The sequence below is a fragment of the Magallana gigas genome, chromosome 7, assembly GCF_963853765.1.
Source record: "Magallana gigas chromosome 7, xbMagGiga1.1, whole genome shotgun sequence".
Lineage (NCBI taxonomy): Eukaryota > Metazoa > Mollusca > Bivalvia > Ostreida > Ostreidae > Magallana > Magallana gigas.
Genome location: NC_088859.1, coordinates 22,661,891 through 22,806,069, shown reverse-complemented (window position 1 = coordinate 22,806,069; position 144,179 = coordinate 22,661,891). Strand labels below are relative to the sequence as shown.

The following is a 144,179-nucleotide window of genomic DNA, read 5'->3' as shown; positions in this document are numbered from 1 at the left end:
ATAGCTATATTTTACACTATTTTGATCTCCATGAGAAAAAAAATCTACATTTTAAAAAGATAAAGAAATTAATTATATATTATATGAAGTATTTTTCTATAACAATTGAAATATGACAATTTAATAACAAACTGTAAACAATCTCAAAAATCCATTGAACAAAATAGTCAATACATATTTGAAGCAGAGGAAACATGGACCTCTAAAGTGTTACAGGGGGGATCACGTGCCATGATGGAGTAAGCATCTCCTGCTGACTAATCACATCTGCCGTGCTCTCATATAGACGCTAAGTGCATCAAATACGACGATATAAGTTGATATTACTTATAAATCATATCTAAAAAAATTAATTGATAACTTGTTAACCCCTCTAGCCTCCTTAATTTAAAATATGTTTATTGTTGTTAGAATTGTTGTTAGAATAAATAAAATAAACTTTTTTGTATTACTTATGCATTTATTATTATTTTTCTTCAATTTAGTACATGGTTTAATTGCATAAAATTAATTATAACTAGTTCATGATTTTAATGATATAAATACATGCATGCATGTAGATGTTACCAGAAAATTATTTCTGGCAGTATGATACTGAGTATAGCCAGAATATTACCAGAAGTTGTTGCAGCTAGTGGCAATATTCTAGGTGCATATGAATATATTTTTTACAGAAATAACTCTTATAGTATTGCCAGAATGTTGCCAGAAGTTATTGCCGCTAGCGGCAACACTGCAGCAGTGTTGCCAGAATGTTACCAGAAGTTGTTGCAACTAGCGGCAACATTTCACTAGTCTCAAAATATGGTTTCTGGTAACAAAAATGTGTTGCTACAATATTGCCGCAATATTGCCGCATTGTTGCAGCAACAATTTTACTTTGGTAAGGGAATATACTAGCTAGTGTGTAGACTAAATAAAAGTTGTATTAAATAGGTGACCAGGGAAATCCAGATCCTGATGGAGAGTGAGGGTAGAGGCAGATATGTGGCTGTGGCATTAAGTCAGTCCGGTAGTAGACTGGCAATGGCAAAAAGGTATTTCCTAAGGCCAGTGTCATCAGCTACATATTCTCTACTTGAGCTTGCCGGAGATTGGGACAGCAAATGAACCTAAATGCAACATCCAGTTTTAAATGGTGGGCTGTGGAGGGTAGAGGCAGGTATGTGGCTTTGACATTAAGTCAGTTCAGTAGCAGACTGGCAATGGCAAATAGGCATGAATGGCATCAAATGTCTAAGGCCAATGTCTAAAGCTACATATTCTCAACCTAAAATCTTGAATGTATTTTACATGTATAACTGCAAAACAGGCAAGTAACTTATTAGTTCTGGTTAAGCTATTTCTTACTTTGTTTCAAAAGTTAATATAATTTCAACATTCATATTCACATGTTAATTTTAAATTTTTAAAAAGAAATTTTAAGAGAGAGAGATTCTGAGAGAGAGAGAGAGAGAGAGAGAGACACACACACACACACACACACACACACACACACACACACAGAGCAGAGGGAGAGACAGAGGGAGTGATAGGAGTTTGATGGGGTCAAAAGTTCATAGAGAGATCTCTGCATGGATTACCATGGCAAAGAAAGGGAATACAAGGTATGTCTTTTGTTTAGGCCCACTTAGATTAATTACTAAAGTGAGTTTTTCTGATCAAGAATTGTTTATTATGTCTGTGCAATGAATTATTTATTTTATTGAAATATGTAGTCTCAAAACTACACTGTGTGTGTGTAATCACAGATTGAGTTCTGCATTTTATGACTATCTATAGATACACAAACCATTGCAGTTAGGAGACTACATCTTTAAAATAAATACACATGTATTATTAAATGCTTAAGTTTATTTTTATTTATTGATAATATCTGCCTTGCTGTATACTATTAATATCTGCAGTTATTAATTTCTTTAAGTTAAAAAAAGGTTAAATCCTTCTCCATGCCATAAAGGCACATAGGGCCGGGGCTTATCCCGATATCCGTGGTGCTAAGCGGATGAGAGTCATTGACTCCCCCTGGATGGGACACCAGTCCATCGCAGACCCCATACATGTAGTAAGGCTAGTACCCAATTTCAGCTTAGTGGACTGAAACAGTAGATAAAGTGCCTTGTCTGTTTAGTGCACAACACACAACACCAAGTGACCACAGCAAGGTTTGAACCAGCCACCTTTTCAGTTACTGGCCTAACGCCCATTACCATTAAGCTACGTGCTCCACAATGTCATAAAATCCTTGTATTATTCTCACATTAAGTTAAAACTTCATAACCATTCACTTCCCCACCCTTAGCCAAAAGAAATGGTCAATTTTCCATTTATTTACCATTTCTCATCCATTTTTCTCTGATTTTCCATTTATTAACCATTTATTTTCATTTTTTCTGGAGTCAACTTTCTCAAACCATTTATTGAAACCATTTATTAGCCATTCATACAGAAAAATGTTTTAAAATGGCCATTTCTTTCCATTGATTCATCATTTATTTAAAAAATGGCATTGAAACTGAATTGCCTTTGCCAAGTTCACCATTTTTCTTCCATTTTTTTTCTAGACCATTTTTCCCGTTGAAATGGTTATTTGAAGAAGCTTAATTGATCTACTGTTTAGTATGTGTTGTATACGTACTGACAGCTATACATAGAATTGATACCCAAACCATCAATTCCTTGTAATTACACATATTTCCTTGATCATGCAATGAAAGAAATTAAAGGAACATACAACAATAAAACAACTCATAAATTCAGAAGAAAAAAACCTTCAGCATGTTTATTGTGCATATATATATATATATTACATACATTTATATTAAATACAATTAACAATATTTATCAATTGCCAGTTGAGTATGCATTCAATTAATAACGTCCACATATTTTGTGTGGTGGAGTCATACATCATGATACTGGCAGTATGCTTCCAGAATCTGAGTGCAAGATGTAAGCCATTCAAAGGTCATTATGACATAGTGTTGGTCATTTAAGTTTCCTCTCTGGTTCAGTCATCCCGGCAGGGGGTAGCGTTATCTCTGAAACTTTCCACTGAAGCCACGTATGTTACTTGCACGGCAGCACTTGTACAGTGACCAAGGAACAATAACGGCCGATTTATTTCAAAGAGGAGATCCTATTTTTCTGGTGTTTTTTTTTGGTGCAGACAAAAACCATTCAGTTGCTACCAAGGCAGAGAATTGTGTTCTTAGTAGAGGATATAATGATTCCGTTTCTTTTCTGACATCCACTCTGATATGACGATGGCATGGTGGACATATAAGCCTACAGGATTATCTGGAGCAGGCCAAAGTGTTCTCATCTGGCAGTAAGTTTAAGATATTTATTGTTTCTTTAGAAATATTTCAGTATATAATTTAAAATGAAACCTTTTATTATTTTCAAGATGACCTCTTCCCCCCTAAATTTTTGAATTTTCTAACGCGCGCGCATCATATATCGTATTTCCTGTTTACCTTAGTTATCTAAAGTTTTTGTATTTAACATCGGAATGACAACATATTACCATTATAACGAGATCAATTATTAAAATCACACTTTGATTGATGTAGGATTTATTTATGTAGGTCTAATTTTATGGAAGTAAACAAGTCAAAGCAGTGATCCATCCCAGCTCAGGTCGAAAAGTCCCGATATATAGATCAAATACCTGCGCGGATCAAGGGGGGGGGGGGGGGTGAACTTTGGCAAAACTGAAATTTATTAAATTCGTATAAAACATTATTATTTTTCTTTTTTTTAATTTGCATTGGGACTACCCTGGCAACAGAATTATAATCAATCAATCCCCCTTCCTCCTTGAAAATTTTTCTTGATACATGGATATTAAAATTATATTTTTTCTATTTAACAAATTGTTATACAGACATCTGACATAGTTATAAGTTGATAAATATTTTTGAGGCACCAAATGAATTAACACCATCATTGAAAATTCATTCTATTAAGGAGCTAGAGTTAAATGCAAACATAAAATATACACTTAAAGAAAATTTGTATTACATCAATATTGTAACATTTTTCATTTCTTTCAGAGTACAAGCATGCAGGGACAACGAAAATGAATGTGGAGAACTTGAACTCAAAGTGCCAAACTAAACTCATTCAAAACAAAACTGGAAATAAGTGTTTTCATAGGAGCAAGTTTTAGTGAGCAAGTGATTAAATGCACAGACGATTTAATGTATGTATTGAGCATGTTTCTGAACATTTCCTGGGAGGATCCAACTTTTTATAAAGAATCATTTCTATATTGTGTAATTTAATGTTTTAAAATGGATATTAAATGCATTTGTTAAAACACCATTTCTTTTCATTTTTTTCTCTCATGTTTAAATGGCTAGGAAATGGTTAATTTGCATATTAACTGTCCCAGAAAAATGGTGTTTCAATGGGTTTTAAATGGTGTTTCAATGGTTTTAAATGAAAATGGTAAAATAAATGGTTAGAAATGCTATTGATTCTGTACAGCATTTCTGGTGTAAATTCAAGTAATGGAAAAAAATGGTCAGAAAAAAAATGGTAGAAAAATGGATTTTAAATGGATTTCATTTTGATAAGGGCATCTGTGTATGTCAAAACTCTCCACACACTTTTTACAAACAAAATTCATATGGAAAGTAAATATTGCTGCAATGTGTCTGAAGGAAGATTGTATTAGGTGCATGAGCAATGTGGACTACATACATGTAGGTTTATATTGGTTTTTTTTTTGGTTTTTTGCTTGTTTGTTTGTTTGATTTTTTTAGCATAATTAACTGTTTCCCAACTGATGAAGCCCGGACAGTTAATTAGATATAAAAATTATGGAATGCTGAACGTGTATTGGTACTTATTTAAAAATTTAGTACAGTACTGTTAGTTAATAAAAATAAAAAACTTCAGCATTTTGTAAAAGTTTATCCTACATTACATTTTGTTCAGTTTGACGAAGGGATGCATGTACAATATATGTACAAAATCAAGTACCAGTACTGCAGGATAAACAATTTAACCACATGATGACCATAACAGCACGCATATCTAATTTTGGCTCAATCAATTTAAGAATACAATAAAATATTTATAAAAAATTTAGAGTCTAGATATGGTTATCATGTATTTGGTACAGATATACCTTGTAGTTGAAAACAAACCAAATTGTTTCATCTCCAGCTTAAATTATATGAATAGTTATTTTATTTATGGCTACAAGTGTAATCAGTACCAGTAAAAGGGCAGAAACTTACATGGCAAATAAGATAGATTTTGATGTTTATCTTTCATTTTAAATATGATAATTTTGAAATTGATTTTAAAAAGTGTAAACTATATACATGCATATTAATAGGTATGATTATAGAAAATACTATCTGTCATGCCATGTAGGTCTTGGGGATTCCTAGTTGACAGCCTGAAGGTTAATTTTTAGCATCATAATATCGCACCCTCATTTGCAAATATTTTTTCTATAAAATTAGGATGGAAAAAACAGATTATTATAAATTGTGAACTTGACTGTCTTTTTTTTCATGAGATACCCAGACTCATTTAAAAATGTGAGTGATGTATCAGAGCTTGTACCATACTCTCTTCCATAAACAGGTACTACTTATTTGTCTTAATGTGGAAGAGTCAGACATATGGTATTCCTACTAGCTCTGGCTTTTGCTCAATCGGTAGAGTGCTGGACTGGCGTGCCAGAGGACCCGGGTTCAAACCCCAGCAGAGGCAATAAGTGTCTCTGTTACCTTAACTAATATATTTAATGATTTTTTTTTTGATAATATGTAATTGAGTATTTAAATGATCAGTAATGATTATAATGATAAATCTGTATAGATTTCTTTATATCATGTTAAATATTTTACATGTAAAATGCTGTGACAAGGGGAATAACTCTTCCATATTGTAGCATTAAAATATGATATATATTTTATGCCTGTTAAAATAATTATATTATATGAATTAATTATGTTACTGAATAATATTGATGTATATTTACAGGTTGAATTTTAAATCACAACAATAAAAGGGAATAAAATATTCAACAACGAATGTGTCCATCATTTACATCTGTTACCCAGATATTGCATTGCTTTCTGCAATGATCACCACCTTCCTAACCCACATAATTCACCATAGAGAGCATTTATCTTATTTTTTTATTTATGTATATTTGATATCAAATGATACGTGGGTGTAGTTTTCTTTGAAAACCCAGATTATTTTTAATCCAGATAACACACACTCAAGTAGCTCTGTTACATGCATGTAATACTGGAAAAATATATCATGGTAAGGCTAATGGTATAATGAGAGATGTCAAGACCTTTGTACAAGGTGTACGTGCATATGTGTGAAGTTAAAACTACATGTACCTGTCTTATTTATCATAACAATGAAGCACATAGATATACCCATAAATATGAACTTCCTATTGAGTTTCTAAGCATTGCTTAAAGGTGATAACTTAAGTTTGTTTTACATGTATACATTCTCTTGCATTTTCTGTTATTCATGTAGCTATTTTACATATACATATGTATTTTGGCTATCTAAAGCAATTCCCTACAAAATTTATTGTAGCACAAAGTGAATAAGCAACAAATGGACATTAACTTGATGTATTGATGGATTAGAACAGTCACCTTATTAATTTAAGAAAATGTCTTATCTATGAGATACCAAAATAATTATATTGTCATTTATTATAGGGCTCACAAAAACATGAAACAATTGCTTGTGATCAACTAAGTAGGCACTAGTATAATTTACCGTCTGAGGTAATTAAACTAGGCATTATTGTGTAAAAAATTTTTCTTCATGTGTTAAGTTTCTGCATTGTAATAGAGGCATCTTTTCTAATCATATGGCGGCCTTGAAAAAGGCCGTTTTGACTGGATGGTAGGGTCAACAACAAAGGTCAGCTAACAGGAAGCCTATCTGTACCAATCTGAACAGGAAGGAGGCAGCTGTGCATCACAGGACCAGCCGAAGGGCTGAAAAAATGCTGTGATAGAAACACCTGTTTCCATTATCATTGAGGTGAACTCCATCCCTGTCAAAGTGTTTCTCCTTAAAGAATGTGTGGGAAAAGAAAAAGACTTTCTTCCCCTGCTCGAAAGCACCAAATTCTTTAAGAAGAAATTTATTGACCCGTTTCTTCTTACGGCCATAAGACCGTGAAGAAAGACCCCTGTGTCGCCTTCGACAAAAGATCGAGGCCACAATAATGATGGAATCCGGGTGTTTCTCCCCCAGCACGCTAATCAGCCTCTTCAGCTTCACCAGGACATCAGAGGCGGAGGTCGTGTCGTTGATGTCATTTCCCCCCAGCTGAAGCAAAATAACGTCAGGACTGATCCTCTCTACCAACTGCATGTCAAGGTGGTACACCCGTGGGACAGTTCTGCCTTCAACACCATGCAGATGGACATCCAGGTTGCCATGCCTCATCACTCTGCCGTTCACCCTCATCCAGTCTCTCAGTCGCCTGATAAAGCTGTGCCCAAGAACAAGTGCTCTCATAGTGGCAGCTTCTCTAAATGACTACACTGTCCGAGTGTCACGTTTATATAGCCGAAGAGCGGACGTCTGAGAAAGCAGTTATGGCGTCAACACACTAGACAAGGAGTTGCGTCCCTTTCCGATCAGCTGATATGCATTTGTGTTTCTTTAAATATATTTTGCAGAAATATTGAGCAAAGTTTAGTGTTTCCTCTATAAATTAAAGATAGTAAAACACTCTGTACCTATGAATGTATCACACAATGTACGGAATACTTTAAAAATAGATTATTACATGTATGCAACGCAGAATTATGTTGAAGAGAATCACTTTCATGAGCAAATTAATTTATTTTGTGCATTAATAGCTTGACTTGGAGTAAATATAATTTCATAAGAGGATTTAACAAGGTTAAAAAATATATATATATCTATGTATTTGTTGTAAACTGACATCGCATTTATAGAAAGAAATTCGTATAAACTCTTCGCTATGAAACACAAATGTGAAACACGCGGTATCTCTATATATGATTCTGTAGTTATTTCACCGACACGTAGGCTTAAATGAATCATTTTTCAAAAACTATGTATCAATAATTAAGTGCTAAAATATAAATTTGTAGACAAATGATGCACGCAGAATATATTTGTTTAACAGACAAAAACATGCTGACCTTCAGCTGATGATAGACATGCAAGCCCTGACCCCAATATCATGAACTTCTTCAACATTTATTCTACACCATTTATTCCTCTGTATGACTAAAGTATTATAAGAAATTGAATTGTGGATTGGGTATGTTTGAATCATTAAAATATATATTATTTTTACCAGTTAATGAACGATAATATATTTTTTTTAACTTATTGTTTATGTACTACTTTGAATTTAAATTGTTTACATTGGTTTTTGAGCGATTAATAAATCGTAACAATTTCTTTTCTTATACAATAAATTATTTTAATTTTTTCAGTTATATTTATGAATAAATTGTGATTTTTTACTGGTTAATTTATATATATTTTTAAGCATAACTAATTCGGAAAAATATAACGTAATCGGAAACGTTTTCTGCGTTACATGTAAATCTCGCGAGATCACAGCTTCTGTTCATCTGCCCCTGTGACACATTAAAAAATCTCACGTAATTTTCTAACAAATTTTTTCATGAATAAGATGAGAAAGTTTCATTAAAATCTGCTTAAGCATTTTTGAAAAAAACGTGACAGGAAAAAACCCAATAATAATAATAGTGAAAAAGAAACAAAGATATAACAAAAACTAGATACGATCTCGTTACGAGTAACGAGTAGGTCTTCCGTCCGATTTTGTTTAAATGATACAATGAAATACCGATACAATATACAATTTCAGAATACCCCCCCCCCCCCAACTTTCAGATAATGAATTAAAATCCCTAAATACGTCATCCATGGGCGAAGCAATTATTTTTTTCATATGGATATTGTTACGATCAATGACTGTGCTTCTATAATCCATATATTGATATATTATTTATAGTAGATTTATATGTCTTATAATAATAGATAGGTCTAACGAATACTAACAATTTTTGTTCTTACACCAATTTTGAATTGTTGTTCATTTTTGAGATACAAGAGAATGAATATTTTAGGGGCCAACCCTGTAGATTTTTAATTGGAACAGACACTGGTGTTTCGAATATTAGAATCGATTTAGATTATCAATACAAACATTTTCTCTTCTTCAATGTTTAACAAAATATGTCTCCTTCTCTAGATTTTTTGCATCAAAGTTTAAAGACTTTGGCCCTTGAATATCCCTAATTACGTCATAAATGGGTGTGGCAAAGAGTTTCACAAACAGATCCTGTCACGATCAACAGCTTTGCTTTTATGATGCATTACAAAATAGTAATCGTTATTATGTTATTTGTAATAGACTTTACAAGACTCTTGGCCCCTCATAAAGGGGGCCAGACCCTTTTTGTTGATATCATACGAAAAGTCTCACGAACACTAACAATTTTTGTTCTTACAACCATCTTGAATTGTTGATCATTTTTGAAACACAAATGATTGAATATTTATGGGGCCAGTCCTGTAGATCCTTAATGGGAACATAAATTGGTGTTTCGATTAGTGGAATCGCTTACTATCATCATTGCAGACATTTTCTCTTCTACAATGCTTAACAAATTATGTCTCCTTCTCTAGATATATTGCATCAAAGTACTTTGGCCCCCTAAAAATCTCTTATTACGTTATAAATGAGCGTCACAATGATTATACTATTGTTACGATCAACAACTTTGCAACTATAATGCATTACAAAATCTAAATCGTTTTTAAGTTATTTGTAATAGACATTACGAGTCTCTTGGCCCCTAAATAAAGGGACCAGCCCCTTTTTCTTGATTTGTTGGAAAGAACTTTTGATTCTCTACCACTTTTGTTATACAAATGTCTTTAACAATGTCTTAACAAAATATCAACTGATAAAAAGATACAGAGATTACAGACCAAAACGTATGAAAATTTTGAATGAAAATTCGTACCCAATGATTTGCCTAAGCTCCACGTAAAGCAACATAATAGTGCACAACTTCAAACTATAGACTACCTATCCTGAATATTTCATAGTTATATCTCTGATATTTTCTGAGATCAGCTGTGCAAAAAATAGTTCGTAAAAACGAGATAAGGCTAATCACCCAAAACTTAGAATTCACATTAATAAACAATTGTTCTGCAACTTTAAATAATTTAAAAAGCTTGCCGATGGAAGAAACACAAACTTTTACTTACTTTTTCGACCTAAACTTGCTAAGTATGTAATAAATCTAGAGGTGCTCGAATGAAAGTTCACAAGACTTCACCGAGATTTGTCTAGTTCCTGTGAAATTTCCAGCGGAAGTATAAGTGTTCGGGTAATATTATCAAAATACGTAAGTACTGATCGTTTTTCATATCACATTCAACTTTGATTTATGTTAAAACATGAAACTCTTTTAAGATGTGTGTCTCGTGAAGTTAATTCTGAAGAATTTTACCAATTTTTTTTTACAAACTTCAATAAAGCTGACAACAATCTTAATGAGTTTCATAAAGATATATTAAAAAAATTTCATGCTATGAAAAATAAACTACACCAAAGCAATTTCCTTGAACCAGAAATCACCATAAATGAAATAAAAACTGCCTCAAAATCTCTGAAAAATGGGAAAAGCTCATCTACAGATATGGTAGCAAATGAGATGTTAAAACATGGAGGTTATTTAATGTTAAATTCTTTGGGAAAGTTGTTTAATTTTATACTAAATTCTGGTACATTTCCTCAAAGCTGGAATGAGAGTTATTTAGTTTTGTTATATAAATCTGGAAATAGGCTTGATCCTAGCAATTACAGAGGTATATCAATTACCTCAAATATTGGAAAACTTTTCAATAGAATAATACATATTAGGTTACTTGAATTTGTAAAGTCCATGTCACTTATAAGTGAAAATCAAATTGGCTTCAAAGAAAACTGTGGAACATCAGACCACTTGTTCTCTATAAAAACTATCATTGACCATTATAAAAGTAAAAAAGTATATGCTGCTTTCATTGACCTTAGAAAAGCATTCGACACTGTATGGAGAGAAGGTTTATTTTATAAGCTCCTTAACTCCAATATTTCTCAAAAATTATTTAATATTCTTTTTTCCATGTATAGCAACACAACCAGTGGGATACAATTTTCTGATGGATTAGGTAAAATATTTAACTCTGAATGTGGTGTCAAACAAGGGGATGTTCTTAGCCCTACACTTTTCAATATATTTATTGATAGTATTGTCAGTGACTTGAAACAAAATGTAAAATGTGAACCTGTACATGTAAATAATCTCAATGTAAACTGTCTGCTTTATGCTGATGATATTGTTATTTTATCAGAGATCAAAAGTGGTTTACAAACTAGTTTAGATATTCTTTATAACTATTGTTCAAATTGGAAATTACAAGTCAATGTTGATAAATCTAAAATCATGATTTTTAACTCAAATAGTAAACATCAATGCATCAATTTCACTTTCAATGGAAATACTATGCAAGTTGTATCAAAATACTGTTATTTGGGTATTGTATTGAAAAGTAATGGGAAGTTTAATTTAGCAACATCTGTGCTTGTTGAAAAGGCCAGAAAAGCATATTTTAAAATGAAAAAAATAATTGGTATTGATAATCCATGTAAGCTCTTAGAAAAACTTTTTGATTCTATTGTACTTCCTGTACTTCTTTATTATTGTGAAATATGGGGAGTGGATCTCTCATTGAAAGATATTTCAGTTATCGAAAAATTTCATGTAAAATTTCTTAAAGATATACTTGGATTACATTGCAAAGCATCTAATGCTGGTTGTTTGGCAGAATTAAACAGGTTATCACTTTGGTCTAAAATATCATTCTCAAGCATTAAATATTGGAATCACTTGATAACATCTAATTCTTTGGCATTTAAATTATATCAGGGAAAGATCAATTCCAATTCCTGGACTAAGAAAATTTATGGCATCCTAGATAATTTGGAATTCTCATACATTAGTAATTATAAAAGCACAATTCAACACTTTTTACCAAACATAAAGCAAAGAATCATTGACCAATGCATCCAAAAGCAATCATCAAAAAATTTTAGTTCTGAAAAACTTTCATTTTTTCAAAAACTATACTGCAGTAGCGCTGTGAAAGCTATTTAGCACGCTCCGAATTTGCCGAGTTTTTACGATTTACTGTAACAGTTATCGGCTTCGTGATAATAACCCAGTAAAATTCGTTTACATGTTGATTTCATATTCTGCAAAGTGAAAATTGAATTATGTCCATTGCAGGGTCAGCCTATAGGTTGTGGGGTTATTATACATAAACAGAACTCATAAAATTATCCGTTTATCATCATACGGTAATACATAAAAACGTATGCTGTTCAATACATAATTGTGCAATTAGGCGTTCAACTGCACCATGAATCCTTCAGAATTTAGTGAATTCCTATTGTTGAGAAATTTAATATGCATTGATATTATATGTCAAATCAAAGAAGGGATATGATAACGTATCACAAAGAGGTCATATTCTATTTTTAACTTATTACGTCACTTTCCCCACAGCTGAAAGTGCAAAGATGTAAATCAGCGGTAAACAATGATCGTTAAAGCTCATGTTTAAAACATATTCAAGAAAGTTTTCAAGCAAACTTACTTTTCTTTATTCGAAACAGACGACTGAATTAAAAAATCTTGGATAGTCGCATGCTATAAACCCGAACCCTCAGTTTAGCCGATGATTGGTCTTAGCCGATAACTGGTACAGTACCAGTACTAGTTCTCTCGATTCGACAAACAGCGCTACCTACCCAAAACTGTACACTCTAGTTTTAAACACTGTGATATACGTGTAAAACAAATTGCTGTTCAATAAAGTTATGATTAGGAAAATTTAGAGCCCGTTAGGCCCCCAAATTAAAAAAAATTGAAAAAATTACTTTGATAAAATTTTCAAAGTGCGTTCACTTGGTCCCACAATTAACGCACTTCGAAAGTTTTTTCAAAGTACGTAATTTTTCAAAGTGCGTTGTAACAGAGCCTTCTTGGTGTTGCATGCCTCTTCCTTCTTTCCTACTGTATCCACGGCGCTATTCTGGTATTTCAAAATATGGCTGTGTAGTGTTACTTATTCCGGAAATATTATATCTGCACTGTTTGTATTTTGTATTTTATGTTTGACCCACATGTTCCGGATAAGTTGTACAGTGTACGTACATGCAACGGGTAGCCAAGCAGGGCTGCATTATTTATTTTCACATACTCATTTGTTTGACCATGTTGACAAGCATTGGAGCACAATGGAGCGAGTAGAATTTGTAATATGTCTAATTTCTATGAATGCATATATATGTTTTCTGATTTGCAAGGCGATATTTTTATGCAGGTTTTGACTTTGTTTATCTGCCACCAGTGTGCTATTTTTAGAATCTCTCTATAGCAATGTTTAGTGTATTCAAGCTTAATCATGTTCATCATTAGACTTAACATTTTGTAACTTTTTATAGTATTTAGATTAAACACATTGACAGAAAACTGTAGGAAGAATTAAGTGCATGATGACAAGTATACATGTGTATTAGGCTGTTTATTTACATTCAGAAACCGCGCGAAAATGTAGTGCAAATGGCATGTTGTAAAATGTGGATTTTCCTTATCAAATAGATCAGGTTTATTTGTTTTACACCAAATAGTCAAATATCTAGTCATGCAATCTTTCTTGTATTGCAAAGTACATCTATACTTTTTTAGTTGTATTTTGTATGTTAATGAACGCTTTGTTATGTTTTCAGATTTAACCACTTGTACACACATCAATAAAGGTTAAACTATTGCAATTGATCTTGTTCAGTTGTTGTGAAGGTCATAGGCAGCATAGGCCGAGACAAAATAATTCCCAAATTGCCCTTTGAATTTGGGGCGTTTCCACACGCGACAGGAGCTGATTTTTTATGAGCTGAAAAACAATTTGTAAGAGGTTTAACTTTTCCAGTTTTGTAATAATGCGGGGTCATTTGAATTTTTGATGCGTGTTGTTTCCGGAGGGGTAACTTCGAGGTAAACAAAGTATCACGCCTTGCTGGATGCACGTGTGTATTTTGCTAGGAAATTGTAAATGAAGTGTTGTTTAAAAAGATGTCAAGAGGATATTTCCCAGGAGTTCGTTTTGATTTTTTAATCTGTATCTAAAGTTGCGCAATTTTGGTAAGAATATTGTAAAATTTAATATTGTAGTGACACCTTCTGAAACACTTAATTGACTAACATAAGTCTCTAAGAGAAGGACCAGACACTTTTTCTTAATATCAAACTAAGACCCTTGTAAATCCGAGCAACGTTTGCGTAACATGCCACAACACAATATTTTAAACCTGTTAAAAGATACTTCAGAAACTTTGTGAAATAACATGTGCAAAAAAATTTTCAGCTCGGGCGATCTTAAACGCCTTGCGTGCTATATACCACGGCTTAAAATTAAGGCCAAAAATTAATTTTAAGAAAAGTAATAATAAAAAAAAATAAAAGAAATCCTAAAACAGACAAGAGGCTTTTTGGTTGGAAACGAAAGACCCTTTTAATAAGAAACAAAACGAAAACTATACGGAACACATTAATAATTTATTTGGCATCATAAAAATAAAATTTAAATAAACGAGTAGTTTTACAATAGTCATTGTCATCATATAATGGAATTACCGTAGATAAATGCTAGTCGAAATTTTCTAAATGATGACTTAACACCCTATCCAATAAAATTCTGCTGTGATACGTTAAGGTCTCGTTTTAATATAATCAACTGCAAGAAAATCATATTATGCACAATGTTTTAATCGATAAAATCATGCATATACGTACAAGGTTAAACGATATAGAGTACAGGTAAAGTTCACCTAACTTCTTATCCCCTATATGATAACACTGAGTATATGATAACATTGAGTATTGTTAAATCACAAAGTAAAAAAGAGGAGCCTAGAGTCAATTTTCCTTTGAAAGACTTATCTTTGGATGACTAGATACGATGTTTTCTTGCGAAGATTTCAAGATAGATTTTGGAACAGTTTTTATAAATATTCTTGCTGCATGTTTCTCCTCCGAACTTGGTTCATGTGCTAATGGTACAATAAATCGTTCATCAATCCATTGCACAGATTTTCGTCTGCAATGTCTTTGTTCAAGCGGTGACTTTACCGTTTTAATTTGTCCTACACAAACACTAGCTCGCCGTCTACTTGAAGCTGAAGACAAACATAAGATACCTGCATCTTCATCACTTTGACTTCCTCTCCGTTTCAGCCGAGTAACCCCATCTAAACAATCAAGATTAGTTAAATGGTCATCACTAGAACTGTTAAGATTTAGTTGTTCCAAAACTCTCTTGAATGTTTCAGACATTGGTATTCTGTCTTGGGCATGAGAATCTTCGGAATCACATTCCATTTTATAACAATCACTTCCACGTCAACTCACATTGACAGTTATAGCCGACAGTTTCTCTTTACGTTTTCGAACATTTTATGGTAAGCTGAGGAGTACATTGCCTACAATTATTCTAAAACATAATTTAGAACTAAACTGGAGTTTGGCCAACGTCTTAAAGACGTCTTTTAAATGTTTCATGATATAATGCGTAGATTTTATCCAGATAATCCTTACATTCAAAGATTTCTAAACTGTTCAGTTAATAAAAATCATTAGTCTTCGGCTATCTTTATTTGTTTAAATGCCCACTCCCAAAATAGAGTATTGCGGTTAAATCTATTGTCTTAACAGATTACGCTACATTTCATTGTTCTTTACACATAAGATTAAGCTTAGGGGTACTGCTGTCTTTCTTTATTTCTCTTTCCGCATACCGAAAGATTACAAATTATTGTGACGCGAAATTTATATTCATAACTTTAAAAAAAAAACCCTTTAAGCATTGTTAATTTTTTACCGCAGATCAAAAATCACAAACTTTCTGTGTTTGTTGGAATCCGGATAGGGCCATGTTGTTCACTATCGCATCATCGCACCATCGACGTTTGAGTCGATAGTGCGATGGTGCGATGACAATGATGCGATGACGATGATGCGATGGCGCGATGACGATGATGCGATAGCGGTGATGCGATGCTCTATCGCGTCATCGTCATTGCATCATCGCTCTATCGACTTTCTTTACATAGGATACTAGTAACATTCCCACCAGCCGTTTCACAACATGGCGTTTGATGACGAAAGATGCTAGAAAATATTATTATTGGATAGGATTTAAGATGAAATTTTATTGTAGACATAGTAACGTGCAGATGTTTGTGTTTGATGATGTATTAATATAAACCCTGCAAATATATCATCAGAAAAATAAGTATTAAATAATTAACTTGTACATAATTTCCATCTAAATCTAAATGAAAGTATAATACAATTGCAATATCATAATTCATATTATGTACACAAGTCATTTAAATATTCAAAGGGAGTTAACTCTGACAATTACAATGAATATAGAGTGCGTACTTCTCCCTTAATAGTCATACCAAAAAGGACTGGTTTAAGATATTAAAGACATACTCTTTATCACATCTAATAGCTAACTAGTATACTGAAATGGAATGGAATATATGCGTAATATATGGAGCGTATAACATTGTGCCGGATAATTATGCCAGTGCCAAGGTGGCATTTTTGCACCCGTCTAAGCTGCATATATCGAACAATTCAAATATGCCATATGATAGAACATTGCTTAAAGAGTTAACAACCACCTTTGTTATCAGTGTATCTCACCTATCAGGTGATATATTTACCTTTCAAAAATAAATTCCTATAGGAAAATAATTTTTCCCATAGGGAAAACAATATTCCTATAGGTAATTTGAAATTTCCTATCGGAATGCAAGAACTTCCTATAGGAAAACTTAATGTCCTATAATAGGAAAACTACATGTCTGATTCAGAATCAAATTCCTACAGGAAATACCATTCTCCTATAGGATATATATTTCCTATAGGACTTTTAAAAAATCCTATAGGATTGTCAATATTTCCTGTAGGAGAATCAATTCTCCTATGGGAATTATCATTTTCCTATGCGATATTAATGTTTAAAGGTAAATATCTCACCTCTCAGGTGAAACACACTAAAAACAAAAGTGGTTATATACTCTCTAGACAATGGTCTAACATTTCGTATATATGGACATTTCTGAAACTGCAATTTAAACGGGTGCAAAAATGCCACCTTGGCACTGGCATAATTATCCGGCACAGTGTTTTTGTTTTTAACTAATTTGAATTTGAATTATCACCCTCCCCGTTTAATATGGGGTGGACCCGTGTTCAAAAATCCAGACCTGTAAATTTGTAAATCCGAATACGCAATCGTGTTGGTGTGTGAGTCTGAGTATGAACGTGTGTGATTCTGATCGTGTAACATATAAATCCGCAGTTTCTGCATTATATTTATTTGTATCTTCAGAATCGGCAATAGCACATCTGACATGATACAAATTGACAAATGTAAAGTCTACAAGTTTGTCGAATTTTGACATGACCTCATATGGCAACTGCCTTGCTGCGGGAAAAGGCATGCCGTAATCGCCGGCTGGACCCTTTAAGTGCAAAGGCGGACCTTAAAAGTTAACATTTATGGTCCGCCCCGGACCATTTTACAGGGCGAACCTTAAATTATACGACACCGGACCTTAAATTATACGACACCGGAATGGACGAAAATATACATATTATTCAGCTAAACTGTTGCAATAAGCTTTTAATGAATAAAACCTTTTCTATCGAAAATACCGTTATTATTTTTAGAAAATTATTGAGGTATGATTAAAACTGGACCAAACAGGAAGAGGTTCATGTATATAAAAATCATTCCGGTGTGACGAATGCGCTAATTTAAAACTCTCGTGGTATTATATGCTAAGGGTTAATAAGAAATGCCTAATATCTTATTTCTCTAAAACAATTTAACATGTGATTCAAACTGGATTATAAGTTAATGCGTACTATTTTCTAGAAATGAGACGGGTCAAGAATTCTCCTTTTGGGGTGAATATATTTTGAACGCATTGGGTTCGGAGGCCGGCGTGAGGTCCCATGTAGCTCCTTTACTTCTGAATTCTAAGAATTTTGAGAGAATTTTTATCCGGGTTTTCCAAAGGAAAAATTCGGTTATTGAAATAGTAAAAATGGCGGGCGGGCGAGAGGTGGGGCAGCTGCCAAAAGGGTACCCTTATTCTCGTACACTTTTCAAGATAGGTAGTTGTTCTTTTGCAGATCGATTATACATATATCAGAGGTATATCAGAGGTATGCAAATTGCTAGAGTTTTGATTTTATGATAAATTTAAGGGAAAAAGTAACAACAATTGAACTTAATCTTTTTTGGCAAAAATATTGCACATAGAGTACCGAATTTCTCTGGATACGTAGTATTAATTAATTCAGGGTTGATTATTGGATTATGGATACTGTTCATACAAAATAAAACCCCGTTTGCTGTAACAGTAACAGCTTTTCTATCTTTTACTTTTCTGAATTAGAATTAAATGACTTGCAAATATTTGGTAATTTTTCGCGGAAAAATGTATGTAACTATACATGTATTTATACCTTTGTTGTGCAAGTGCAAAATGAATAATAAAACAATCTAAAACTGTTATGAAAAGAAGTTTTATAATGATTAATTAAAGCACAAAGTTTTGTCAAAAATTAAAAAGTTTTAAAGAAATAGTAAGGGTAACTATACTAGTATGTTTATGTTTTTGTAATTTTTTTTTTCTTCGGAAATTGGATTTCTGAAACGAAGGAATGGAGTGGGTCAGATGAATTTGATCGTTTATGAACTAAAAGGGTTTTAAATTATAAAATATTTTAAAATATATACTGTTTTGACGATAATTTTACAAAATTAAGTAGCTGCTTTATGGTAAACAGTACATGTTCCAAAGTGGCTGTAAATCTGTTTAATAATAACTCTCCAGAAATTTTTTATCGACAAACTTCACTAAGTAAATTTGTATTGAACCGACAATCAGGACGTCTTACTCATATCCCGGAATACCTGTAATTGCTTGAAATAAAAAAGAAATTGACAATTTTCACCTGCATGCTATGCTTTTTAGCTCACCTGAGCTGAAAGCTCAAGTGAGCTATTCTGATCACATTTTGTCTGTCGTCCGTCTGTCTGTCAGTCTGTCCGTCTGTCTGTAAACTTTTCACATTTTCAACATCTTCTCAAGAACCACTGGGCCAATTTCAACCAAACTTGGCACAAAGCATCCTTAGCCTACGGGGATTTAAATTTGTGAAAATTAAGGATCACGCCCTTTTGCAAAGGGAGATAATTAGGTATTTATGAAAATTTTCGAGAAATTCTTCTTCTCATGAACCATAAGACCAGGAAAGCTGAAACTTGTGTGGAAGCATCATCAGGTAGTGTAGATTCTAATTTGTGAAAATCATGACCCCCGGGGGTAGGATGGGGCCACAATAGGGGGTTGAAGTTTAACAGAGGAATATATAGAGTAAATCTTTAAAAATCTTCTTCTCATGAACCATAAGACCAGGAAAGCTGACACTTGTGTGGAAGCATCCTCAGGTAGTGTAGATTCTAATTTGTGAAAATCATGACCCCCGGGGGTAGGGTGGGGCCACAATTGGGGGTCGAAATTTAACATAGGAATTAAAGAGTAAATCTTTAAAAATCTTCTTCTCATGAACCATAAGACCAGGAAAGCTGACACTTGTGTGGAAGCATCCTCAGGTAGTGTAGATTCATAAGTGTGAAAATCATGATCCCCCGAGGGTAGGATGGGGCCTTAATGGGTGGTCGAAGTTTTACATAGGAATATATAGATAAATCTTTAAAAATCTTCTTCTCAGAAACTAATCAGCCAGAAAAGCTGAAACTTGAGTGGAAGCATCCTCAGGTAGTGTAGATTCAAAGTTGTGAAAATCATGACCCCCTGGGGGTAGGGTGGGGCCACAATGGGGGGTCGAAGTTTAACATATGAATATATAGAGTAAATCTTTAAAAATCTTCTTCTCATGAACCATAAGACCAGGAAAGCTGAAACTTGTGTGAAAGCATCCTCAGGTAGTGTAAATACAAAGTTGTGAAAATCATGACCCCCGGGGGTAGGGTGGGGCCACAATGGGGGATCGAAGTTTTACATAGGAATATATAGAGTAAATCTTTAAAAATCTCCTCCTCAGAAACTAATCAGCCAGTAAAGTACTGGTCGTTTTTCATTTCATATCCTACTTTGACTTATTTTAAAACATGAAAATCTTTTAAGATGTATGTCTTATTTCACCATCTAGCGGTTATTTATACTAAACGATAATATTCAGAACAGAGTTATCGTTCATGTTCAACCACGTGTAAAGTGGTTGAAAATATAAACATTGGGTGTAGATTCAAAGTTGTGAAAATCATGATCCCCGGGGGTAGGGTGGGGCCACAATGGGGTGTCGAAGTTTAACATAGGAATATATAAAGTAAATCTTTAAAAATCTTCTTCTCAGAAACTAATCAGCCAGGAAAGCTGAAACTTGTGTTGAAGCATCCTCAGTTAGTGTAAATTGATAGTTGTGAAAATCATGATCCCCGGGGGTAGGGTGGGGCCACAATGGGGTGTCCACGTTTTACATAGGAATATATAGAGTAAACTTTACAAATCTTCTTCTCAGAAACTAATCAGCCAGGAAAGCTGACACTTGTGTGAAAGCATCCTTAGGTAGTGTGATTTAAAGTTGTGAAAATCATGACCCCCGGGGGGTAGGGTGGAGCCACAATGGGGGATCGAAGTTTTACATAAGAATATATAGAGTAAATCTTTAAAAATCTTCTTCTCAGAAACTAATCAGCCAGTAAAGCTGAAACTTGTGTGGAAGCATCATCAGGTAGTGTAGATTCATAGTTGTGAAAATCATGACCCCCGAGGGTAGGGTGGGGCCACAATGGAATGTCAAAGTTTTACATAGGAATATATAGAGTAAATCTTTAAAAATCTTCTTCTCAGAAACTAATCAGCCAGGAAAGCTTAAACTTGTGTGGAAGCGTCCTCAGGTAGTGTAAATTCAAAGTTGTGAAAATCATGATCCCCAGGGATAGGGTGGGGCCACAATGGGGGGTCAAAGTTTAACAAAGGAATATATATGGTAAATCTGTAAAAATCTTTTTCTCAGAAAATAATCAGCCGGATGATTCTTTATAATTGTTAAGACTTTGGCCCCAGGACAATTCTTTGGCCTCACAAGAAGGTTCAGAGTTTATGTACGTTTATATCCCATATATAAACAATTGTTAAGGATCTCTTTGAGAACTGCAATACTCAACATATGATATGACTATAAAATCATCCTGTTAGAAAAGGGACTAATGATTATAAACATAAGAATATCCAGGGGAAAAATGGATTTTATTTATACAGGATCAACATGTATTATTGTACATTGTCCAGATAGTTTGTATTATGACTCCATTAAGCTGATTTTATCATACCTATTGTTCCTCAGGTGAGCGATGTGGCCCATGGGCCTCTTGTTTACTATATATTGCCAACAATGCAAAATGAAACATTAAAAAAAAATTATACACATTTTAATTTCACAATAATTAACCATATATTTGGAATTTTTATCTTCTTTTTTTTTTTAAAAAGGGGTGGGGTCGCTTTTTATGTCTCATATTTATCAAAATCTCAAAACAATTTCTTTGAATGTAGTTTTTCCTCTCTTATTGTTAACTTTGCAACTCAGTTACATGTATTTTATTGATCAGCTGGCCGACCCCGTGTAATTTTTCGCCCCCGGGGGGGGGGGGGGGGGTGGGGGGGGTGGGGTCTTTTCCCAACTTTGTGGTAGCGATAAGGATGCTTTTGTAGATATTTTCTCTATTCAGTCGACTCTATACTTTAAAATGTGTTGCATGTAATCTTATAAAAAATGCTTGTATATCTATATATATGTATATTCAAACAAAGTCTTTATATGTATTTTTTCCAGTTCTAAGAAGATATCTGAATTAAGCCGATCGAGTTCTTCATTCGCATCCTTAATACATTGTCTTGATAAAATATAAATTACCAAGTTCATAATTTATTTTTCCGAAAAATAATACTTCCAAAGAAAGGTTGTGATACAGATATAATATGATTATAGGCCTACATAATATATTTTTTTTAATTTATTCCGTCCCCATTCCGGCGATTACGACATGCCTTTACCTGTAGCTAGCCTTTTCTATCGGTGACGTCACTATTTCCATATATGGTCATGTCAAAATTCGACAAAGTTGTAGACTTTACATTTGTCAATTTGTGACATGTTAGCCGTGCTATTTCAGAGACGGAGATACAAATGCAGAGACTACAGATGGAAAGTTTGTATTATAGTGGCAGGTCACATGGTCAACAGCATTTTACAGCTCCAATTGTGCATGTTTAGGAAAAATTAGATTGAAGGCCTGCGGGGTCAAATATAAAGTGTTTATGCCCGAGCTTTATAGGTTACAAGATCAAAATTACACTCATTCATACTCCGGCTCACACACCAACACGATTGCTTATTCGGATGTACAAGTTTACAGGTCTGGATTTTTTAACACGATTACCCTCCATAGTTTAAATCCATGCCTTGATCATGTGGTATTCTTTAATTCCATTGTTTTCTTTGATTATTTACCTTTAATTAAAATATTTATATTGTTAGCTAGAAGGTCAAGGCTTTTTTGTAATACTTAATTATTATTTGAGAGTCAACCTATTTTATCAACCTAGTAAGGTCAATTTCTTATATGAAATCCTTTTATATATTCGACGTTCTACAGTAGAAAACCATTCCAGACCTATAGATCTACGACCCCCACACGTTAAAAACTGACCCCCATAAAATTTTGACCTCACTTAGAAACTACATGGAAATTAAAGAAATTCAAGGCGATACGTTTAGCATTCATGTCTGGCGAGTGTCGGGGGGAGGGGGGGGGGGGGGGGTAGCGAAAGCATAATTATGAAAAATTAGACAGAACTAAGTATGCGCCTCCAGCTTGCCTTGTTGTGCCCATTCGGTAAGCCTTTTTTAATAAAAGGTGGTCCCCCCCCCCACTCGAGGTATAAGCATTATGATGTGCTCGCATGCGCTCCTTTTTTCCATTATGCTCGGTTTGCTAAATAGGCTCCATTATAATACTTACTTACTTTTCCTCTCCGTGCCCAGGAGGACGCATGAAGACGTGCAACAACAGACGCTGGTAACAACCTCCGCCTCTCTCCAACTGTTCCACCCAAGTTGTTCTCTCTCTTCCACAGGGCGAAAAACAATCTTTAAGCAAGTCCTTAAAGGTAACTTAAAGGTGGCGTAAATGTGGCTTAAAGGATATACAATCTTTAAGCCACCTTTAAGTCACCTTAAAGCTGAGCTTATAGGTCCTTAATGTCCAAACTTCTTTAAGTCACCTTTAAGCCATCTTTAAGTGGTGGCATTTACGCTCCCTTTAAGTTGTCTTTACACCATCTTTAAGTTCCCTTTAAGTCAAGTTTGATCAAGCTGAACAATCAAAACATATTAAATGCAAAAGCTCTTTTATAGGGATGGGAGGGGGTGATTCCAAGGAAGGGGGGTGTTCCAGGCGGTTTAAAATTGTCGCTCCATTAAACACAGATCGCTATCATCAACACAGCTCTGATGGACACTGCAGATTGCCGTTATAAAAATCTTTATAAGTTTTTTTGGGGTTTCAAAATTATTGTACCGGTGAGCGCAGTCTCCGTATCTAAATCTGTGCATGAAATAATATGTTTGTATGTTTCTATTATAAATTAATCGGTGAAATCTCTCTCTCTCTCTCTCTCTCTCTCTCTCTCTCTCTCTCTCTCTCTCTCTCTCTCTCTCTCTCTCTCTCTCTCTTAGTTCATCCGGTTATTAAACGAAATAAAAAAAATGAACCAAAAATGCATGATTTAATTTAATAATCGGTTTAAGGTATGTATATTTTTTCAATTTCAATTATTTCTAGGTCTAATTCTAGATCTGCTAGATACATGTTAAAGATGAAAAGACTCTCAACTACCTTTGTTATATCGGACATGATATTACTGCTTTGTTTGTCTAGACATAGTTTTGTTCGTTTGTGTATATCTAATTAGAGTCTATTGTTTGTCCAACTTAAAAAAAACCCTGGAACTAACACAGAATATACAAGATATACACAACAGGTGTGCGTGTGTCCAGGTGCACGTCAGGGTTTCTAAAGGCGTTGAAATCTAAGTATGTACGTGTATACGATAAGTCTAGTGAATAAAAGTTTATCTACATTTGTAATTCATTTTCAAAGTATTAATTCCTAACTCTTGGTTTTAAAAATGTATCGTCTACAAATTAAAGATACATGTATGTACATGTAAGAGTAAAGAATTACAGTCAACTCGTAACTAAACCAACTCGTACCCAAACAGACTTGTAATCAAATTGTTCAAGTAAAAAATGACTTCTGTTAAATTACACCTGCCATCAAAGATTGATAAGAATTTATAAATTTGTCAATATAATAAATCGGTTTCTTAAAGATAAGATTGCATGTAAACAGAAATTTTCTATCAAATGTTGAAATAAACCTCAATCTTTGGCAAACTTTTTGGAGATGACATTATATTATCAAAAATCTACATTCATTTATCTCATAATTTCTTAATTATTGTAAATATATCAAAACCTAACCTTAACAGATTATCTTTTACATTTACAACCCAAGTATCAATGTTTACTACCGGACTAATGGATTATCAGTCTATTTGGGTACGAGTCGGTTTGGGTACGACTTCACTTGACTCCAGAGTAAAATCTAGAGGCTAATTAATTACTGTACCGGTGATCATTGATAGGGGTTAATTATTCAAATATATGTATAAGGGTAAATATGTCACAAACCCGCCCAGATATATCATACATTTGTATGTACAAGAATATGTATACATCATTTGCAATTGCCACATGCAATAAATACGTCACTGGTAATTGGTTATATTGTTTGTTATAGAATTGATAGTCTAAAAATCATGTATACAATTAAATATTTAGACATACTGGAACGGCGCCGTGATCATGAAAACCGGGAAATTGCGTAGAACTTATACCCTAATAGTTCCAATGCATTTCCTTAAAGAAACGATTTCATCTTCTTCCTTGCATTTCATTTAGCTCTGAATTAGATAAACGTATATCTACTCGGTTTAAAGAATGTGGGCGCTTAAGATGTAGATTCGGCAGGAATCTGGGCGCACAAGGAGAGTGAAAATTTCATCAATTAATTTTGAATATTTTTCGAATTATAACCGTTATTTGGTTTCTGTTGGATGTGGAATGAGTGGAAAAATATTTGAAATGCAAAAGGTTTTATTATAATATGGGTCTAAATATAGCAACACTATGCAATTCATGCAAAATGAAATATTATTGCCAAATAATATGTTTTATGTCATCATTGTATCGTTAATTCTATTTTTAGAAATTCTAATTTAAGTTCCGGTTTTTATTGGTTATTTTTAGCTAATTTGTCCATCATGTATCTATTTATAAATGCCTGTGCTTGTACCTTGTCATTAGCCAATGAAATGAGAGTATTTCGATCACGTGTATATAACTTTGGATAGAGTTTGGGTGTCATCAGACCATCTTAGTTTATACACAGATGCTTCTGGCTCAATGGGATTTTCAGCTGTTTTAGGGTCTGATTGGTTTGCAAGGGAATGGCCATTGGAATTAGAAGATTATCAAATTTGTATTAAAGAATTGTTTCCAATTGTCCTTGCATTGGAATTATGGTCATGCCATTTTCAAAATAAAAAGGTATTATTCTTATCAGACAATATGGCTGTCGTTGAGGTTCTCAATAAAAAATCGTGTCGAGATAAAGCTCTCATGAAATTGTTACGTCGTCTTGTTTTAGTGTCCTTACGTTTTAATATTCATTTCCGTGCAAAGCATATACCTGGGAAGTTGAATGTAACAGCTGACAGATTATCCCGTTTTAAATTTCAGGAAGCTTTTCAAGAAACACCTCATTTACACAGACAACAAACAAAAATCCCAGTGGATCTTCTTTACATTTGACAAACTCTGCAAAAAGAATTCTACAGGCTTCCTTAGCCCCTGCAACAAGGAAAGCATATCTACATTCATGGCATATTTTCCTTGAATGGGTAGGCTCCATATCCTTACCTGTACATTACATTACAATATGTAATTTTATAGGTCATTTATTCGAAATTGGTTATTCACCAAGCTCAATAGCATCCCACATTTCGGCTTTAACATATATTCATAAGATGTTAAAATTGCCAGATCCCGCTCAGTGTTTCCTAGTACAAAAGCTGCTAAGAGGTTGTTACAAATTAGGTCCATCGGTAGATACCCGTCTTCCAATTACAGGTGAAATTTTGAAAAAAACTTGTGAATTCACTAGATCAATCTGTCTCAACTAGGGCACATTCATTGTTACTTAAGGCATTGTTTTTGATGGCATTTCATGGTTTTTTCAGGTTAGGGGAATTGGTAATAAAATCAAAGACTCAGTCAGATAAGGTCATTCAGAGATCGGATGTCCATTTTGAGACAGCTCATGGAAAGCTAAAGCAGGTGCAAGTGGTGTTGAAACATTTTAAAACAGTCAGTTATGGACAGCCAAAGATTATTACATTAGAAGTATCAAAAAACACTAAGTCATGTCCAGTACATGCATTGTTTTACTATTTAAAACATTATCGCCATTCTGGTGGCCCCCTTTTCCAGTTTTTGGATGGTTGTCCGGTGCCTTATTCCTTTGTGGCAAAAAAGTTAAATGAAGTGATCAAAAATATTGGTTTGGATCCAAAACATTATAAGGGTCACAGCTTCAGAATTGGTGCTGCAACTCATGCATCTAAGGTTGGTTTCTCGGAAAATGCGATTCAGAATATGGGTAGATGGAAGTCTGATGCTGTTAAACGATACATTCGGTTGGGTTCATTTAATGTTGCACTTGACTAAGAAAATTAATCTATATGATTCCTGGGTATAAGTTGTTATCAGCAAGATAACGTTATATAACTAGTTCAGATGATGTCTGCTATAGATCTGCTCTGTTGTTTGCCTGTGAGTGATTTTTATTACTACCTCTTCAAAGTGGTAGGATTGTTTGGAGTTCAGATCAAGTCTGCTACCATAATTATGATATATACAACTTACATTGATAGTAGTTCAGATCAGGTCTGCTACTATGTCTGTCATCTTGGAATTAGATCATGGCATTTACTTTTCCCCACTGCTTTCATTGTTCTAGATTAGATATGTTAGTGTACCCCCCCCCCTTTTTTTTGTTGCATGTAGTTCAGATAAAATGTCTGCTACCACCCTGTCCTTAGAAAACATAGTTTTGTTTTTTAGTATTGTATTTTAGTGTTTGTATTAATAGGGTATGTTGCTGGCCATCCGTCAAAATCAGTTAATCATATTTCATATATATTCTGTCATATCAAAAATGTCAATTATTATAATTACATTTTCAGTAGGCCATACTATTACACATTGTTCTAAGTTTTACTAAAACAATGTATAATATAGTTATTAAAGTCTCCAGTTCCATCTATTTCCTTTGGGTGGCGGGAATCCAATGGGTATTGGATTTATGGCAGAACTTTGTATATGCCACCTTAATTTTTTACATGTTTATATTAAGGGAGATCACCCTGCCATTGTTGTTTACTATTTTTGGTTATATTTTACCGGGTGATCTCAATATTTGTTCAGGTGTTTTTTAACTAATAAGGGAGATCCCACAGTACCTGTTACATAAGTCATTTTAATAAGTTTAAGTATTGACTTTGTCAGGGATCTCCCTGTTTGTGATGTGGTTTATTTGTACAAGTTTTTGATTCGTCATTAATAAATGACATTATTTCGTCAATGACCATTTAGTTGTTTTTAAGGTAAAAAATTAACAAGCTGCAGTTCATAGATGGAACAAAAAGATTTAAGTCTATTAATGGAATAACCTTTATTGGTAACTGTTAAGATCAATGCATGGGCATAATGAAATATTATTGCCAAATAATATGTTTTATGTCATCATTGTATCGTTAATTCTATTTTTAGAAATTCTAATTTAAGTTCCGGTTTTTATTGGTTATTTTTAGCTAATTTGTCCATCATGTATCTATTTATAAATGCCTGTGCTTGTACCTTGTCATTAGCCAATGAAATGAGAGTATTTCGATCACGTGTATATAACTTTTGTTTTAAACTCAAGTGTGAGAAAGACGTGTTTCCGTAATCTAAGATATTGATCGCTTTGTAAAGTTTAACCCACCACCATCCCCATCTAACCGTCCAAATAATTTTATAATTTAAAACAGTCATAATAGCTTGTGCCAATATCAGAAATCCATTCTAATGTTTACATTGTGTGCATCATGGTTTTATTAGATTTATGGCAGAACTTTGTATATGCCACCTTAATTTTTTACATGTTTATATTAAGGGAGATCACCCTGCCATTGTTGTTTACTATTTTTGGTTATATTTTACCGGGTGATCTCAATATTTGTTCAGGTGTTTTTTAACTAATAAGGGAGATCCCACAGTACCTGTTACATAAGTCATTTTAATAAGTTTAAGTATTGACTTTGTCAGGGATCTCCCTGTTTGTGATGTGGTTTATTTGTACAAGTTTTTGATTCGTCATTAATAAATGACATTATTTCGTCAATGACCATTTAGTTGTTTTTAAGGTAAAAAATTAACAAGCTGCAGTTCATAGATGGAACAAAAAGATTTAAGTCTATTAATGGAATAACCTTTATTGGTAACTGTTAAGATCAATGCATGGGCATAATCCTACTTATTTACAACTGTTTTTAAATGATTTTGTTGTCTCTGGGTCTTCTCTCCACAAATTTGAAACGTGTAAAGGTAACGTATTTCAACATTAAAAATGTCGCTTTTTAAAAAAAGATGGAGAGATGACCCAGAGATGACTAATTATGTATTTTTTCAAATTATTTTTTGAAGGATAAAAAACAAAGTCCATTGATATGACAGTGTTGTTTCAAACAGTACTTTATAGACCATATATTGACAAGTCTCCGTGGCTCAGTGGTTTCGTCCTGGATTTAGTGAATACATACAATCAGTGGTTTGGGTTCAAATCCAACTGGTGGTCTTTTTAAAAAAAAATTAAACTTTTTTGTTTTAAATGTTTGTTATTATAACATGATGTTGAATTATAATATACCGGTATACATGTATTTTAATTTGTTCTTATTGATTTCTAGATCTGCTGTATGAACACTATAAAAAAATTCTTTTCTTATTACTATTTTTTTTTAGGATATACACAATATAACTTCATTAAAATATGTTTACATTAACATTTCCAACTAGTTATCGGTTTACCCCTCATTGCCATTTTTTGAAAGCTTTGTGAGTTTTTTAATAACCGGAATAGCCATGTATTTCGACTCTCAACATGATATATTTTTGTTGAAACCTGTACATAGCCTTTCGATGTTATAGACATTTAAATCCAAATTGATTCGTATCGAGGATTCCTGCAAACTTACAATCTTGTGCGCTCACTTTCTTTATTAACTCAGTAGACCTACAAGTAAGCCTAACGGTTTCCATTTAGGTATAATCTATTTTTTTCACTGAAGACCAAGTTCCGTATTTCATTCTAAATACATGCATGCATGTAATTTATAAATTATATATAATTGATTGTTACAAACTGAGTGGTAGTCAAAATCTTTTCAAGTAAAAAATACACATTCAATGCATTGATTCAATATCCACTAATATACAGGATACAAGAGGCCCATGGGCCACATCGCTCACCTTAGGAACAATAGGTATGATATAATCAGCCTAATGGAGTCATAATACAAACAATCTGGACAATGAACAATAATACATGTAGATCCTGTATAAATAAAATCCATTTTCCCCCTCGATATCCTTATGTTTATAATCATTAGTCCCTTTTCTAACAGGATGATTTTATAGTCATATCACATGTTGAGTACTGCAGTTCTCAAAAAGATCCTTAACAATTGTTTCTATATGGGATATAAACCTAGATCAAACTCTGAACCTTCTTGTGAGGCCGATGAATTGTCCTGGGCCAAAGTCTTAGCAATTATAAAGAATCATCTGGCTGATTAGTTTTTGAAAAAAAAGATTTTTAAAGATTTACTCTACATATTCCTATGTAAAACTTTGACCTTTATTTAAAAAGAGCGTATGCATGCATTGCACTTATATCAAACAAAATTTAAAGGCTTCAAACAAAGATTTTAATCATTGTGTCAAGTTTGGGTAAACTGGCAAAGTGGACATAGAAATACTAACAATGTCAACAAAGGAATGGACAAACATTAAATCATAAAACTTCACATAAATCTAAATCACAGGTGAGCTAAAATTCATTCATCATCACTATATTTAAATTTCTATACTTATTCCCAATAAACTACGAAAAGCCTGCACCAGAGTAATTGCTTAAACCTTTAGTAATTCATCACATGTGAGTTGATGTCTGTAAGCTATCACTGAATTTTACCAAATAAGTAATCATTGAGAAATAAATTAAAACCATACTTTCATTTTCGATAAAGCAGTACGAAATAGCAAAAATGAGATAAAGGTGGTACACACGCTTTGGCGGATCCAAATCAGTGTGGATTTGCATTAAAATATATGTTTGCAATGAAATAATATTGAATGATTACGTAAAAAGTCAGTACATTTACTGGGAACTTCTTTAAGGTGTACATAAAAATTAAGAAACGAGAAATGTTGAATAAATAAGATGAGCCAATTCGTTTCTTGAATGTGCAATTTTATACATCTTCATATATAAATAAATAAATAAATATACATGTATATATATATATATATATATATATATATATATATATATATATATATATATATATATATATATATATATATAATCTAATGTGAGGCCAATGGGCAACATCTCACCTGACTGTCAGTTCTAAAGTGAGTTCTTGTAACATCATTCTTCGTTTTTATTTTAAGCAAAACTTTGACTTATGATAGCCCATCCATAACTATCTTATTTCAAATCTGACAAATAGATTGAAAGTTTGATCACTAGAATCTTAGTATAGGATTTATCACATAATAGAAATTCATCATTGAAATTATTGAACATTTTGAAAAGTAACAATTTATCACTTCTTGAAGCCTATTGGACAATTACATTTTTAAAACTCTTTGGTACAAGTTATTTTTATAAAAATCTTTAGAGATCTTTTAGTAAAATAATGCAATCTTTCCCCTTCTTAGAAAATGCTAAAATACTCATAACTTACAGCCTATATTTTGAGAAAATGATTTTTTCTTAATTTCCATGAAGGTCAAACAACTCTTTTAAAAAGTACACAAATTTTATTTTATTGACTACATACAGTTCCCTGAATTTGGTGTACATCAGCTTCATAATAATTTATTTTACCTATTCAATGTATTTTAAATCAATCAAAACTGTTTTATCAGTTATACATGGAGGTGGGTGGGGGAAAGCTGTACATGGATTTTTTCTATTTTTCAATTTTTTCTGATAGTTCAATATTTTGTTCTTTGGAAAGGAACCAGTAAAAATTTTAAAGGACTGTATATGATAACAGTCGTGCAAATCCCCCCATTAAACCAGTTTTAAAAATGTTAAAAGGTTATCAAATTATTTGGGGGAGGGGGCAGTTTAGGCCCTTCTCATATACATGTATAGATCTTTGCTCACTTTGCTTCAAACCTTAAATTTCAACCTCCTTTCAGTGAAGTGTAAAATTGAATTGTCATTCATAGAATTTGGCATACCTATGAGTTACTTTCAAAGATATTACAAATGTTTGTGCTGCATTTGTACACAAGACATTTTTTTACTTTAAAAAACTGAACTGTATTCGAACTGGTGGCTTATAGTAAATTCTGATGCAAAATAATGTAAAAACAGCACTTGGAGGTCTCTATACAGAAATTGTATGCTTCAAATTTCAATAAGTTTAACTGTATGATTGTCATACCCCCATTTAATAAACAAATATTAAGTGAAAAATTGACCATGTGTTTTAGATTAATTGCAATTTTAAAACATTTGAAAGAGGTGAATATGGATAAAAGTCCTAGATGATATATTTCACCTTTGGTTATGAGTTTGAATATGATGAGCATAAATCCTAAACACTTGACGTGATGATTTTGTCCAAGTTTAAGGTCTTTACTAAAGAAGAAACAAGAGTTACATATTCTAGCTTAGATGATACATGTACATGTATAAGGCTAAAATGTAATGAACACCGTTCAAATGTAGGTTTAAAAATAATCAAAATACATTGTACCTCGATTTTTCTGCTTTAATTCAATGATGGGTATGATTTAATTTATGCATTTTTCTTAACATAATGGATTGAAATTAACTTTTACAAAATATTAGGCCACTATTTTGTGCAATTGAGAAAACATTTCAAATAATCAAGTTTCAGTGTGTTTTGTACTACCCCAAGTTGAACCTCTCCTAGGGTTCAGTAATGGTCATGAATTGAACATTTTTAAGAATCTTCTTTTTTGTCTGGATGCTATTGGTTGCCTGATATTTGTCAAATTGTGGAACAGCAATTTTTGGAAAATTACCAAAAAATTTTATTCATTAATTCTATAGCTGAATTTTGACCCCTCATGAGCCCCCATCTCATGAGTCCTGGTTTGAATAATTTACAATACACATTATATCAGGATGTGAATGGTACTACCATAAACTGTAGAATTAAAGATTTAAAAAAAAAGGATTTTTAATGATTTCCCTTTCTATATTCTTTTGTGATCTTTGAGCCCCAGCTGGCTTCAGTTTGAAGAATTATAAATTTTCCATCAATAGGAGGGCTGAGTGGTCGTTGCCATTATTTCTGGCTATATGTCTTCTAATGAAGAAGAGTTCTGTTAAATATTTAGAATTAAGTGTCACACTTCAGTTTTTCTTCAATTATTAATACTATATAGCTAAACAAATAACTTTCAGAAAGAACTATATATGATAAGAGTTAAATTTGGCCCCCATAATTTGACATTTTTAAAAAGTGTTTCTGGTACAATAAAACTTTATGTTACATTTTAGAGGAGTTGATGTAAAATACATTTTTCACCTTTTTATTTGATTTATTTGCACCCACTGGCAGTATATGACGTCAGAAGTGACGCTATTTCTATAATTAAATCAAATTCAGTCAAAAATTAACTTTTTTCTTATCTTTTTATGAATGGGAAATATAGAGCGCATGCTTGAACAAAGAAAATTTTTTTGTCACTGATTAGTCGGGGCTAGATACATCTCTGATTAAAATATTTTGTTTGTTCATGTGCTCTATGTTTTCTGAAAGAATAACTGCTTGAAAACAAGCTGTTTTATGCTAAAATGGTGGGAAAAGGTTGTCATTACGATGTCATATTTCTAAATTGTGAGCAGTTGAATCTAAATGAACATTATGTAAAAACATCACATATATATCCGTACAAAGAAAACAAAGAAATACAGTAAAATGATGATGTTCATTTTAGGGGGCCATTTTAGGCCCATATCATATCTAGTTCTTCAAGGTAAATTTAATGGGTAGTTCAAACTTTGTCGTAATTATTGGCATTTCTCCTCTTTAAAGAGGAAAAAAAACCAATTTAGATTTCCCTTCCAAAAAGGAATCATTTTGCCTAGAATGGTGGAAACTGACCCAGTGTTCTTGAGAACAAAATTTGAAAAGTTTACTGACATAAGACATTAGGAGATCAGAAAAGATCATTTGAACCTTCAAATGAGCTAAAAATACGTAATTGAATTAAATATCTAATAAAGTAAAATATTACCACACTTAATTTTTACATGAATAAAACAACACATAACATCAAGACAATGTTTCGTTAAGAATCCCATTTTGAATCAGCTTCTCTTTAAGCATTCTGAAAACATGAAGTTGTTCCTCTGATGTAAGAAGAAGTACACTTTGAATTATTTTCTGTGGATTTGGGGCTCTGAAAAAAAACAAACAAGCAAACATTAGTTACCAGTAATATTCCTCAAATAGTTACAAATCTTGATTCAAAATTAGACAATTTGTTAGATTATAGATGATCACCACTTCAGTTAAGTAAATAGAATTCATTTTTTAACATAACAATGTTACAGCACTCATTCATATTGCTATATATATACATCTACCAAGTATTATTCCCTCTATTTCTTATGGAAACTTATAGTTAATTCATAGCTCTATAGAAACAGCCAGATTGAAATCTACACTCCCCGTTTATTGATTGGTCGAAATCTACAGCGGCTGAAACTGACAAGAAAGTGACAGGACCAAACTTGACACGCCCAGTTTAACGATTGGTCGAGACCTTCCACTACCTAGGAAAAATCACGGACTACACGAAATAACGCTAACGTGGGTTATGTATTTTTTCTACAATGACGCTACCTCCATATCCCGAATGAATCACCAAAAGAGCGCAAGTGAATGCACAGTGAGCGCACTGTGAGTGCAAGATAAACACACAGAAAAATGGGAAAGTAGAATGTTTCAAGGACTGTTCCAAATAAAATTGTGTTGGAATTTAACTTTGCCACATCCTACTCTCTAAAATATTGTCAAAATGATTCATCATGTTCATAAAATGTACATAATTAACAATATCTCTGTGTGCAGGTATTGTACTTCCGTATCAAATAAACCACGAGCATCTGGAATTACAAATTCAGATTGTGCATATCAATATTTTCATTTATTCCCTTTCGGCAAATAAGTGTTAATCTTTGTGTCGGTGAGATTAAATTTGACCACACTAACTAGTTGCTTCAGGTCTTTAATGCATTGTCTTTAAACGATGCGTACATAACGCGTTTCGACTGACCAGAATATCGAGCACTAGGGTGTTAAAGTGTCTGTTACTGTGAGCAGATTCATGTACTGCAATATAATAATGGCTTAACTATTATTCTACATTTCTATTTATAATTGAATATTTACATTCACTTTATTTCCTCCTATTAAATTGCATTGATAGATTTGAGTGATATTTACGCATAACACAGAAGACCCAATCACTTCCTTCAGAACATGACTGACTCTCCTCCCGACTTCAAACCGGATCACGACCTGATATTCTACTTGGGCTGATTAATATTTCATGGATGTAAATATTTATTTAAGATTTGAATGAATTCAATTGATTAATTTCTAAGTATACCAAAAATAAATCCATCAAATTACAGAATGGAAAATAAAATTGTGTTATTGGAATTTAAAACGCGGTGCACTATTTTTGTAAGCATAATTCGGGTGTTCCAATGGCTCTTCCGTTCATTGCGCATTAATCGTTGGATAAGGCTGAGATTTTTTTAAATAAATCATATTTGCGGAAAGAGAACAAATGTTAAAAAACGTAAATATAAGCATTGAATCATTATTTTTTGAAAGATGTGGTCTCATAACTGCAACGGTGTGTGCAAACAAATTTTCATAACGCGCTAGCGTACGGTATTCAATTTGTATGCACACACCGTTGCAGTTATGAGACCACATCTTTCAAAAAGTAATGATTCAATGCTTAAATGTACAAATATAAGGTTATTTCGATATAGCATGTACATATCAATATCCCATATTATGGTGAATGTGCTCTTATTTAGGATGTAATTACATTTGTGTATTAATGAAAAAGAAAATACAACTCTGTATTTATGAGTACTTGGGTTAAAAAACTGTTTTGAATTCAATTTTGTTGATTAAGGCCGGCAATTTTTTATTTTTAGACTAACAAACCACAAAATGATGAAGTTCTGTAGGAGGAGGAAATAAAAATAAAAATCACTTTGACCACCAATTTTTTTTATTTCTGGTTCTACGAACCACAAAATTGTAATGTTCTGTAGGAGGTAAAATAAAAGTTTTATGACGTCAACTTTTTAAAAATAATATAATAAATGACAACTTCAAGATCGTGGTGTGTAACTGCATCAAGTGTAGCATGTGAAAAGTATGTCAGCTGTGTAACATATCACTGAAATAGTAGAATAGAATATTGGACATACAGATCTGACATAACATGTAGCAATATTTAGAGGGATCGAGCCATTTATCATTATAAGAATCTTTAGTTACGGTTGTATCATATAGAATTTTTAGCTAGGTACAAATAGTTTGCCAATTTATTTGTTAAGAGTAATCTTTGTTACCAATGAAACAAAGTTTTATATAAAATGGTTGAAGTAAGGAATGCTATATAAAAATGTATACTATCAAAGGTGTTAAGCATGGAATTTAATCATTAGACAACATTGCTCTAGAATATGGTAACTTTCTTTAATTAAACAAATGATGCTTTTTTGATGCTTGAGTGACCATTTCTTTTCCACTTGCAACACATGCATTTCATATCGGTCTGACAAGATAGTTTGTTCTATTTAAGTTTTAAGTTTCTCGCGCCATATTTGACAAGAAGTTGTTACTTTACAATTTAGATCCCGATATTAAATCTTGACCCCGAACCAAAAATTCTCGATCCAGTCAAAAATTTGCTGTCTGGGAAAATAAAGAGATCTTTTTTGTAATATTACTTTTTTCCTTAAAACTCATAAAATCGAGCGGAGGGTTTGTAAACCTAAATAATAAACAAGAGGCCCATGGGCCACATCGCTCACCTGAGCAACAATAGGTATGATAAAATCAGCTTAATGGAGTCATAATACAAACTATCTGGACAATGTAGTATAAAACATGAGGATCCTGTATAAATAAAACTCAATTCTTTCACCCTAGATATCCTTATATTTAAAATCAATTCCCTCTTCCAACAGGATTATTTTATAGTCATATCACCTGTTGAGCATTGCAGTTCTCAAAAAGATCCTTAACAATTGATTATATATGGGATATAAACATACATCAAACTTTGAACCCCTTGTGAGGCCCAAGAATTGTCCAGGGGCCAAAGTCTAAACAATTTTAAAGTATCAGCAATATGTCAAAATGCTTGCAGATATATATAAAACCTGTATCATAACATTTCATTTTTTGTGAATAATTAAAATATTTTCCTTTGTAAAATTATTTCTCCAATGTGACTCTTTCCTACTCCTCGAGTAAAATTACAGCCTTTTTAAGGAAGTGGTTTTTAGAAAAAAGATATTTTAACAGCCAAATGGTTTTTGAGAAGAAGATTTTAAACGATTTACGATATTCCTGTGTAAAAGTTTGACCCCCTCCCCCATTGTGGCCCCATTCTACCCCGGGGGTTATGATTTTCACAGCTTTGAATCTACACTACATAAGGATACTTCCACACAAGTTTCAGCTTTCGTGGCTGATTAGTTTCTGAGAAGAAGATTTTTAATAATTTACTCAATATATATTCCTATGTAAAAGTTCGACCCCATTGTGGCCTAACCTTACCCTGGGGACCATGAATTGAACAACTTGAATCTACACTATCTGAGGATACCTCCACACAAGTTTCAGCTTTCCTGGCTGATTAGTTTCTGAGAAGAAGATTCTAAAAGATTTATTATACATATTCCTATGTAAATGTTTGATCCCCCCATTTTGGCCCTTCCCTACCCTTCTATTCTACCCTACTGTAAATTCCTAATTAAACATGAGGAATTAATATCCGCGTAAAATCGCGAGAAGCCCGTCTCGCGAATTCTAAAATCTCGCTTTTAATTTTGGGAGACATGTAAACTATATGAAACTATGATGAAATTTCGCCAATCGCGATTTTATGTTCTCGCGATTTGATGGTAAATCGTTGAATCGCGGAATTAAGTACTCCCGTAAAATAAGGAATCTACAGTATTCTATTCTACCCTTCTTCCTAGCTAGGAAATAGAATGTTACAATAAACTGTTGTTCAAGTTAGCGATGTGGCCCATTGGCCTCTTGTTCAAAGCATGTCAGTGTTAATTAGCCTTTACCATTAAACTTCTTAGATACATTAGGGTCAGTATTTAAATGGAAATGATTTATTATCTTTTGTTGTATCAGAGATCTGCACAAAACTCATCACAAATCTAGCCAGACATAGTGCTGACAGTTAGTAAACATTTACATGCTTTAAGAAAATGTTACTAGCTAGATTTTTGTTTTAAAGAATCAGTTACAGAAATCCAAAGTTAAAGCTTAGAGGCCTTGTTGATTTTTTTAAACCTCTTGTTCAATACTTTTTTAGAGCTACGATGGCCATATGTTGAGTAACACACTCTAGAATATTTCTAGAATCGACAAATTAGCTTTTTTCTATTTTAAAATTTGAACCCCTTGCTGGGGCCCCAGTATTGGTCTGTAGTTTATTGTTGGATTTTACAATTTAGAATCTACACTTTTTGAGGATCCTTTCATACTAATTTCACAATCTGTAGCAATGTAGTTCACAAGAAAACATATTTAAAACATTTTCCATATATATTTCTATGTTAAACTTTGAACCCATCTTTGGGCCCAGTTTAGTCCGGTGGATACAGCTTTATTAATTTAGAATCTACATTAATTAGGGATTCATGAAAAATAATCTCACAAATTGAAGCATTGTAATTCTCAAGAAGATTTTAAAACATTTCCCCTCTATGTTTCTATGTTAAACTTTGAACCCCTTCTGGGGCCCCAGTATTGGATCGAGGGTTAAGGCTTTTATAATTTAGAATCTAAACTATTTGTGTATGCTTACATAGCAATTTGCTAATTGAAGCATTGCAGTTCTCAAAAGAAGATTTTTTGAACATTTTCCATATATGTTCTACATTGAACTTTGCACCTGTCTTGGGTCCCCAATATTATTCCAGGGGTCACTATTTTAAAGATATTATATCTGCATTATCCAAGGTTGCATGCATACATATCTCACAAATTGTAGCACTGTAGCTCTTGAAAAATGATTCTTAAACATTTTTCCTATTTAATTCTATGTTAAACTTTGAACCCCTCTTGGGGCCCCAGTATTGGTCTGGGGGTCACGACTTTTACAATGTCGAATCTACAATAGCCATGAATGCTTGCATTGTAATCTCACAAACTGCTGCACTGTAGTTCTTGAGAAAAAAGTTTCAAACATGATCCCTATATATTTCTATGTAAAGGTATCTCACTCCTCAATGTTCTTGTATCAAGAATTTCTCAAGAAATTTATCATTAAAATCTGTTGACAAAACCTACTTAAAACATAAACATCATAGATTACAAAGCTCAGCGAGACAAGGCATCACCTTTATGAGGCATCATCTTTATGAGACCACATTTATCGTGCTATATGAAAATCATAGTTATTGATCTTGGATATTCAAAGATACTGTCTTGTCACAATATCGTGTATCAAATGATAATCATGTTTATTTTATAAGGTAATATAAGATACAATGTTTATCAACACAATAATTTAAAATACGATATTGTATTATATAATACCTAAAATATATATATAATAATGAATGATAATCTCACAAACTGTAGCATTGTAGTTCTTGAGAAGATTTTTAAACACTTTCCTTGTATACTTCCATGTTAAAGGGACTTAGACACGATTTGAGTTTTAAAATTCAAAATTTTGTTTTTCCATTTTCAATATTTAGAATGGTTGATATGGGTATTTTTAATGCTTTGCCAATATTTGAAAGTCAAATATTGAGTTAAAAGCAAGATAAAGAGTAATATATTCTTTGTTTTGTAAACAAAGCTCGAGCCTTGTTATTGTTTACATATTTTTTTTTTATTGGTGTAAGTTTCATTCAAATGTTGCTTTTTTCTGTTTTTAATATTATCTATGATCACATTGAATCAGTTTACCTTCTTTTCTATGAGTCATTTTGTCAAAAAAGTGGTAATTTCATACTTTACATTATTTTTAGACAAATATAAGACTCGAGCTTTGTTTACATAACAATGAATTATTACCCTTGTATCTCTCTTATAACTTGACTTCTAACATTCAAATTTTGGTCAATTATTCAAAATGTGCAAGAAAATAGTTTTTTACATAAAAAATAGAAAATAAAATTTTGATCTAAAATGTGTCCAAGTCCCTTTAAACCTTAAACCCCTTCTGGGGCCCCAGTGTTAGTTTGGGGGTCTTGGCTTTTACAATTCAGAATCTACACTCTTTGAAGATCCTTGCATAGTAATTTCATAAACTAGGAAGAAAGTCCATATATATAATTCAAATCTAAAATTTGAACCCCGCCTGGGCCCCTGATTTGGTAATGGGGTCACAATTTTTATAATTTAGAACTTTCACTACATATACAAACTTTTTTGTAAATATTGGCATTTCTGGTGCAGTGGTTCTTGAGAAGAAGAATTATAAACATTTTAACTAAGTATTTCTATGTTAAATTATGAACCTCTCCTGGAGCCCCAGTTTTGATCCAGGGGTAAAGATTTTTACAATTAAAAATCTTCATTATCTATACTTGCTTTTATGTAAATATTGGCATTTCTGGTGCTATACTCACTGTTTTGCAACTATCTTTCCTTTAAAAAAAGAGGTTAGCTCTTTAATCTAACAATTTAAAAACCCCTTACTTACTTTGTACCAAGTTTGGTTAAATTTGGCCCAGTGGTTTTAGAGAAGAAGTAAAAAATGTAAAAAGTTTACAGATGAACAGACCGACGGACAACAGGCGATCAGAAAGGCTCACTTGAGCCTTCTGTTCAGGTGAGCTAAAAACAAATAAAGAAGGTGACTTAAAAAGGACCATTTACATGTACATATCATAAAACTTAACCCACCTTATAAAACTGGCATAATAAACATTTACAAAAGTTGCCATCAGAAATTGGCAGTCAAATCTATCCATGATGCCTCCATGACCAGGGATCAGATCACCAAAATCCTGTCAAACAAAAGAGACTAAAATTTTAAGATCACAACAAATTCATGTAATCATATTGATATCTGTTTGTTTACAAAATTATATACGTGTCACTTAGGATTTTACAGATCTCATACCCAAAATATATTTTTTGTATTTATACTTATCAAAGTGTTTATGTTACAACAAGATTGACATACATAATAATACATGATAAATTATTACTTTATTAAAACAAGAGGCCCAGGGGCCAAACCGCTCACCTGAGCTGATCAAATCAGCGTTACAGTATTAAAATTAAATTTCTTGACAATTTAAAATCCTCTTTGTGGCCCCACTTTTCTCTAGGGAATAAATAAGTTTCGGCTCATCTGGCTGATCAGTTTCCTCTTTTCACGTTTCTCTAAGGAATCATGATTTGATCAAACTTTAATCTTCAAAACCTGTGCTCTCACACAAAGTTACTTTTTTTTGGACAGAAGATTTTCCCAGAATATTTTTAAAGATTTTCTCTATATATTCCTATGTGAAATTCATCCCCCATTGTGGCCTCATCCTATACCCGGGGACCATGATTTTGACCCAATTTAGTTGAAATTGGCCAAGCGGTTTTAGAGAAGAAGTTCAAAATGTAACAAGGGCACCGAAAAGCGGAGCATCCCCTCGTGAAATGAAAATATTGTGCAGGGAAATGCATTATTTAGGAATAAACATGTAATTTAAGAGACCATTTATTTACAATTAACATGTTAAAAACAACTTTAAATTGGAATATTTCATTTATTCATATCCCCATGCACGCTCTGGAGTGTATACATTGGGGATGAGTGCATTTATGTGATTGTACAATTCCTCCCATTACTAGTAAAAACATACCACAAACGTGTTAAACTTTAGTAATATAGTTTTATAAATTCTCTTTATCCAGTGACATACATTACGCATCTACACAATTTTTAGCGAATTTAAGTTTCGTAATGAAAATGAAACATAGTTGAAGATCTGACGATTTATAGTCTGCTCTATGAGAAAATTTGAGATGTCATAACTCATATTGAAAATGAAACATAGTTGAAGATCAGACGATTTATAGTCTGCTCTATGAGAAAATTTGAGATGTCATAACTTCAACCCCAATATTTTAAAAAGAGTAACATATCTTCAGCAATTTACATGAAATGAATTCTCGGTTAATCATGTTGAAGTTATTTGTCAAAGTCTCTTCTGAATTATGAACCCTACATGCAAGTAATTTGCTAAATATCATCCAAAATTCGGCTCAGACGGCTGCTTGTTTTGATAAAAAAAATTGTTTGCTTCTTACCTTTACAGGGCCTACATCCAAAAAAATATCAAGATGTTAATTTGAAATGTTTTTTTCACAAACCAGAAGTTGTACATTAAATTTCTAAGTGTTGTAATTTTAACTAGAGGTACTGTGAGCAAGCTCACAATTGATACCCCCCGCTAAGGAAAAATCAGATCTCATGTATTTTTTCTAATATAGAAAATATTGGATAGATCTATTTCATAGTCCATTTACTTTAATAACAACTGCTCTATTTTTTAAAACTGTTAATGCTAATATGAGTACACAAACCAATTTCTATTCTTTAAATTCCATTTTATTTCAAGTTAACTGTTAATGCATGAGGACATTTGCATCCTTATGTTTACAAACATGACTCGAATCAAACGAAAATCCACATGTCAAGCAACCATTTAATATAAACATTTTGAATTATTGGTATACTGAGCTTGATTATTTTCCGAAATGTTTTTTCCATACAATTCCCATCCCCCCCCCCCCCCCCCCCTCAAAAAAAGTACAACGAGGCAGGCCATTTTCAGAGAGACAGGAGTGAGAATTTAAAAAATAATTTTATGTGGCCTGAGACAAGCAAGCTTTGTGTCAAATTTAAGCTTCTAATTATTTCCACTAATACGAGACATGACACAGACAGAAATTCAGCATTCTTTAAATAATAACCTTGAACTTCCTGAATTGACCTTGGATCAAGATCATGACACTCCCTCAGGTTATAAGCAGTCTTTATGTGAATTAAGAACTTCCAATTTTTGTCAATAAGAAAGATATGGACTGGACATGAATTTTGCAATTTTCTGTCAGTGCCTTTGACCTCGCCCAAATGACAATGAGTCAAGGTCATGACACACCTTAAGGTCAGAAGCAATCTTTGTGTGAAGCAAGAACATTCAATGCTTCTCCATAAGAAAGATATTTACCAGACACGAATTTTGCACTTTTTTTGCCAGTGACCTTGACCTTGCCAAAATGACCTTGGATCAAGGTCATGCCACACCCTTAGGCCATAAGCAATCTTTGTGTGAAGTAAGAACTTCCAATGTTTCTCCATAAGAAAGATATGGACCGGACACAAATTTTGCACTTTTTCTGCCAGTGACCTTGACCTTGCCAAAATGACCTTGGATCAAGGTCATGACACACTCTTAGGTCATAAGCAATCTTTGTGTGAAGTAAGAACTTCCAATGTTTCTCCATAAGAAAGATATGGATGGACATAAATTTTGCACAGACAGACGGATGGATGGACAGACTGACAAGGTTATTCCTATATACCCCCCCCCCCCCAACTTCCTTTGCAAGGAGTATAACAATATTTTAACAAATATATATAATAGGTCTTTTCGACTGAAAACTCTAATTCTGCTAATACCTTAGACCTAGAAACATGGTTTAATGTCACTGCACACTCTTTATACAAAAGCACTCTGCGGCTAAAGTACCGGGTATGTGCTAGATTGGGCCAAGGGAGAGAAGATATGCTCCAGACTAATGATCTCCGATGGACAGAAAGACAGACAGACAGATCAAAAAACAGACTGATCACTATAGGGCGCCCGCAGAGTGGGGCCCTAATTACAGATTGTATTTGTCTTAATCGTCTTCTCTTGAACAATATTCAACTTTTATATATCAAATATCACTTTCATATGTAAAATAATTGGACAAAAGGATACAATGGAAATACTTTTTAATCTAATCATTGTAATTGATCAATCATCCTTAATGATTAGACTATGAAGTCTACCAGAAAAATGCAGGCTTCAACAGAAATTTTTGAACAATAATTGACCATGTAACAAGTCAACAGGTGGCTAATTACGCATTCGCTAATACACTGGCGAAAACTTTTTTGATGCAGGGAACAATAGATAAAAATTCAAATACATAGGAATTTAATAATGAATTTAATAAGAATGAAGCATCTTGACAGAATAAGATTTAACACTTTAAGTGTTTACTCATACAATGCCCATTGCACTAGATATCAACAGTCTTACTTCGCAGTATCCAGAATCATGGCTTGAAAAATAGTTTAAATTTAATAAGCACCTCCCACTTTTGATCTAGTTTTGGCTGAAAAAAGTTTGTATCATAACAAGAATTGCTATACATCTTGAAAATGGGTTGCAAGTTTTGAGTTTTATTCCCCGATGTTTAAATCAGTAGCGCCTACAGGAAATTTGATTGATAATTGAGCGGTAATGATCCCACTTAAGGCCTCTTTCAATCATTGATCGACAAGTGGCCTGATTACAGGCAAAAACTTTCATTAATTAAAGGCATTTGGTTCTATACATCAAAATTATTAAACATAAAATGATAGGAAAATATCAAGGAACTGAATAATTTTGCTGAATTGGACAACATACTGGAATGCACAACATACAAATTTGACAAGTTTTACTGTAATATGATTTATTAAATTAAAGAACCATTGGACATATCATAGAATATCTTCTTTTATCATTCAAATCTAGTCCAATTTCCCCTCTCCCCCACTCAATCAATATCTTCGCCCCAATATGAAATACCTTCTGATGCTCCTGATATAAATCTTCATCAGGTAGGTTGTAATGAACATGTTTTCACATAGCAAATTGCAGTTAACCTGCAGATTCTAAGAGTACTGTAGATTCCTTATTTTAAACAGGTGCAAATGCCGAAAGTTTATAATAATTTCATTTAATTTACACCTGTCCAAAAAAAGATTTCAAAATCTGTGAGATGCGTTTCCTGTGATTTTACTTGGATATAAATTCCTCTGTCACATTTAATTAGGTATCTACAGTAGACAAACTACTGTATTTTGTACTGATGCTGGAGATTGACATTGGTTATCACTGTACAGAGTGCATGAGCCCTCAAGGCAATTATTGTGTAGGTGGTATGGCACACCTCCATTTTGTGACGTACATCCTATTGAAATAAACATTAAAGTCAAGTATAATTCTATATAATAATTATTGTTTTCCACAAAATCGTTACCTTACAGCAGAATGTAAGGGGTTGGAGGATAGCTATAAATCTGTAAGTCAAAAATTTGAATATTGCTGGGCCTTTTACTATTTTCTTCTTTCAAAAGTTTTTTAATCATATTTTTTTATCAAATATTGTAAAATTGAAAATTAAAAAATTGTGACTGTATTTTAATAATAATGTTCTTTTATCTGCATCAATATGATAGGTGTCCCATACCACCATAAATGTTCTATTGGCACTGGAATATATATGGAACTTGACTTATTTTTGTTGTGTCTGGATTAATAAAATCATCATCAAGGGTAGGAGTTCTCTAAGTTACAGGTTCTCTTGGAGAACCTCAAAAGAACCCAAACCCTACAAGATGGATAGTACTTTTCCTGATACAACTTCCCTAACATTCAATTTAACATCACACAATGCATTTAAATTGCCTTGCTCAGGTAGGTCAACTGTTGAGGTGGTCAAAGGTCCAAATCTATCTTATAATACATGTACATGTAGTTTATGATTATGAAAATGTTAAAATCAATGTGATGTCATGATTTTAATCAAAAAGTTAATTGAGAAAATAAAAGGTATTTTACCCAAGTAGATGGGGAAATACAGAGAAGGCAATATCTTACATCAATTTACTGATTCAAAATAATTTCCTTACCTTTATCTTAAATGCTCTTTTGAATCCACTTGCAAAAAATCCTCCAAATGGTCCAATAACTGAAGCAAACACTGACAAGGAAATTGAGTGGAGAATGAAAGGGTAGATTTTTACTGTGGTCCATGACAATCCAAACTGAAAATCAAAGTTTTGAAGTACTGAAAGCCTGGCTCTTTTGATGTGCAATTGTGAAGATAAGATGGAAAAAATCAACCTTTCATTGAATTTTTAAATAAGCATCATAAATCAATCACCCATTTCTGCAATGTGCAGAAAAATACAGAGGCTTTATAAAGTAGTTCAATGCATTCCATGTGTATAGTCTATGTGCTAAACATGCACAATCCTGTCTTTAAATTGTATTGGACTGAATAAGGAACAAATAAACAAAAGGCCCACGGACCACATCGCTCACCTGAGCAACAATAGGCATGATAAAATCAGCTTCATTGAGTCATAATACAAAATATCTGGACAATGTGGTATAATACATGTAGATCCTATACATAAAAATCTGTTTCCTCCTGGATATTGTTATATTTATAATCAAGTCCCTTTTCTAACAGGATGATTTTATAGTCCTATCACATTCAGCATTGCAGTTCTCAAAATGACCCTTAGCAATTGTTTATATACAGGATATAAACCTACATCAAACTCTGAACCCCTTGTGAGGCCCAATTATCATCCAGGGGCCAAAGTTTAAACAATTTTAAAGAATCAACAATATATTAAAATGCTTGCATATAATTAAAAGCATATATAATAACATTTCAGTTTTTGTGAATATTAATTAAAATGTTTTCCTTTGTACAAGTAATTCCCAATTGTGGTCCCACACTACTCCCAAAGATTGTGATTTGAATAAATTTGAATCTACACTATCTAAAGTTGCTTTAACTAAAGTTACAGCTTTTCTAGGCAAATGTTTTATTTTAGAAAAAGATTTAAAGATTTTTTTATATATATTACTATGTAAAAATTTGTCTCCCACAAAAGTGTCAGCTTTCCTGGCCTAATGGTTTGTGAGAAGAAGATTTTTGAAAATTTCTCGAAAATTTTCAATACTTCCTAATTGTCTTTCTTTGCAAAAGAGCGTGGTCCTTAATTTTCACAATTTTGAATCCCTCTAGCCTAAGGATGCTTTGTGCCAAGTTTGGTTGAAATTGGCCCAGTGGTTCTTGAGAAAATGTTGAAAATTTGAAAAGTTTACAGACAGACAGATGGACGACGGACAAAATGCGATCAGAATAGCTCACTTGAGCTTTCAGCTCAGGTGAGCTAATAATGTTAAACATAATATTAATTTATAATTTTCCGTTAATATATGGCATTAATTTTTCTTCGTAAAAAAACTGCATGATAGCCTTCAATGACTTAACTTAATGCATTTTGAAGCATATGACGTCATATTTTGTAGTACAGCGAGAACGACATCTCATTTATTTTTCAGTGTGTCGATATAACGGACATTAAAATTTTAAGTAATAGTATTTGTTGTTTTCAATTAAAAGTTTAGCATAAATTAATTTTGCTTATAAAAAAATTAACCAGTAATTTTTAGGTTTATAGTATACTATGATGTCATAATGCATATTTCCCATACTTTTTGGTTGAACAGAATTTGTTGACAGCCTTAACTGTGCTGCATCATCCATGCAAGTTTGGTGAAGTTAGAACCAGTTTTAACTAAGATATCATCATCAGAGGGCACCTGTTTCAAAAACTTTAACCAGCAATTAAAACCTTAACCTTCTCCAGCATCCGAAACATATGGCTTAGATTCAGCATCCATGCCTGTCAGGTGCATCTGTATCATATGACACACCATCCATTCAAGTTTGGTGAAGTTAGGACCTGTAATAACTAAGTTTTTTTTTTTTAGCATCGTTGGTAATGGAGATCAAGCTCTGCATCTGAAGCTACCTCTGCAATTCATTCATATTATAATTTAATCAACTATGCAAGTTTGAAATAGTACTATATAATTATCTATTAAACATGTGACCTGTTCCAAAAAACTTAACCTTATTCAGCATCTCAAACCTATGGCTCAGACTCAGCCTGTCAGGTGCATCAGTATCAAAAGCCGCACCATCCATGGAAGTTTGGTGAAGTTTGTACAAGTAATAAGTAAGATATCATCATCAGAGGCCACCTGTTTCAAAAACTTTAACCTCATCCAGCATCTAAAACCTATGGCTCAGACTCAGCATTCAAGCCTGTCAGGTGCATCAGTATCATAAAACACACAATCCACACAAGTTTGATGAAGTTAGGACCAGTAGTAAGATATAATCATCAGAGGGCACCTGCTCAAATAAACTTATTCAGCTCCAAAAACCTTAACCTCATCCAGCATCCGAAACCTATGGCTGACGGTCAGCATCAATGCCTATCAGGTGCATCTGTATCATAAGACGCACCATCCATTCAAGTTTCATGAAGTTTGGACCAGAAGTAACTAAGATATAATCATCAGAGGGCACCTGCAACAAAAACTTTTAACCAGCTCTAAAAACCTTTCCTCCTCCAGCATCCGAAACCTATAGCTCAGATTCAGCATCAAAGCCTCTGGTGCATCAGTATCATAAGTAACACCATCTATGCAAGTTTGGTGAAGCTAGGACCAGCAGTAACTTAGATATTGCTATCAAAGGGCACCTGCAACAAAAACTTTAACCTGCTCCAAAAACCTTAACCTCCTCCAGCATCTGAAATTTAGGACCCAGATTCAGCATCCAAGTCTTTCAAGTCCATAAGTAGGTTTAGATGCATCATCCATGCAAGTCTGGTGAAGATAGGACAAATAATAGCTTAGATGCAGGACCTGCAACAAAAACTTAAACCAGGTCCTGACGCCGACGCCAGGGGTATAGCATAAGCTCCCCTTGACTTCATTTTGGTGAGCTAATAAAAATTGCATGATTTTGTTACCTTTTATAATCGGATTGCGAGTCGAAAATATATATAAAAATAAATTCATTTAAACTATTATGCTAATTAGTGCAAACTTTTTTAACTGTAAAGAAATTCGTTATAAATATAAAATTGTTAAATTCCGTTATTATTTACCTCTATGGGACTCAAAATCAGTTTGCTATATCCGTAAATTCATTATAACTGTAAAATTTTGCAAAGATTTTAAATGAATTTGACCGGGGACTCGAAAAAACTTCGTTTTTCCCAAGAATTCACTATATTCATGTTCGTACTAAACTAGTTTTACTACACAGAAAATCTTTAAAAAATCTTCTCAGATACTATTAAGCCAAAAAAGCAGAAAGTTGTGTGAAAGCATAAGTTATAAAATTGGAGCCAAAAGGGGGGGGGGGGAGGGGGGGTTAGAATAGGAATAGAGAAAAATCTTCTCACAAATACTAAAACAACAAAAGGGGATAGGTATTTACCATAAAAATATGTGGATAAAATTTGGCTGATTTTCTTAATCTTCTGTATTTAATTGTCAAGTTAATTTGATTCTGATACTGTTGTGCTGATTTGATCAGAGTTATATGGCTATTGTTGCTCAGGTGAGCAATGTGGCCCCTAGGCCTCTTGTTTTATTTACTTTTGCAGTTGTGCCATTTATTGTAACATTGGTGATTTGCCTGCCTACAGCCAGGACATTGCTTTCAGCAAATTCAGGCTTAAAAAGTAAATAATTCAGTATGAGAAAATGAGGTGAATTGTGATATATTTAGAATACAAAAAATTCTTAAGGAAATTGGTGCATGACTCTAATTAGTGGTAAAATTGAAACTCTACATCATTTAGATGGTAGTAAGCAATTTTGGGGATCAACCTCAGATTTAAACATTTAAAATTAGCATTATATAGGTAAAAATAAAAGCAGATGGGACAAAAGGGAGAAATAGGGTCAAGGAAAGGATTTTACAATAACCTTGACATAAAAATGTAATTAAAAATCACTGCAATCCATTTCTCTACAAGCAGACTATTGGTCAAGTCTGTAATAGAAAGGAGCTAAGGAGACAGAAAATATTGTCCAGATGAGGAATCAACATTCAAATCTGCTATTACTCGCATTGTTTTTGGTTTAAATTCACTTCACATCCCTAAGATGGACACTTTGTTAACTCTAAACAGGATCATTTGACCTAGAAACATGGTTGAAGTTCACTGCAGACCCTTTACCTACAAACTTTTTTTTATATGCAGCTTGAACCAGAAGAAGTTAAAGCCCCTTTCACAATTGGAGCACGAGCAGAAGCGACTGAATATTCGTGCGACCGATAAAATTAGATGTGGATCATAAACTGTTGCCGAAATAATTGCATTTGAAAAAAGTATTCGTACGAAATTCGCACGATCTAAGCGAGCGTTGTGCGATGTAAATGCATTAAATCTTGCGATATATCTTGCGTCCATATACGACTGTTGTACAATGAAAGCGACTGTTGAAAGATAATGCGATAGGATCGCGCGAGAGACCAGGTGATCAGACGATTGAAGGTGCGCCAATGCGATACGACTTGCGATCATGCGTTCCATGGTACGAATGCTCGTACGAGTCAGAGGGGGTATACATGTATATTCCGCCCATTTCCGACACTTTAGAAGACACAGTTGAAAGCGAGAGAACATGCCGTCCAGTAAGAAACAGAGATGCAGCAGCATATATTATTATACCTCAATATGATTATTCTATTATATTAAATTGGTCTAACAAGAATAGAATTCCTGGGTCCCCCGCCGGTCAAGCTGTCTAGTATCGAGTCCATCGACCAAGGCTGATTTAGGAACTTGACCAAGGTATTAGTGGTATAAACATTTAGTATAAATTTAATGAAAATCCGTCAAAATTTGTAGGCATGAGAGCGCTTACAAGGCCAATTTTCGGATAAACTGGAGTCATTATTGTGGTCAAAGTCCCATAACTCCAACAAAAAGGATCGACCAATGCTGATTTTCGAACTTGACCAAAGTATTATTGATATAAACATTTGGTATAAATCTAATGAAAATCCGTCAAAATTTGTAGGCATGAGAGCGCTTACAAGGCCAATTTTTGGATAAAACGGAGTCATTATTGCGGTCAAAGTCCCATAACTCCAACAAAAAGTATCGACCAATGCTGATTTTCGAACTTGACCAAGGTAATAGTGGTATATACAATTGGTATAAATTTAATGAAAATCTGTCAAAATTTGTAGGCATGAGAGCGCTTACAAGGTCAATTTTTGGATAAAACAGAGTCATTATTGCGGTCAAAGTCCCATAACTCCAACAAAAAGTATCAATCAATGCTGATTTTCGAACTTGACCAAGGTAATAGTAGTATAAACATTTGGTATAAATTTAATGAAAATCCGTCAAAATTTGTAGGCATGAGAGCGCTTACAAGGTCAATTTTTGAATAAAACAGAGTCATTATTGCGGTCAAAGTCTCATAAATCCAACAAAAAGTATCGACCAATGCTGATTTTCGAACTTGACCAAGGTAATAGTGGTATATACATTTGGTATAAATTTAATGAAAATCCGTCAAAATTTGTAGGCATGAGAGCGCTTACAAGATCAATTTTTGGATAAAACAGAGTCATTATTGCGGCCAAAGTCCCATAACTCCAACAAAACGTATCGACCAATGCTGATTTTCGAACTTGACCAAGGTAATAGTAGTATAAACATTTGGTATAAATTCAATGAAAATCCGTCAAAATTTGTAGGCATAAGAGCACTTACAAGGTCAATTTTTGGATAAAACAGAGTCATTATTGTGGTCAAAGTCTCATTACTCCAACAAAAAGTATCAACCAATGCTGATTTTCGAACTTGATCAAGGTAATAGTGGTATATACATTTGGTATAAATTTAATGAAAATCCGTCAAAATTTGTAGGCATGAGAGCGCTTACAAAAAAGTGTGACGGACGGACACACGGACGCACGGACGCACGGACGGACGCCCGGCATTTCTATGTCCCGGCACCGCGTTGCGGCGGGGGACAAAAAGTCAGGTGACAGGGCAATTTCATATAGGAATGAAAAAGCCGATATGAGCATCTGATGTAGACAAGTATGATTAGATAAAAAATAAAAAAATAAAAAATCGTTATGATTCTCTAAATATCACAAGACCAACTTAACTATCTGTGATTCGAAATTATGAAAGAAAAGGGAGACAGTAACAGAGGAAATCAAACAATCAAGACGTTTTTGCCTTTGAAAAGGCAACGTATTTTGTATAATCATATGTTGTTCGGAGTAATAAAACGTTTATTGCAATAATGTTTAGGGAATATAAAGATTTATTACCCAAGAAAAACAAATTTCCCTCGGGCGATGCCCTCGGAAAATACGATTTTTCTTGGAGAAATAAATCTTCATATAGCCCTCACCATCATGCAATAAATGTATATTGTTAAACTGTGCTCTGAAACAGAGATGCTTATACATGGTATATAAACTAGTGGCAAAGCATGGCATATTACTGATAAGTCATGCAATGATAGTAAAACGTTGCAAGATAACATGAGACATGTTGAGCAACTGTCTCATGGTCGCACAATACGCGCATAAAAAACTGCGATTCTTCTTGCGACCTTTAAAAATCGTGCATCACTCTTGCGAGTTCACAAAACGTTGTAAAACGTTCGTACTAATGTTCGTGCATTGCACTGCGATAATTTGGATTCCTATCGGTCGCGTCTGAATAGTGTGCATGTCCACTATTTAGAGGAGACTTGATGCGACCAGTAAAACGTATGCAACAAATGCGAGAGCTGGTGCAACGTAAGCCAGGGCCCGTGCAACGTATGCGAGCTTGTGCGAAGCTCAAAAATTTCGATCGCAAAGTGTTGTAAAGTGCTCGTGCGCCAATTGTGAAATGGGCTTAAGGGAAGATAATATATGATCCAGGCAATGTTTTCTTTTTCATGATGTATATTTACTTTGTTTGGGGTCACTGCACATCATATACCCAAAGGCAATATTTTGCTTCAATATATTTTACAAAAAAATCACATTAAACATTTGAAAAATACACAACGTATATTATACTTACTATGCTAAAGAACTTTTGAATGACGAGAGGGAGACCAAACTCAGTCAGAATAAAGACAGGATGACGAATGCAGTCCATTGATAAATTATCACTTGCTTCATCATATGTCACAGGACACACAAAATAGTCAAACTGAACCAAAATGTAAGATATCTGAAATTTAAAAAAGGATAAAAACCTTGCATCAAAAATACAAATTCATCATGTATTAGTTACAATTTTCATCAATCAGACAAATACATGTATAATAAAAATAAATTCACTACAACTACACATAGGTAATCAAAGATTACAGAGGTCACCAAGAGAAGGCATCACCTTTACGAAACTTTACGTTATTTGAAAGCAAAAAATCATATATCATAATATCAAATCTTAGGATAATGATCCATACCCCATCACATATATAAAATACAGATGACACTCGATGTCTCAAAATTCAATCTCCCGAAGTGAAATCACAGTCTTGATTTCTTTCTTTATATAACTAAGCAAATTTACTCTTGATCTCTCGAACTCCACTCTCTCGAAATTCTTGATCTCTAGAAGTTAAATCATGGTCCCGTTATACATATTTCATTGTTTTTAACTCTTGATAACTCAAAGTGGTGGCCGTGTACACACGCAACCGATCAAAGGTATAATAATAGCTCCGCGCGTGGACCTTACCTGGATGGTCGAATGAGTGCCTGGGGCTAGTGTGGTAGTTTTAATTGGTTGATTACATAAGTGACTCTACTCCTTGCTTCCTTCAAAGGGTATATAGATAATTTGTTACTGATCTATTAATTTCAATAACTTGTGAAATTTAAGGTAAATTAACCGCTCTTTATTTAAAACATTCTGTAATTAAGAAAACAAAACTTAAAAGTTTTTCAAAGTGAAAACAAAAACCACTTAATAAACACACAACAAAGTTCTGTATAGTAAGTAATGTAGCCGAAAATATGAATTAAACCATGTTAGACTATCCATTTTATAACTATAAACTTTCAGCTACTGTAATTTTAGCACCAAAATGACCGGAACAAAATTTTGCTAATTTTATTTTTTTACTTTCGATCTCTCAAACTCTTGATCTCTCGAAGTTTAATCCTGGTCCATTGAAGTTCAAGATTCACCTGTATGTACAGAATTTTTTCATATTTCTCAAACATATATGTGAGGTTATGTCCTTATCAAAATCTACCCAGTTGCCTGGTCCATCAGTTTTATAAAAACCAAGGCCGTTACCATAAATTAAACAGATTGCGTAAAATGATGCTTTTTTCATACATTAAGAATATCAGTCTAAGCCTGATATTTGACTTTCAGAAAATCATTTTTGACTGACACCCTTTGGGAAATTCACGAATTTGTCAAAACTTATGATTTTATGCTACACATGCTTATTTATCATAAATGGATAATTTTGCTTACACATGAGATAAAATGAAACAAATTTTCAAAGAGAATTTATGCTCTTGTAATTAGGTGAAAGACCTTTTGTTTTTCTTATGTTTTTAGGTCTTTACACCACAGTGTAAAGACCTATTGATATTGTTTTGTTTATTTTTATTAGGTCTTTCCACCTTTCAGGTGAATAACCTTTTGTATTTCTTCTGTTTTTTATTAGGTCTTTCCACCTTTCAGGTGAAAGACCTTTTGTTAGGTCCTTCCACCTTTCAGTTAATTGTTACTGACCATTAAAAGTTATGGTACCAAATGACCCTTTGCTTGATGACTCCCAGAACTTACAAAGTAATTGCACATTGTGTATGAAGTGATTGTTAAAGCTGCTCCTCTGAAACAATATTTAATACTAGGTCTTTTTAAAACATTGATTATGAAATAAAGATATTACCGTATTAGTTACAATAAAAATACTGCGTTTTTCTTATTTCCGGTAGCGTATTCCCACGATGAAGTTGAGCGTGCATACAAATTATAACTGCTTTGTTGATACTCAAGATTACCGTTTGGTCAATTTTTTTTATGCATATTATACATCCAAACAAGCTTTTTTTCACCACTTTCAGGCCCAAAGTGGGGGGTGAATATTGTACACTACTGCGTATTATATTCACCGGATTACGGTATTGTTACCTGAGATGTTGATAGAAACAGAGTATGATTAGAAATAAATAAGTTATGGCTAAACAGTTGTTGAATCATTTATATCTTTTTGAAACTTAGAAAAAAAAATGTTGACTTAAGTTATGCGGACCCAGAAATTGTCAGGGCTTTCAACGTGAAGTAAATTTTTTGTGATATGAAAACTTGACGTAAATGGATACCTTTTAATTCATTTGTTTTTTAAATAAATTGAAACAAGAGGCCCATGGGGCCACATCGCTCACCTGAGCAACAATGGCTTTATATGGGTGTTCAAAAGATAGTGTGCCATATGGCCCCTCGGTATAAAAACCAAAAAAGAATACATGTACCATAAAGTTTCCACACTTTTCACTTATTTTCCTACCCTTAATCTTTGACATTGTACCTTAAAAGTTTATGAAATACCTTTTTTTACCAAAAACAAGATCATATCCAAGATATAAAACTAAATTTTTGGTAGGGGTACACTGTTAACTTCCAATTCCCTTTATTTTAGTTCTGCCCTCTCACTTTATGAAGCGATCAAATAATATATGAGAGCATGCATATAGGTACATTTTCGTCTACTACTACTAGCTAGTTATTTATATTTATTTAAAAAATTCCTATATGTGAATGAAGAAAATTATACCTTTATGTGCTCAAATTAAAAACATTCAAAAGTTTAATGGGTCTTCCACATTATAAATGATTGTTGTTTACCAGGCGTGAACTCATGTGATGTTTTATAATCTTACTCACTTTATCGATGAATACACTCGAATGAAAAATGTTCTCATGTTATATGTTTAAGAGCTATTATAATCCATGCATAAGTGTCGGAACCCGGGGGTGCCCCCCCCCCCCCCCCCCAAACCAAAATCCTTTTTTTTTTACTCGTCAAGATTTCTGATAAGGTCTAGCCCCCCTCTTAATTAACTTCCGACTGCAATGTATTGACAGGCACATCACTCTATTTTACTAAGGCCCACCCTTTATTTTCATCTTTATTCAAAATCAACGTTAACAAATGGCTACAAGATGATATTCCGCTGTAATATTTTTTTTAAGAATAGTGATAATACATTTATCCCCATAACAGTAATGTTTTAAACTGTTTTAAACAGGTCGTTTTTATTTAATTGTGTCTGAAAAACCATGAAAGTTGGTGTAGATTTCATATAATTCATTGTATAAGGAGGGGGCCCCAGAAAGTAGTTACAGCATATCGTCCTTTTAATATTCCTGTACAGGTATTTAACGTTTAGCGAGACATTTCTAGTGATCAATCAAAATTTCAGCATCAATCGTAGAATTATAAGCAAGATACAGAGCTCACAATTCTGCTAGGTTTGAGTCAATTTTTTTGTTCACAAGAATTTTTTACATACAACTTAAGATTTTTAAACTTGGTATTTCCTATTCAGCACTTAAAATGTAAATGAACAAAAGCATGGCCTCAGTTCTGTGAGCAAAGCTCTGTATCTTGCTTATAATTCGAAACTTGACACTCAAATATGGTAAGTAAAGAGAAAATTGTAAACAATTAAAACAAAAGAAAAATGCACTAAAACAAAGAAAGAGCACAACTTATTTTTCATAAAATATATATACCTATATATATCTAGCAGCGAAAACAATCTCTGTTTATACTGAAAATGCCGAGCATTTTAACAAAACACGTTGTATTCATCAACCATTACGTAGAGATCATTCCGAATTACCAATAGAATGTATAGAATTTATAATAATTGTGTTGTAAGTGCATCAGATTTTGCTTATTTTGTGCAGGTAAACAATCAGCTGTCTGATTTACCCGAATACCGAAGTCTATATTTGATTCGATACTTAAACATTCCAAAATACAGGCAATAGTTCCCCTAAAGTTAAAAGCATAACGAAAATGAAACGAAAATCAAAATAATCTGAAACAGAATTAGCCCATAATTTTTGCAATTTAAATTTTCCTTTCCATAAGGTTTATTTATGCAAAATTACGTAGAATATGGCTCAGTAGTTCTTGAGAAGAAGATTTTTTTAAATGCACCCCCATTTTCCCCCAGTTTCGAGGTTTTCTCCGTTTTCAATAAAGATCGTCTTTTATTTCTGCAATTTATAATTCCCTTTCCATAGGGTTGCTTTGTGCCAAATTTGGTTGAAATTGGCCAAGTGGTTTTAGAGAAGAAGTTTAAAATGTGAAAAGTTTACAGACAGACAGACGACGGACAAACTGTGATCAGAAAAGCTCACTTGAGCTTTCAGCTCAGGTGAGCTAAAAAAATTCACCGAATATATTTATTAATCAATTGATATAAAATCAAAATTCAAATCAATTAAATTCATCGCTTTTTATTCCTAAACACATGATATGGTAACTGACGATCCGATTAAAATGTCGGGAGCTTAAATGTCTTATTTTCTGTTATCTGAAAACTCTGTTATATTAATTAATTTACAACCCTACTTTAAACCAACAAGAGGCCAATGGGCCATATCGCTCACCTGAGGAACAATAGGTATGATAAAATCAGCTTAATGGAGTCATAATACAAACTATCTGGACAATGTACAATAACACATGTAGATCCTGTATAAATAAAATCCATATTTCCCCCTGGATATTCTTATGTTTATAATCATTAGTCCCTTTTCTAACAGAATGATTTTATAGTCATATCACATGTTGAGTATTGCAGTTCTCAAAAAGATCCTTAATGATTGTTTATACATGTATATGGGATATAAATCTACATCAAACTCTGAACCTTCTTGTGAGGCCAAAAAATTGTCCTGGGGCCAAAGTCTTAACATCTGGCTGATTAGTTTCTGAGAGGAAAATTTTAACAAATTTACTCTATATATTCCTATGTAAAACTTCAACCCTCCATTGTGGCCCCACCCTACCCCCTGGGATCATGATTTTCACAACTTGGAATCTACACTACCTGAGGAAGCTTCCACACAAGTTTCAGCTCTCCTGGCTGATAAGTTTTCGAGAAGATTTTTAAAGATTTACTCTATATATTCCTATGTAAAACTTCAACCCCCCCATTGTGGCCCCACCCTACCCCCGGGGGTCATGATTTTCACAACTTTGAATCTACACTACCTGAGGATGCTACCACACAAGTTTCAGCTTTCCTGGCTGATTAGTTTCTGAGAAGAAGATTTTTAAAAATTTACTCTATATATTCCTATGTAAGACTTTGACCCCCCCATTGTGGCCCCACCCTACCCCCGGGGTCATGATTTTCACAACTCTGAATCTACACTACCTCAGGATGCTACCACAGAAGTTTCAGCTTTCCTGGCTGATTGGTTTCTGAGAAGAAGATTTTTAAGAATTTACTCTATATATTCCTATGTAAAACTCAGACCCCCCCCCCCCCCATTGTGGCCCCATCCTACCCCCAGGGGTCATGATTTTCACAAATTTGAATCTCCATACCTGAGGATGCTTCCACACAAGTTTCAGCTTTTCTGGCTTAATGGTTCTTGAGAAGATTTTTGAAAATTTCTCCTCTTGAAAAAGGGTGTGACCCTTAATTTTCACAACTTTGAATCTCCTTTGTCTAAGGATGATTTGTGCCAAGTTTAGTTGTAATTGGCTCAGTAGTTCTTGAGAAGATGTTGAAAATGTGAAAAGTTTACGGACGGACAGACGACAGACAAAATGTGATCAGAAAAGCTGACTTGAGCTTTCAGCTCAGGGGAGCTAAAACTTTTGCAATTAAAATGACAGAACTGTACAAATGCAAGAGGTGGTTTTTTTGGTAATTTTACTATTAATATAAATGAATAATTCAAGGGGGAGGAGGGATTGGACCCCTTACTCCCATCCCTTTTCTAAATCCATGCATACGATGGCATTGGCACCTAGAAGCAAATCTAAAGCCGGCAACCGTCAAGGGGAGGGGTCATTATTTACTTTTGTTTGTAAAACTTATAAAGAACATACTTTAAATGACATGAAATGTTAAGATTATTGATTAACTAAACTTAAACTCCAAATTGTACATAAAAGGGCATTTACGTGTATTAGAGAATGGGATCTCATCCTTTATGAAAATTATAATTTCTAAAAATTATATAGAAATTCCATGTGGCCTTCAATTTTACTAAAACTGGTACAAAACAGTGTTGTTTAGGGGCAATCACTTGGTGCCGGTATTACTGTCTAATGACAGCATCTAGTTTTACGTATGCATTAAAAGAAATAAAGAAATTTAAGAGATTTCTGATCCTATTAAATGGTAAATCTGCAGTCTCTTGCTGAAACCTGGGGAGAAACATTTAAACAAATATGAGGAATCTACAATATATGAGGAAGATAATGCTTGATTAATAGATTTAATGAAACATTAGATGCCTGGATATCACAAAAACAATTTACAGCAATCTTATGAATTTATTTTTAATCTTTAAACACAAAAACAAAATAATTACCAAAAATCCAAAAAAGACTGTAGATATTGCTCCACCAATAAAACCTTCCCAAGTCTTCTTTGGTGAGAGCTGTATTAGAGGGGTTTTACCAAAGAAGAAACCAAACATGTATGCCATAATATCATTACATATGATCATTGAAACTGGTACCAGAAGCCTACAAAAAAAATAAAATACACAATAATATATGAATATATATATTTTATGAAAATAGTGAACTCTTCTAAGACGTCTATATTTTCTTAAAATTTTTTTTTACAAACAACTTAATACAAATTAAGTGTGAAAGTGGATGGTAAATCTTGGCTCAAATTTGACTGCATGGGCTTGATATATGGACTACAGTGGTAGCGTTATTGTTTACAAACCAATCATGTTAAATAGTTCATGTACCTTGGGTGATTGTTCGTGTATTTTGCGAAATGGTGCGTGTATCCGAGATACTGGGTCTGATCATATGGGTTTATTTGTTTTGTAGCTTTTTTACAGAATGCCAGGATTTATTTTCTGAACAACGACCAGTATTTTCAAAATTCGGTAACTAAATTTTCGGTAGGGGTTCATTGTTATCTTTCAATTCCCTTTATTTTAGTACAACAACCCCCCCCCCCCCCCCCCACACTTTATAAAGCGATCAAAAAATATGAGAGCATATAGGTTCATTTTCTCCCTCAACTATTTACTGTTATTGAATTTTATTTTAAAAACTCTACTATATGTGAAAGAGAAAAATTGTACCTCAATTATAGCATGCTGTTAATGGATCATATTTTGCTCATTTAGCACTGGCTAACATTCAGCTGTTTGATTTAGTGAAGGCTCTGATAACTGAGATGACCCAGTATGGAATGTTGTATATTGTATCATTGAAGTCTAATTTTAAATAGATTGGTGTCCTTATGACTTACAAAGTTCAAAAAATTTTGTGCAGGAGTTTAAAATGAGTTGAACTGATTGACAAAAACAAGACTGGTGGACTGATAAAAAAACATAACACCTCCCCCAAAGGCTTTTAAATAAAAATCATAGAATATAGCTGATCAAGTATGACAACTTTTGTTTGACAAGTGTTATGTGTTAAATTAAATATTTTACTTACCAAATTAATCCTTCAAAAACGTTGTGAATTATCAAATGTGATTGAGTGACAATGATTAACAGAGTAACATGGGTCCATCCAAACTGCAATTAAAAAATTAATGATTAAAGCAAGATTTGGTAAAAGTAAGATGATAAAACTAAACAAGAGGCCCACAGGCCTTGATGGTCACCTGAGTTTCATAGCTCTTAGATTGACATGACAGAGAGGCTTATGTTTGCATATTTAAGCTTCATTTTGAAGTCTAAACCCTAATCTAAAACTCCTCTGATAGTTACCCCTGCGAGATGAAATTTATGATTTTAAGAACTTGAATGAACTGTTCATTAAGTTTCATGATGTATTCATGACAAGTTCATAACTGGTTCTTACAGGTGGTTGTATCATAAAGTATAATATGATATTGTATCAAGTTATAAATTATTGTATTTCATCACATAATACAATATCAAAACATTATTATAATATATTTGCATCATATGATACAATATCACATCACATAATACAACATAATACTGTATCTTATGATATTATATTGTATGATATATATTGTTTTGTATGATATTGTATTAAATATAATATGATAATGTATATGATATATGATACAAACTTATATATTAAAATATTATGTAATACAATACAATATTATACTAGACATCATTGAGATGGTGACCATCTCAAAGGGCCCCACTTATATAATAGACAATAGGATTAAAAGAATTTCAGAGAATTTTGCTTTGACCTTGATTTATAAATTTTGAATTTTCCACCTGGCATAGAGCATCCAATTCAATCACATTAACACTTACATACAGGCATTTTTGTTCAATCTGAGCAAGATTATGCAAATGGGAAATAATCTATGGTCTAAAAGTGATCATAAAGAGATCTGTTATGGCCTTTACTTTGACTTGGTTTGGTGGTTTTAAGTAGTATTAGCTAAAAAAGATTAAGTGGAAAGTATATATATTTTCTTTAAAGAGTAGTGTTGTAAAATTGGATCAATTTTACTATCGCTCTTCAAATTGAATTGGCAGATCACAATCGATTATAAAATCAATTATGTAAACTTTCAAATTCCAACAAAGATTAATTTTTTTTCATCCTGAGTGGAAGATCAGCATCAAACAAAATACCTTTTTTATTTATAATTCATATATTAATAGGTTTTTTTCAATGAACTTATCTTCAGTTGAATAATTATCATACTTACAGACCAACCTAGGGCAAAATTTTAATTTAAGTTGGATAAGAAGCATGTCAATAAAAATAAAACATTTTCTTAAATTTGTAAAAACTTATCCAATTTGCTAAATTTAATTGATCTGGTACATTCATACATTTTATACATTAAATGTAATTCTGTGAATTCAATGACAAATAAAACCAGTCCATGTACTTCTGTCTATTTTGGAGGTATTAGTGCAACCCTTTGACCCAATTACAACCATTGTGTAGCGGATCTGTTTAATTTTGAAGACAAATGTAATCAAATGGTTTTAGGATTATTTTAGCAATAATTTGGCAGTATTATTAACTAATTACAAGTTTCAAACTGTAATTGCAATATCAGCATGAAAAGTAATAAACATCGGTTGCAATTTTCAATGCACAGTATATTAGTTTCCAATCATATCGCGGGTTCTATGGTATCGCGGTATTTCTGTTTACGTATAGCAGCACGCGCTGAAAATAACATTTGAGGTCGGGATATTTTTAGACATTGTAAACAGAGACACGCTGAACATCACTGCGGCATATAATAGAGGAAACTCACAATAACATTATGACTGAAATTTTTCAGTATTGATAGATTTTTCCAAGGACTGGCTAATATCACCCGTTTTTATAACCCATGAGAATAAAACAGTCGCAAGTTACTATTCACAACAGGGGTAAACTGAGCTTGTGGAAGCGTTTTAAGAATTTGATAATTGTCATTTATTGCCTTTTAGTTTAATTAACATGACCATAAACTCAGAATACAGGGCGACTTCAACTTCTCTTACGGAGAAAATTCAAGCAAAGTTACCGATCATAAAGCAAGTTGTCCCCTAGGTTGGTCACTGTATAACAATACTTTAGTCGTTTTATGGATATTGCTCCGCAATAAAAGGTTATCTGTCACGTGACTGAATTTTAGCGACTATCGATGATATAAATTTACTATCGATTGTCGCCAACCTGCTGCCTTCAGCGACGATTTTTCGGTAGTCTGCAACTATCGTAACAACACTATAAAAAAGGATCTTTCTTTATAATCTGATATATCTACAAACATCATATAAAGTCAATGCATACCCTTTAATCAAAGGCACTATGTAAGTGAAGTATGAGCCACATTGGACCAAGGGGAGAGAAGATATGCTCCGGACAAGGATCTTTCATATAATTCTGACCTTCACTTTTGACCTTAAAAATTGGCTCATGGTTACTACAAACCCGTTATTCATAAGCTCTGTTATGCTCCAGACAAGGATTTTTCATATAACTATGCTATGACCTTCACTTTTGACCTTTATGATTGTTCAAGGTCACTACAAACCCATTATTTATAAGCTCTGTTTATTTGAAGTATGAGCCAAATACCGTATAACGGGTATTTTTTACGTGCTGCTAATTTTTACGAGTTTTATAAATCCGAAAAAATTAAACGCGTAAATTTCACAGAGGTAAAAAAACACCGCATGTAAATTTTCTACATCGTACGTATGAGAGTAATGTTCATGACCTTCAGCTCAGTCCTTGACGGCTGTACATTTAGGTATATTTGAGCGTTTTTTGGTCACGTAGTGAAAACAGTTCAGATCTTTCTATTCAGTCTTGAGTATTTTTTAAAACTACGTATAATGCCACATTAGTAGCTAGATGTCTTTTTTTGTCTTTCTTTTTTTCCCGGTAAATCGAACTGAGACGAGCACATGGTGTACACTGTACATCATATTGATACCCAGATAAATAGGAATAAGTAAAGTGTATATCACATATGAAATAAAGGTAAATGTATAAACACAATCATAAATATAAGGAATCGTTAACGGAAAAACAATTTTCTGATTTGTATGTGTGTTAACTGTAACAAAGTCACGGTGAAACTTTCCCCCCTTTTACCACAGATGATTTTAATTTTACGGACATGTCCAATTCGTAAAAAATTACGCATAAAAATTCAAATCACCCTATTTTATGACAAATTAGTAGAAAGTATATATTCTCTGAAAAAAGGATATTTGCACGGTACGATATGACCTTGACCCTTGACCTACAAACTTTATTCAAGGTCACTGCACACCCAAAGACCATAGACTATGTGAGTGAAGTATGAGCTAGATTGGACCAAAGAGAGAGACGATATGCTTCCAACAAGGGTTTTATTTGTTATTCTGTGATGACCTGAACTTTTGACCTAGAAACTTCAAGGTCATGCACACCCTTAACCAAAAGGCACTCTGTGGGTGAAGTATAAGCAACACTGGGCCAAGGGGAGAGAAGATATGCTCAGGACAATCTATCTCGGATGAACAAACGCCCGGACAAATGGACAGATGGATGGTCAGACGAATGGACAGACCATGATCACTATAAGGCGCCCGCAGAGCAGGGCCCTAGTGAAACAATATCATATCATACAATATTGTATCATAATATAAAATATCAAATACAACAATATTATATAATACTATAACATTTCATAATATACAAAAAGTTTGATACAATATCACATTGTAACATATAATTTTTTTTACAATATAATATTACGTGATATAATATTGTATCATATAATATAATAATATAATAGTTCATTGTATTATACTATAAAATACTGTATTATAATCAAAGGCCTGAAGGGCCTATGAGTCGACTTGCTCTGAACGTGTTGTCAATATTTGGATGAATTTTTTTTTATTACATTGTTAGTAATAAAAAAAATTCTGTCTTTTGTAAATTAATTAAAGATAGGTGAACAAAGATAATTATCAAATTAATTATTAAATTATTTGATTATAATATTTAGATATCCTATTCATTTAAAAAATTATCTTTCACGATTCATGATTTTTTCTATCTTTGATATGTTGTAGCCAGTGATAATAACATACCTCTATACTTAATTCATGAATTATTTTAAATTCTGCGTGTGGAAAGCAAAAAAGGTTCAATAAATGTCTGATTCCTGAATCATCAACTCGTGTCAGTACTTTTAGTACTTTGATTCAACACGTTCTGTTGACATTTCAATGATAGACTGGCAATGCCTGCCAGACTGTCAATGCATAATATCGTAGGATAGAGACAAAGGACCGGTATATTTCAATGACGAAGAAATAAGAACTATTTGCATTATATCGCACATTATTAATTCACGTTTGTGCTCAAAATCCACTCAAAGAGATCCAATGACAGCAAGTGTCTTCTCGCTTCGCAAGCAGGGTTTTTCTTAAAATAGATTTTATGTTTAATATGGAACAAGGTTTTCCCCGTGTAAGTTGTCGAATTCATGGGCGGCCATTGAACAAAAATTACTTTGATTTGTTTTATTTTTCAAACATCAAGAAAAACTTTTAAAATATATATGTCTAAAAAAAGATAAGATTGTTTAACCATTTCAAATTGGCAATCACGCAAACAAAACAGGTTAATGAATGCACTATTTTCATTAGCGCATGAAGAATGTAGTGCAAAATTTTCGCAGAAACGGCTATGATAACAAGGACTCGCTCGCTACGCTAGCCGACTAAAAAATCATGTTATATCATTTAACAACAAACACATCTATCAGGCAAGTTTGAGTAAGGTAGGATTTCTTTTTACCATCCTTGATAATGGAATTAGGCTTTGTATCTGAAGCTACCACTGAGATTCATTATTGTTAAATCAACCACATGCAAGTTCGAAATAGTACTACAGAGGGTTCCACTTCATCTGATAGTGGTTAATCAAATACTTCGGTTAATCTGATAAAATATTAAAACACTGAACCATTTCTTATATATCCCTTTATATTTTTTCCTGATAATCTGATAGGTAAAAATGTTATTTTTGGTTAATCTGATAGGATTGTGACCATGTAATAATGATTTCCCGCCCTCTTACACCTTTATATTCCTTTGTTTAACTGGTTGACACCCCTTTTATGTACACAGTAACTCTTTGAAGGGCATTAGTTACACACATGAGTGACTCCCTTTTCGTAAGATGAAAGCTACTGAGATCAATAGTTGTTTCAGATGACCACACACAGGACTGACCTTACCTGTGTACACATTATATTGTTTGTTTATTTACTAATTGCATGTGTTAATTTCATGCTGAGCTTGCACCATTAAAAATTATTTAAATATGTAATTTCTGAATCAACAAGAATAGAATTCCTGGGTCCCCAAGGAATAAGGCTGATTTAGGAACTTGACCAAGGTAATAGTGGTATAAACATTTGGTATAAATTTCATGTAAATCTGTCAAAATTTGTAGGCATGAGAGCGCTTACAAGGTCAATTTTTGGATAAACGGAGTCTTTATTGTGGTCAAAGTCCCATAACTCCAACAAAAAGTATCGACCAATGCTGATTTTCGAACTTGACCAAAGTATTAGTGGTATAAACATTTGGTATAAATTTAATGAAAATCCGTCAAAATTTGTAGGCATGAGAGCGCTTACAAAAAAGCGTGACGGACGGACACACGGAAGCACGCCCGGCATTTCTATGTCCCCGCCTCGCGTTGCGGCGGGGGACAAAAATAGGTAATCACAGATAACAAAGCTCACCGAGACAATTAAGGTATCATCTTTATGTGCATCACCTTTATGAGACCACCTCTATCATATTACATGAAAATCAAAGTTAATGATTTTGGAAATTCATGGATAATTTTGACACAATATTGTGTATCATGTTAAAAATTGAATGATAATGATAATCATATGTTCATTTCATACTATGACACCTGAAATATATCACATATAATACAATATACACAGTATTATAAAGTACATTAGCATATATATATATATATCACATAATAGATCCAAATATTGTAACATATAATACTATATATGATATTGTATTGTATGGTGTTATATCATATTTGATACATAATATGATTATATTGTATAATATCATAAAATATAGTTTGATACAACATTGTATTATATCATATGATACAGAATCATGTGATATAATAATATGTTTTAAAATGCTATATCATTTTATACAATATTGTATCATACGATATTATATATAACAATATCATATAATAATACAATTTCATGAGATATAATGAATCAATATCAAAATATACAAAATTTTATCATATGATTTGATATTATATTTTATACAATATTTATTATTTTATTTTATCACAATATATATTGTGCGCCGTAAATTGCAGATTTTTACTATGAGAGGCACTGTAGCTCCTAGGTCGTCCATCAGAATTGTTTCAAACCGGAAGCTACAGACCTGCAGCTATTTATAACCTTATACCTTACTCACTTGATCGATGAATACACTCGAATGAAAAATTGAAAAATGTTGTCATATGATATGTTAAAGAGCTATTACATGTATAATCAATGCATAGGCGTCAGAACTGGGTGGAGGCCAACCCCCCCCCCCCCCCCCCCCCCCCGACTTTTTTTTGAAAAGTTAGACATAGCCATACTCAAAATCATTTTTTTTTCTTGTCAAGATATCTGATAAGGTCTACCCCCCCCCCCCCTCTTCAATGAGCCTCAGAGTGCAATGTATTGACAGGCATATCTCTCTGTTTTACTAAGGCCCACCCTTTATTTTCATTTTTATTCAAAATCAACGTTAACAAATGGCTACAAATCAAGATGATTTTCCACTGTAATTTTTCTTTAAAATAGCGATAATGCATTTATCCCCGTAACAGTAATGTTTTAAACTGTTTTAAAGAGGTCGTTTTAATTCAATTGTGTCTGAAAAACCAACAAAAATGGTGTAGTTTCTTCGTATAAGGAGGGGGCCCCAAAAAATTGTTACAGCATATCATCCTTAAATTTTTCTGTACAAGTATTTAATGTTTAGCGAGACATTTCTAGTGATAATCAAAATTTCAGCGTCAATCGTAGGATTATAAGCAAGATGCAGAACTCACAATTCTGCTTGGTTTGAGTCAATTTTTTGTTCACAAGAGTTAATTACATTCAACTTAAGATTTTTAAACTTGGTATTTCCTATTAAGAATGGACAAAATAATGGCCTCAGTTCTGTGAGCAAAGCTCTGTATCTTGCTTATAATTTGAAACTTGACACAGCTGAATATGGTTAGTAAAGAAACAAGAGGCCCAGGGGCCACATCGCTCACCTGAGCAACAATTGACTTAATTCTGATCAAATTAGCATTACAGTATCAAAATATCATGACAACTGAGTACAGTAGATCTTGCTAAAAAAAAATTGAAAATCTGCCAATTTTTATCCACCTCTTATTTTTTGGTAAATACTAAGCCCCTTTTGTTGTTGTACCTCTAAGATTTTTCTCTATTCCTATATACCCCCCCCCCCCCCCCCATTTCGTGGCCCCACTATTCTCTAGGGAATCATGGTTTCATCAAACTTAAATCTACATTTAATCTCATAACCTGTGCTTTCACACTAAGTACTGAGTTTTGAACCAAAAAACTTTCCCAGAATATTTTTAAAGATTTTCTCTATATATTCCTATGTAAAAATTCCAACCGCCATCACGGTCCCGCCCTACCACTAGGGACTGTGATTTTGCAAACTTGAATTTACACTACCCGAGGATGCCTCTCCACAAGTTTAAGCTTTTCTGGCCAAATAGTCTTTAAAAAGAAGATTTTGAATGATTTTCTCTATATATTCCTATGTAAAATTTCATCCCCCATTGTGGCCTCACCCTACCCCTGGACTATTATTTAAACAAACTTGAATCTATATGATCTGGGGATGCCTCCACTCAAATTTGAGCTTTCCTGGCCTAATACTTTTGAGAAGAAGACTTTTAAAGATTTTCTCTATATATAAGAATGTATCCCCCATTGTGGCCCCGCCCTACCCCCAGGGACCATGATTTGAACAAACTTGAATCTACATTATCTGAGGATGGTTACACGCCAATTTGAGATTTCTTGGCCAAATAGTTATTAAAAGAAATTTTTTAAAAGATTTTCTCAATATACTCTTATGTAAAAATTGATCCCCCAATTGTGGCCCCACCCTACCCCCGGGGACTATGATTTGAAGAAACGTGAATCTACACTACCTGAGGATGCTTCCATTTTAATTTGAGCTTATCTGGCCTAATAGATTTTGAGAATAAGATTTTTAAAGATTTTCTCTATCTTTATTCCTACGTAAAACTTGATCCCCCAATTGTGGCACCACCCTACCCCCGGGGATCATGATTTGAACAGACTTAAATCTACACTACCTGAGGATGCTTCCATTTTAATTTGAGCTTTTCTGGCCAAATAGTTTTTGAGAAGAGGATTTTTAAAGATTTTCTCTATATATTCCTATTTAAAACACGATCCCCCTATTGTGGCCCCACCCTACCCCCGGGGACCATGATTTAAACACACTTGAATCTACACTACCTGAGGATGCTTCCACTCAAAGTTGAGCTTTTCTGGCCAAATAGTTTTTGAGAAGAGGATTTTTAAAGATTTTCTCTATATATTCCTATTTAAAACACGATCCCCCTATTGTGGCCCCACCCTACCCCCGGGGACCATGATTTGAACAAACTTGAATCTACACTACCTGAGGATGCTTCCACTCAAAGTTGAGCTTTTCTGGCCAAATAGTTTTTGAGAAGAGGATTTTTAAAGATTTTCTCTATATATTCCTATGTTAAACTTGATCCCCCAATTGTGGCCCCTCCCTACCCCCGGGGACCATGATTTGAACAAACTTGAATCTACACTACCTGAGGATGCTTCCACTCAAGTTTAAGCTTTCCTGGCCTAATAGTTTTTGAGAAGAAGATTTTTAAAGATTTTCTCTATATATTCCTATGTTAAACTTGATCCCCCTCTTGTGGCCCCTCCCTACCCCCGGGGACCATGATTTGAACAAACTTGAATCTACACTACCTGAGGATGCCTCCACACAAGTTTAAGCTTTTCCGGCTGAATAGTTTTTGAGAAGAAGACTTTTAAAGATTTTCTCTATATATTCCTATGTTAAACTTGATCCCCCTCTTGTGGCCCCTCCCTACCCCTGGGGACCATGATTTGAACAAACGTGAATCTACACTACCTGAGGATGCCTCCACACAAGTTTAAGCTTTTCCGGCTGAATAGTTTTTGAGAAGAAGATTTTTGAAAAATACCAACAAATTTTAAATAATTCTCAATTATCTCCCCTTTAAAAAGGGCGTGGCACTTCATTTGAACAAACTTGAATCCCCTTCACCTAGTGGCGCTTTGTGCCAAATTTGGTTGAAATCTGTGCAGTGGTTCTTGAGAAGAAGATGAAAATGTGAAAAGTTAACAACGACGACGACGACAACGACAACGACGACAACGACAGACAACGGACAAATTGTGATCAGAAAACCTCACTTGAGCCTTTGGCTCAGGTGAGCTAAAAATTGTAAACAATTAAAACAGAGGAAACATGCACTAAAACAATTAAATATAAAAATAATTAAAACAATATATATACCTATATATTTCTAGCAGCAAAAACAATCACCGTTTAGACTGAAAATGCAGAGCATCTTAACAAAACACGTTGCACTATACCGGTAATCAACCATAACGTAGAGATCGTACCGAATTACCAATAGAATGTATAGTATTTATAATACATTGTAAGTGCATCAGATTTTGCTAATTTGGTACAGGTAAACAATTAACTGTCTGATTTTCCGAAATCTATATTTGATTCGATACTTAAAAATTCCAAAATACAGATATTTCCCCTCAAGTTAAAAAGCATAAACAAAATTCAAAACAACATAAAACCACGGTCATGAGTGAAAATGTCAACGCATTGATTGATTTACCCTCAATTCACTTCATGAAATCGGCACAAATATATTTAGCATATTTCAAGTATCCCTTCGCATGTAAACTGTTGCACAACAAGTAAATTCATCTTTGTCAGTTTGACCCGTTTGTCATGCGTCAACATTCAAACATGGCTGCTTTGTACAAAGAACTTTCGTTTTCGATATGGAATACCGAACCCGAAGTTATAAACTGATTGACCGCGATTATCTCTTTATTTTTATTTCTGTAAATTACTCAAATTTGAAACAGAATTAGCCGATAATTTTTGCAATTTATATTTTCCTTTACATAAGGATTATTGGGTGCGTATTTTTACCCCAATGAATGGGGTAATTGAAAAAAGTATTTGTAATTGAGCGTAATTAATTACATTTTTCAAAGTATTTGAAAGTAATTTGTAATTGAGTCTGTCTTCAATTACAAGTAATTGAATGTATTTAAATACATTCCAAAAATATTGTGTATTTTCAATTACTTTTCTATTACATCTCAATTACTTTTTTTCCAAGAAGGTGTCTTATAATGATAAATAGAACTTATACTTGTTTGGCATGGACTTTTGTTTATACAATAATTAAATGTCCCATAATAATTCATATGTTTATACAGCATAACACACTGCCCAGGGCAATAGGTAAAGATCTAATTTTGTGGAGGTGTGAACTCCTCTAAGACCCAAGAACCCCCATTGATTTTAGACTTAAGGGAGTCAAAATATCTCATTCTTGTGAATTATAACAATTTTTATTTATATACTGATATGCTGCACTTCTGAAAGTTGTACTTTCTGAATAAACATAGTTTTAATATGTGAATAAAAATTAATTCACTATAGAGAAAATATTATACAGAACCAAAAATGAACTCAATGGTACTTAATGAATTTAATGTTAAAGAAAATTTTTCTAGAAATTTTCAAGAAATCTGATCTGAACTGAACTATACAACCTTAAAGACCAGAACCGTACATAAAACTCTGTATATCTTAATGCTGTTAATATATGTATATGTTCTCAAGATAAAAATAAAACTCAAGTATTTGAAATGAAATTAATTACATTTATCAAAGTAATTGAGAGTAATTAATTACATTTTAAAAAATCAATGTAATTGTAATTGCAAGTAATTGATAAAATTGTCAATGAATTTGAAAGTAATTTATAATTAATTACTTTTCAAAGTAATTGACCCCAACTCTGGAACCCCAATGATACCCCAATGAACCCCAATGAACTTTGAAATACCCCAATGATACTAAGTATGTTCATAATTGATACACTAAATGAATTTTATGTACCAACATGTTACACAAATGAATGAAATTTCAACTACGCAACATTTTTTCACCGATTGATTTCCCAGTGAACCCATTGTTATCCCAACCAAATTTCATTGATACCCCCACGAACCACAATGAACTTAAAATGAGCTCTGTGCAATGATTCATTCACCAATGAATTTTAATTTTCCGAATGATACAAAAATAAATCTCATTGATACAAGAATGTACCTGTACTTAATGAACAATTAACTCAGACCAGACCCTGAATAACATTAACTTACCAATGATACCGTATTTTAGCTGTAATGATACCTAAATAAGCCCCAGTGACGAACCCCAACAATACCTAGACATTATTTAAAAGCCCACCCCCACCCCCTAACCAAAGTTTTTTTTTTTTTTTTTGGGGGGGGGGGGGGGGGGAGAGGGAGGGTTATAGGAATTATCTTGCCCATAAGTCTGTCTGTGCAAAATTTGTCTGGTCAATACTTATACTTATGAAGAAACACTGAAAGTTCTCTAATGACCAGAGTGTGTGTCATGAACTTTCCCCAAGTTCATTAGGAAGAGGTAGCGTGATAACGCGATGGTGAGATAGCGATAATGCGATGGTGCGATAGCGATAACGCGATGGTGCAATAATGATGACGCGATAGTGCGATAGCGAGACGCGATGATCAAATGTGTCATTGTAAGTTCTCTATCGTGCTATCGTCATCGTATCATCGCACCATCGCTCTATCGACTATTTATTAAAGAATTTCATTCCAATCAACCATTATTCTTTTGATGACAAAAAAATGCTAGAATGTTTATTTAATGTATACAATAATAACCAATTAATAAAATTAGTTATTCGAGCTAAAATTTGATTGCCTAATTAAAAAAAAAAATAAAAATGCCCAATTATATCTATGTATTTGCAGGCATGTTGTACCAGGAAGATGGAGTAAAGAAAGATTTTGTTTTGTAGTTGTAACAGGGTTTACTTTCATATAATCAACAACCATTCTGGGAATTTGGCATAAGCAATTCATGCCTCTACCGGTGTTATATAGTGCCATCCCCCAACCACCCCCCCCCCCCCTTCGGACAAATTACATAGCAGTTTCATCCTTCGAAAAAATGGTGTTATGGTACATTTTCTACCACGGAAAGCTGGTTATATAGTGGGATTATCTCCCTTTTATGGTCAGGTTTTCCCCATGGAAAGCCTAATTTATAGTATTGTTTACCCATTCTTCTATTTCGGCAATGTTGATGGCGGTCCATTTGTATTTATTACTTTATCTCAGATAAAATTTATTACTCATAAAAAAAGAAATATATATATTTAGCTCCTCCAAGAAATAAACTGATAAATCTTGACAAAATTTGAAGGCGCCCACCTGAAGGATTAAAACAATCAACCTACGACATTAAGCGCACTTATAAATAAAAATTACATCAAATTTGAAGGCGCCTAAACAAGGAGGACTAGTAATGATTAAGGGACTTGGGGTCGTTTGACACATAACGATTTCGACGCAGGTTCCAACAAATATAATGAAGGGGACAGTTTAATGAAGGATTCACTTTAGAATCTAGTTTCACCTAAGTGGCACAAGCCCTATATGTAGTTTTGGCAATATATCGTCATCGCACTATCGACCCCAAACTTGATGGTGCGATGGCACGATAGTGAGCTACATGGACCTATCCGGATTCCATAATGGTATGATGTAAATTTAGTTTTAAAAAAAGATAACCATAACAAACATGAAAGTGTTATGGAATCTAGATAGGGCCATCGACTGTTTTGCGCAAGAGAGAAAACACGCCAGGCAGTGAATATATAAACGGATTTTATATGAGAAATTGACCTTACTAGGTTGATAAACTTCACTCTCTAACAATAATTAGGTATTACAAATAAGCCTTGACCTTCTAGCTAACAACATAAATATTTAAATTATAGGTAAATAAACAAAACAAGAGGCCCAGGGGCCACACACTCACCTGAGCAACAATTGCCTTAATTCTGATCAAATCAGCATTGCAGTATCAAAATATCTTGACAACTGACTACAGTAGATCTTGCTAAAAAAAATTGAAAATCTGCCAATTTTTATCCACCTCTTATTTTTTTTGTAAATACCAAGCCCCTTTTGTTGTTGTACCTGCAAGAAGATTTTTCTCTATTCCTATATATACCCCCCCCCCTTTCCCCATTTCGTGGCCCCACTTTTCACTAGGGAATCATGGTTTCATCAAACTTAAATCTGCATAACCTGTGCTTTCACACTAAGTACTGAGTTTAAGACCGAAAACTTTCCCAGAATATTTTTAAAGATTTTCTCTATATATTCCTATGTAAAAATTCAAATCGCCATCACGGTCCCGCCCTACCACTAGGGACTGTGATTTTGCAAACTTGAATTTACACTACCTGTGGAAGCCTCTATACACAAGCTTAAGCTTTTCTGGCCAAATAGTCTTTAAAAAGAAGATTTTTAAAGATTTTCTCTATATATTCCTAAGTAAAAATTCATCCCCCATTGTGGCCTCACCCTACCCCTAAACTATTAATAAACAAACTTGAATCTATATGATCTGGGGATCCTCCACTCAAATTTGGGCTTTCCTGGCCTAATAGTTTTGAGAATTAAGAAGACTTTTTCTCTATACATATATAAAAATTTATCCCCCATTGTGGCCCCGCCCTACCCCCAGGGACCATGATTTGAACAAACTTAAATCTACATTATCTGAGGATGGTTACACGCCAATTTGAGCTTTCTTGGCCAAAAAGTTTTTAAAAGAAATTTTTTTAAAGATTTTCTCTATATATTCCTATATAAAAATTTATCCAACAATTGTGGCCCCACCCTACCCCCAGGGACCATGATTTGAACAAACTTGAATCTATACTATCTGAGGATGCTTCCATTTTAATTTGAGCTTTTCAGGCCAAATAGTTTTTGAGAAGAAGATTTTTAAAGATTTTCTCTATGTATTCCTATGTAAAACATGATCCCCCTATTGTGGTCCCACCCTACTGCCGGGGACCTTGATTTGAACAAACTTGAATCTACACTATCTGAGGATGCTTCCACTCAAAGCTGAGCTTTCCTGGCCAAATAATTTTTGAGAAGAAGATTTTTAAAGATTTTCTCTATTTATTCCTATGTAAAACTTGATCCCCCAATTGTGGGCCCCACCCTACCCCCGAAATCATGATTCGAACAAACTTGAATCTACACTATCTGAGGATGCTTCCACTCAAAGCTGAGCTTTCCTGGCCAAATAATTTTTGAGAAGAAGATTTTTAAAGATTTTCTCTATTTATTCCCATGTAAAACTTGATCCCCCAATTGTGGCCCCACCCTACCCCCGGGACCATGATTCGAACAAACTTGAATCTCCACTTCCTGAGGATGCTTCCACTCAAAGTTGAGCTTTTCTGGCCTAATAGTTTTTGAGAAGAAGATTTTTAAAGATTTTCTCTATATATTCCTATGTAAAACTTGATCCCCCAATTGTGGCCCCACCCTACCCCCGGGGACCATGATTTGAACAAACTTGAATCTACACTACCTGAGGATGCTTCAATTTTAATTTAAGCTTTTCTGGCCTGATAGTTTTTGAGAAGAAGATTTTTAAAGATTTTCTCTATATATTCCTATGAAAAACTTGATCCCCCTCTTGTGGCCCCTCCCTACCCCCGAGGACCATGATTTGAACAAACTTGAATCTACACTACCTGATGATGCCTCCACACAAGTTTAAGCTTTTCAGGCCGAATAGTTTTTGAGAAGAAGATTTTGGAAAAATACCAACAAATTTTCAATAATTCTCAATTATCTCCCCTTTAAAGAGGGCGTGGCACTTCATTTGAACAAACTTGAATCCCCTTCACCTAGTGGTGCTTTGTGCCAAATTTGGTTGAAATCTGCCCAGTGGTTCTTGAGAAGAAGATGAAAATGTGAAAAGTTAACGACGACGACAACGACGACAACAACGACAACGACGACGACAACGACAGACAACGGACAAATTGTGATCAGAAAAGCTCACTTGAGCCTTTGGCTCAGGTGAGCTAAAAAGAAATGCAATTAAAGAATACCACATGATCAATGCATGGATATAAACGGGGAGGGTGATAATTCACTTTCAAATTAATTACAAATTAACACATACACTACATTTTTAGCGAAATAAGATTCAATTCCATTCCAGTATACTAGTGAGCTATTAGATATGATACCATCTTCGATGTCACATTTGGGCGATATTAGAGATTTATTTTAGGATTTTCTATAATTCTTACTTGATTTCTATTTTCTTGCATGTCAACATACTTATGTTGCATGTTGACATGACATGTGATAGACATAAAGGGTGAACAAGTCGACTTTCAGAAACGCATTTTATATAAATCTTTTCTCATAATTACGAGATCTTTTCTCATAATAATGAGATAATTAACTAGTTATAACGAGATCTTTTCTCGTAAATACGGGATAATTAACTCATAATTAGGAGATCTTTTCTCGTAAGAACGAGATCTTTTCTCGTAATTCCAAGAAAATTAACTTGTAATAACGAGATCTTTTCTGGTAATTACGAGACAATTAACGACAGATTGGTAGTTAATACTTATATTATTTTGCTCCTCTAAATATTCAGCCATGGTTTCGTTTTTTTTTAATCTTTTTTTTAAAGAATAGTTAAAAAAAGAATTAAGAAAACTTTCAGTCAAAAATGAACACAAAAGGGGGGAAAACCATGATATTAATGTGTAAACGGTGTTTATAATTCACATGCTTGCGCGGAATATTTTTTAACTATGCAGATATTTAGTATCATTGGGGTTTTTTCAAAGTTCAGTAGGGTATCATTAGGGTTCATTGGGATATCATTTGGTATCATAGGGGTATCATTGGGGTTAATTGTGGTATCATTGGGGCATCATTGGGGTATCATTGGGGTTCACTGGGGTATCATTGGGGTATCTTTGGGGTTCATTGGGGTAAAAAGACGCAGCGGCTTCATAATTTATGCAAAATTATGTTGAATTTGACTCAGTAGTTCTTGAGAAGAAGATTTTTTAAAATGTACCCACATTTTTCTACAGTTTTGAGGTTTTCTCCGTTTTAAATAATGATCGGTCTTTCATTTCTGCATTTTATAATCACCTTTCTATAGGATTGCTTTCTGCCAAATTTGGTTGAAATTGGCCAAGTGGTTTTAGAGAAAGTTTAAAATGTAAAAAGTTTACAGACAGACGGACGGACGACAGACAAAAAGGTGATCAGAAAAGCTCTTTTTTTTTTAGCTCAGATGAGCTAAAAAAAAAACTTAACTTCCTCCAGCATTCGAAACCTAAGGCTCAGATTCAGCATTCATGCCTGTCAGGTGCATCAGTATCATACACGAACCATTGATGCAAGTTTATTGAAGTTAGGACCAGCAATAACTAAGATATAATCATCAGAGGGCACCTGCTCCAAAAATGTTAACCAGCTCCAAAAACCTTAACCTCCTCCAGCATCCAAAACCTATGGCTCAGATTCAGCATTCATGCCTGTCAAGTGCATCAATATCATAAGACGCACCATTGATGCAAGTCTGGTAAACCTAGGACCAGTAGTATCATCAGAGGGCACCTGCAACAAAAACTTTAACCAGCTGAAAAAACCTTAACCTCCTCCAGCATTCGAAACATATGGCTCAGATTCAGCATTCAAGCCTGCCTGGTGCATCAGTATCATAAGACACACCATCCATGCAAGTTTGGTGAAGTACGGACCAGCAGTAACTTAGATATTGCTATCAAAGGGCACCTGCAACCAAAACTTTAATTTGCTCCAAAAACCTTAACCTCCTCCAGCATCCGAAACCTATAGCTCAGATTCAGCACTCAAGCCTGTCTTGTTCATCAGTATCATAAGACACACCATCCATGCAAGTTTGGTGAAGTTAGGACCAGGAGTAACTTAGATATTGGAATCAAAGGGCACCTGCAACAAAAACTTTAACCTGCTCCAAAAACCTTAACCTCCTTCAGCATCTGAAATTTAGGACCCAGATTCAGCATCCAAGTCTTTCAAGTCCATAAGTAGGTCCAGATGCATCATCCATGCAAGTTTGGTGAAGATAAGACAAGTATGTAATAGCTTAGATACTTAGAACAAAAACTTAAACCAGGTCCGGACGCCGACGCCGGGGGTATAGCATAAGCTCCCCTTGACTTCGTCTCAGTGAGCTAAAAAGGCATTGAAGTTCTAAAAATGACACTATTTGGAGGTTTTGACAGGTATACGCCATTTTAAATCATTCTAATTAATTTAAATATTCCAAATATTTAACACATTTAAAGGTTATAAATCGATGTTTTGGTAAATATACATTGTTTTCAATAATTTAGAAAGAAATTATGAGATTTGTTCATATTTTAATTTTATAGTATCTTATCTATCCTCATATAGGCAGTTTACACGCCTTATTTACCCATCTTCTTTCCAAAAATTGGAACTATTTCCAGTTTTGAGCAAAATTGATGAATAAAATTTTAAACCCCCCAGTACACCATAGAATTGATATATCTATCATCAGTAAAAATTTCAAAGCAATATCTTTAAAGTTTATTGAGATTTCCTCCGGACATCACAATTTTAAAAATTAAAAATGGCCGTCAAATTTGAACGGAAGTGACGTTAATGCTGAAACTTTAACATCGTTGAAGCATTGTAGCTTTACAAAAGCTCTGAAAATTTCATGGAAATCGAATGAAAATGTTTTTAGATATAAAGCCGAGAAGGAGTCAGAAAAAAAAATAAAAAATAGAATAATAATAAAAAGAAACCGACGGAAGACCCTAATAATACATCACAATATTGTTACATATAATATTGTATAATATAGTATAATATTCTATTGTATGATACTGTATCATTTTTGATACATAAAATGATATTGTATCATAAGATACTTATATAAGGACAAGTAATAACCTAGATACAGGACCTGCAACAAAAACTTTAACCAGGTCCGGACACCGACGCCGCCGCATGGGGTATAGCATAAGCTCCTCCTGACTTTCTTTCAGTGAACTTAAAATAAACTTTTGAAGTTTGAATAAAGAATTCTGGATAAAAACTGGATATCGAACTGAAAATTTTACGACCTGACCCTAGAAATTTTGGAACCGTGACAGCCTTACAGCAAACATAAGCAACAAAGTTGTCTGAGGGAAGCATATTGCTTAAGCATGAAATACTAGAACTATAAAATTCTCTTACCAGTGTAAACTGCTTCACATAGTGTTTCTTCACCAGACTGAAAACAAATCCCACAAATCCTGCTATGTATAGGGAAAAAGATATGAACCTATGGTAGGATACCAAGTACCGGAGGAATTCCTATTAAATAAAATTCAAAAGTGAATTATTGACCACTGTAGTTTTTAAAATGTTACTAGCATGTACAACAAGCATTTCTAAATATCTACTTTTAACATTTCTTTTAAGATAATTAGCCCATGGGGCTTACCAAGTCTCATTTACACCAATATGAGGGCACTGTCTGGAAAAAATGATATTTGTCAAATTTTGATCAATAATTGACTATCCAGATTTAAAAACTGTGCCTTGCAGAGTTAACATCATCAAAAATACCAACAACTCTCATAACTTTTTTTTTTATCTGAATGATCATGTGCCAGAGACCAGCAGTTACTCAGGTGATCTAAAGATATTCAAATATACAAGTGAATCTCGATAACTCAAACATCAGGGGACCATGATTAAACTTTAAAAGATCAAGAGTTCGAGAGATGGTCATTTTGGTTCTAAAATTACAGTAGCCGGAAGTTTATATTTATTGCTAGTGCTCTCGAGCACTAGCAACTATGTTAGTCTTTTTCACTAAAATACGAATGCTGAACTCCATAGTAGGGGATTCTGGGAATACTGTACAACTGTAGATAAACTGTACCATTTGAATTTCGTTTTATCATCTTCACATGAAGTTTTGTGTTTTATTGCAAATGTCAAAAAGTAACAGTAGCTTACGTTTTATAATGCAAAGTTATTTTAAATATTATAATAAATAGTTAACTTTATCTTGACTACCTTCAAGCTTGGAAAACAACCTCGGATATGTTTTCCGAGCTTGCCAGAAAGGCCCGAGAAGATACGATTGCTACAAAACAGTACCCATGGTTCTTGAAATTTTCACCTTGAAATTGAAATTACAGTTTTTACATTATGATTAAGGCACAGTCGTATGCCATTGCCTAAATGATGCCCACTCTAGATTCACAATTCTAAATTGAGACCCCACTCCAGCACAATTCCAGTATTTCAGTACACCACAGTGCCTTCCAATTGTTAATTTATCAATTCAGAAATTCTAAACAATGTTTTAGAAATCTGCTTCAGTGTTTTATGATGGCTACAGCGCTAGCTCACTTATCTTTTTAAAAGATAAGCTTTTAACATGGATGGATAGTCGAACATGATTTCATTCATATTTTCTGCTATATTGCTTCAATTTAAAAAAAAATACAGAACTTAGTTGTGTGGTAATTAAGTGGGGTTTTCCACATTAAGAAACTTTTCAGAATATTATGTTTTCTTAATCACAGAATATTTTAAGTACTTAAGAGCGGTTTGATATACGGTAATTTTCTCAGGTTGTTAAAATTAAGTTACAAATCTTGTATAAGTCATTAAATTCAGTTACAAAAAGAATAATAATAAGAAGAAGAATTGTAGTCTCCGAACTTCGTTTGGAAGACTTATTTACCACACTTATCTACCCTTTGAAGGAAGCAAGTGGTAGTGTCATTTACATAATCAACCAATTAACACTATCGCGCTAGCCTCCAGACATTCACTCCACCATCCAGGTAAGGTCCACACCGAGCTATAGTAATATGCTTGGACGGCCACCTGTGTACACAGCAACCACTTAAAGTTATCAAGAGTGAAAAACAATGAAATATTTATAATGGGACCAAGGTTAAAATTAGAGAGTTCAAGAACTTTGAAAAATTGAAGTTCGAGCCATCGAGTGTCACCTGTATTGAACGAAGTAACATTGCATCATCACATCACAAATGGTTATCAAAAAAGATCCATTTGTCATCTGTAATAAATTTTGATATCAGACACCTTCCCCCTCCCTTACCAGTCATCTGTACAATTATGTATTTAATAAAATCTAAAAATTTTGGTTATGTGGGAAGGCAATGCAATTAAGCTTACTACTGGTATATCCAATAGCAAAAAAATTAATAATTACCATTCTATGCAGCAAAACTCCAAAGTATTCAATGAGACTCTCTCCATAGAAAAAATAGTTTGATGTAAATAGAAAGTACCAACTCAGTGTTCTAAACCAAGGTAGATCATAAGATTTGTACACAGTGTATCCAATGGTTATGATCTCATGAAAACACTTGATCTGTATTGCAAATATCTGAAAATAAAACAAAACATAAGTATTCAAAGATTACAACGCTCACTGAGACAGGTATCACCTTTATGAGGCCACCTAAATCATATTATATAAGATCAAAGTTTATATTAAAATATTGTATATTGTAGTGTAGATGACACAATTTCATATAATATCATGTAATACAATATTTATATCAAAGTACTGAGAGTACTGAAAGACGGGGTATTGAAAGTCTGAATTTGTAATTGTCCTGGATTTCCTCGTATATGCTTCCAAAATTTACCAGTTTGAATTAGTTGTTACAATCTATGTTAATTCGGCTTTTTTGCAATTGTCTGATACTTTGTCTAAATTTTACTCATTCCCGGCCTTCATAATTGTAGAAAATTGACACAACGGTATATTATGTAAAATAAGACCCAAAGGAAAAATTTAAAAAATTACTACTAACCTGGAAAATCAAACAACTATATCATAGTAGATAATTTTAATCATTAGATTTATTCAATTTTGTGATCCAAGGGAAAATCCACAAGTCGGACGGTATCCGTAATAAAAGTATTATGAAAACCCCGAAAACTCTAAAACTGCTGAATTAACAAACAAAGTGAACATTTGTATACCGATAACAAACACAGGCACCTGACTTTAGAAATATTTTTTTTTACAATAAGATTCCAAGAACTTTGACAATAATAAGATTTGTCACGGTCACCAATATTAGCGATTTGACTACAAATACTTAAAAAATACTAAAAGTGGTCACTGTCCCTGCAAAATGAAATTCATGACTTTAAGAACTATAATGAACCCTTCATGATGTATTCATGACTGGTTCATAAAGGTGGTTCATGAATATATTCATGAACAAATGATTAACATACAAGAATACAGGAAATACATGGTAATTCAATGGTTTTAGGTATTGAACATTCATGAATTTTCATGAAGATCTAATTTAGGAAATTTAAATTGTTTCAAATACTTTTATAAATAACATAGCTATTGCCTAAATTCAGAACAAAATGATTTAATTTTATACATCTAAGAATATTATTCAATATTTGAAACACAGTCTTCGTGAACATTCATGAATATTCAAACACCTATATAAATGTAGCATCTTTAATTTTATAAAAGAAAGATGCAATGTATTATAGTTTCATTATTTATCTAAGGTAAAATATCCCTCTGCTATTAATTTTACCATATCTTTTTTTAAAAACTTCATATTGATTTTCATGAAAGTCAATATCAATAGATTAAAATGAAACAAAGTTGAAGTAATGAAGCGCTGCTAGATTTATCAAAAATTAATAATGTGTCTAATCATGATATGAAGAAAACTAGACATAGTGAATAGAAAAAGCAAAATTTAACCATCGCAGCATAAAATCAAAAAATAACAACTGTATATGAAAATACCGTATTTTTGGGAAATTAGGTCGATACTTTTTTCCCCTGACATGTGGACCTCGCCCTATTCATCGCTTCGCCCAATTTATGTTTTTTTTTTTTTTTTGGTTGGAAAATTTGATATGAAATTTTGCAAAAATTTATGCAACCCTCCAATAAAATCATGAGTGTTTACTATAATACTGCTTGAATTTCTGTGTAAAAATCGTATGGATTTTAATCAATATACTGTAGTAATTTATCATTTAAACAAAATTAAATGTAAATAGATTTATTTCTTCTTACATTTCTTACTTAGATCACTGACTGAATCATTAAATGCTGTCATGCATTTTGATCGTGTGCTTACGATAAACAGGAAATCGATTTCGCGCGGTAAAAGTAAAATGAGAACCGTACAAAGGGTAATTACGGGGGGAAATATCGTCGGGTAGAAATTAAAAAAAAACAATTTGTTTTCATAATAGAATACATGAACAAGTTTTTTTCTGTATATTCAACATAAAACTTTCGATGAAATTTTAGCCAGGTGTCTCTGAAATCAGTCTGGGTAGCGCTTACTTTGTTTATACACAGTTGAACTCTCGGCACGTGCTACTCATGCCTGCAGGCTTCAATAAGATCAGAGGTTGACTCGTGTGTATATACACAGTAAAAAGTCACAAAGAGACACAGGGTGGCATGTGCTACCGTAGTCATGCCTCCAGGCTAGGTAACTATCCCCCGGTTAACACCAGTTTGTACACATGGCAGGGAAGTAATAAAAAACGATCTTAAATTAAAACCGGCCGTACTGAATTATTTGGTTTGAAAATTTTGACGCAATTTCAGACATTTTCTTACGATGTTTTCAAGAAATACATTTTATTTCCCTTTTGTTTAAAACTGTGAAATAAGATTAAAGGCTACTATATGATAACGTTGGTTTAAACCATTCATTCATTAGAACTACCGGTAATTTTTCGACCAATTCTTCGAAGTCGACCTATTTATACTTTTTTTTATTTTATGGCTTTATACACTTACAAGTAACAAAGATAAAGATTAAGATAAGGTTCTACTTTTATATACCATAAACACTCCATCAGAAAATCACAAATACATACATTGCATCAACTTGTACATACATGGTAAAATATACCTGCATCATAAACAATAAACATATCTTTGGCGTCTTGGGGGCTACTCATTTCAACCATCAAAATAACTACCTCTAACATCTAAAAACTAGCTACCACTATTACTGTGTACATAGAATAATCAATTCCAAGCTGATCTCGGAGAAGTACTACAAAGTGCCCGGGGCTGATCCCACAGGCTAAATAAAATCCGGGCTGATCCCAGAGAAGTACTACAAAGTGGCCTGGGCTGATCCCTGCAGGCCTAATAAAACTCTGGGCTGATCCCAGGAGAGTAACGATGGTGCCCAGGGCTGATCCCTGTAGGCAATTTAACTCCGGGCTGATCCCAGGAGTAGCAGCATAACGATGGTGCCCAGGGCTGATCCCTGCAGGCAATTTAACTCCGGGCTGATCCCAGGAGTAGGACAAATGCCTGGGGCTGATCCCAGCAGGCAGCATAAAACTCTGGGTTTATACCGTAGATTTGACGCATTGCCCAAACTGAGAGGAGCAAGACAACCCATATCAACTACAATCTAAACTAAATACCAAACTATTGATTGTTCAAAACAATTATCTACATGCTACACCAGCCTAGTCTAATTAACCAACCAAATTACCTATATGTTATATAAGATTATAATAACTATTTCAAATGTCACTAGAATTGACCTTGGGGGCAGAATTCCCCAAGGAATGACCACCAAATGAGCAGCCCCTGAGATACAGCCAGGGATGTTGATGGGGATGGTGGGCGGGTAGCTCTTGAACTCAAAGCGTTCACGCTGAAAACATCTGTATCAATACCAGACTCCCCCCTCTAGGCATCAATGCCCCTGGCTGCTCTCCCCTGATTGGTCAATTCAATACCGATACTAAACACGTCTCAAATTACATGATAACACATTGTCTTAATTACATGTATGTACCCTAATATTTTACTACGAATAGATAGCAGCAGGAATTAACTGGTGTATAAATAATAATTTAATCTACAATTAAATTTCAATTTATACACTTACAAGTAACAAAGATAAAGATTAAGATAAGGTTCTACTTTTATATACCATAAACACTCCATCAGAAAATCACAAATACATACATTGCATCAACTTGTACATACATGGTAAAATATACCTGCATCATAAACAATAAACATATCTTTGGCGTCTTGGGGGCTACTCATTTCAACCATCAAAATAACTACCTCTAACATCTAAAAACTAGCTACCACTATTACTGTGTACATAGAATAATCAATTCCAAGCTGATCTCGGAGAAGTACTACAAAGTGCCCGGGGCTGATCCCACAGGCTAAATAAAATCCGGGCTGATCCCAGAGAAGTACTACAAAGTGGCCTGGGCTGATCCCTGCAGGCCTAATAAAACTCTGGGCTGATCCCAGGAGAGTAACGATGGTGCCCAGGGCTGATCCCTGTAGGCAATTTAACTCCGGGCTGATCCCAGGAGTAGCAGCATAACGATGGTGCCCAGGGCTGATCCCTGCAGGCAATTTAACTCCGGGCTGATCCCAGGAGTAGGACAAATGCCTGGGGCTGATCCCAGCAGGCAGCATAAAACTCTGGGTTTATACCGTAGATTTGACGCATTGCCCAAACTGAGAGGAGCAAGACAACCCATATCAACTACAATCTAAACTAAATACCAAACTATTGATTGTTCAAAACAATTATCTACATGCTACACCAGCCTAGTCTAATTAACCAACCAAATTACCTATATGTTATATAAGATTATAATAACTATTTCAAATGTCACTAGAATTGACCTTGGGGGCAGAATTCCCCAAGGAATGACCACCAAATGAGCGAATAAAATGAGTGAAGCCCCCAAGCAAAGGAAAAGGTTAATTAAGTATTTGACATATAGTTATGGTGTAATAAAGTATTACACTGTTGTACAATGATGAACAAGAAAAAAAAAAAAAAAAATACAAATAGAATACATATATATTCCTATTGTTCCACTAACTATAAGATGACAAGCTTGATGGCGTAAAGCATTTATATGACCACCTAAGTCTATTACACAGTACATGGTGACGCATTGCACATGTTGTTTTGAGCGTTTTTGATTATTTGACGATCGGTACGAATGTATCTCACATAGCAATCAGATGACCATCTGCCTAGTTCTTTGATGACATGATCTTCAACGCCAGCTGCTGCCGCTGTAGTTGCTGCTCCGATGCGGAATGAATGACCCGAATAGTTCTGCTCACGAAAACTGCTTCTGCGCAAGAGTTCCCTAAGATGTTGAATGAATTTGTCTCTAGTTATGGGCAGGCAACAGTGTTCACTTTCGATAAACAATGGTGAAGATTGGTCACAAGCCGACAACTTTCGTGATTCCAGATACACAAGCATATTATGTACAGGTTTAAAATATACATTTTCAAAAATTGTGATATCTACGCCTTTAGAGAACGGATCTGTTTTAGAATTCCGTAATCTTAATACAAAAGTGTTGTTCCCATCATGAAAACTAACATCTTCTATTCTAACAAAATCTACAGAAGAAGCATTCTTACATGTAATTTCTCCACATCGAAGGAATCCAAAGAAGGCAGATAAGAACATGCATTTTAACATCGAGTCAAAAAACGGAGAAAAAGCTCCGTTATCTAGCAAAATGACCAACTCTTTCAAAATCTGTACTGTTATAGGTAGACGCTTTACAACTTGATTTGTCTGGGATTTTTTAACACCTCTAAGAACATAATGCAAGCGATGACAATTATGTAATACATCACCTAAACCTGCTACAATGTAATAATAACGAATGCCAGCTAGATACAGTTTCATCGTTTCGTACTTCAGCTTTAGAACTGATTTACAATGAGATATAAAGTAAACAAGTGTGGTCTCAGTAATAGAGGGTAATGATGTTCTAGAACAAACTACGCCATTCATACACATAAAGGTAATAAAACACTGCAAAGCTGAACTGTAAGTCTGTTTCGTAGAAGTACTCAGAGAAGCATCTAAGAGTTCTGTCACTTGCTGGTCTAGACTGTCAACATCATAGAGTGATGGATACAAGGAGTTGGATTCGCCTCTGCTCCAGGAAGTAGAGCCCGGAATTTCTCCATCTGGTAACGAGAAAGTGCGTCAGGTATACAGTTTTTGTGACCTTCAATATGTTTGGCATGTAAAACATAGTGATTTTTTGCAGCATGAAACGTTAGTGTTCTCATTAATTTCATGATACTAGGAACTTTAGAGCGTCCTTTCTTAATTATTTCAACTGTCGCCATATTGTCACAATGAAATAGTATACGTTTCCTGTTCCAATTATGTCCCCACAGAAGACAAGCCATTACTATTGGGTAAAGTTCAAAGAAAGCCATTGATGTTTTTTCCTGCAATATTTCTACGGGGAAATCTCCTTGAAACCATTGGTTTTCATATGATCCTCCATATGAAATAGGAGTCGCATCAGTAAATAACTGCATATCTGCTGCCTCTGTTATGTTGTCATCGATAAAGAAAGACACACCATTCCAAGATCTTAGAAATTTGAGCCACATGCTCAAGTCCGCTCTACACATACGATCAATTTTGATATGGTAATGCAATGGTTCAACGGTAGTGGACAAGGCAATAAGGTGAGAAATAAATGAGCGACCTGGTAATATAACTCTGCATGCAAAGTTCAAGTGACCTAGTAAACTCAAGAGCTCTCTTTTAGTACATGATTTCTTGTACTGAAATGTTTCTAGCAGTTCTGTTATTCTGGTAAGTTTCTCTCTAGGTAATCTTGTTTCCATCTTTGCTGAATCTAAGTAGAGTCCAAGATATTCAATTTCATTACAGGGACCTTCTGTCTTTTTTGATGATAAAGGAATACCTAGTTCTTTAAAGATATTGAGAAATCTGTGCATAACTTCGAATGCGTCTCCCCATGGAGGTACCACTACCAGAAAATCATCTAAGAGATGCAGAACGTTGGAGATATCGAATACATTTTCCGCAATCCAGCAAACTGCTGTTGATAGATAGTCAAAGATCTTTGGACTTGAACGACTTCCGAACACTAATCTTTTGTAAAAATAATAATTGTCTTTCCACTTGATTCCCTGAAACGGCCACAACTCCTCTAGAATGGGTATATTCTTGAAGGCATCAGTTATGTCTGTCTTAATAAGAAAAGATCCCAAGCCCAAGTGTTTTATGAGGCTAACTGCATCATCAATCTTCACGTAAGTCAAGGAAAATTCTTGTTTGTCTATCAAGTTGTTTAAACTCGGAATATCTTCGTTATCATGGGGAGCGGACATATCCACAATAAGACGTTTCTTCTTTGAATATTTTCCTTCGGCTACACCAATAGGGTTTATTCTATAGTTTTTAAAAGGTATGTCTCTAAACGGTCCCAAAAGATATCCTTTGTTAACTTCCTGTTGAATGAGGTCTCCAACACATTCTGAGTGTTTTTCAGCTGATCTTAAGTTTTTACATTCAAATGGTGTTTCTGGAATTGTCTGAAAACCGGTGTGAAAACCAAACTGCAAACCATTAATTAAATATGACACAAATTCTTTATCTGGATGATCTTTAAGCCACAAATGTAGTATGTCTATGTTGACAGGAGTATTCACAGAGCTCATGTAGTTGCCATCTACTTTGGATGGGTCTGAGGCCCCAAGTGTTGGGGCCAGTTGCCGTTTTTTGCTAAGGTACAATTCTGCCGAGCATGTTCACCTCTACAATCTATACAAATATGAGCATTTCTACATCTAGATAGCTGGCATCCCCTTGTGCCATTAAAGTTGTTACAGATCTCCTTTCCTGCATGATACAGTCTTTTCCTGCCATAGGAATCGACTTCTCTCTCCAGTTGCAATTTTTCTGTTTTCTGCGTGGCAGCCATAGCACAGAAATTTGTAAGATGAAGAGTGCTATGACAGTGTGTACAAGACTGTGCTTTCGCATTGGCAAAGATATTGCAGAATAGTGTATTGTTTCTGACAGACCAATCCACCATGATATTGTTAAATCTTAAATGAGAAGCTGCCATCAAACTAAACTGCCTATGATATTCATAGAATCCTTTTCCAGGGTATCTGGTTGCCATGTCGATGATGTCCCTCTCATAGAGATCCAGTTCGACTCGTCTCTGTGGGTATGCTTCACACATCACATTTTTATATATGCCAAACGCTTGGATGAATTCTCCAAGTGAGAGTGATCTTTGTAACCGATAATCATTTTTTTGCTCTGATTGCGGTTTGTCCTCTGTGGGCACATAATAAGGAATAAGAATTGAAGCTAAGTTTATGTCTTTACCTGCCGTGATTTGTTGTCTTAACTGTGGAGAAATTGTTTCAACTAACGGAAGCGACTCAGACGAGAACCCAAATCTTGTCCTTTTGTACGAAGGTGTTGGTTGTTGGTTCGCAATTCCAGTTGTTGTAGCACTAGGTCCACTCACTGATGAAGACATAGCTGCCATGGCTGAGGACAGAGTAAAGTTGGACGTATTGTTTACGTCGTTCGATGACGAATTCGCTTGGTTAGTCTGACCGCCGGATTGAATGTTATGATTAATTTCTGTGCTGACCGATGAACTCGTAGTCTGGGTGTTCATGGAATTCACACGCGATGTCAGATTTATAACGTTTTGCTGCAGACTCTGTACTGTAGACGAAAGCTTCGACACTAAGTCTATCATCACTCGCTGATCGCCGCCATTATTGTTTTGAACTGGGGCATCTTGGGAAGGGGCACCTTGCGCGTCCAGCGGGGATCCTGGTCTATTAATAGAATTCTCTTCCACCAACCGAATCAAATGGGATCGTTTTGCATTGCTTGGATAAATAATGCCGCGGTTATTCAAAGCTTGTTTTAAACGAGAAGTTGTCCAATTTCCTGGCAAATCCGGGTCGTAGGCATAAGGCGAATGCCTCGTTCGTTTAGGTCCCATATTTTTGGTACTGTAGAAGTCAGTCAGAACAAATTCCTGAATTAGGTAATAGTTAAACACACACGTCGAATAACGATGATCAAAACACTAGGACATCACATCAACGAATCATCCGACAGTAAATTCACTTGAAATGAAAGTTATGTTCAATATTAGGAAGACAAAATATAGCTCTTGAACTCAAAGCGTTCACGCTGAAAACATCTGTATCAATACCAGACTCCCCCCTCTAGGCATCAATGCCCCTGGCTGCTCTCCCCTGATTGGTCAATTCAATACCGATACTAAACACGTCTCAAATTACATGATAACACATTGTCTTAATTACATGTATGTACCCTAATATTTTACTACGAATAGATAGCAGCAGGAATTAACTGGTGTATAAATAATAATTTAATCTACAATTAAATTTCAATAAAAACGGCCTCCTTCGCCCAATAAACCGTATCGACCTAATTTCCCAAAAATACGGTAATATATAATTATATACATTGCCAATTCATATTAGAAAACATAATGAAACGCTGTTTTTTAGTTAAATATAGCACTTTGTTGCATAGGTTTGTAACAAAAATCACTTCAATTAGCAAGAGTTATCTTTCTTTATCATAAACTATTGAAGGTTTTACATACATGCTTTTTGTCTGACTAACTACATAATTGATAATGAAATACACATAATTGTTTTATTGATATACCTAAATCGGTGCAGTTACAAGAAGAAGTTATACATAATGCTGATGACATTTGAATTAATTAATACAAACTTATTTTACTCTAGAATTATGCGGAAGAAACCAATATAATGGACAGCCCTAAAGATAGTGATCATGGAACATAACTTTCAGTAAGTAATAATCAAAAATTTCTAATAAAATGGCAAGTATTTTTTACAACTTTGAAAACAGTTAGCTTCATCTTGTTCTCTTTTTTCTGCACAATATCACTTTTTCTAGGGTAAGCACTCATTAAGCTCTAGTGCAATTTCAGCGTTTTCTTACCTCATAAAAATGTTTGAAATAAAAATTGAATTGAATGGTATTGCTTGAATAATTATTTGATGTTCCAAATGTTTTAAACGACGTCATAGTTGTAATGCGCTATTTGTCATACCGATATTTTTTTTTGCAGAACAGAGGTACGACTCTTCTGCCACCAAATGGGCTATATGTCTGAGAAGAATTGTCAACAAGAAGAATTGTCACCAAGACAAAACAACACTCAAGTTTCTCTGGGTTTGTAGAAAAAAATCATTTTAAGGATGGAGCACTTTACCTGCAATGCAGTAATGCACCTTGCAATATATGGCAAACAACTGAAATCAACATGGGCAAAGGCAAGGAAAATGCAACAAAGCAAGATTTCATAAAGGACATAATGATAGTCATCAACTATAGTTACCATATTCTGATGTCACTTTTAATTATAATAAAGTTCAATCATAATAAAGTATTTTATAATAATAGTCATTTTTAAATGAGATTTTACCATTTAATACACAAAATGTAGTAGGTAAGAATTTTCATTAATAGTTCATAAATTTTATTTATGAATTATTCATGAGTAAAATTCATAATCTTATTCATGAGCAGTTCATGAAGATTCATTTAAAGTTCATGAGGATCATTTATTATATCTATTATCGGACATTCATCAATGATGAAGCTTCATGAATATAACTGATCATGAATTATTCATAAAAAAGTATGTTCATGTATATTCATCAAATATTTTTTTATGAACAAAAATTCATGACTTTAATATGTCCAATGATAAGTTCATAGGATCCTCATGAACTTTTCATGAAATTTCATGAATATAATTCACGAATTATTCAAGGAAAAATCAAGAATTATTCATGATCATCTTGCAGGGGTGTGACCTTTATCATTAATATGAAGATAACACAGATTTGGTGAGTTAAAAAGGGAAAATTGGCAAATATTTGACTTCTTAAAACACATTGCTGATTTTATAAATCCTTTACTTACAGTTAATACCAAAGCAAGAGGGCCAAGATACACCAAAAAGAAGAAACCAAAAATCATCAGCCATGTAAATATTCCCCGAATGATCCAGTTTCTCCATCTACAAAGTCAAAAATTTTACAAGATTTTTAAAATTTAAATCATGAATAATATAAATCAGTGAAATATCAAAAGGAGTAATTTCTTACACAAATATTGTTCATTGTTCTCTGGGAACAAAATAATGCATGACATGACATTAAGCATGCAAATAAAAATGTGCAAGAGAATGATTGCATGGTGTCTTGGCATGTATAAAGTAAATAAAATTGTTTAATTACATTTATATAATACTAGTATCATTTATATTTTCAGAGAAACAGGGTTTGACACTAACTTTTTTACCTTGGTGGACCGCAGGTCCACGAGTGAAGAATTTTTGGTGGACCTTCATTATCATGGAAATTTTATTGAATAAATTTGTTCCATGTATTCAGGCTTATTAAGTGCAATTAATCTTGGAGATTGGTCCATTTTTGACTAATGAAATATATCTAGAATGCCTACAGTCTCTCCAAAAATGACATTAAACAAGCTTTTGACCTCCTCTTTAAAATGATGTCAAATTGACTATAGGTAGCGGGATTACTTTTCTCATGATTAAAAATAGAATGTCAAAATATTATTTTATTTTCTACATAGTTCTTTTAAAGCCGTAAAATATGAGGAAAGAGTCATCAAATCAATAATGACATCATAATGGTTCTAACACAAAAAAGACAGTCTGAAATCATTTACTAGGGGTGCTTTCCATTTAACCTGCATCACCGGATTTGCCGGTGTTGCCTTCGTCGCCGATTGCTGGAACATGCGTCGCCGACGAGCGATTGTGGCAACGCAATATACCTTTGCTGATTAGGAAACAATATGGCGTCGAGGTTATCATATATTCCATAAAATCAGTATTTCCAAAACTACAATTTGTCCTACTACATTGAAATACATTAAAACTGCAAGAAGCTAAAATTTCTGGATCAAATTTTAAGATAAGTATCAGTTTTAAGGTTTAATCGTCTTGTTTGGAGCAATGTGACGTTGCCAACCGCTCCATTTACATCACCGTTTCCCGATACTGTCGCCGGCAAGGCAACGTTAATGGAAAGCGCCCTATATCTTGACGGTTTGTTCCTGTTTTGCACACATTTGAAAATTAGGTATCGAAAAAATGTGTGCGAAACGGGAATTTGACCAGGTGAGATAATTGCTTAATTGCTTTAGTCTATATCACAATTCCTGCGAGGGCAATTGACAATAAAATAAATAAAACATGTCTACTCGCAATTGAAATTTACATGTATTTTATATTACAATATAACTTGCATAAAAGCACATTTATATAATAATTGACATCCATATTCATGAGTTTGATTTCAAACATCAATTTGGTCATGAACAATTTCATTATTTTTTTTAAACAAGAAAGATTGCTGCAAAAATGTTGAATATGTAGAGCCTTTGTTTAACTTACTGCCTACAGAAAGTTCATATATGTACATGTACATGCTAAAAGTTTGAAGAGAAAATATCATATGTTAATATTTAATTATTGCTTTTGCTGACATAAATGGAAGAAATGTGTCTAGTGAAAACCCCCTAAATATTTTTAATTTATGTTGTGTTATATCTTGAATAATCAAAGAAAATAGACAAACTGTATGATGATAAATAGGCAATTTTATATGTATGCTTTAAAAACTGTAAAGATTATTTTAAAAACCTATCAAATGTAGACCTAATTCATGCATTTTCATTATTTGAAGCATAAAAAAATAATAAAAATTTCTTCAAAATTTAAGAAAATTAGAGGAAATGCGGGCTAAGCAATATCAATTTTAGTATAAATATTTATTCTGATTTAGTAGTATAAGCTGATAGACATTCTGATATTCTATCATTTCATTGAAGAATAGAATATTCAAATCTTAAACAAATGTTTACAGAACTACAGAGATCTACACTTATTTTTATCATCCTTTACGTTGAGGAAAAAGGTAGTGACCTTGACCTGACCTTTATGCAAAAACGAAAAGGTCAAAATTGATAAAACTGATAGAATCATTTGGTAATATGATCCGTTTGACTGTGTCAAAATTTCATTAATTTCTTATTATAAGAAATATGTTTGATAACGAGAAGACTCCTTCCTTAAAGTCGCTACTTCAAACATTGAAATATTTTGTGATAAAGATCTGTTTTCTTTCATAATATTCTTTCTGTAGATACGAAACAATTAATTATAAACATGCGTTTTACATAATTTGCAACTCAATTGTAAAAAGAGACACGGAGTACCCCATATGACTGTCTATGTAGTTTTCCCCTTCATCATATAATTATCCATTGAATCAGAGTCCAATTGGCTTTGAACCAGCAATTTTTCTTAATTCATTTGGTTTTATATTTTAATTAATGTAAATGGACAAAAATGTAAAAGTCAATTCATCTAATCTAATCATTATTTTTTTATCAGACTTTTTAAATATATCATTATCTTTATTTTATCATATTTTATTTAGACATAAAACACAACAAACCCTCGCAGTGTGTTCCCGTTTTGCACACATTTGATAATTGGGTACAGAACAATAGGTGTGATTTAAATATATCATTATCTTTATTTCATCATATTTTATTTAGACATAAAACACAACAAAATATCTGTATTCTTCTTGTTTTATCGTTAAGGCACTGATAAAACACAGGTAAAAATCCAGGTAAAATCTTTGACTGAAAACAGACTATAATTGCTATCACAACACAAATCACACCTATTGTTCTATACCCAATTATCAAATGTGTGCAAAACGGGAACACACCATCTTGACCTTAAGGCCACAATTTTTTGTCTGAAGATTTCACCTCTCCCTGACAGAAAAATATACAGAAAGAGTTTTGAGAATTAAATCAGGGAGACTTCATTTATTAAGTGAAGAATGATATGTACAAATTCAAAACTTAATTTTAAAGTATTGCAATATTTAATAAAATATCTTTGGACAGAGTTAACTTAAAAACATGTTAATTGGATTAGAAGCATGTCCACAACAGACAATAAAAAATCAAACAATTTCTGAAAAAAATAAAAGCTTATCAAATTCTTTAAATTTGATTTATTTAATGTATTAATTAACATCTTTAACAGATGAAATATCTCGTCATCATTTATATTAGCTAAATGACAAATAAAATCTGTCTCTTTACTTCAGTATATTTAGGGGTATTAGTCCAACCTAATTATCCATTACCACTGTTTTGTAGAGGATAGCCAAATGGTTAAATTATGATTGTTTTAGTATTTATCTTGCAGTGAAAATGTCTTTGTTATAATTATTAGTCAACTATCATTTTTTTTTTTGCCAATGAGGCTAATTTTCAAAATCATGAACTCAGAGTGACTTCAACTTCTCTTTGTGAGGAAATTCTGGTGAAGTTACCGCAATCACATAACTTCATTTATTCATTTCTGGTTGTCAATTTCAATAAAAGATTTTGCATAAATGATTTGATTTTTATAATAAAAGTTTAAAATTTTAGTGGACCGATGGTCCACCAAGTCCTGAACTGTTGGTCCACCTTCCCAAATTTTGGTGGACTCAGGCCACTGGTCTTACGTTAGCGTTGAACCCTGAGAAAAAATACCTGCAACATTATTTTTCACAATCTTATCTTTTCCTATCATGTATTAATCCTATTATATCTTTCTATCATGCATTATCCCTATCCTGTCATCGTTAATACTATCCTGTTGTGCGTTAATCCTTTTAGGTTTATTGTTCAATAGTTCAAGTGCACATGTATTTTAAAACATCCTGATTACACAATTTCTGAAGTTGTACCAAAGAATTTTGACTTGGGTCAACTAGGGTGTAATTTTTCCTCTATAGAAACCAAATTTGTTGAATAAAGAATTTTATCATAATCTTATTATCTGTAATAAAATTGCAGAATCATGGAATTGTTTTCTTTGAACTAATTCTGAAATCCTTAACACAAGAAACTTACATCCACAGAATTTGGATGTAAACAAGAGGCCCATGGGCCACATCGCTCACCTGAGGAACAATAGGTATAATAAAATCAGCTTAATGGAGTCATAATTAATACAAACTATCTGGACAATGTACAATAATACATGTAGATCCTGTATAAATAATTTTTCCCCTGGATATTCTTATGTTTATAATCATTAGTCCCTTTTCTAACAGGATGATTTTATAGTCATATCATATGTTGAGTATTGCAGTTCTCAAAAAGATCCTTAACAATAGTTTATATATGGGATATAAACCTACATCAAACTCTGAACCTTCTTGTAAAGCCAAAGAATTGTCCTGGGGCCAAAGTCTTAACAATTATAAAGAATCATCTGGCTGATTAGTTTCTGAGAAGAAGATTTTTAAAGATTTACTCTATATATTCCTATGTTTAATTTCAACCCCCCATTGTGGCCCCACCCTATCCCCGGGGGTCATGATTTTCATAACGTTTCACAACTTTGAATCTACACTACCTGAGGATGCTTCCACACAAGTTTCAGCTTTCCTGGCTGATTAGTTTCTGAGATGAAGATTTTAAAAATTTACTCTATATACATGTATTCATGTGTTAAACTTTGACCCCCCATTGTGGCCCCACCCTACCCCCAGGGGTCATGATTTTCACAACTTTGTATCTACGCTACCTTCCACACAAGTTTCAGCTTTCCTGGCTGATTAGTGTCTGAGAAGAAGATTTTCAAAGATGAACTCTATATATTCCTATGTTAAACTTCAACCCCCCATTGTGGCCCCATCCTATCCCCGGGGGACATGATTTTCACAACTTTGTATCTACACTACCTGAAGATGCTTCCACACAAGTTTCAGTTTTCCTGGCTGATTAGTTTCTGAGAAGAAGATTTTTAAAGATTTACTCTGTATATTCCTATGTAAAAGTTCGACCCCCCATTGTGGCCCCACCACGGGGGTCATGATTTTCACAACTTTGAATCTACACTACCAGATGATGCTTTCATACAAGTGTCAGCTTTCCTGGCTGATTAGTTTCTGAGAAGAAGATTTTCAAAGATTAACTCTATATATTCCTATGTTAAACTTCGACCCCCCATTGTGGCCCCACCCTACACCCAGGGGTCATGATTTTCACAACATTGAATCTACACTACCTGAGAATGCTTCCACACAATTTTCAGCTTTCCTGGCTGATTAGTTTCTGAGAAGATTTTTAAAGATTTACTCTATATATTTCTATGTTAAATTTCGACCCCCCATTGTGGCCCCACCCTACCCCCGGGGGTCATTATTTTCACAACTTTGAATCTACATTACCTGAGGATGCTTCCACACAAGTTTCAGCTTTCCTGGCTGATTAGTTTCTGAGAAGAAGATTTTTAAAGATTTACTCTACATATTCCTATGTTAAACTTCGACCCCCCATTGTGGCCCCACCCTACACCCGGGGGTCATGATTTTCACAAATTTGAATCTACACTACCTGAGGATGCTTTCACATAAGTTTCAGCTTTCCTGGTCTTATGGTTCATGAGAAGAAGATTTTTGAAAATTTCTCGAAAATTTTCATAAATTCCTAATTATCTCCCTTTGCCAAAGAGCGTGGTCCTTAATTTTCACAACTTTGAATCCCCTTAGGCTAAGGATGCTTTGTGTCAAGTTTGGTTAAAATTGGCCCAGTGGTTCTTGAGAAGATGTTGAAAATGTGAAAAGTTTACAGACAGACGGACAGACGGACAGACGGACGACAGACAAAATGTGATCAGAATAGCTCTATTGAGCTTTCAGCTCAAGTGAGCTAAAAAGGTAGCCTAATTATTGAGTCTAATACTAGCGCAATTTTTTTGTGCACTGTGAATGGCAACTTTTTAACTCATATGAAACTATAGCTACCAGGTCCTCCATCCAAGTCAGACCAGGAGCTGCAATCTACTACAGCTACAGAAAGGCATATGGTTTGAAAAATTTTAATTGTTAACCCTTAGGCTGCTACGCTGAAATTTCAGGTCCGCCACTGCTACGCATGACTATTGTCGTTTTTCCGAGAGCGAGTTATCTAAAGTTTCCCTAAGCCTCGCTTTGAACAAAAACACGATGGCTATTGTTAGAAATGAAATATTTGACGAAAATAATTTTGATGGATTTAATCCTGCAGAACATAACTTAGGAGATTTTAATTTATTGATTTATGTGTCTTTAATGCACTTTGTGCCAAAAAATGAACGAGAATTAGATGCCGATCTCGAGGTAGGCTAGTCGCATGTTGATCCACCACCATTGAATATCCCATTCATCAGTAAAAAATATAGTGAATTTCGCTGTGCTGTAGAAGTATTTATTTTTATATCAGCAATTTAAGTGTATTTTCAAGAAGATTATATAGGTTATTGCATACTCTAGTATTTTGCAGAAATGCCTGGTAAGGTATCCTAATTTTTTGCAAGAAAGCTTGTCAAAGTAGTAATAAACCATTAACAAATTCCTGCAAAAAGTTATCTAAAATTGAGGAACGTGTCGTCTGACCTTAAAAGATGAAGATTGGAGCCATCAAATCTTATGTTTTTAAAGTGGGGGAAGACTGGCTTTTATTTTCTATCCATTTTGGGGGAACATAATGTGATTATGAAAATAATTATGTGTACTGGTATAACTTCATTGCAATGTTTAAACAAGAGGCCCATGGGGCCACATCGCTCACCTGAGCAACAATGACTTTATATGGGTGTTTAACGGATATTGTGCCATATGGACCCTTGATAGAATAACAAAAAACAAGAGGCTCAATAGGCCACATCGCTCACCTGAGCAACACTGGCTTTATATGGGTGTTCAAAGGATATTGTGCCATATGGCCTGTCGGTAGATTAACCAAACATGAATATCCGAATTATACACTTGTTTTTGCATACACTTAATCTTTGACATATTTACCTTTATGGAATACCATTTTTACCGAAAAAAAGATCATATGTAATATAAATAATTAAATTTTCAATTGGTGTTCGTAATTAACTTCCAGTTCCCTTTATTTTAGCCACCCCCCCCCCCCCCATCACTTTATTAAGCGATCAAAATACATGAGAGCATAAAGGTACATTTTCTCCCTCCACTCCTTACTAGTTATTGTATTTTATTTTAAAAAATCCTCTATGTGAAAGAACAAAAGTGTACCTCAATGCACCAGAATGAATGTGCTCAATTCCTCAAATTAAAAACATTGAAAAATTTAATTGGCCTTCTCCATTATAAATGATTGTCGTTTACCAGGCATGAATTCATTTCGTATGACGTATCATTACCTTACTCACTTGCCTGATGAATAAACTTAATAACTGAAAAATGTTGTCACATATATTACAGAGCTATAATTCAAATCAATGTATTGGCAGGCATGTTGCTTTATAAATGTACCAAGGCCCACCCATTATTTTCATCTATAAGTTTATCAAAAAAACAACAAATGTCTACAAACTAAGATGATTTTTCTCTGCAATCAGTTTTTAAGAACAACGATAATGCTTTTATCCTCATAATAATAATGTGTCAGGACTGTTTAAAAGACGTCGTTTTTATTTACTTGTGTTCGAAAAAATTATCAAAAATTTGTGTACCGGAAGATTTTATGCAATACATCATTTAAGAAGGGTCAATCAGTAAGGAGTTACAGCATATCATCCTTTTAGCAAGACATTTCTATTGATCAACCAAAATTTCAGCGTCAATCGTAGAATTATAGGCAAGATACAATAGCTTGGTTTAAGTCATGTGTTTGTTCACATGAGTTTATTACATTCAACTCAAGATTTTTAAATTTGGTATTTCCTATTCAGCATAGCTGCATTTAAAATATATATGAACTAAAGCATGACCTCAGCTCTGTCTACAAACATACAGTAGCCTGTGTCTTGCTTATAACTTGAAGCTTGACTCTCAGGTTAGTAAACAGAAATTTGTAAACAATTAAAACAAGAGAAAAATGCACTAAAACAAAGAAAAAACACAATTTATTTTTAATCATATATATACTTATATATTTCTAGCAGCGAAAATAATCTCCGTTTAGATTGAAAATGCTGAGCATCTTAATAAAACATGTTGCATTAATCAACCATTACGTAGAGATCGTACCTAATTACATGTATGAATCGTATTTTATAATATGTTGTTAGTGCATCAGATTTTGTGCAGGTACAATGTAAACAATCAGTTGTCTGATTAACCAGTCTACATGTAAAAATTCTAAAATACAGGCGAAAGTTCCTCTCAAGTTAATAAGAAACGAAAATCAAAACAAACTAAATCCACCGTCACAAGTGAAAATGTCAGTGCATTGAAATATTTAACCTCTGATATATAATTTACTTCACATAAATGGCACAAATATATTTTGGATGTTTCAAATATTCCCTTTGAACGTAAACTGTTGCACAACAAGCAAATTTATCTGCATTTAAAATGACTGCTTTTAACATAGACTGGTTCTCTATCTCTAACCTGGTTTTTGATATATGAAATATTGAGCCTGCATGCATGAAGTTAAACTGATTGACCCCCATTCTCTTTGTCTTAATTATTATTTTCGTAAATTACTCAAATTTGAAACATAATTCGTCCATAATTTTTACAATTTATATTTCCCTTTCAATAAGGATTATTTATGCTAAATTAAGTTGAATTTGACTCAGTAGTTCTTAAGAAAAAAATTTAAAATGCACCCCCCTTTTTGTAAAGTTTCGAGGTTTTCTCTTTGAATAAAGATCGGTCTTTCATTTATGCAATTTATATTCGCCTTTCCATAAGGATGCTTTGTGCCAAATTTGGTTGAAATTGGCCAAGCGGATTTAGAGAAGAATCTCAAAATATAAAAAGTTTATAGAGACGGACAGACATACAGACAGACTGATGGACGATAGATGAAATGTGATCAGAATAGCTCACCTGAACTTTTAGCTCAGGTGAGCTAAAAAACATAATTGCTTTAAAAAACATTTTATTGGTTGAGAAATACAGTATCTAAAAATGAAGAATTTAAAGCTATATTTTGTACTGTGTTTTGGTAGGCAGAGTACAGATTTTTTTCCATCCAAATTCCATTCTTTAAAGGGGAAGAAAAATCAAAATCATATTTAACCTATATTAATAAAGTGGTTTAAATTATCACAAGGGGTCATGCTGTTTTGAAAATAAACTACAAAATTAAACTTTAATGCATGTTTAAAGTTAGAGAAATTGTATTTACTTAAGGCTTACATGATGTAGAACTCTTTTGTATTAAAACCCCCCCCAAAAAAAATTTGAGGTCACACCATCTATTCCGCTTGGTTTACATAGTGCTCTGAATAAAATGCTAACTTGTGATTTTCTGATACTGAAGTAATCAACTAAAAAAAATTGATAATTGATGAGGTTCACACATCAATCTAAAGAATAAATGCATGTATGCATAAATATATGCATTCTTATTAAATAAATCACAACTGCTATCATTCAAAGTTGAAAATGACCCAGAGTTAATTTTTATTCCAAGTCGAGTCCTTCGCTAACTGAAAAAGTATGTTATAATTGTAATCAGGATGTTTAAAATGCACTCTCTTAAGTCTAAATTACCGTGTCGAACTTGGCATCTGTTGACAATTTTCACAACTACGCGGAGATTAATCAAATACTAATTCTGTTTTAGATTTCAATGAACGTGCTCTGTTTGTGGAAAGTTAAAGGTATAAGAAAAGTCTCAAATCGATATTGTTTCAATTTTTCCATAACTTGTCATTTAGAGTGAATGTCATGATTTGATACCGATGTCATGTTCACTTGATAAAACAAACTGGAATAGATAGCGTGACGTAATAGATTATAGTTCATTGCAGCTCCCATGGCGTGAGAATTTAAATTTTCTTGATTTATTCATTGTTCTGGGTTTTTTTATGAAAATGAATATGATTTACAATTAAAGTAGATGATAATTAATTGATTTATTGTACAATATATTTTTATTTTCCTTCCCCTTTAAGGCTCCTGTACAGTTTTTTGGTGTTCAACTAATCACATGCATGCAGCTCTGTGCTGGTAGCAGAGATAGAAAGTTAGAACAGTGTATGCTGATTTATGAGTCATTTTCAGCTTTAAAACACCATTACCTGGGTGTCAAATCTTTCAACGCAGTGTCCAGTACCTCAGTTGTTTTATCTGACCCTTGTGGTAAAGCCTTTGTATCCTGCAGCTGAGGATTTCCTGGAATATCTGTTACCTCTTCATCATCAGACTGAGGTACTGACTGCAATGAAAATTGACATTTACAATTATGTACTTCCATGGTAATATTAGAGACCAATAAGGTGAAGCAAATGTTACCTGTGCCCTTCCAACATATTGAACAAGTTCAGAAACATCAAAATTGACCTAACGTAGAAGAACATACAGTCATAAATAATTTGGCTTATTGAATTAAAAGAATATTTACGATTGAATTTTTAAGTGAATTAGTTGAACTTAGATTTCTCGAATGGAATGGATATGTGGAAAGAATTTTTAAATCAAACCCACTTATTTTTTAACTATTTTACCCTCGATATCTCAAATGCTCAGATATCTCGAGGTTTTTTAACAGTCCCATCTAGTTAAAGATAATGAAGTTTGACTGCAGTTGTTTGCTGTTTTTTACGATATGCCTAAGGTGGATTGCTACACAAATGGAGTTTAAGTTTTCAATTGCATTGCATTTCAATCTATATTATCGACTAAATATCCAATAAATTAAAATCACAAAGTATTATAACACCAAGAAATATAAAAGAAAACCTTATACTTTTTTATATTTGATATGACATTGTATCATTTTATACATTACTGTATTTGATTGCATAATACAATTTCATAATGTATATTACAATATAGTATTAAATGATACAATATCAAATCACATAAAACATCACAAAATTGTAACATACGATTTAATATTTTATAATAAAGTATGATATTGTATGGTAGAATATTGTATCATATTCGATACATTATTATATTGTATCATATGATAAAATATAATTTGAAACATTTTTATCTTATCATATCATACAATATCATATCATACATTATTGTATCATATCATACCACTTTATATATTACAATATCATATAATACAATTTCATGAGATAAAATATATTACATAATTGACCAATTCCATATTATACAATATCATATGATATGATATGATATTATATATGTTACAATATTGTATCATAGGATACAATATTAAATACTGCAATATCATATGAAACAATATCATGTGATAAAATAATATGTAATACAATATCATATTATACATTGTTATATTCAGTAGTATATTCTCACTATATAACTCTATATAGACAAATAGTCAATAAATGTAATATTAGCTCGTCCGAAAAATATTGACCAGTCAATATTTTTTTGATATTGACCGGCTAGGAATAATATCTAGAGAACATTCCCTCTATTTCAAATAATCGCCTCTGATTGGAGGATTCGCAAACTATGACGTAAATAACTCTTCGCGACTCCAAAAACAAGGTGACGTCATAATAGACAGTCAGTCAAGGCAAGTAAACAACGGACGCACAATGCGACGGTTTGCTATCATAACGGATGTAAGAATTTGCGAATTACTGTGAAGTAAAATCAGGTAGAACATCTGTATGTTAATTCTTACGGTCGGTGGAATATCACCAGTGATCGTTTGATGCTGAGGATATTTTTGAAATGAACTTTGCAAAAAATTGAATTCGTGAATTCTTTGTTGAGCTGAGAAAATTACGGTGATCTGGTTCAATTACTTTCTTAAATTTTGGTTTGTTTCTTCATATAACAAAACAAATGTTGACTGTGTTTTCGGGCAACATTGATTATATTAGCCCCCTTGGGACGAAAATATTGCCCTCCGCTTCGCGTCGGGCAATATTTCGTCCCTCGGGGGCTAATATAATCAATGTTGCCCTCAACCCCAGTCAATATTTGTATAATATTGTATCATATACAATATTATACATAACAATATCATGATTCATTATTATATCATGTAAAAAAAAATGATACAATGTTATATTTTATCATATTTTTTTCACAATACATGATAAAATATTGTATCATTTGAAACAATAGTGTAACATATCATACAATACAATATCTTTGGAATCATGTTATTTCATTCAACAACAAACACATCTATCAAGCAGGTTTGAGTGAGGTAAGATATTCCTTATGGAGATCAGGCTTTCCAGCTGAAGCTACCTTGGTGATTCATTTATTTTATAGTTAAATCAACTAGGCAAGCTATTATCTATAAAACATGTGACCTGTTCCAAACAATAGGCCAAGTCACCTGAGTACCATAGCCCACATACAAACTTGTCGAGGATTCTCATTTATGCATTTACTTAAGTTTCATTCTGTTTTTTTCTGGTTGATTGGTTTCAGAGAATCAGATTTCTAAAGATCTACTCTATAAATTCCGGACAAAGCACACGTGAACTAAAAAATAAAATTCATTATCTATCCATTTACGAAAATATGAATGTGTTGATGAACCTTAACCATTTGCCATTAGATGTTGCATTCTCAGCTCTTTTATAAACTAAACTAAGTATGTAAAGTCATAGTTAATCAAAAATTCCTAAATTGTAAAAAAAAAAAAAATAGGTAATCAAAGATTACAAAGCTCACCGGGACGAGGCATCATCTTTATGAGACATCACATTTATGAGACCACCTTTATCATATTATATGAAAATCATAGTTAATGATCTTGGATATTCATGTATACTGTTTTGACACAATATTGTATATCATATGTTATAAATTTGTATGATACCAGGGTAATCATATGTTCATTTCATACTGTATTATAAGACACAATGTTAATCAATACAATAATATAAAATATGATATTGCATCCTATGATACTTACAATATAGATCATTTAATACAATATAATTTTGTTATAAATAATGATGCAATATAATATTGTAGCTTATCATATGACATTGTATCATGTTATAAATTATTGTATATAATCATATACTACAATATCATAATATCTAATATATATAGACTATTACATGGCAAATTTGATGCAGGTACCGTACTCGCCAAGGTTTTCCAATTAATCCATAATATTATTGGTACGCATGCACTAGGTCATCATGCTTAATATGAATGTTTATAAATATTTTATTGTGTACCGTATTTTTGGGGGCATAGGCCGGTATTTTTTTTTCTCCGATGAGCGAGCCCCGGCCTATCCCCCGGGATAGGCTTATCGTAGACTTGAAGTTGAAAAAATTAAACAGTAAAATATAAAATCCACTGTTTTTATCCATTGTACTGTTGTAGCAGTTTATTATGAGGATTGGGTTTTTTTCATCCGTTTGAACTATTGTTCGATAGGTGTTCCGTTGATAATTTTTGTAATGACATCGTGAGTAATAAAATGTATAGTACTGTACGAGGTATTTCTTTACAACCCCAATCTAAAAAAAATTTTTCCCACGTTGGTGTATGAACCCTGGAAACTATTACTGCGAATTAAAAAAGAAAACGAAACCGGGTAGAATGTAATATGACGAAATTTTTATGAATTCTTCATGTGTGCGATCGTGGGAATCACTGGTTTTGGGTGTAGAATAAATCAAATGCTTTGTGTTTTTACAATTAATTTTCTGTTGGATGAATTAATGGTATTCGTGTCGTGTGTATATACAAGGGTGTTAAATCCGTGACTAAAACACAGCCTGGGGGCACGTAGTGTACACTGTTACACTTCATTGCATTAACTGTGTTTTTAACATTACAACTTCTCTGCATAACGGCAAGTCACTATTTAATTAAATAATGGAAAGAACACAAATTAAATATTTTATGGTAGGTATTTCGTTTTCTCATTCATAGCAATTACAGGGGATAGCTCTATTTGAATATGAAACCATGTGTTGAGCTAATGGACACCATACCCTGTATATACAATTAGCTTTCAAAGTATAACTTGATTAAATGAAATTTAGCAATAAGGTATTAATAAAATATAAAAGGTTTGGTAAAATATTAAACTTAGTTCTATCAGACAGAACCATGGAGGTTGGTGTTGCAATTAAGTTTACCCTATGTAAAATTACGATACCTAATGATACACCGACTAATACGGAATAGACCAAACAGCCACAAAACACTGATATATTTTTAAAATTGCTTAAAATATATATGTTAAGCAAATTAAATAACTTTAATTACTCTTTTGACTTTCTACATCGATGTTCTGAAAGTATATGCTTAATACGATGACTTCTTCTGTCACATACCAGCTGTCTGTTTACCGTGAATTAAAAACAGTAACATTCTTATTAGTCCCCTACCGGTTTTCACCAGAGGGGACTATAGCTTTCCTCTGTGTGTCACTCCGTCTGTTCGTCTGTCCATCTGTCCGTCCCACTTCAGTTTTCCACACTTTTTTTCTTAAGCATTTGAGGAATAATATGAAATTTGCTGAACAGCTTCAAAATGTCAAACTACAGATCAAGTTTACACTTTTGTAGCGTCTGGTTGACATATTTTCGAGAAAATTAATTTTTTATATTCCAATTTTTTAATGTTCGGGTTCGATATTCTGCATAACAGTGCATTGTTTTCACAATTTCCACAAATCGGTAGGGGACGTGTATTGCTTATGCAATACTCTCAGAATGCTTGTTTCATTATGGGACATTCCTCGATAGTAATGTCGCTCCTTCGCATCTTTGCACTTCGCCGTCGCATCTTCGCATTTGCCCCTGCACCTTCGCCTTCGCAAATTTGCACTCTCATGTCTTCACCCTATGGGCGAAAGTGGGAAGGTCGAAGTAGCCCCATCGGAACACCACATGTGCATGCTATACATTAGACTTTATGGCATATTTCTTGTACAGTATTCTTGAGAAGATTTTTTAAGACATTCACCCTATTTTCACTGTTTCCCAATGATCTCCCTTTTAAAAAATATTTTGCCCTTTATTTTAGCAATTCAGATTCCTCTTCCTATTAGCAGTGTTTGAAATAACCATCTGCCCGACCGTAACTTTTGGCACGGGCAAACAAATTTGTTTGTATGAGCTCCCAACAGGATGTGGATATTTTTTCAGCCAACTGTATATAATATTGGAATCGGAGTTTTGAAAATTCTTAACCGATTCTTGTCACACTATCGCTTTCCTTGTATGGTCATTTAAAAAGTCAAAACAAGCATTTAATTCACGTACACAATGCTTGATATGTGAGCATGGCAATAATACAGGGTAACCTCAGCCAGATTAGTCGAGGCTGAAAATTTTTGACATACGTCTCTTCCGAAACTCAGACCAGTACGACACATAGTGATTCAGTAAAATTTGGTCAAACTTCGTCGTTCCAAGAAGTACGCTGAATTAAATCAACTTTTTTACTTTGAATATCGTTTTAATTCCCTTTCAACATAAAATGTTCATTTCCTACCGTTAAATGGTTTAAATCCCACTAAATATGAACTTCTTTTTATCAAAATTTAATTCATTTCAACAATCAGAGATTTGGAAGAGACGTCCGTCAAAAATGTTCAGTCTTGACGAATTTCGCTGAGATTATTGTACGACAAATTTACAACCAAAAACAACAAGTTTATGGCAAATCAAAATCGAAAAACAGATTTTTTAATGGTTTACATGCAAATTAAAAAAAATATATACAAATGTAAACTATTTTCTCCGGGCCGTTTGAATTTTTACAGGGCTGACAAATTATACTAGCTGTCAGCCCTGAGTGTCTAGCTAGTTTTTTAACGAGTTGAAAACACTGCCATAAGGATACTTTGTAATAAGTTTGGTTAAATTTGGCCTAGTGATTCTAAGGAAAAAGAAAATAATGTAAAAAGTTTACAGACAGCTGGATGGACAGCTCGAGGGACAGATGGGCAGTCAGGCGGATGGTCAACAGGTGATCAGTAAAATTGGGTGAGCTAAAAATTATCAAAAATTGTTTAAGGTCAGACGACACGCTCCTCGAGAATTTTTTTTGTATCTCCTCATAATAAAGAGTTCCAATAAAAAATATTAATTTTATAATTACTTTAAAAAGGATCAAAATTTACCTGAATTTGTGTATGTGTTTGGATGGTCGAGTGGTTAGAACCGTGGCCGCTCACTTCGAGTAGCGTATAGGTTCTAGAGTTCAAAGCCCCGCCCCGGCGGAGATATAGTTATACTTCAGTGATTTTCGCTGTGCTGTAGATGTATTTATTTTTATATCAGCAATTCAAGTGTATTTTCATTGAAAATATTTCAAGAAGATTATATAGGAAATTGCATATTGTAGTATTTTGCAGAAATGCCTGGTAAGGTACCCTAATTTTTGGCAAGAAAGCTTGTCAAAGTAGTAGTAAACCATTAACAAATTCCTGCAAAAAGTTATCTAAAATTGAGGAAAGTGTCGTCTAACCTTAATTATATCAGCGACAAATTGATACAGACATATCCAAAGGGTTTTCAAGCTAAAAAAAACCTTATGACCTTTATTTACTTTGTAGCCAAAGTGGATTATGTTGAGGAAATTTGGGATATAATAGCCCAAATGGGATATTAAGAACCTGACCCACAAACCATGAAAAATGGCCTCGTTTTAAATATTGAAAATTTTACTATCATATACTCTAAGGATATTACTACCTGGAAATGTTTTTCTTTTTTAAATATCTCTCATAGTATTCTTGTATGATGTCATTAAATATCGTTTTAAAAATGTGTAACATCAGAATTTTTGCACGAAAATTATCAAGATGCACAGTGCAGAGTACATGTACCATACATATGCATTATTTGGAAAATGATTGAGAAATATGTATGCAGGGAAAATTAAAATAAGTAAGTAAATAAATGAGTAATTTTATTTATTGCAATATGCTGCAGTAAAATTACATTAATAACAGTATGGTTAACATGTGATATAGATGGTTTTTACAGGGTACATAGCCATGGTTTCATCAAAGTTTAATCTGCACAACCTGTGCTTTCACACAAGTTACTGCTTTTTGGACTGAAAACTTTCCCAGATTAGGCGACCATAATTTGATTTATAGTTTACGGATCCGCCAACTCTAAATATTTGCATTTTTTAATCAAAGGCCTGAAGGCCTGAGCGGCGCATCACATTGAAGGTAGCTAAAAACATCACTACAAGTTGTTAAATATCGCCATTCTACATGGGGAAGGTGGCACGCTTTTCCTCATTCAGTTGGACATCATCTTATTCGTTTTATCAAGTGATAAAATACGAAATCTGTTCCTAGCTATAGGAAGACAGTCACTTACTCTCATTTTAATATAAACATTTTATATACAAAATTATAACATTTTTTTAACCTCCGATATTCAAACAATTAACGTCACCGCTTTTAAATTGAAGTACGAACTGTTATTATGCAAATTATCTCATCAGTTGACTGGTCCTCTGTCCCTATCGTACGTACATCGCATTGCAGGCATTGCCAGTCTATCTCATCTGCGTATTAATCTTTGTTTTGTTCTTTCATTGATGTTGATGTTATTTCAATGTGTAAAGGAGATATCTGTTGTAATGATTTGTGGATATTTTTAAAACGAATACTGAATATATGTTCCTGGTTGAAAATACGTAACAATAAGAACGGCATGAAATATTCATTGGCGCATTGATACTTGGGTTCTATGACGCCGCTTGTATATAAGCCGAATGAAGTGAGCTGACAGCAATGAGGCTACATCCCTGATAGCGATGCGCCTCAAAAAAAGAAAATCCCAAAATTTTCAAGCTGCTTATGTCCAACAAGGACATACATTGTACATACATGTATTGGTTATATAAATTTTATAACTCTTGATATCCTATGGAACTCCAAGGATACACTATATCTCTTGATACTTTTTGGGTCTCTTTGATATCCTAGACAAATCACAAGGTATCCCAGGATACCCCAAGAAACCTAAAGGATACCCTAATAGTACTCTAATAGTAACAAGAGGCCCATGGGCCACATCGCTCACCTGAGGAACAATAGGTATGATAAAATCAGCTTAATGGAGTCATAATACAAACTATCTGGACAATGTACAATAATACATGTAGATCCTGTATAAATAAAATCCATTTTCCCCTGGATATTCTTATGTTTATAATCATTAGTCCCTTTTCTAACAAGATGATTTTATAGTCTTATCATATGTTGAGTATTGCAGTTCTCAAAATGATCCTTAACAATAGTTTATATATTAGATATAAACGTACATCAAACTATGAACCTTCTCGGGAGGCCAAAGAATTGTCCTGGGGCCAAAGTCTTAACAATTATAAAGAAACATCTGGCTGATTAGTTTCTGAGAAGATTTTTAAAGATTTACCCTATATATTCCTTTGTTAAATTTTGACCCCCCCCATTGTGGCCCCACCCTACCCCTGGGGATCATGATTTTCACAACCATGAATCTACACTACCTGAGGATGCTTTCACACACGTTTCAGCTTTCCTGGCTGATTAGTTTCTGAGAAGAAGATTTTTAAAGATTTACTCTGTTTATTCCTATCTAAAACATCGACCTCCCATTGTGGCCCAAACCTACCCCCAGGGTTATGATTTTCACAAATTTGAATCTACACTACCTGAGGATGCTTCCACACAAGTTTCAGCTTTCCTGGCTAATTAGTTTCTGAGAAGAAGATTTTTAAAGATTTACTCTATTTAATCATATGTTAAACTTCGACCCCCCATTGTGGCCCCATTCTACCCCCAGGGGTTATTATTTTCACAACTTTGAATCAACACTACCTGAGGATGCTTCCAAAGAAGTTTCAGCATTGCCGGCTGATTAGTTTCTGAGAAGAAGATTTTTAAAGATTTACTCTATATATTCCTATGTTTAACTTCGATCCCCCATTGTGGCCCCACCCTTCCCCCGGGGGTCATGATTTTCACAACTATGAATTTACACTACCTGAGGATCCTTCCACACAAGTGTCAGCTTTCCTGGCCGATTAGTTTCTAAGAAGAAGATTTTTAAAGATTTATTCTATATATTCCTATTTTAAACTTCGATCCCCTATTGTGGCCCCACCCTACCCCCGGGGGCCATGATTTTCACAACTATGAATCTACACTACCTGAGGATGCTTTCACACAAGTTTCAGCTTTCCTGGCTGATTAGTTTCTGAGAAGAAGATTTTTAAAGATTTACTCTATATATTCCTATGTTAAACTTCGATCCCCCATTGTGGCCTCACCGTACCCCGGGGGTCATGATTTTCACAACTTTGAATCTACACTACCTGAGGATCCTTCCACACAAGTGTCAGCTTTCCTGGCCGATTAGTTTCTGAGAAGAAGATTTTTAAAGATTTATTCTATATATTCCTATGTAAAACTTCGATCCTTCATTGTGGCCCAACCCTACCTCCGGGGATCATGATTTTCACAAATTTGTATCTACATTACCTGATGATGCTTTCACACAAGTTTCAGCTTTCCTGGCTGATTAGTTTCTGAGGAGAAGATTTTTAAAGATTTACTCTATATATTCATTTGTTAAACTTCGACCCCCCCATTGTGGCCCCACCCTCAGGTGAGCTAAAAAGGTTAAGTTTACAATACAATAAGTTGTTAAAGTTGGTTTCTGGAAGAACAGACTTTGAAAATTTTCTTATAAATATTGACAAATATTTTACTTTTTTAAGCTTTAGTTTTTAAGATCTGTGTACAAACATAGAATTGTGAGCAAATCGCTGTATCTTGCTTATAATTCGAAGCTTAACACTCAAATATGGTTAGTAAATAGAAATTGTAAACAATTAAACACAAGAAACATGCACTACATGTATAACAAATAAAGAACACAATTTATTTTTTCGAAATGAATCATATATATATACATGTATATACCTACATATTTCCGTCAGCGATATCAAACTCTATTTAAACTGAATAAACTCGAAAAAATGCCGAGCATCTCAACAAAACCTATTGCATTAATCTACATGTACCATTACGCAAAAGATAATGCCGAATTACCGATAGAATGAATTGTATTTCAGTACCCGTCCCCTACATCCGATTTTGCTTAATTTGCGCAGGTAAACAGTTAACTGTTTGATTTACCGAAGTCTCTGTTTGATTTGATACGTAAAAATCACGAAATACAGACGATAGTTTCCAGGTTACAAAGCATAATGAGAACGAAACGAAAATCAGAACAAGCTAACACCAACGTCATGTGTGAAAACTGTCAACGCATTGAAATGTTTAGCCTCAATTTACTTCACAAAATCGGCACCAATATATTTTGTATGTTTCAAAATTTCCCTTCATACGCGAACTGTTGCACAACAAGCAAATTCATCATAGTCAGATCGACCCTTTTTCGTATAATGTCATGGCTGCTTTAAACAAAGAACCTCGTTTTAGAAGTATGGAATCATTTTACCGGATGCCGAACCCGAAGCTATTAAACTGATTGAAACACGCATTTCCTTTATTATTATTTTCGTAATAACTCAGATTTGAAACAAAATTTCCACTTAATTTTTGCAATTTATATTTTCCTTCCCATAAGGATAATTTATGCTAACCTATGTTGAATTTGCCTCGGTAGTTCTTGAGAAGAAGATTTTTAAAAATGCACCCCCCTTTTTCTACAGTTTCAAGGTTTTCTCCGCTTTGAATACAGATCAAACTTTTATTTCTGCAATTTATATTCGCCCTCCCATAAGGATGATTTGTGCCAAATTTGGTTGAAATTGGATAAGCGGTTTTAGAGAAGAAGTTCAAAATGTAAAAAGTTTACAGACGGACAGACGGACAGACGGACAGACGGACGGACAGACGGACGACGGACAAAATGTGATCAGAATAGCTCACTTGAGCTTTCAGCTCAGGTGAGCTAATAATACAGATACCCCATTGTTATCCCTGACACACCCTATGGATACCTCAAGGAACTCCAAGGATACCCAGTAACATAACTTTTGATACCCAAATGAACCCCAAGGATACCTTAATAACACAATTTTATATCTCTGGATACCCACTCGGGGCTTTTTGATATCCCAGACACCATTAGGTATCCCACAGAACCCCATGGATACCCCAAGGAACTTAAAGGATACCCTTATAATACAGATTCATAAAACTTGATACCCCATAGAACCCAATGGAACCCAAAGGATAGCCTAATACTTCAAATTAAAAATTCTTGATACCACTGGGGACTCATTGGTATCCTAGACACGCCTCTAAAATCCTCTATAAACCCTAGGGAACCCCACAAAAATCCCAAGGAACTCCAAAAGATACCCTAATCATACAGATTTATAACTCTCGATACACCTACATTTCTACATTTTTCAAATGGGGGAAAAATCATTGACATTTTCACCATTTTGGGAAAAATTAATAATCTTGGTTTTAAACTTTATTGAGTGTAAAATACAATATATACAAGACATTTATAAGCGTTAAATAAATTTGCTATTAAAATAACAAATTTTCATCACACACAATTCTACATTTGTAATTTTCTTTTTCTTAATCCTTTGAAGTTGTCAACAAGTTTCTTTTATAAATTTTCACTGCATAACTCTTTGTTCTGGTGACAGATCCGCATTAAGGCATCTGTGTTTTGTTCAGTGAGCCTATTTCTTTTTTTTTTTTGGTGATAACATTTGACAAAAGTGAAAATCCCCTTATTACAAATGTACGAAATTTTTTGTAAGTCCAAATACAAGCACAGGTAAAGATGATATATCAGAAGAAAATATCCTAACAGAACTCCTTGTACTGTTGTATACGCTTTGAATTGCTATACCTGTGCTTGTATTTGGACTTACAAAATTTTTTGATATTTTCGTCAGACCATTCGTATCCTTCTTGCGAAGTCGTTTAATATAACATTTTGTATTATGCGACATGATTTCAGACAAATGAATAAATCGGTCTTTTTTCCCGTGAACCATGCGTGTTGTCTTGGTCCTTTATACGCATTATATTGCACCTGTCTTTTCAGTATTGACGGAAGAGTCTGAATGACGGAGATTCATTGCGTTCAATTGTAGATAAGTTGTACGAGAAAAATTCAAGTAAATAAACAACAACGTAAATATTTTACTTATTTTTCATTGGGAAAAATCCCCAGATCAAATTGGGAATAATCGGAAATTTTTGCTTTGGGAAAGGGCCGATATTCGGACCCAAATTGGGTGTAGAAAAATCACTGTACACCATACAACCCCACGGATACCCTAATATGTAATACTTAAAACACATTTGGTCTAGCCGAAAAATTTTTGTCTATAAATTTGTTTTGGACTTGTGATATTGCATCAATATAATGAAATTCATCGGCTTTACGTTTTTTGTAACAGAGAGGACAAAATCTTTCATTTACTGGGATACCTTCCCATCTTCCCACTTCAACTGGTAGATGGTGATTTGAAGTACGAAAGAACTATATATGATATGAATTAAATTTGGCCCCCATTATTCGCAATTTTTTAAAGTGTTTCAGGTACAATAAAATGTTATATTTTAGAAGAGTTGATGTAAAATTTATTTTTCACCTATTTATTTGATTTTTTTTGCACTCACTGGCAGTAAATGACGTCAGAAGTGACGCTATTTCTATATTTCAATCAAAATCAGTCAAAAATATAGAGGGCATGCTTGAACAGGGAAAATTTTTTTGTCCCTTATTAGCCTTGGCTAGATACATCTCTGATTAAAATATTTTGTTTGTTCAAGCATGCTCTCTATTTTTTCAGAAAGAAAAATGCTTGAAAACAAGCTGTTTTATGCTAAAAATGCAAAAATGGCAGGAAAAGGTTGTCTTTACGATGTCATATTTCTAAATTCTGGGCACCACTGGGGACTCATTGGTATCCCAGACACGCCTCTAAAATCCTCTATAAACCCTAGGGAACCCCACAGAAATCCCAAGGAACTCCAAAAGATACCCTAATCATACAGATTTATAACTCTTGATACACCATTCCTTGGGGTTAAAAGACGCACCCAGATATAATCATCAAAGGACACATGCTCCAAAAACTTTAACCAGCTCTAATAAAAATCTTAACCTCATCCAGCATCCAAAAACTTATAGCTGAAATTCAGCATTCAAGCCTGCCAGGTGCATGAGTATCATAAGACGCACCATCTATGCAAGTTTAGTGAAGTTAGGACCAGTAATAACTAAGATATAATCATAAAAGGGCACCTGCTCCAAAAACTTTAACCAGCTCTAAAAACCTTAACCTCATCCAGCATCTGAAACCTATGGCTCAGACTCAGCATTAAAGCATGTCTGGTGCATCAGTATCATAAGATGCACGATCCATGCAAGTTTGGTAAAGTTAGGACCAGTAGTAACCTAGAAATTGCTATCAAAGGGCACCTGCACCGAAAACTTTAACCTGCTCCAAAAACCTCCAGCATCTGAAACTCATGGCCCTGGTTCAGCATTCAAGTCTTTCAAGTCCATGAGTAGGTCAAGATGCATCATCCATGCAAGTTTGGTGAAGATAGGACAAGTAATAACTTAGATACAGGACCTGCAACAAAAACTTTAACCAGGTCCGGACGCCGACGCCAAGGGTATAGCATAAGTTCCCCCCGACTTCGTCTCGGTGAGCTAAAAACAACTCATCATTTCTGAATACTTGTAATCTATTGTCCTATGTATACATTCCTGTGAAAATTACATGGCCATACAGTTAGTTACCTGGAACCAGCGTGTGCAATCAAGCGTGCGAGAACCTTGTTATATCCGATAGCATGTACAACTAACGGGCAGAAATTTTTACCTCGAAATATACGAAGTCTCTTTATAACCACTCTCGTTGTATCCGGAATTTTTTAAAAGGAAAAAATATAGAAATAATTTGGGACCAAACAATCATCTTGTTGTAAGTGTATATTTTGATTTGGACTATGATATTGATTGAAAATATTCCCCTAGAAATGTTCTAAATCTTTGTGTAATTTTTTCAAATTTACTAGGCCAAATGTGGCATATTGTGGACCGAGTTCTATATATAGAGTGCAAAAAATAAAAAAAGTTTTGATTTTGAAATTTTTGATATAAATACGCATTGGAATATTAGATGAAATGTAACAACTTTTGGTAAACAACTTTTTATGTAACCATACTATTACAGAGATTGATCCCTCAGTGTATCCCAAACTTCTTGGGCATCGATCTTACAAACTATAGACAATTAATAAATTAGCTTTTAAATTTACTTCCCATCTGGGCTATAATATCCCTAACTGTCTGAGGCAAGTAAAGAGACGATATAGAAGTAATTGAATGAAGATCGAACTTAATGGTACTAATTGTTTTTACAGAATTTGCATATAGATAAGGTTGATCAGTCCAAAACTAACGCACGTTTTTTTGCGCAGTAAATATAAAAAATTTTCAATGGGTGGCACTCCCAGGTCGTCCATCTGAATTTTTTTCAGACCGGAAGCACAGGGGCTTGTGTAGATAAACATCGTTATAAAAGTGGGTACCTCGGAGGAAAAATAACAAGGGAGGACGCCATCATGGATACCGCCTCGCTTCATCAGCTAATTTCTCATTTAAGGTAAGATTTGCGGTTACAGGGAGATAACTCACACATTTTCATTGTGACGTAACACCAACTACCCTTTATTTCAGTTATGACGTCAAAATTTATATTACGTCATAATTGATTTCAGGTTTTTTTATTTCGCGGGGTTTTTTAGTTTCAATGAAGAAATAAGAGGACACAAGCATTTTATAAATTTCCACGAAAACGAAATCCGCATCATATGGTTTTGAATAGTGATTTAGAAACATCAGATTACACATATTCTAAGATACGTTTTTCCTGAAATTGGTGGACTTGGAAAGGTTTCAAATAAGATGTTTTCCTTTACATAATACAGAGGGTTCCGCTTAATCTGATTGTCCGTTTGTCAGGCAAATATTATCAGATTAACCGAATATCACATAAACCAGTTTTAGCATTTCATAAAGGAAATCATGAAATATAAACAACCTATACATATATGTATATGCATTATTTTCAACCACACTTCTATTTTAACGATTTAATGTAATAAATATCATAACAAAATAATTACAAAGTATTTTTATTGGATTTTTAATCGCTATTTACTGGTTTTACAGATTAAATCATTATTTACTTGCATGTGATTGCTCTTATCCATAATCATACGATGTATTGGACGCCATCTTAAACCGGAAGTGCGTTTATAGATAGAATGATCCTGTATAATCTAAATCTTTCCGGAAAGAAAAACAACTTTATTTTTTATGAATTTATGATTCAGCACTAAAACTACAAACATTTTCTATGGGCACTACAAATTAAAATCATTACATGATTGTCAGTCACATATCAGTACACGAGCGATTTTTACGGAATCCAGTCGATGAACTCTGTAATCCTGGACTGCCTTTTCTTCTTAATGGCGATCATTTCAAATTGCTCTAGAAGTGCATATGTCACAGCCGTTTTCCTCAATGAATATTCGCACGTACTCCATGCACTTGTTGACACCATTTACATTTGTGGGAAGTTCATCGTCAATGTCCCCAGTCTCTGTCTCGTCTGCCTCGTCCTCGCATGATTTGTGATTGGAAATTTCAGGTTACTTATAGAAACGGCATAATTACGCACAAGCTAAAGTATCGTTTATATGACATGTTGTAACTAGTGTTCAAAGCTCATTGTACCTTAGTTTATAAACTTAAATTGTTTAATTGTTACAATTTAAGCGACATCAGTTCAAAGCCGAATTCCTTAGTGCGCGTACACATACACACGAACTAATAGGCATAATTGCTCATAAAATGGTTTGTATGCGTGAATACATGTATATAATCAGAAACAAGCAACACTATTTACTCTCAATTTCTTTCAATCAAAATTGCCCCCAGGCAAGAGTTGTCTGGAATGTGATCGTCCTGAACAAAATTCATTTGAATTTCATGAGAAAAAAGACTTTAGTATAGTGAACAAAATGGTATGTAACTTTGGTACAACCTCTAAAAAATGCAAGCCGCAAACCTTACCTTAAATTGTTAAACTAGACACATGCCCCGATTCGTATTCCTTCATAAATGATTCTTCTTAAGATCTCACCTCCAGTTTAATTCTATTTACGTCTACATCAACAAATTTTATCTTTTTCTCGCGTAAACATCCAAAATCGACAACTCCCTGGCTTTTTCCATAACCAATCATATGACAGAGATCTCACGTGCCATACTTTCGCTTTTGCAGAAGCCAGGGAGTTGTCAATTTTGAATGTTTACGCGAGAAATCAACAAGTTTGTCAATGTTGGTGTAAAAAAGAACTAAAGTGAAGGTTATATCTCAAAGAAAAATCATTTACAAAGGAATACAAATGGGCGCATATGTCTAGTTTAACAATTTAAATGAGAAATTAGCTGATGAAGTGAGGCGGTATCTAAGATGGCCTCCTCCCTTGTTATTTTTCCTCTGAGGTACCCACTTTTTTAACGATTTTTTTTTTCTACACAAGCCCCTGTGCCAGGAGTTACAAACCTGCAGCTAAGTGTAGTCTTAATGTTATGTCACATATTCTGATATTTTTAGTGTTTTAAAAGGTTGTGTGAAAATAGCTAATTATTGCTCTCTCATACAGGTTAATAAACCTCTTTAGCTGCAGGTCTGTAGCTAAAACCTCTTATGTAGGAATTCAATGTAAGCTACGTGAATGTTCAACATAGATGCAAATAACTGCCGGAATTTGCCCCACTGCTAAGCACAACAACGGTACATGTAACTGCTAAAAAAGACTGGTAAAAATGTACTGGAACTTGCCTGTATATCCTTAGATCTTGATCTATTTCTTATTTCGGCCATTTGTATTGCAATAATTGAACTCCGAAAGTCCACAGTGGATAATGTTAATGAACGTAAATATAATCGTATGCCGAACCCGATATCAATTTGTTCACCTGCATGGACTATCTGACGAAATAAGAGATATTCTTCTAATTTATTATGTCTTTGGTATCTCTTTATTTAAACACTATTTTATTATGTTAAAAAATAATATGTAAACGGTGTGACCGTTGGACCGAGCGCAGATTTAACACAATGCAGTTTAATTTTTGTGTGATAAAATCTATTTAAAACGCACACAGTAGGATCCGCCTGCATGGTTGCCTACTCATACCATTCGTCAAAGTTAAACTAAACGTCGCGTGCTCAGTCTACATTATGACGTCATATCTCAGACGTAAAAAGTTCAAGTTTTGTCTACGGAAATAGCCGAAGAGAGTTACGTGATTCCAATTTTTTTTTATTTCTTCTGTCATTGTTCATCAATTTACCTCATATGAATGCCGCTGTAATAAATTTTAATACTTTATTCAGTATCTATAAGATCAGTTCCTTGACGTTAATGTTTTTATTTTCCATCTGATAATTTGATAAGACATACATAGAAAAAGTCGTGTTTCTTGATTGAAGCACTATTGAAACTTATCTGATTTCCTTTTTAATTTCCTTTAATTCAAATTACCTTCTTTTGAAATACTGGAACTTATTTAATCGAGTTTAGGGGCAATAAACATCGATAAGTACCCGTCAATCAATGATCGAACTAACTTTTTAAAACCAAAATGGCTGCCAATATGGCGGCGCCCAGGGCTGGAAGAAATTTTTTTTGGCCTTAGTACCCCTGATTCAACTTTCATTTTTCACTGATTTTCTTATATATACGTGTTACCATTAACCCTCGCTTCGCGAGGCGGGCTTCGCCCGCCTCTCGCTGCGCTCGGTATTACATAACAGGATTGGGCAGCAGGCAATCTGCCTATTTGAGCCCTCTCCTTTAACAGTCAATTTGACAAACATTGATGGTACAATGTAACAATAGAATATACTTAATTCTCTGACCTAATTTATGGGCGGCGCCATATTACGATCACGTGATTTACCGCCATTACGGTGCTGACAACGGTAAACAAGTGTCATATTTACTACGTCGACTTTGTCTCGTTTTGTGTGTGGAACATCATTGTGATGGATAAAAAGAATTGTAAATATATATTTAAACCTCATTTAATTCACGTTCTGTTTGTTTTTGGTCTTTCTGTGTTTGTAATTTTGTTTATTACACAGTAAAACTTGGATCCGTACCCGCCCACCTCGCACATTTAACGTAAATTTGTTTTATTTACATCCCTAAATTCTCTGACTTGAATGAAAGTTACGCATTGAGTCGAGAATTTGAGTATATAATTGGATGGTTTATACAAACAATCAAATCCCGTAATGTGAAGTGTGATAATCTGAAGAGAATGCTGGTGGATCTCCAATTTCTTATGCAGTTCAAAATTTTTGCATGCATTAAAAATTTAGTTATCAATGTTTTTGTATTTTTTCAACCAGCAACTCCTCATAATAAGTTGCTTTTATTTGTTAGTTTTCCTTTCGCCAAAAAGTTATGCATAATGAACAAAATTGAAATAAATAACAATATTTAAAAATTGCAGATCCACCAAATGAATCTGACCCAGGTTGGAAAACAAATGATCTGAAAAGCTGGCCTCATATTTTATATGAAGATTTAGTAGACTACTTGATATTTTCAAAAGCTTATGATGGTAAAGAAATGAAGTCATTTAGATCTCTTTGGGGACAAAATTATGTCAACTCCAGGTGGCTAGGAGATATTCAAAGTATAAATGTTGGACAAAATGTTTTCCTGAAAGCAAAAGTATCTCCATCCCAGCCTGGAGTCGGACGTGCAGATTATCATGCATGGATTTTAATTGCATCCGATGGAGAAGATAGCTACAAGATTGAGAATGCTAGTTGCACATGCCCAGCAGGTTTAGGAAGAGGATGCAGCCATATTTCAGCCATTGGATATGCTGTTGTCATGGCATGGAATCAAGGATTCGCAGGGAAATCTGTTACAGATTTCCCAGTGTCTTGGGGCAAGGGAGCAACATCCTCTGCAGTTGACCATCAGGCGGAGCTCAAAGAAATTGATTTTTCACGGCCAAATAAAAACAAACCAATAAATACAGATAACATTATTGCGAGATGTAAACCTCAAAAAGAATTTAGATTTAAGAAATTAGAATCGCACAATGAATTGGTTGAGTTTTCACATTCATCATGCCTTTCAAAAATTTTTCAGTGCAAGGGCACAATTATAAATAAGATTTTGTTATCTGAGCCCTGTCAGTTAAGCACATCTGCAGGAAAAACAAGTAACCCAAAAGATGTGCATCATGGGAATCATGAGCTTGATTATTCAAATCCAATCAATATTGCTGATATTCAGTGTCAGCCTTGTAGAGATTTTTATAGAAAATATGTTCATCTGTCTGAAAACAAAATTGATGAAGTCTGTCTCAATACTACAGAACAAAATTCTGACTTGTGGTTTGATAGTCGCAAGGTTAGAATTCCAGCATCTGTGGCTAACAAAGTACCAAAAACAAGCAAAGCAAATCCACAAAATTTTGTTACAAACCATTTATATCCTAGATTCAAGGGCAACAATGCAACACAACATGGAAAAGTATCAGAACCAATAGCCAAAGAAATCTTTGAAAAGAAATTTGATTTGGAAGTTAAAAATTGTGGTACTGTTATAAATAAAGATGAACCTTTTCTGTCTGCAAGTCCTGATGGCACAATTGATGATGATATGCTTTTAGAAATAAAATGTCCAGTAAAATCAATTGATGAACTTTTAAACAACAAAAGTTATGACATTTGTAAAGAAAATGATACTATCACTGTTAATAAGTCAGGCAGAAATGGATATTATACACAAATACAAATGCAACTTTTCTGTACAAGAAAATCAATGTGCAAATATTTTACATGGTTTGCAAAAAATGGGGATTCAGTGTGCATTGATGTACAATATAACGAAACTTTTGTTTCCAATATTTTACCAAGAATAAGAGCATTTTATTTCAATCATCTACTTGTTAGAATTGTTGATGATTTTTCACAAGGCAGATTTGTTTTCAGTGAGAAGTATGAAAAATTGTGTTCAACTTTGTGAAAACAAAAATAAACAGTCTTTACACTTGTACATAATTTCTTGTTATCTTCAGAAAAGAGCAATGAAGTAGCAAAAAAGTACAATGTAAAAATTCTACACTATGCATGAGCACCTCTAATCTTTAATAAGCTGAGGTCTCAAATTACAAAGAGCACCCACTACCTTCACTACTTTGTTCATTTTTTTGACTGACTTTATTGAGATAATGCTGTTCAAAATTCTGTAAGATTTCATTCTACGAATTGTCCTTTCAACATGAATGCGCACTGATGCTATTCTACGCGATTGGATAACTTCTTTACCACTAAGCTGCTTTCTACCTCGTAAAAATGAAGGAATGTTAAGCCCAACATGTAAACTGAATAGTTCTTCACCTATTGTGAATCCCCTGTCAGCCATAATTTGTTATAAGGCAAACCACTGTCACCATATAACAATAAGTCCAGAGAGATGGGGATATCTAAATTTAAATTACTTATTGACTGTATAAAAACTTGCCTCCGTGCATCATAATGTGACAGACAAAAAATAATGATAAGCATTTTCAGATACATAACCACACATATCACAAATATAATTTTCACACAAAAAATGATCGAATAGGTCAGCATTTAAATTGCTTGCATTATTTCTTATCTGACAATGTATAATATTTGCTTTTCTGTTTGCAGAGTCATAAAATTTGTTTGGCTTTCTAAAGAATATGTTTTTTAAGGCTTTTTTGAATGAAGACTCAGTTGGTAAAATTCTAATGTGAAGAGGTAATTCATTCCATAATTTTGATTTGAATTTCGAACATATTTTTATTGTACAAAATACAATTGGGATTGGGCACAAGTTCTATAACTTAGACCGCCCTCTCCCAAATTTCCATAATTTTATGGATGAAGGTAGAAAACTGTTCATAAAGGCAGTTGTTTTTATCTTGGGTATCTCTTGTTGTTGTAAGAATTTTTTTTTGCAAATTTTTACCTTCTTCTACATTACAGACAAAATAAAATGCAATTTCTTTTAAATTATTCACATTGTGTGTGTGTGTGTGAGGGGGGGGGGGGGGTCGGAGGTGCTGCTATCATTGAATTTAGCGCCAGCTGTTTGTATACCAGGTTGACATCGACGTACTATTTGACGTCATACTCGGAGATCGGAGTTAAACATAACGCAGATGATACACATTTCAAAAGTTGGTTCGAATCACAAGAATCGTCATCTTCCTTCCGTCTCTTCCCTAGGTCCGTTCGCTTTTGACACCGTTCGCACTGTGTCCATTCGCCTTAATTTTATATAGGATTAATTAATTTATATATTTTTGTGTATTCTGGTCAATTTAAACATTTTGAAAGATACATATATAATTAATAAAAACAATACCGCCCTGTCTATTTCTACATGATAATTACCATGGTTGACAGTACATGTAGTTTGATACAGTTACATGTTCCATTTCCGTATATATCTCATTTATGAATCAAAGGATTGTGTTATGTAAATTCTTTAAAGATAGAATAGGTGATAATCATCTGCTAAGCTTCTGAATGAGCCAATTAAAGTCTCAAATTCTTTAATTGTTTAAAAAACACAAAGCGAATCATTATAAAAACAAGAAAACGGTTATCGACAATTTACGGCAATAAAATCTTACAATTATACCAATTACCTCTTTTTTGATGAAGGAAAAACATATTATATACGAATAATTAATAAAAGTTAACAAGTTTTAAGCTAAAAGTAAATGAAATAACTTATAATATGGTTTATTTATAAACAAGGAGCAAAAGAGGTTTAAGGCGAACGATTATTTGGGCGAACGATAATTAGAGCGAAGGGACCTACAGCGAACGGACTAAGGCGAACATGTGAGTGGGGCGAACGCACCCGTTACCCTCTTCCATCGATTCCGAACAACATCTGCAAAAAAGAATGCAAAATGTGTGAACTCAATCAGTTAATGTAAACTCCTTTGATCGGTCCAAATGCTGGACGTTTTTTAAAAACCAAAACATTGTATTACAACCGAGCCCATATGCAAGTATATACTTTATGTGATCAATGCCATAATGCATGAGTTTCCTTCACATGTTTTACATGAATCAATGTTATTAAAAAGTGCAAGAAATGACAACTTAATTTACTGTTGCGATGATGAAGTCCAAATTATTTTGCCTCAATGGTCGATGTGTTGCTTCACACATTCAAATTCAAATGTGCTCTCCCTCTCCACAGCTGAATTTTGTTTCTTTGTTCAAGTTTGTGCCAGTGATTTGATTCTATACTCTGTCCCGAGCTCAAACTACGTTCATCCACTAATATGGAAAATGTCCAGTTATCTGTTTTGAAACGCCCTCTCTACCTCTTCAGGTTTCAAAACACATCCAAAAATAGAAAATCTACGAGGATTTTGCATTGCATTAGCCATTGAAAAGCCCGGATGATAACGTTGAAAAATTGTGCTAGGAATCCCGAGTACTTCCGAATGGAGAAAAGTTGTAAACATTTCCCAATATAATTCTCCGTAAGAAATTTCTTTTCGTTCCTGTGAACTTTAAGGAGTGAAAAATGATTATTGTTCAATGAAGATATCTTGAATATATTCCCTTTCATCGATTTCAACTGTATTTCTTTCACAGGCATGTGTATTTTTATTAAAAATCATCAAAAAGTGATGGAAGCAATAACTTGGGACAGACTATATAATTCTGTCCCAAGTTATTGCTTCAATCACTTTTTGACGATTTTTAATAAAAATAAGTTAGCTAACAGTGTAATATTATAAATTTTTGTAACGCGCGCTAAATAAATTAAAACGTAATGATTTAATGCTTATATTTACATTTTTTTAACTTCTTGCCTTGCCTGCAAATGTGATTTTTACGTCAAAATTTCTGATTTATCCTATGGGTAAGTTCAAATTAATGGAAGAGCCACTGTAACAGCCACAAGCGTGAACTTTGATTCTCGCTTGTGACGTTGCATTTTACAGCGTTCAACGTTTGTGACGTCATAATTAAACTAGTCATTCTAACCTTTGAGTACCCTGTGTGTGTTACGGTCTTATAACTGCAAATATTTTAAAAGAAATGAAGATAATAATTTTTCTATTGATCGACGTATCAAAGAAAAATTGACCGGAAAACTTCATCAATGCGCGTATATATATATATTTATTATTTTTTTTTTTTGCATGTAAAGTGTGTGAAAAGACACTGCAGTTATTAATTTCCCAAGGAACAAAAAATAAATCGACATAGTTTTAAATAATTTAAAAATAATAAATATCCAGAATAAAATCACAAAATGATCATATTTACTGCAAACGTTTTCGCCATTTATGGCTCTTCAGGCAGTTATGTACAAATGACTTTTTTAAAGATTTTTTTTTTTTGTAACGTCAATAAGCAAAAGTTCATTGTGACGTCATAATTACGTTAAAGTAGCGGAAAGTTAGAGTCACATTTAACAAAATTTTGAGGGTTGAATATATTTTAGAACATCATTCTAAGCATCTTTTTCCCTGTATTGCATTTCAAAATATTTGTACTTTTTGAGATACAAGTAATCAAACTTTTTGTCTTCTTGCCCCTTATTATGTAACGAATGAGAATATTTCAATAATGTATAGGTATATAACTGTATGATTGTCATTTTTGCTTCTATAATATATTACAAGATATTTCTCAGTAAAGTGCTCTGGATGAAAGAAAATAGAGCCCTCTTGATCCCTAATGTAAGGGGTCAGCCCTTTTTTCCAAATGTCAAACGAAAGCTTTTTTATAAATAAACTTAATTTGCTCTATATGTCTTAACAAAAAAATCGAGAAAAGGGGTAATAAAAGAAAACATCAAAAGGTGTAAGAGCTTTGGTTAAAAAAGTTGGACCCCTCTTGGCCAGTACCCTTTCTTTCATATCAAATGGATGTCTAAATTCTAAACACATTCTGTTCATAAGGTGTTTAGAAATTCGGTACAGATCTTGAGATATTTGGAAAATATTGTTTTGGGGAACGACCTATTAAATCCTTGTTGGGGCCTTTTAAAGTTTTGAATTTCTGACCCCTAAATATTCTCTAATTATATATAACGCATGGGAAAGTCATTTTACTGTACCAATGTATGGGTACATAAGAGTAAAATAAAATTTCTGCTTATATAACCTATTACAAAAATCACTCAGTAAAGAGATAAAATTGAAATACTTTAGACCCCTCCGGGTCCCTAATTTTAGGGACCAGCCTGTTTTTTTTCTTGGTATTAAATAAAAGGTTACGTAAAACTATACACATTTTGTCCAACAAGTTTTTACAAATTCGTTATTGAGATATCTGAGAAAGAAGATATAAGGAACCGTGCTACTTATCTGGGCCGTTTAACGAAATTTTGAGGGTTTAATATTGTTTAGTACGTCATTTTAAGCATCTTTTCTTCTCTACAGCTGAATGGATGATCAAAGATTTGAACTTCTGACCCCTAGAAACCCCTAATTGCGTAATTCGTGAGAAATCCATTGTATTGTATAGGTACATTACAGTAAGATAAACATTTTTGCTTCTATATTCTATCACAAAATATCCCTCAGTAAAGAGCTATAAATATAAGACTTTAGACTCATCTGGAACCCTAGTTTTAGGGGTCAGCCCCTATTTTTTTATTTTACATGGAAGCCCTTGTTATTAATTACTTTTTACATTACATGTAAAAATTTTCAATGACGAGATAGACAAAGAAAACCAGAAAAAATCACGATGTTTTTTAAATCACAATTTTCGGGTCCAGGCGAGCTTGGGCAACTTTCGAGATAAAAGAGATTTAAGACCGTCATGCACAACTTCAGTCTTTTGTCTTCCAGCCCTTAAAATTTTAACTTAATATCGACAATACTAATAGTTAAAGAGGAGTTCCACCGACAAAATATCCCTATTAAATTCATAAAAACGACGATATCTCAAAACGGAAGTGATGTCATCAATGAAAAATATTTCCAACAAAGTTTAGATCAATACCTATCAGAAGTCGTTGCTGAGAAAAGGCGTGCACAAAACTTCCAAAAAAAAAACAAGAGGCCCAATGGACCACATCGCTCACCTGAGCAACACTGGCTTTAAATGGGCGTTCAAAGAATATTGCGCCATATGGCCCCTCGGTAGATTAACCAAAAATGAATATCCGAATTTTACACCTATTTTTGCATATACCCGGTACTTATTCTTTGACATATTTACCTTTATGGAATACCATTTTTACCGAAAATAAGATCATATGCAGTATAAATAACTAAATTTTCAGTTGGTGTTCATATCCAGTTCCCTTTATTTTAGCCCCCCCCCCCCTAATCACTTTATAAAACCGTTACGATTAAAATACATGACAGCATAAAGGTACATTTTCTCCATCCACTCTTGTATTTTATTTTTAAAAATCCTATATGTGAAAGAAGAAAAGTGTACTTCAATGCACCAGAATGAATGCTCTCAATCCCTCAAATTAAAAACATTAAACATTTAATTGGCCTTCTCCATTATAAACGATTGTCGTTTACCAGGCAAGAATTCATTTCGTATGACGTTTCATATCCTTACTCACTTGACTGATAAATAAACTTAACCGAAATATGTTGACAGATATGTTAAAGAGCTATAATTCAAATCAATGTATTGGCATGCAGGCATGTCGCTCTATTGTACCAAGGCCCACCCATTATTTACATCTTTATTAAAAAACAACAAATGTCTACAAACAAAGATGATTTTCCGTTGCAATAATTTTTTAAGAACGAAAATGCTTTTGTCCTCATAATAATAATATGTCAGGACAATGGAAACTGTTTAAGACGTCGTTTTTGGGAGTTGATTTTAACCAACTCTCATATGCAGTTACTATGGCAAACCGAAACTGAAACAGTGTTTGGACCTAAGCACAAATCATAACCGCTGAAAAGAGTTAGTTCTTGAAAATAATCGACAAATTCGATGTAATGTACGCTGAAGCATTTTTTAAATGAAACTTATTTATAAATACATATGAAATAGTCAGATTTTAAAAAGTACGAACAATTTAGAAGTTTTTTGCAGTCGTATGTATTCCTACGCCAGAGATCAATATAGTCTTGTTCAACCATCGGATGTCTCCGTACATCTCTCCGACAAGCAGAGAGTCAGTTTATATTTAAAAATCGCATCATCAAGCTATCACGTGACCTGGTATCTGTTACTTGTCGGAGATTAACGGAGACAGCCGAGAATCTGGTTGAACGAGACTATAGTTCATTATTGGTTGGATACATACACGTTTTGAAATATTTCGAATACCGATAAATAGTTTGATGAAATCAATTCTATTTTTAAATATTACACAACATGATTCATGAGAGGTTTTCTCGAAATTATTGTCGGAAAAGTCCGAGAATCCATACATGTATTATAGAAATGTGCGTAATTCAAATAGAGATTATAAACTACTTGCCAAGCAAAATAAAATCGTTGATTTTAAGATAAATAATAATCGATAAAATCAACTCCCGTCAGTACTTCAGTACTTTGATTATTTACTTGTGTTCGAAAAACTATCAAAAATTTGTGTAGATTTTATGCAATTCATCGTTTAAGAAGATGCACCAGAAAGTAGTTACAGCATATCATCCTTTTAGCAACTCGAAGCTTGACTTTCAGGTTAGTATAGAAATACATGTAGTAATAGAAATTTGTAAACAATTAAAAAAAGAGAAAAATGCACTTAAACAAAGAAAAAACACAATTTATTTTTCATCATATATATACTTATATATTTCTAGCAGCGAGAATAATTTCTGTTTAGATTGATATTGCTTAGCATCTTAATAAAACATGTTGCATTAATCAATCATAAAGTAGAGATCGTACCGAATTACATGTACCAACATAATGAAAAGTATTTTATATTTACATTCTACTGTGTTTTTCCATTAAATTCTGTGATCTTCAAATGCCTCTAAATGCAACAAGTAGTCAAAGGTCAAATTGAAGAATTTTACTATGACGTCACAAACGTTGAACGCTGTAAACTGCAACGCCACAAGCGAAAATCAAAGTTCACGCCCGTGGCTGTTACTGTGGCTCTTTCATTAATATTAACTTACCCTTAGGATAAGATAGGAATTTTAAGGTATGAATCACATTTGCAGACAAGGCAAAAAGTTAAAAAAAATGTAAATATAAGCATTAAATCATGATTTTTTGAAGTAAACACTCTCATAACTTCAGCGGTGTGTGCATACAAATTTTCATAACGCGCGTTAGCGCGTTATGAAAATTTGTATGCACACACCGCTGCAGTTATGAGAGTGTATACTTAAAAAAAATCATGATTCAATGCTATAATAATATGTTGTTAGTGCATCAGATTTTGCGCAGGTACATGTAAACAATCAGCTGTCTGATTTACCGGTCTACACGTAAAAAATTTAAATTCTAAAATAAAGACAATGGTTCCTCTCAAGTTGAAATAAAAAGAAACAAGCTAAACTCACCGTCACAAATGAAAATGTCAACGCATTAAAATATTTATCCTCAATTTACTTCACGGCACAAATATATTTTGGATGTTTCAAATATTCCCTTCGCACGTAAACTGTTGCATAACAAGCAAATCCATCTCGGAGTCTGTCCAACATGTTCAAAATTGCGGCTTCTAACATAGACTGGTCCTCTAAACTGGTTTTCGATTTAAGAAATATCGAGCCCAAAGTTAAACTGATTGACCCCCATTCTCTCTGTCTTATTATTATTTTCGTAAATTACTCAAATTTGCAACAGAATAAGCCCTTAATTTTTGCAATTTATATTTTCCTTCCCATAAGGATGATTTATGCTAAATTACGTTGAATTTGACTCAGTCGTTCTTGAGAAGAAGATTTTAAAAAATGCACCCCCTTTTTCTACAGTTTGGGATTTTCTCCGCTTTGAATAAAGATCGGTCTTTCATTTCTGCAATTTATATTCGCCTTCCCATAAGAATGCTTTGTGCCAAATTTGGTTGAAATTGGCCAAGCGGTTTTAGAGAAGAAGTTTAAAATGTAAAAAGTTTGCAGACGGACGACGGACAAAATGTGATTAGAATAGCTCACTTGAGCTTTCTGCTCAGGTGAACCAAAAAAAACAATAGAGAAGAAGAAACCTAAGAAAAACAATAAGGTCTTCCGTTGGAAACGGAAGCCCCAAATCATATAGAAGAATAGGGAAAAAGAAACAAAGCAATAACAATATACAAGTATTCCGTTGTAAACGGAAGACCTTAATAATATGTCTTTTGTTAAATACAGGATAGCATAAATAGCTTACAAAAACTAGTTCACACTGAGGTCCTGAAAATGTATTTACAGACAGCAACTATATACAGAAACTGACAGAACATACAAAACATGTATTTCTAAGATATAAATGAATATACATTATATGTGATTTAAACTAAACGTAATTGCCTAAAATAGAGCCATAAATTATAGTTTAGTTTATTGTTGCATAAACATATACAAATGGTTCGAACACAAGTTCTAACAACTTACAAGGTTCTTACAAAGTATAACAATTTACAACTGTGTAGTAGTTTAGAATGTAAAGTATATAGAAGTGGATATTATTGAAATGGTTCAAGGGACCTGGACACGATTTCAGATGAAAATTTTATTTTTAATTTCTATGTATAAAATAGTGTACTTTTGTATTTTAAATGATTCACCAAAATTTCAATGTTAGAAGTCATTTAAAAGCGAGATACAGAGGAAAGAAGTTGTTGTTATGTAAACAAAGCTCGAGTCTTACAAGTTTGTTTACAAATACTGTTGCCATTTCTTTATCAAAATAAATTGTGGAAACAAGATAGACTGATTCAATGGGCTCATAAATAATTTCATTACAACAAACAGCAACATTAGATTGAAACTTATACCAATACAACAAATACTAATATGTGAACTTTAACAGGACTCAAGCTTTGTTTCATCTTCGCTAGCCAAGGGTTTTCGGTCCACTTTGCTCCCCATAAACGGAGCAAAGTGGACCGAAAACCCTTGGCTAGCGAAGATGGCTTTGTTTACAAAACAAAGAATTCTAACCTCTGTAACTCACTTGTAACTCGATATCTGACTTTCAAATTTGTCAAAACATTGAAAACATAAATATTAAGAATTCTAGACATAAAAATTGAAATAATAAATTTTGAAAATTTTTAGCTGAAATCGTGTCCAAGTCCTTTTAATTAATATTGAACAAACGTACATGTACTTACAAACAGTTCTGTTTGAATTTGGTCTAGGCAGTAAGACTAAAATTACGTGAATCTACCACAATCTTTGAACAGCTAAAAAAATACGTTGGTTTAAATTGACAATGAGAGATTCGTCTCCCCACAAGAGTCAATGACAATTAATAATGTTAATTTGATTTACATTTAAAAGGTTTGAAAACAGTTCATTTCGCGCATTGATTGGTATATTTCTTACTTCAAAAAACAACAAACTAGATGCTGTTATTAGACAGTAATACCCGCACCAAGTGTTTGACCCTAAATAACACTGTTTTGTTAAAGTACCAGTTTTAATAAAACGAAGGCTACATGCAATTTCTAGTAATTTTTAAAAATTATAATTTTCATAGAGAATGAGATTCCATCCCATAATACATATGTAAAGCCTTTTTTGTACGATTTGGGGTTGAACTGTTTGCATGTGAATTAATTTTTTTAGTTAATTAATAATATTAACATTTCATATAATAGAAATTACTGAGTATGGTCTATATAATTATTATAAGCAAAATAAAATTATTCCCCGTCCCCTCGGTGGTTGCCAGCTTTAGATTTGCTTCTGTGTTCCAACATCATTGTGTGCATGGATTTAGAGAAGGGGTGGAAATGAGGGGTTCAGACCCTCCCGCCCTCTTGAAAATTCTTTTATATTACCGTAAGAGTAAAATTACCAATAATACACACTGGACCCCAATCCACCCCCCTGCAATCACAATTACATGTATTACTCTGACCCCCCCCCCCCACCTCCCTCACCCTACACATGGATAAATATATAAACATCAGAATATTTTGATAACAACAAATGCCTGTACATGTAGTTGCAACAAAGAAGATTGTAGACAGTGCAAAATAAAAGACATACATGTAATTATATTGCGCAATTGTTTTCAATGCAGAAATGCCAGGATAGAAGGAGCGTCTAAGTGAACTACAGGCGTTAGTAAAGGTTTCAAGTCTCTATCTCTTATGGTCTCAGAGGAGTAGCGATAACACGCATTTCCTTCTCAAAGGGCAGTAACTCTGTAAGTTCTGGGAGTTTTTTGACACAGGGTCAATTGGTACCATAACTTTTAATGAGCAATTACATCAAGTTTTAATTATTTAGATACCCCTAATAACAAAAAAGTGACTCCGAGGTAAAAAGAGAAGAAGAAGAAGAAGAAGAAGAAGAAGAAGAAGAAGAAACATAAAGAAAACAAGACTCTTTCACCCGAAAGGTGGAAAGACCTAAAAACATAAAGAAAACAAGAGGTCTTTCACCTGAAAGGTGGAAAGACCAAATGATTTAAAATTTGTTACTGTACACTGTACTGAAAGAATGTGAAAAGCCTAAATCTTTAGATTGGGGTGGGAGGGGGTTGATGTGGAGTATAAAATTTAATTTGAATCATTTATTGTAATTAATTTTAACTTGAATATTAGTTATTGATCCCCAGGTAGAAATATGACTTTTGATTATATCTCAATAGATCATTTGTCAATTATGCAACGTGTAATGTGATTTTTTTTAAAAAGAAAAACATTTTTTTTACCAGTTTCTAAAACTTCTTAGTCCCCATTATATTGGGTTTTTAATAGATCATTCGACAATTAAGAAAAGTGTAAATGTAAGGGTTTTTATTAAAGTGAAAAACTCCAATTTTCTGCTACTATTTGACTCCCAGGATGAAATCTTAATCTTGAAAACCTTATTGCACATCTATAGGACAACCCCTATCATATCCCAAGACATGATGTGTCTATTCATTTAATCATTAGAGAAGTTCTGGGATGTAGGGTTTTTTTCGGATCGATAAACGTCGACTTTTGCTAATATTTTACTCCCAGGATGAAATTTGAATTTTCAAAACCTTATTGCACATCTATAGGACAGCCCCTATCATATCCCAAGAGATGACGTAGATTATCCAAAAGTTGTAAGAGGAGTTTTGTGAACCATACTTTTTTTTTTTAAAAAAACGTCATTTTTTGTTGCCCACAACCCCCGTGATAAAAAGAAAAAATCTGAAACCTGATCACACTTCAAAATGACACCCCAATCATATTCTAGAAAATCATTTGGCTACAGCAAAAAATTTTGACGTTTTTCAAACCAGATTTTTTGTTTAAAAAAATAAATGTCATTTTTCAGCCATCAAAATTTCCGAAACCTTATTGCGCATCTAAAGGACACCCCAAAAAATATTCCAAGAGATGATTTGTCTATTGTTGAAAATGTAGAAGGAGATCGAGGAGGAAGGTTTTTCTGGGGAAAAAAACGTAATTTTTACCAATTATTTCACCCCCGGACTACCAGAGAATTTTTGAAACCTTTTTACAAAACAACATGACACTCCTATCCAAAGTCCAAGAGTTTAGTTTGCTGGTTTATAAAATGTAAGAGCAGTTTGAGAAAGTAAAACGTGACAGACGGACGGACAAACGGAACAGGATAACAACAATATACCCGAACTTTTTTTAGAAAGTGCGGGTATAAGAAGAATAATTGTTCTGTAGAAAAAGTAATCTGCAAGAGTCATCCAATTCAGTTGTTGTGGCATTTCTGACGTAGATGAGTAACAGTGTTTGTTGAAAATCACTCTAATGGCTCGCTTTTGAAGTTTTAAAGACCATTTTTGTTGTTCATGTTTCCTCAGACAGTACAGCAGTAATTAAAATGTGGAAAAATAATTGTATTAAAAATTTTCAGCAATAATTCAGAAGACATAAATGAACGCAATCTACTCACCACACCTATTTTATTTGGAAGTTTTTTGACAAAATATCAACATGTTCTGACCAAGTGAGACATTTATCTATGTAAACTCCTAAAAGTTTTGCACACGACATATTTTCAATAACAACACTCTCAACTTGTATAGATTTTCTACAATTTTTAAGTCTTTGTTCTGTACCGATAACCATACATCGTGTTTTCTTAAGATTTATATTAAGCTTATTAGTCCCCTACCGATTTCATCGAAGAGGTCTATAGCTTTCCTCTGCGTCCGGCAGTCTGTCCGTCTGTCTGTCCCACTTCTGTTTTCCAAATGTTTTCTTTATGCGTTTGAGGAATAATATGAAATTTGCTGAACAGCTTCAAATTGTCAAACTACAGATCAAGTTGACACTTTTGTAGCGTCTGGTTGACTAATTTTCGAGAAAATTAATTTTCATATTCCAAGTTTTTAATGTTCAGGTATGTTATCGGCTTCGGTGTGTATTGAATAAACGAGGAAAGTATGTAGTCAGTAATAATATCGTGCATTACTTGTACCATTCCTTTCAATGTTTCAATGTAACAAACAAATAAGTTCTGTAAAATTGTGTCAAGCATTGTGTTGTAAATCCAATCGACAGGTTTTTTTGTATTATTACAATCAGGTTCGTTATCGGGTTGGTCACAGAAGACGGTAAGAAATGATATTCTGCATAACAGTGCATTGTTTTCACAAATTGCTACCAGCAAATACTTGGCGAAATTACAGGAGATAAGATAAAGATTATTTTACCCATTTTTTAAATTTAATTTCAACTAGATTTTGACGGGTTGACATTGCATATGATATCGGACATTTACGAAATAGATACATCGACACACCGTATTGTTGACATTTACATAACCAAGATTTAAGACTACAATAATGCTATTAATTTCACTACACTCTGCTTAGTTTACACGTTCTTGTAATATCGTTTCGGAGTCTATCCATGCACAAGGAGTAAGCTCGTTTCGTCGATTCGATTCGTCTCAGGACAACGGGACTGTCTATGCCACTCTCTCGAGCTGTCAGAAACTTCAACATTGCTAAACAGAGACATTTAATATCGTATAGTGAATAAAAACAAAATACAAAGAACAATTTTATTCAATCAAATCTGTACAGACTTTTTTTTCAATCAAAGTTAACCAGTTTTGAAATTCGGTTTTGAGAAGTTCCTTGTATTTCTTGTTAACTGTTTGGTCTAGTGGCTGTAATTCGTCAGTACAACCCGCCGGTACGAACACATATCGAATGTTAGCTTTTTCAATGCTGATAAGACTTTTTCGCTTTTATGCGCTGCAAACACGTCGAAAATAGCTAATGCCGGTGGATTTATTTGTGACACGGGTAGGTTTTCGCGAACAGCCTCAACATACGGGACGATAACCCCCTCAATGTACTCTAACATCGTTTCCTCGGTAGACCAGTGATTAGGTGATTGGGTAATTGCCCAATCATCCGGAAAATTCATATTTGGGTGACACATAGATGTAGTTCCCTGGTATATGAGTTGTGGGGGTAATAAGTGACCATCTAGAGTCAAACAAAACAATGCGGTAATTTGTCGCTAATCCCCCCACATTCTCAATTATTTTTTTTTCTCGGGCGTGTTTGCGTTTTGTGGATCAAGCAAGCCTGGTTTTACCGCAACCGTTTTCAACCAACGCAACACCGTGAATGAGATTAGTTTGTTCAGTTTAGCAAAACATAATTTGATATGTGTTCAACTTTTAACATTAAAAAAAAGATAACTCTAACCCTGGCATTATAAGAAATCAAAAATAGATAACTCTTACTCTTATTAAAAAATTCGTCAAAATTAAAACTCGCCAATTGTCTCTTACTAAAAAATCGTCAAATTTTGAACTCGTCAATATAACCACGTTTACAGTATTGTGGAAACATAAACTAAGAGACTCCCGTGATTTAGCGTGAATGTAATGCGCATGTGCAAGATGGTAAAATCCAAAAAATCCAGATAATTTCTGGATTTTTAAAGAAATTTTCGTTGATTATTAATTGGCGAAGCTTCATTTAGAAAAAATAAAAACAAATTGGTAATCGTCAAGTACCAATGATGTTTAAAATATATGAAACAAAAGACAGTACTCTTCCGATTTCTCGGTATTTAAGCTAAAAAATTCGAGTCAATTATTTTAATATAGTACTATATATATTCACTGTGTAGTTTGAATTTCCTCTGTTCTTTTATCTCTGATTAAAGCATTACATCTCGTTTATAATAGTTTTGAAATAGGGGAAATAGTTGTATGCTTCGAAGCTTTCATAGAATAATACAAACCGGTAGGGGACGTGTATTGCTTATGCAATACTCTCAGATTGCTTGTTTTTATTCATCCATTCTTAAGTATTGATCAGGTCTCTATGTAATTGTTATATATATTCGTACCATTTCGAATATTTCTAAAGCAGCATCACTTGATTGGATCTAAATCACGGTTCGTGTTATGTCTTTTCCCTATTAAACTATAGCATAGACATTTGTTTTCTAACTTCTGGACCTTCTTCGAACAATATTGTACAAATTTTGGTGCGTCTCTGCCAAGGCGATTGATGAAAAGAACATGTCTGTATACCAAATGCACTATATCATATGATAGATATATTTATTCACCAATCAAGGGCACTCAGGGGGGCATATGCATTAAAACAATAAAACAACATAAGCAATTAGATTTTTTAAAAAGTTGTCTATAGTTTGATTCTCATCATGTTTTTTTGTTTTTTGTTGTTGTTGTTATTGTTATTGGAATGCCGTTATTACCTTTTATCGAAACAGGGAGGTATGGTAATTTAACACGTGATTGTCGAAAATGTGACTTTTGCAACTTAAATGAAATTGGAGATGAATTCCATTTTTTTTTATTTGTCCATCACTTCGTAGTTTACGAGAAAAGTATACAATGTATATTAAAAATAATACTCCCGAATACTAAGTGTCTATAAAGTTATACAGTTACTATCTACTTGAAATACACATGTACTAAAGAAATGTGTAATTTAGGGAAATATTTATATTATGCAAACAAGCATCGAACTCTTAATAATATGAATAATCAAAATGATTATGTACACTTGTTATACTGTTTTTAATATGTATATTTGTCTCTTGGAATAAAGAACTTGAACGACCTTTTAATGCAGTTGAGAGTACTGCATAAATACGAATCAGTAAGTTTCGGTGAGTATTCAGCCAACCTGCGTACGCGTAAGGAAGAAATTGCAATATTCAAGAAATTCAGATGGACGATCTGGATCCTAGGTATCATTCTGCTAGGACCTTAACATTTGACCTTGAAAATTGGTTCAAGGTAACAACACAGCCTTTACTCAAAAGCTTTGTTTAAGTGAAGTATGAGTCAAATAAGGCTATTTATGCTCTGAAAAACGATTGTTTGCGTAGTCCGATATGACCTTGACCTACAACCTTCATTCAAGGTCACTGCAAACCCTTTAAGGAAGGAGGCTTTTCAGGTTTTCGACTTGTCAAACGTAAATTTGATAAATTGTTCATTGATACAAGATGAAAGGAAATTAAAATAGTGAATGATTCTTTCTTTTTTTTACTATCATACAACTTGGCATAGAAATAGTAATCAATGTTTAGAATCTAACAAGGGCTATATATTTGTTGGAATATTGGCGTAGGAAAATATCATATCTTTCGTAATTCAGAATTGCTGCAGATAAATGAGTCTGTTTTAGCATTTAAAAAACAATAACATTAATGTTGGGGTTTTTAACTAATGTGAACTAATGATATGATACTTGGGTTTCAGAACATATTTTTGAAATATGATTTGCCAATCAAATTACATTTTTATAAGCTTTTTTCAATCGCCCATTCTATACAGTGATATGTGAAAAAATCACTAATATCAGTTTTTCTCTCTTTTAAATAGTAAATATATTAGCTTTTCTGTCAATTTATACCTTTATATAAAGTCTTCATAATATTTAAAAATCAGAAATACTCTACTGGGATGTGGTAATCATAATCAGTAATTGTAATCAATATTTTTGATTACAAGTTGCTGGGTAATCAAGAGTAATCAGTAATCACTCATTTTCCTGATTACAGGTAATCATAATTTAATCGATTACTCTGAAAAAGGGCTGTAATCATGAGTAATTTTTAATTACTTTCATGATTACATTAGTAAAATAAAAAGGATTTAAATCTTAGTTCATTAGAAATATAAAGTGAATAAGATTCAATTTAAATATGGTTTCAATAAAGAATGAGTGCAAGTATGTGTTTTATATATAGCATCTAAGATAATACAGGTGTGTTTAACGTCAGCTAAGATAGGCTTGTTCCCATTTTTAATTTAAACATTGTGAATAACAATTCATAAGTTCAAGTAGCTAGTGTTTGGTGTATTTCATCATCTGAATATAACCAAAACATTATTATCAGAATGAATCTAAAAACAGTTTAAAGAATTAAAATTTGTTAAATTCATTAATCTAAATAAAGTAAACCACTAGAATACATGTACAGTATAATTCACTTAATTAACTATTCTTTGAAATGCATTTGAAAAATACAGGGAAATCTCAGGTAAAAAGCAGACTTGAAAAAAAATTGTTATCAAAACAGAATTCACACTAATTGTTTTGTACCTTATTACCAAGTGTATGCAAAATGGGAACACACTGTAAGATAGTACCGTTATAAAAACAGTAATATAGCACAATGATCCTAGTCAACCTCGTGTTATTAAATTGCAGTAAAAGCCTATACATGTAACAGTTCAACACATATATATACAGTCAATTATGTGTTTTCTGTTTAATCTATATAATTAAAACTGTGTCATATTTGATGTCTTCTCTTTAAGAATACGGAGATATTTACCCAACTCAATGGATGTTTTATGGTGATAAAGTGTACCAAAAAAGTTTGTAAAAATTGGTAACTTGATATCAGAATAAATGCTTCTGTCCGAAATGCATTTTTTTCTTTCCAAAGATTAAATATCTAAACTAAGATAAATACTGGTAATGAAATCGAAAGTTATCATAAGTAACCATGATTACAAGAAGAAAAAGTAATCTAATGTAATCTATTACTTCTGAAATTGGATGTAGTCAGCTTATAATCGATTACTTTCAAAACCCAAAGTAATTGTAATTTAATCGATTACTTTTGAAAGAAATTGACCCCATCCCTGATACTCTAATATTGGAAGCATAAAAAAAATCAAAATATCTTCAAAATTTAAGAAAATTAGAGGAAATGCGGGTTAAGCAATATCAATTTTAGTTTTAATATTTATTCCAATTTAAGGGTATAAGCTGATAGACATTCTGATACTCTATCATTTCATTGACGAATAGAATTAAATATCTTAAACAGATGTCTACATAACTGCAAAGAACTACATTTATTTTTATCATTGAGGATAAAGGTAGTGACCTTGACCTGACCTTTATGTGAAAACGAGAAGGTCAAATTTGAACAAAATGATAGAATCATTTACTTATATGATCTGTTTGACTGTGTCAACATTTCATGAATTTCTTGTTATCAGAAGGATGTTCGATAACGAAAAGACTTCCTCCTTAACCAAAGATACTCTGTGAGTGAAATAAGAGCCAGATTGGACCAAAGAAAGAGGAGATATGCCCCGGACAAGGATTTTATATATAATTCTGCTATGACCTTAACCTTAGACCTAGAATTATGGTTAGAGGTTACTGCACACTCTTTACCCAAGGTACTCTGTGGGTGAAGTATGGGTCAGATTGGGCCCAAGAGGAGAGAAGATATGCTCCGGACAAGTGATCTCAGACGGAAAGACGGTCGCACGGACATGCTGACCACTATAGTACCCTAATGACTGCTGTATAATCTTATTTGTTCACATTTTGTACAATGCAATATCTTAAAGGTATATATGCCGTTTTTATCGGCATTTTTGCGATGTTGAAAACCAGACCAAAATTTTGTAAGCATGACTAGATATATGAAAAAGAATTGTTGCATTTTTTAAAATAAATATTAACGAAGTACTAACCATAATTTGAAAATGAATAACGGCTACTAGTATTTACCTATGCATATTCATTAATGATTAACTTTTTGAAATTGATTTGCGCACGTGCGCGGACATTGTAATTCATAAAAGAAGCTTGCAGAACGAGGTAACACGACAGGTTTGTTTACAGTTGTTTGAACTCATATTAACATGATTGTGTGCTTTTAACAGAAAAAATATCAGATATTGTCAGGATGGTTGCGTATCGATGTCGATGACAATCGATGAGAGCTCTTTTGCAATTGTCCATTTAATTTATACATTTAACAACAAATAATGCTATATGGTTTTGAAGAAGAATGTCAAAATTATCCTTCCTGGGGCACATCAACTCAAAACATACTCAGTATACAATTTATAGATTTTAAAGTATTCGAGTGAGAGCTATATAAATTTTATAATATTCAGACAATGAATATCATACCATAGACATGAGCCTCTTTTCCTCAATGAGGAAATATCTTATTAAACAACGAAAACACACAGCTGTGTGACCCACCTGTCTATAGCAGGAAGTTAAACATGAGTTTCTTACACGTGTCCACCGCTCAAAGTGGTCTCCACTATAGATTCTCATTTTACAACGTTCTCTGTCAAGCTGTTTGTTTCTTTAATTTCTCACCGAACACGTTATTTTAATACCAACGAACCGATCACGTTATCGCGTCAACATCTTGTGTACGTTCTAAAATTAGCTTGTCACATCACGTGTTTATGAATATTTAATAGCTGGGCGTTTACTGACCGGCCCGGTCAATAAATAAATCATTTGAAATTTATATTTAATTTATATTTAATACTTTCTCTTAAAATTTTCATTTCAAACGGCATATATACATGTACCTTTAAACTTAAAAAAACCACAGATTGTGAATACAGTTACTTTACCAACTCAAGTTATCAGAGATTCTATTTAACCTCTTGATAATAAGTAAGATTGATTATTTAAAAGACTTTAACATGTCAATTTTATTCATTACAAGAAATCTTTAATTAAAAAAAAATATGTAAACTGAATCAACTGATTACATGATTACACATACATGTGTAATTATTCTCTCAGGGATCATGTCCAGCATAAAACTTTCCTAAAAAATCTGTAGGCCTTGGATTATGTGTATCTCTAAAGAATCGCATCACGTGGGGTTTTTGATTGAAATGTTCCACAGTATTGATCAATTCCAATTGGCCCTGTTCAAAATAAAGAAAAGTTATATCAATACATATGCAATAAAAACATTTCTAATGTTGGCCATTTTCGTGAAAACTAAGTTTTACTTGATTTGAGATGGTTACACAGCTTGTGAAGATATTCAATGATGAGTAACAAGGCATCAAATACTGGATCTTAAACAAGAGGCTAAGGGGCCATGTCGCTTACCAGAGCAACAATTATCAAATACATAATATCTTGATTAAATTATTTAAAGATTAATTAATTGTAAAATACCAAAAGAAGGTCACTGTGACCTTGATACAAGGATATAAAGTTATGTGGATGCTAACATAGTAACATAATATAAATAGTGCCTGTTTGGGAGGGTAAGAGTTGAAATTGACACCCCAAGAAAACCATCGTCAACCGACTCGAAGCGAAGCGGAAACTTTTTCTTATACTGTGTAGCCCTTATTTGGAAGGTCACTAAGTTGGTGGATTTGGGCTTTCATACAATTTATCTTGATGGAAATACCTTGGTGGGAATAATACTCCCATAAGTATACTTGGTACTTTGATTTCGACTGGAAATTGTTGTCACGTGATATATAAAACAGTCTCGACCTAAATCTGTTTAATGTATTGACAGGCACATCAGCCTATTGTACTAAGACCCGCCCATTATTTTCATCTTTATTCATATACAACATATGGTCACAAACCATGGCAAATTCCAGCTGTGATGGGTCTTAAAAAACAACGATAATGCAGATACCCTTATAGTTAAAATGTGTTAGAACTATTGAAACAATTTAAAAGACATCATATTTATATACTCTTGCTTTAAAAACTATCAACATTTTTGTAGATTTGATATAATTCGTCGTACAAAAAGGGGCCGCATAAATAGTTTTGGCACATGATCCTTTATTTTCCATGGGAAAATAATTTGTCTTTTGAGAAGAAGATTTTTAAAAAAAATTTCTCTGTATATTCCTAGGTAAAATATCAATCCCCCTCGGGTTATTTGAACAAACTTAAATCTTCACTACCTGAGAATGCTTCCACACAAGTAACAGCTTTTCTGGCCAAATGATTTTTGAGAAGATTTTTTAACAATATCCGTAAATACCAACAAATTTTCAATTATTATAAATAATATTCCATTTAAAGGGGACCTGGCCAATTTTAACCAAATTTGGCACAAAGCATCCTTATGGAACGGGGAATATAAATTGCAGAAAATATCTATCTTTATTTAAAGCGGAGAAATCCTCAAAACTGTAGAACTAGGGGCGCATTTATAAAAGTCTTCTCAAGAACTACTGACTCAAATTCAACATAATTTAGCATAAATAATCCTTATGGAAAGGGAAATATATATGCAAAAATTATGGGCTAATTATGTTTCAAATTTGAATAATTTACGAAAATAATAATAAGACAAAGAGAATGGGGGGTCAATCAGTTCAACTTCGGGCTCGATATTTTATATATCGAAAACCAGTTTAGAGACAGGGACCAGTCTATGTTAGAAGCAGCTATCTTGAACGGAGATGAATTTGCTTGTAGTGCAAAAGTTAACGTGCAAAGGGAACATTAGAAACATCGAAAATATATTTGTGCCGTTTGTGACGGTGGTTTTAGCTTGTTTTGATTTTCGTTTAGTTTCTTTTAATTTTAACTTGAGAGGAACTATCGTCTGCATTTTAAAATTTTTACTTGTAGACCGGTAAATCAGACAGCTGATTGTTTACATGTACCTGCTCAAAATCTGATGCACTAACAACATATTATAAAATACTATTCATTACGTTGGTACATATAATTCGGTACGGTCTCTATGTAATGGTTGATAAATGCAACATGTTTTTAAACAATAAAAAAGTTATAGCTTAAAGCTATACACGCTATAATTTGCGTCAATTTTGAATAAAGGGGAAAATGTATGTGTTTGATTACTAATAAAAGTTACCTTTATTCTGTTAATTATAATGCTCAATTCGATCACGTAACAAATATATCAAATATTAAACAATAAAAAATATTTATTTTCCTGCCAGGAAAGTAATGCCTCCTCGTGAATATCAATCTATCACGTGATATCGACAGCTAAATTTAGCCTATCATACCAAAACTGGTGAAGGGTCAACATCTTCATAATTGTGATAGTTTCACAAAGGAAAGGATATTTTCAGTAAAGCATAAATTTGTCCGATATACGAGTACAAACAAAAGAAAAAAATACAAGCCTGTGAGTAGATATGAATACTTCCTTTAAAGAAATGACGTAGACCTGTGTTTTTCCCCTATGTGCTATTTATAGATCCTATAAGTGTTAATGCAGAAGTAAGGGTATCGTGAATGGCAAGCGTATTTTACTCATTATACATGTATGTATTTCAAATTAACAACTGTTAAGCATATTAAAAATCAAGTTGGATATTTAATTAGGCAAACAATAACGACCACCTAGTTCTCCGCGGACATGCGCAATGAGGTCGGTTTGCTCTTCCTTCATCAATATTCATGAAAAGGTATATTTTCCTGGCAGGAAAATAAACAATTAAAAATCTATATCTTTGTAACGAGATGGAATTCACCCTTGTAATTTACAGATTAAGGATAACTTTTATAAGTAGACAAACACATGCGTTTTCACTGTCATTCAAAATTGACGCAAATTATAGCGTGTATAGCTTTAAGGGCTGTTTTCAGCTTTGGCTTCTCAGATCCCTTATTTTTTTTAGATTTTTTTGCCAGAACATTTCCGGTCTGCGCATTAGGTGCCTGATTGTAAATATAAAATATAAAAATATTCGCTTTAAAACTGTGTGAGAAAATGTTAAACATGCGAATTCAATTTAACATAGAAACTCCCGTAGACGATTTTCATCGGCTCATAAAACCCAAAGTACAAAATAGTTTTCAATGAAACTTAGAATATATGTAAATTCCTTCTATCTA

At 33.5% G+C, this 144,179-nt stretch overlaps 4 protein-coding genes across 4 annotated transcripts in view; 1 reads left to right on the top strand and 3 right to left on the bottom strand.

Moving 5' to 3' along the window:
- Positions 1-32,099: 32,099 nt before the first annotated feature.
- LOC105320311 (phosphatidate cytidylyltransferase, photoreceptor-specific) lies at positions 32,100-118,908 on the bottom strand. Its single transcript, XM_066065131.1, has 11 exons — positions 118,751-118,908; positions 102,005-102,137; positions 91,822-91,918; positions 81,186-81,362; positions 79,181-79,300; positions 60,607-60,689; positions 59,508-59,664; positions 52,986-53,138; positions 45,957-46,091; positions 40,907-41,010; positions 32,100-34,163 (listed from the first exon to the last, which is right to left on the bottom strand). The coding sequence occupies exons 1-11, from the start codon at positions 118,794-118,796 to the stop codon at positions 34,037-34,039; spliced, it is 1,332 nt and encodes a 443-aa protein (XP_065921203.1). The 5' UTR covers positions 118,797-118,908; the 3' UTR covers positions 32,100-34,036.
- LOC117684199 (uncharacterized) lies at positions 84,255-90,245 on the bottom strand. Its single transcript, XM_066065127.1, has 2 exons — positions 89,191-90,245; positions 84,255-86,993 (listed from the first exon to the last, which is right to left on the bottom strand). Exons 1-2 carry the CDS (start codon positions 89,825-89,827, stop codon positions 85,927-85,929), a joined length of 1,704 nt encoding a protein of 567 aa, XP_065921199.1. The 5' UTR covers positions 89,828-90,245; the 3' UTR covers positions 84,255-85,926.
- Positions 118,909-118,989: 81 nt separating the features above from the next.
- On the top strand, positions 118,990-122,277 carry LOC117686971 (uncharacterized). The gene has a single exon (XM_066065129.1). The coding sequence runs from the start codon at positions 120,556-120,558 to the stop codon at positions 121,969-121,971; it is 1,416 nt and encodes a 471-aa protein (XP_065921201.1). The 5' UTR covers positions 118,990-120,555; the 3' UTR covers positions 121,972-122,277.
- Positions 122,278-141,007: 18,730 nt separating this feature from the next.
- Positions 141,008-144,179, bottom strand: part of LOC109618245 (NADH dehydrogenase [ubiquinone] 1 alpha subcomplex subunit 6) — a 14,189-nt gene continuing 11,017 nt past the window's right edge. The window contains exon 3 of the mRNA XM_034458575.2: positions 141,008-141,247. Within this exon, the coding sequence (XP_034314466.1) occupies positions 141,116-141,247 (132 nt within the window). The 3' untranslated portion in view covers positions 141,008-141,115. The remainder of the gene's footprint in view (positions 141,248-144,179) is intronic.

Coding starts and splice junctions, on each gene's coding strand:
- LOC117684199 (XM_066065127.1), bottom strand. CDS start 89,827: ATGGGACCTAAACGAACGAGGCATTCGCCTTATGCCTACGACCCGGAT. Junction 86,994..89,190: donor AAGACAACAAATCACGGCAG/GTAAAGACATAA, acceptor TCTCGTTACCAG/ATGGAGAAATTCCGGGCTCT.
- LOC105320311 (XM_066065131.1), bottom strand. CDS start 118,796: ATGGCCGAAATAAGAAATAGATCAAGATCTAAGGATATACAGGCAA. Junction 41,011..45,956: donor AAAGAGCATTTAAGATAAAG/GTAAGGAAATTA, acceptor TTTGTTTGACAG/GATTTTGGTGATCTGATCCC. Junction 34,164..40,906: donor TATTATGCCAGTTTTATAAG/GTGGGTTAAGTT, acceptor GTTTTTTTTCAG/AGCCCCAAATCCACAGAAAA.
- LOC117686971 (XM_066065129.1), top strand. CDS start 120,556: ATGAAGTCATTTAGATCTCTTTGGGGACAAAATTATGTCAACTCCAGG.